General features: G+C 43.4%; 3 long non-coding RNA genes across 3 annotated transcripts; 1 reads left to right on the forward strand and 2 right to left on the reverse strand.

Annotated features, from left to right (window-relative positions):
* Positions 1–1,351: 1,351 nt before the first annotated feature.
* Positions 1,352–18,849, reverse strand: LOC140213114 (uncharacterized). Its single transcript, XR_011890054.1, has 3 exons — positions 18,119–18,849; positions 14,378–14,531; positions 1,352–6,838 (listed from the first exon to the last, which is right to left on the reverse strand). It is a non-coding gene; the product is annotated as an uncharacterized lncRNA (long non-coding RNA).
* Positions 18,850–47,431: 28,582 nt separating this feature from the next.
* LOC126528431 (uncharacterized) lies at positions 47,432–75,489 on the reverse strand. The gene is made up of 2 exons (XR_007599021.3): positions 75,162–75,489; positions 47,432–49,854 (listed from the first exon to the last, which is right to left on the reverse strand). It is a non-coding gene; the product is annotated as an uncharacterized lncRNA (long non-coding RNA).
* Positions 75,490–76,347: 858 nt separating this feature from the next.
* Positions 76,348–97,308, forward strand: LOC126528438 (uncharacterized). Its single transcript, XR_011890055.1, has 2 exons — positions 76,348–81,346; positions 84,868–97,308. It is a non-coding gene; the product is annotated as an uncharacterized lncRNA (long non-coding RNA).
* Positions 97,309–131,002: the final 33,694 nt, after the last annotated feature.

A 131,002-nucleotide genomic window follows, 5' to 3' on the forward strand; every position in this document is an offset into this window, starting at 1 on the left:
AAATAAGTGGATTCAAGTGTTCCTTGTTTAATATTTATGCGTGGTGGTTGCAATGTATTTTACTTGTAGATAAGGTGTGTTTATATTATGTCTCGGGGCAAACAAAAGCAATACTAGGATATGAAGCTGAAGTTCATCAAAATTGTGACCTGGCAGGTTAAAATGCAATGCAACTACTTTGGTAAATTTTTAGTCATGTCTGTGCAGTGCGTTTATTCTAACATTCCTAGGCATTTTCGTTTCCTCAATGTAGCGTTTCCGGCAAAAAAAAAAATAAAAAGAGAACTGCACGAAATATATTTAGCAGTTGTACCAGTAATATTGGATTTAATTCTAGGCTCGAAAGGTTGTGGGGGAGCGGTCATCAACTCATATTATAGTAGAGTTACAAAGCTTCCTCCACCTTGTGGGCAGCTTACACCTAACCGATTTGCCAATTTCATGCACATAATCAAGTACCGTGCTCCTAACTTTTACATTACTTTGAAAGTGTTTGCAGGTAATACACATTACAAGAGAGCAAGCTATTGTGTTGACAGTATACTGAGGGCTTACTTTTGTGTGAGCATATTTCTATTGGATATGGGACCCTCAGTACATGCAAGAACACACTTTATGGTGGTAAATCTCACTGCTTGATAATATTGAACAGTATTTATGTACAGCAGTGTTTGTGAGCACATAGGAATACTTTGTTACAAAGGCTAGTGGAAGCTTGAATTGTGTTTTAGGCTGGCTCACTTCTAGGTAATGCTGAACTCCTTTCTAATTTACATGTGCCGATATAAGTGTGGTTTAAGGTGTTTTGCAGGTAATTAGTTCTAGTAAGTGTCGCCTTGGGATTATTTCGATGGTGACCGTAATTGTCATTGTCACTACAGATCGCTCTTACCGATTCTGCCCCTGCTCTGCAAATACTTTCTTGTTTACTGTGTCGTGGGGGATGACAAGTATAAGCTAAAGATAGGCAACAAGAACTTAGACTGAGTCTAAATATTGCTGTCTATCGTTAGGCTTTTTGTAGAGCACAGTCTTCAGTTTTCCTTGTTTATTGTAAACTGTTGCATTGACTAAGGCGATTGCACTATCAAAATGATGCCAGACTGATTCAGACAGCCATCATCTGTCCCGTCAAAGCACTGACGTCTGTCTGCAGAGAGTTTCCTTGCCAGTTTTATCTCAAAAAAGGGATGCCAGCAGCGTTAGACAATGCTATTAACATTGTCGACACCTCTCTTCTGAAAAAAAAAAGTGGTGAGAAAATACTTTCTCCAGATGTACGTCTGTGCTATAACACCAAAGAGCCTGATTCACACAGACAATGGCTGTGTGAATCAGGCTTAAGTATGAGTGCTGTTTAGGCTAGAGGGGAAGCGTATGCTTAGGAAAGCAATGGGCACGAGTCGTCGAAGTTCCTTGTAGTGTTGTCTGTAACGACAATGATTGACTTTTGGGTACACTGAAAATTGACTTTACAGCTTACTTTTGCATCCGAAATTGGATGCCAAGTGATGAACAGTGTCTAGGTGCGCTCGTGTTTCAATACACAGATGGATACAGAAAAGAGGCTGTTTTCTCAGATATATTAGGTGACAGAACCTTGCTTGCACGAGCGAATTGGAACACACCCATTGTTGATGAAGAAGCAAGCTGAGGTGGAGACATCGACTAGCTTTGTACCTGTCCACAACTACAAGATTGGGGAAACCAGGCAAACAACAATGCGAAGTACTGAGAAGTGCAGGCCAGTTGACAAAGCACTCTCTGGGATTAAATAGTGCGAACAGGAGGAGAAAGAGAACATGAAATAACACAAGCACTCTATCTTTCAATAAGAAATACATTGGGGAACCCTTCCCTTGCAAATAGTTGCCATGCAGGCATGCATGAATGTTTCACAAAGCAACAGTGCAAGTTGTGATGAATTCCTTGAAATAAACACACTACAAACAATTCATACATGTTTGCAAACAGAACCGAGAAAAAGAAAATATTCCACAATGGAAGAAATAATACTGGTACTTTGATTTGACATAATACAATGAAAAAGCAACACCAAGCAGCCAAAGCTGCACAAAGACATCCTTAAAGCATAATAGGAGGATGAAGTGTTTGTCTAATACAAGCATCAACCAAAAAAATAATGCCAATGCACTTTATTTCTTGGTAAGTATTTGCTTAAAACAAAAGAAGCTTGCAGAGAAATTCAACTTCCAGACATTATTTCTTGTAATATTCCAGCATTGTTTATATAATAATCAACTCCACAACTAATGTTATCATTGCTCATATTTCATCCAAGCACAACTTGTTACATTCTCATACATATACTTCATAGAGGAGGTCCCATTTCAGTCAATGACTTTGGGACTTCCTCCTGTATATCATTATATTGTAACAGACACTTGGGTTATTAAGCTGAATTCTGATTATGCTAAAGCAAACATGGAGCGAGTACACCTTTGTGTACTAAGTTGTGTGTCACACATAAAACCATGTTCTCACAACAATGAACTGCACTCGTTTGACACAGTAATGCTGAACACTTTTTTCTTAAGCGGCCCATAAAAATAAAAGACGCAAGGCACCAAATACATACTGTAACGGGACATCCACACTTGGTGAGAACACATCACCAGCACAGTCAAAATGCATCATAATTAAGGCACACACAGATATGTTTATTACATTCAATATTCACTATGGCCACATACTTCTTACACAGTGATACTGGCAAGAAAAAAAAGGGCATAACAGTTACGAGTGCATAATGAGAATGTTTAATGGGGAACATGGCTCTTGGAGACAAAAAAAAAAAAATTCATTTACAGTTCTCCTTTTCTAATCTACACATCATGTTGCACCTGCTGGTAAAAGGAACCTGCTCAGACCAACATATCATCCAGGAAAGGAACAGTATTTATCCTATGAACTGCTCAGCGCCCATGTTCTGCACTTCCTTTCTTTTGTCCCTTGTCCTTGTGCTGAAGTATCGTAACCATGAATCCAACATTCCAACTAGCCCAATTAGCAGTCTTGATTCCCCTGCCAAAGCATTGGAAATTATTTCTTTTAGGAACGTGCAGATTTAAATCCGCTACATGAAGAAAGACTAAGACAAGTTGACAGGACAAAGCAAGACAACTGTTTATCTTTCGTATGTTTGCCAAATTTATTGGGTAAACAATGGGCAAGAAAATAATAGAGCATCACATACCCCTACACCATACTGTTCTTCTACGCTTTGCCAATCAAATGAATTTCCAGAAGCGATAGACAGATAGATGGCGCACTTGCGCATTTTTTCTGCTTCCAGTGAAGCCATGACTGCAAATTATTATCTTTTCCTTGCCATATTTTGTTCGCTCTAACATTGTTTTGGTGAGTGCACCATCTATCCGTTTATCGCATGTGGAAATTGATTTGATTGGCCAAGCGCAGAAGGACAATAAGGTGTAGGGGTGCATGATGTTCTATCGCTTTCTTGCCCATCATGCACCTATATAAATTTAACAAACATATGAAAGATAAACAGTTAGTTGCACTTTGTCCTGTCAACTCGTCTTTCCGTCTTGTTTCTTTGTGCAGTGTTTTTACATCAGCGTGTCCATAAAATCAATCAAAATGGGCCAACTAAATGCACCCCATTTATTGCTCTGCTGAAAATTGTCTACACTGTGCCGTTCCCTGTTGAAACGGCAACTTTCCAGCTTACTTGTCTACCAAAAAGAAAAAAAAAAAAACTCGATGCTGCTTCAGAAGAAAGCTACATGGTTTTGTACTGCAATATGTATATTTCTTGCATCCTTTAGTGCCTTTTGCTTTTTTTTCTCAAGTAACAATTATTGCAAGTTGCAAATTTTGGGAGCGGCATTGTCTCTCTGCTACTCATTTCTTTTCTTTATTTTTACCCTGAACACAAGAGCCATCGAGTGACAACTGCTATGATATAGTGTTTCAGGGAACAGTAACATTTTAAAATCCTGCTAGAAGTTACCAACAGAAATTCACAGTTGCAATGTCTAAATTTTAGAATTTCATAACTTTTTCCAAGATACAGATACACACATTCAAATTACAAGTTGTACACCTTGGACATTCAGAAACATACAAGCATAATTTTAGGTCTCGCACAACTCACCTCCAAAATTTATCAGATGAACAACTTCTTTATATTGTCTAGAAAAAACTTAATTGAGTATTTGCAATCGGTACACGCAATTGAATATTGGCTGAAAATTTATATTGCCTAGAGTCAATTTTTAATAGATCCTGTGGTGAATGCTTGGTGTTCTCACTCCTGATATGACGCCATCCGATTAACGCAATGTGGCAGCTAACACCCATGGGCATCGCCAATTCACAAAGAGAATATAAGCCATGGCCACGTTGCAATTACTCAATTACTCGGGTGCAATTACTCAGTTCAGCTGCCCGCGATATGTGAACGGCAACAAAATCTGGTGGTGTTGCAGGAAACAGAGCTTTGTGTCACATGACAAAACTCTCCTTTCTCGTTAGCAGAAGTGCACATAGCATTGCTTGACTCGGGTGCTTGCCCCTGCCTGCCACTGAAGTTGGTACCCCAACATGGGCTTTCATTATGTCAGCAACAAGAGTGACACAGAGCTCTTCTGCAAGTTTTCTGATTCTGCTCATCCAAAGTGCTAACATTGTGCGGTGGTAAGCAATAAGACTACTTTCCACAAGGAACACAGAATCTTACTTCAAACTCTTGAACACAGTTAAGCACAGTTGAGTAAAAGCACAATTATCCTGGCAGTATCGACGAACATTTTTCACATTACCGAGGTCTGGGGGTGTGGATGGCAAAGCCAACAATGACTGTGTGGAACTGGGGAGTGAGCTAAGAAAAGTTTACACATTAAAATTTAAGATTTACTTCATCGGACGGCATCATCCTCACCAGCATTAGCTCTTCACCCGTAATACTAGTGTGAAAGTCTATTCGATACATATGTCAGCACCAGACATCTCATTACAACAAGCAGGGCAGCCAGTCATACAGAACAAAAACAATGAACAAGAATGCACAAAAGTAAGAGCGTACGGGCCCTTAATGTGGAACAAAAAAAACTAGATCAACATTAAACACTGTTTGTACTACATCAGAAATGTTAGGTTTGTAGCAGAAACACTTCATTTATGCACTGTTCAAGAAAGATAGAAAAACATTTCTAACATTCTTCTTGCTAAAAACTCATTTACGTATTCATGTTTCTGTCCCATCCCACAAAGAAGTGACAGTAGTTCAATTGTACTGTTTATTACTTAAAAAGGTTCATCGTTTTATTTTTCGTCAGTATTTTTCGGAAGTAAGCGGATCTGAATGAGTGCATTATATAGACGCAAATCATATATCATGGAAATTAGACTGGTGTCAGAGGTACCCTTTTCCGCATCAGTTTCTCTTTTTTAACCCGTTTTAACCCGAACGAAGCAGATCAGAAAGTTCTCAGCAGGTTCAAACCAGTATATGTTTTACTTCGGAGCTGAAATGAAAAATGTTAACCGAAACCAACAATGAACCGCAACGTGTTTCTGCTTGACACCCTGGTTAGCAATGACAGAATACACCAATTGATACACCCTTCAAGGACTATGATGCTCCTTGTCCGAGCTTCCAAGTTGAGAAACAAAGCATGGGGTTTGTCTTGAAGCTGCACACTCAGCTATGAGGGATGCCACAGTTGAAGGATCCTGGTTGAACATGGGCTCCCAAACGCATTACAAGAGTATCTTTTACATTCTGCTCTGTATGTAAACGAGACAGCAGAAAATCGAACCCTCAACCGCCTGCTTAGCAGCAGGAGGCCAACAGTTCTCAATGCCACTCAGTCGTTGTGGTTCACACGAGTCAAGAAAAAAAAAAAAAAATTTCTTCAGTATCCCATCATGTTGCCAGGCAAGGCTTTATTATTATTTTGCAAGCTTACAGCAGGTTCTACACTTTCTCAAGGGACAAAATTCACTCTCCAATACACTGGTACAAGTCTCACTGGTTAACCTCAGATTAAGACTGCATGAGCTGTCAGTTTCGGGGACATCAAGATTACACTGGCTGATTCACTGCTTAGGCTGTGAGTGTGAGCCAGATTTAATGAACACAGTAGTTCTGTCAAAAGATTCATAAAGCTTAGGATCACCGAGGCATTTCATATCAGGAGGAAGGAGTGGAGTCGGTTATCTTACAATTAATGTTTCAGACGAGGCTTACTTATCCTCAAGCTCTGTGCACTTGAAGGTAAAACGAATAAATGAAAAGTTTGTGCTCAACATGTAACACAAGAATGATGATGATGTTGATGCACACTTGTATCTCTGTGGCTGTGATGACACTCTGGGTATATACTGTATAAGGTCTTTTTCCCTTTTTTGATAAACTGAGTTATAAGTCAGCCCTTGTCTTGTTCGCTTTCTTATCTTGTGTCCTGTCTTACCGTGCCATTTTTAGCAATGCATGCATACCACTCGCCAAGCTTCCAACCTTATCGATGTACAGTTCGCAGGTGGCGCCGACAGCTTGTTCTCGTCTTAAACGTCGCCGTACACTTTGTGCACTTGAAGGGCCTCTCTCCACTGTGAGTCCGCATGTGGTCCTTGAAGTGGTTTGTATAGTGTGTCGTGTACGGGCAGAGGTTGCAGAGGAGCGGCTCGATTCGCATGCCAATAGGGCGCACCCGAGAGATGCTTTCTCCGACACCTCGGAAGATACGATGTCCGTCTGGCCTGGACTCATTTGCCTCCTTGGGCGGATCTACCGGAATATATGGAAGGAAACAAGCTCTGTCGCCAGCATTCCCAGATGCTGCTGCACCTGTGGGAGACAAATGCCAGTGCTTCAGTGAAGGAATAAAGTTAAGCCAAATCTCTAAAAATTAATGCGACAGTTGAAAGATGACTGGTCAAGCATTTAAAGTAATTGCCATGTGATGTTCGTGGTACCCGTCTCTTTTGAATGCTACACCATTGTAGGCTAACTTCAACCCCATTGAAGGTGTCAAGCAGAAAACACGGGCTGATAGCGAGGGTAATGCACTCGAACACAGTGTCTCATAAGTGCTAGTTGCACAAGGAAAGTACACAACAAACTGGCATGTGATGCAGGCATCAGAAGGTTTAGAGAGATTTTGGCATGAAAGAAGCATGCATGCAATCGTGGCGTAAGGATTAGAGCACTGGGTTAGCGTAATGGAGAAGAGAGGTTAGATCCTACTATTGGTCGTGAATTTTTTTATAACATCAGAGATACATTTCACCCACTTTAAAGGTATCTAACAGAAAAGTGTGTCCCGAGCATATGCAAGAGCGTCACACTTTGCACTAAATTGCAAGTTTGTAAAAGATATAAAGTCACTCTGATAAATGAGTAAGCAGTCACTCGTGATGCATGCACACACAGCTGTTAAGACATCACAATTATCACAATATAAATATACAATATCATATTTTGAGAGTTGGTGGAGCTAAGTTCTAGCCTTGTTTATTTTTTTCAATGCAAAGTGTTCAGGTCCAGTATGACCAACCTTTGAGCAGAAACTTTTTTTAAAATCTGAAGTCTGGAATATTTTTACCGCAATCTAAATATGCAATATCCTATTTAGAGACTTAACATAGCTAACTTCTAGCCAAGCTTTCTTTTCCTTCTCTCTCAATGCAATGTGTTGAGGTCTATTATGACCAACTCTTCATCAGAAACTTTTTTTATCTGAAGTCTGGATTTTGTTTATGCAGGCCTATGCTGAAAACAGTGGCATGTGAGAGAAGCCAACAACTGCATCCCCAGCTGTAAACTTCTTCTTATGCCTATGGTAAAACTCATTTCCTTTTTTGTTAGATTTCTGTGAAATGTGTTTCTTTTTCTGTTCTGTCAAACTATATTTTAAAGGAGAATTGAACCACCCCTCGAGCTAGGTGAAAAGACACATTCCGCGCATACGATACGCTGCTGTGAATATCACAACTAAATGTTCCGCAGCTGCAGGGTACGTGGGGCTCACAAGTGGAGTGCAAAGCCATGTTTTTCTCAAAGAGAGACTACGTACTTAACTTAGGCCTTTTCTTTGCCCTTTTTGTGGCCACCATATTTCATGATAAATCATATACCCGTACTTGCTGCTATTGGCCAATAGCTGGCATCAATCAAGAAATGTGAGCCGAATGTCGTCTGCTCACGCTCAGCTGCGCCTGCCCACATAGAAATTAAACTTTGGCCGCACTGATTTTCGCGGTGTCATTGCCATAGGTAATCGCTAACAGTTATTAGTAGGGAATGCTTAACTAGCCTCCAACTATTCAAAACTTAAAGCCAGACCACATGTCCGCTATGCCTGCCCATGCCTTGCGATAAGTACCGGATAGCAACTACAAGGGAAATGTGCTCAGTCCCGGCCAGTCCCAGCTAGGTGTGTTTCACATTGAGCTTCCTATTGAGCGCTACAAGGTGCACAATCTGCATTTGCCTACAATCCGTGCAGGAAAAAGCCAGTCTGTACCACGTAGCAAGGCCACGCTTGAGCATGCGAGCGTGCACTCCAGCCCTGCTGCCACAGGTAGTTGCGTCTGCTGCGTAGCGTAAACACCGCGGCAGCCATGGGGTGCCGCGGCAAGCCCATTTGCCGTAATGTCATGCGGAGTATCGACAACCTATTGCCAATGGCGTTCCTCCGCTCCTTCGAAGGAGAACATTGAGGGCAAATGGGAAAGGTAAATACTGCGCTCGAAGTATCTACACTTGTCTTTCTGAAAAATTATTTCAATCATATATTCGTGGGAGGTACCATACTCATTAAAATGAAATTTGGAGCTTCAAAGAAATGTGGTGCAGGCTCCCTTTAAACTTGTTTCCATAACGAAGTCAGGTAAAACTCTTTCAGTAGCGACTGTCTGGCAATCCCAGCCATTTAAGCACGCACGGCTTTTACAACATGGTTTGAAGGTGCTGTGTGTCTCACACGCAATGCACGAAAAATAAAGAAAGAAGGTTACCAACGTGTACAGCAACCTACACTATTCTGCCGCAATCGAAACCAAGTGAAATATACTAGTGAATGGTAAACATACTTGTGTGAGGCAATGCAAAATGAGAACACGAGATAAGCATGCATATAGGTTCAAGCAACTATATCTCAAGCTCATTCCTGGATTACTGGCATGCAACTCTTCAACATAAATGCTCCTGTATGAAGAGATAAGACACAAGCACACTTATTGTCACAAAGCTGACAAGATTGCCAAATAGTGGTTTTCCAATAATAGCTGACACTGGGACAACGCACATAACACTACAGTCTATGTCCTACATGTTCTCATGAGCAACAGCTGCAGTTGGAAACGTACTTCACATCAGTATGACTAACGCGGGGCTTACACTTGTTGCATGTGTGCCTTTCTCGTCATACCTGCATTTTTTTTACATTACACAACAATAGTAACTGTCCATTCACCCTGGAGAACTGCTATTTCTCAGTAAGGCACCAACTAGCAAAATATTCAGTTTGCATCCAACTTGTACACTGGGCCCTCTTCTTTCGCATCAGATCAAGTAAAACAATGACCGTGCTCATAAATGCATTTCTTTCCCACACATCAGCACAAGAAAATCATTGGGATGAACTCGTAAGCTTAAGGTACCACATGTGTGAGCACAAGGGCATAATTAGGTCAGCAGGGCTTTCTGGCACCCACATGATGCCAACAGTGTGCTGCCTGCATGGATGCAGCAGGACACTTGGTGCATTCAAAGGGTTCCTCCCCACTATGTTTTGGTGTGTGGTCCTTCATGTGAGTCACGTGAAACGTGGTGTACGAGCAGAAGTTGCAGAGATGCAGATCTTTCCGCTTGGCAGTCTTTCACCTCGAATGTCAGCACCTTTAATGGTGCTTCCGAAAACATGGCAGTATTTGTGTGGCTTGATACTTTGTGTCAGCTGCCTCTTCAGCATTCTTCCACACCGTCCATCACTGGAGAAATGGTCTGCCCTTGCCTTGAATGCTTTGTTGTGCTGCAACTGCAGAGAGAAAGCACCCCTGTTGCACTGGATGGGACAAGCCACAATGCAGAGTAGGTGTGTCCATGACAGTTATTCCTACTCTAACAACTTTCAACAAGCTACAGGGCAGAGTCGGTACATCCATGAAAATTACACATTTATGATAACACGTTTAAACAAAGGAAAGCTCGGTGCTTGCTTGGTCATGCTTGCTCTGTGCTTGGTTTGTTAATGCTCACAAGAAATTTTCTTGATTCACATCAATTAGTAAAACATATCTTACTTGCTTGCGGGATTTTATCTGTATATAAATTGCCAGTCGCTACCATACATGCACGTCACCAGCGCTATTGGGTGTGCTCCAAATGTCTGTGTAGATTGATACCTTGACATCTTCACTAGACAATTGGCATCTTAAGTTATGCTTCAATCATGCTGTCAAATATGGAATGTAGCTTCGAGGAGACATCATCAATATCTGCAACCATGCAGGAGACTACTTTGTTGTCTAGAAAGCAGATGACACAGGTGAGGAAGCAGGGAGAGGTGAAATGAAGTAGAGTCATGCGAGCACGGTTAACAAGATTTCATATTATACTGAACGACTGTAGACATGGCCAGTGTGTGAACCCTAAGTCCTCAACAACACAAAACATGAGAGAAGTTCACAGAACGATGACAGCTTGAAAGGTTTAGCAGTGATAAAACAAGTAATGTCATTGAAGTCAACATTTCGACAAGGGTACTCTTAGTCAGGGTAGCAACTGCTTCCCTTGGCAGCTCTATGATCTGCAGCTCACTCTCCCCCACCCACAATGGAGGAGGAGGAGAATAAGCCGATGCACCAAGTAAACGCAGGTCAAGTTGTTTAAAAAAAAAAGACAGACAGAGGAGAAAAGAAAATGAGTGAAGGGGAGGACGATGGTGTTTCTTTCTTATAGAGAGGCAACAGGTAGGAGAGGTGTTGTTGCTTTAGAAGCCTGCTTCACACAGCCATCATTCTGTCCCAGCACCAGTCTATAGCCACCCAGGGGCACGCATGGATGTTTCACAAAGCAACAGCGTGGGTTGTAATGAACTCGTTGAAATACGCATGCACTAGAAACAATTCATACACCTTTTGAAGCATTACAAATAAGAAAATATTACGTTATGAAAGAAATAATAGTGGTACTTTGGCTTACCATCACATGCAACAAAAAAAGTCAGATCAAGCAGCAAAAGCTGCAGAAACTCATCCCTAAATTAAAGCATGTCAAAAGAACAAACAGTTTGCTTAATATAAGGGTCACCCAAAGTGTACTACAGTAAACTTCCATTAATTCGACTCCGGTTAATTTGATTTTTTCGGTTATTCTATTCCAGCCAGCACCCATGGGCCCAAACTTTCATTATTTTGATCTGAGAATTCACTTTCACTGGATAATTCAAACTTGGCCAGTAAGCATGCACGTGTCCAACTCATAGAGTGACCCCAATAGCAACCTCTTTAGTGGCAGAGACTGCCTCAGCAAAGCTTAAGGAACCGTGAATGTGTTGAAGATCTAGCATCTCCCATAAAGAACACCTATTTTCGGCCAGCTCTAAGAAAATTTTCAAGCAATAACCGCAGCTCACAATGTCATGTCTGATTACAGTATTTACCGGATTCCAACATGCATCCGTTTTTTTTTTTGTTCAAGAAAATTGGGCCGAAAATTGCCTTCGCGGTGCAATAAATAAAAAATTAGGTGACGATACCAAAACCGCCTTCGTGGCATTCGTATGCTTTACCGCATAGCACCTATGTATTGCGGCGAAGCTACACTAAAATTTATTCAGCGAAGCTGATATTAGAAAACTGGCCACCATTGTGCAACACATTATAGTAGGCCCTTGCCCATTTTTCTTACTTAAAATCAGGTGCACATCAGATTCCTATTTTCTTCAGGAACTTTTATGACATTTCTTCGTTAGTCTTCTACTTTTTACAATTTGATTCGGAGGCACATTAGAATTGCGGAAACTACAACCAAATGAATCAGTGGTGTGTTCCGGCACTTTCTTTTTTTCATCTTGTTTAATTCGACCCGCCGGATAATTCAATCAATTTGGACAGTCCCGTGAGGGTCAAATCAGTGGAAGTCGACTGTATTGCCGCTGCACTTTACTTCTTGGAAAACATTCATAACATAAAATATTTGCAGAGAAAGTCACCTGAAGATCCTGCAAAACATTACTTGTATTTTTGTTTAGATTATTCAAGTCTTCAACTAAAAGTATGATTGCTTATATTTACCTCATTTCAATGGAGCTGCACATTCTTACATATACTTCGTACATGTGGTCCTATTAGTCCCTAACTTTGGGACCTTCTCCTGTAGGTCATTGTATTGTAACATATGCTCGCATTATTAAACTCGATTCTGATTATGCAAAAGCGAACATAGTGCAAGCTTGCCATCATGTGCAAGTTTTCACAGCCACAAACCGGAGCCTTTTTGACAAAGCAACACATCACACTTCACTTTTGAGCGGCCCAGGAAGATAAATTTCGTAAGGCACCAAACATATACTGCAAAGGGCCATCCACAGTTGGTGAGAACACATCAGCAGTACAGTCACCTCTGACACAAAGATATGTTTATTAAATTCAATATAAGGACATATTTCTTACACAGTGATAATGGCAAGAGAAGAAAGACATGCAACAGCGCATAAGGATAAACATTTTCACTTCCAATCTAACACCATCTGTTTAACACGACATGGCAGCAAATGCCACTTACTCACGGAAGGAAAGGCGAGGCATGACTGCACAGAAAGAAATCTTCCACGATACTGCGGCCACAATTGGCGGTTTCCAATGCCGCGATGCACAGAAGGCACACCATCTGGTGGCATTACAGGAAATAGAGCTTAGCATAACATTACCTGCAACTTTTCTGAATCTACTTGTCTAAACTGCTAACATTTCGCCTTGGCTTTAAGAAGTGATTAGACTGCTGCTTTCCTTGACAAGCAGCGACCCTTGTTTCAAACCCTTGAATATAGAGAAGCTAAGTGGGGTTGACACATAACTGTACCTGCAATATTCACAAGCTTTTCTCATGTGTTGCCAAGGGATGCACTATGGAACAGTGAAGCTGTCACTGTCAGCGTGAAACTGAGGAACATGCAAAGAAAAGCAGATGCTTTAAAAGTTAATATTTACTTCATCACAAATTTTCATCCACACTTGGCAAAAGTGCCTCACCAGTAGGCGTTCAATACAATTTATTCTATAGATATGTCAGTAACAAACATGACATGACAAAGGACACAACAGCCAAACATACAGAACAAAAACAATAAAGAACAATGCACAAACACAATGTAATGTCTACAGTCTTTCAATGTGGAATAAATGAAATAAAGTGAAATAAACGTTATACACTGATTGTACTGGATCAGAATATGTTGTTTCAAGCAGAAACATTACATTTACGCATTGTTCAGGAAAGAAAACAATATTTAAAAATGTATTTCTCGCCACAAAACCCGCGTTTACATATACATTCATGTTTCTGTCATGTTTTCACGACCAAATGACTTCACTTCTACTTTTTATTACAAAAACAGTTTAACTGTTTAATTTTTATTTTAGTAAACAGCCTTCGCAGCAGCCTATTCATTCTCACTGGAGCCTCCCAAGTCATAGGTTTGCACTGACAGAACGCACCTGTTGATATACTTCTCTTTTCAAAGGACGTTCGACACTGCTCATCAACCTCTAAGTCGAGAAAGAAAGCGTACGTAGAGAAAGAAAGCGTAGAGAAAGAAAGTATTTAACACCTTGACGCTGAACATGAAGCTTTGAGTTAAACCATGGTTGAATGCTCCGGATCAAACATGGGCTTTTTTTATGTACACTGAAGCATGTTAAAAAAGAATTTTTTTGTAACAAGAGCATGTTTATTACAGACAAGGGAGGAGTGTTAGTCACCTTTCAATTTATCTTTCACAAAGGGAATACGCTTATTTTTGTTCCGCGAGGACATGAATAATGCTGCTCTTTACAAATGTGGGTATCTTTATATAGACATGAAAGGGTACCATGGCACTCTGGCTGTATGGACCATTTTACCCAGCAAGTTCTCTCTAACTGGTGGCATTTTCATGGCACCTAACTAGTGTTCCTGTACATGGCTTTCACATGGAGCCAAAGTTGCACGGTTATTCCGCATGCCTCTCGCTCCGCCAAGGTGCCACTGAGCACCACTATTTTCCAAGCGCCATCAAGTGGTTGTAGTGGGCTCCACTGCATTTCAGAGAAGCCAACTCATCAGAGATGACCCCACGACTCCAGAAGAACCAGCTGACAAAGCACTGTTGACATCACTTACTGTTAGTTTTCTTCCTGCATGGTGGTATTGCATGCTTCTTTCTCAGTGCCGGTGGTCACAAGTGTTTTACCGTCCGGAACTGGTTCAGTTGCGAAGTCACTGTGGTGTGATGCGCTGACAGCTATGGCAGTATGACGAGGTGTAGGAAGCCGAACTGTCATAACCAAAATAAAAGCGGTGAACTGTTTTACACAGTGCCATGCGAGAAACTTCACGGGCACCACCAAATGCAAGAAGGGAGTCGCTTCTGTCTTTTGATCCAACCGTTTGCATCTCAAGACTGCATAAGGGTCGTAGCACAGGTAATGTCTAAATGCAGCGTGGTATTTTATGCACATATGTGAGCTACGCTAGAATCATTAGTATCAAGTTCCACCCTGGTATCGACATAGTGGAGCAGGTCAACGAATGAGTGCATGTATTTCATTACAACATATACCTGGATCAAACGGAGCTTTCATACTGAAACGTAATAGCTAAAGTGTACTAGACACAAGAGCACTGTTCTTGAATTCAAGCACATGCATGCTGTTTAGCTGTCATAAGCCATTATGCACATGCTTAATGAAACAGCCATTATCTGAAAGTTTGACTTTGTACTCAAACTATAGCCTGGAAATCAGGAATGCTCACAGATGCTGTTACTTTGCGCCGACATATGCACTCAGTGGGTGCTGCATTTTCAGTAAACATTACGCCTACATTTAGATGTAGGCATAAAAAGCAAGCACGTTAATTTGACATGAGAGATAAAGTGCTTCTCACAACACCCCCAAAAGACAAGAAATAAGATAGTGCAAAAATCGACAATGATCGTGACTATATGCAAAGAGACCAAACAAACAAGCGAGCCAACAAACGTTTTGTTCCCTAAGTCCGACTACAGACCATCGGCCACCGACCAACCATAAAAATGGGCAAAATAGGCAAAGAAAGTGACTCACTTTAAAAGTGCACTGCTGACAGTGCAAGCAGCCCAAGCATGGCTCCAGCGTTTTTCTGGCCCAATATTGGAGCTTAAGATCGCAGACCTTTGCATAACTTTGGATCCCTACAGAAGTCATATGCAGGGACTTCTGCCTAGCCGCTGTTTAGCATCCCCAACCTTATCTTCATGCCTTTCATGCATGATGTTGGCACTGACATTGTAGCATAAATATATAAAAATGACACACTAATAGACATGTCCTTTCTTCTGTTGTTCACTCAGTGTGGCTCGTGACATATCAATAACGACAAAGACGAGATCTGCATGACTGGCTACGTGACACCCCTCTCCTAATGACTATTTTGGCTCCCGATTATGCCCCGAAGTTCATAGAAACGGATAGTACCTGGGAAACCTACCAGATTCGCATGGCGGTGCATATTGAAGGACATAAAATTACTGTATGGGTGAGACAACGTGCCCAGCTGGCGGCCTCTCTGCCTAACTAGTGTGGTCAAGTTTTTTCAAGGGCAATGCCATACATAGGGGATGGACGAGCCGGGGTCATCGCCGAGCACTTGCAAAGCCATTAAGTGCCTAAAGTAAATCAGCTATTTACTAGTTACCATATTTTCATGCACGTCAAAAAGAAAGGCAAAGCATTGCGAGAGTTCACTGCAGACTAGCGCCACTCTGGCAAGAGCTGCAGCTCTGACGCTTTGCGGGAGCGAATGATACTGGACCGAATAGTGTGCGGAGTTTGAGATGAAGACATATGGCACCACCTATTACCTAGCGGCACGTTGCCCTTGAAGCATATAGAAGTGTTAATCATGTCAGTTGAGCAAGCTGTTGTTGACACACAACATAGACGCAACAAATCGCAGTGTCCAGAGTACGCCAACTTCGAATGGACAGCTCCGAGATTGTCCAGAGTAGCAAGGCCTGTTAGAAAGTCCACAGACACCAGTTTGCCTTGTGCCAGTAGGTACTCGCACATAGCTGACAATTGTCACCATCACCTGTGAACTGTATGGCACAACTGCAGGTAGCATGGACATCTGTCTAGGGTGTGCCCAGTAAGCAGCAAAAAGCCTGTTAAGAAACACACCACGTATGCACTGGATGGTGGCATTAACGAAGATTCCGATAAGGTGGATGCTGTGTAACGTTAAATACACAACTATGCAAAGGTTGATTGGGCACGAAGCCCAGGTTGTGCACAATAAGCTGGAATAGTATGACGATTACCATGCTTGTGAATAGTGAATCCCTGGTCAGTGTTATTCAGAAATCGTTTCTCAAGTACCACACTGAATAGCCTCCTTTGTTAAAAACTGTAAACAAGTTATCATGCTTCCTTGGACCCGCAGTGTTCAAGAAACGTGTTGTCCCTTCCATGGCAGTTCGGATTCCAGCTGCAGCATGCACATTCTAAAAGTAGAGGAATGTAAAAATGCTCCTATAGTTAGATTTAGGTGCGCATTAAAGTGCACCAAATGGTTGAAATGCGTCTGGAACACTCGGGACCCACTGCGTAGTTTGAAGATGCTAAACCCCACATTTTTTTTGTTCTGCTAAATATGCTGTAAGTACACACACTTCACTGAGGCTGCTTGCTAGTTAGTTAATTGACAACTATTGCGTTGTTACATGGATCTTTCTACAAAAAGCTGACTCGATCTCAGTGTTCTGTGTTCAGAATGGAGAACTGTGGAAAAAGGACGTACCGCTTGTTAATGATGTTCTGTTAATAACTCTGCTTTACTGCACCTACCGTTTTCCCAAAATTTCTTCGTCCTTGTTCCCTTGCGCCACAACCTCAGAATAAAATGAATCGTCACCTAACTCAAACCAAGTTGTTGCTGTAGCAGAACAATTGTGCAATTATTAAGAAAAAGATGTGATGGCCAGATAGCACTGCAAATGTAGTAGACACTCGTTCATGCTTGTAAATATTCTTCTGGTCCACTAACGCCTGGCCCCATTCACTTAAAATCAATGGTACTCACAGTCACAAGAGTGCATTCGGTAAAGACTATGCTGACCAATGAGAGGTATACATGTTACGTAAGAATGTTTGAAGCTAAAACGTTTCATCACGAGCATCAATGTCAATGTAGTACAAACATAATAATGTCCTTTTTTGCAAGCTAAAACTAAAATTCAAGCATGTTTTAAGCTCAGAGTGCAGAATAAACAAATCACAATTTACATAAGGGATTATCTGCTTATTCACAAATTCATAAGTGATTATGCAAATAAATAAAATGAAAGATATCGCATCGAGAAACATTACTGAACCAAGAACAGAGCACACTGTGCCTTCCACACCATAAGCAATAAGAAAAAACAATGAGCCAACGGCAATAATCCTGAATCATTACAGCGACTGAAAACGTGCACGGCGCACTGTGTCATGCAAAACGATTTCTAGCCTTGCCTTCTAGCACATGAAATGTTCGGCAGTACTCATGGCACATGCACAAGGCATAATGGGCTGGGAAGGACAGATATGTGACATTTACGTCTTCTCAAACATTGGCCAAAGTTTCGTGCCATTAATGCAGTCATTGTCGGCAACAAATGCCAATATGGTGGCTTTCTGTGCTCTGCAACAGCATGATATGCTGCCATTTTGAATAGAAGCAGCGCAGGCAGTCTGAGGCAAGCAATGTACACGTCCCATGTTATCTAACAAGGCATTTCCCATGAGAGCGTGGTGAAAACAATCTGTGCATATAGGCTTTCATTTTATTTATTTTTCAATAAACTCAGTTGTGAGTCGGCACTTGTCTTGTTCTCTTTCTTACCTTGTGTCCCATCTTATCGTGCAGTTTGTAGCAATGCCCTCCCTCAGCCATCAAACCTATTAATGTAGACTTCGCATGTGGCGCCGACAGCTTGTTCTCTTCGTGAATGCGGCTGAACACTTTGTGCACTTGAAGGGCCTCTCTCCACTGTGAGTCCGCATGTGGTCCTTGAAGTGGGTTAAATAGTGCGTTCTGTATGGGCAGAGGTTGCAGAGGAGAGGCTCTATCCGCATGCCCAAAGGACGTGCCCGAGAGCTGCTTTCTCCAACACTTTGGAAGATACGGTGCCCGTCTGGCCTGGACCCATTTGCCCCCTTGGGTGTATCCACCGGAACAAACAGAAGAAATGAAGTTCCGTCACCAGCATTACTTGATGCTGCTGCACCTGTGGAAGACAAATGCCAGTGCTTCAATGAAGTTAGGCCGAGTACCGAAATGAATGCGATGATGACTGTAATGACGATCGAGTTGCAAAATTACTGGTTAAGCATTCAAAGGGGTCGATATCGCATGTTTGTGATACCTGCTTCTATTTTTTATTTTTGACCAAGACCAAAGGCAGTGCAATCTAACAGTGTTTCAAAGCACAAGTTGGTATGCGATGCACATGCCAGGCACAACAAGAAGCAACTGGCACGAAAGAAGTATGTGCGCGATTGCAGACTAATGGTCATAGCATTGGGTTTCTATGCTAAAGGACAGATGTTATATTTCAACATCGGTCATGTACATTTTTCTAGCATTATAGGCTGACTTTACCTCCTTTCGAGGTACCGAATAGAAAACTAGAGGTGTGGTCAGCATACGCTAGTACATCGCAGTGTATACAAAATTACAAGTTTGTAAGAAATATGAGGTACAGAAATCTTTCTGATAAATCAGTGTGCAAGGTCATCCGTGACGCACAGGTGCACAGCTATCAAGACGTCACAATCGTCACGAACTATGTATGCAATATCATAATCAGAAAGGTAGCCGAGATAACCTAACAGTTTTTTTTTATGCAAAGTGTGTCACCTGTTATGTGCAGCCCTTGAGCAGAAACATTTGCTACCTGAAGTCAGGATTGTGTTTGTGCAGCCCTATTCAAAAACAGTAGCATGCATGAGAAGCCAATTATTCTTATGCTCATCAGGGCAATCATCATGCAAATCGTTCTTTCAGAGCTGTTTTATTATTTCAGCAATATAGCTTTTTTTTTCTCCAGTAAAATTGCATTTCATATCATAGTCATTTCCAAGCCAGAAAAAAACTCCGGCAGTAGTAAATGTCTGGCAGTGCCAATTCTTTAAGCATAGAACTTTTACAACAAGCGTTCAAGGTTTTTCCCGTCTCACAAGTAGGGCTCAGAAAAAAAAATTTACTGAGACGTACATTTTCTGCTGCAATCAAAACCAGGAGGAAACAACTACTGAATGGCACTGCGAAATGGGAGCACAACACAGACAAGCACACATTTTAAAGCTGAATTATTTAGGACAAGCTCATTCCTGGTTTAGGTGACAAGCTGCTTTTCAATATCGGTGCTCCAGTACAAAGAGCTAAGACTAGAGCACACTGTCACAAAGTTGATAAGAAAAAGATTGCCAAATTTCAATAATTCTTTTTCCATAACGGCTGACACTTGGACAGCACACACAATGCTGCATTTTACGTCCTATGTGCTTTCATGGCCAGCACATCGTGTTAGGAACATAGTTCATGCCAATGCAAATGCAGAGCCCGTGTTTCTCCTTTGTATGCCTTTGTCAACTCGACTACATTCTTACATTACCCCACTGTAACAACAGTCCATTCATACTGGAGCACTGCTATTTAACAGTAGTGCACCAACTGGCAAATTAATCAGCTCAGAATTACACTGGGTCCTTCTCTATTTTGCAAGACCAACAAAAGCAACACCTAGGTTAGATGTATCTGTGCCTTTGTGGTACTGCCCGAAGCATTCTGGTGCACTGAGATCCTTTAAGTCATTCACACAAAGTACATCATTGTGTTTCTCTCCTGCACATCTGCACAAAACACGAGTTCCTTGAGCTCACAAGTGTCAGCACATTGACATAATTAAGTCAATGGGACTTTCTGGCATCCCTGGGTCCGTACATGGCCTTGACAGTTTGCTGTCTGCACAAACGCGGCAGGGCACCTGGTGCACTTGAACTGGGTTCTCCCCGCTACGTGGTCTTTAAAGTAGTTTCCGTGAAATGTAGTGTATGTGCAAAAGCTGCACAAAACCAGTCTTTTTCTCTAGGAAATATTCCTTTCCCAAAGAACAGTGTGCTTATAGGCTCTCCCAAAGGCATGGCAGAACTTGCGTGGCTTGCTTGGATAAGTTCAGTCTCAGCTGCCTCCTCCATATTCTCCCTCAGCGTCCACCATCGCAGAAATTACCTGCCCTTGCGTCGACAGTTTTGTCCTGGTTTAGCGGCATAGGGAGAAGACACCTGTGTTACAGTGGAAGACCCAATCTTCTTTCTTGTAACATAGGCAAAACGGCAGGGACACAGAAAGGCACGTTAAAGAAACTTAGTGTTAACTTCCAACAGCAGATTCATATCTAATTTTTACCATTGTGCTTATATGCATTTAAACGTTACAGGATATGACGTTTTGATGGATATAACGTAGATGGCTTTTAACAAAGACCAAAAAAAGATTGCTTGGAAAAGTAGCATAAACCGCATTTTTTATGTGCCTAATAAGTTGGCAAGTCTGAATAGGAAGACAAGGCAAAAACGAATCACTGGCATTGCATGTAAAATAAAAGCATAACAAGTTAATTGAATGCGCCACATCTGTAGTACACTGCATTTGCCTCACTAGTGGGAAGAACTAAATCAGTCAAACCGGTACATTCCCAAACAATAGGCTATGGGAGCCCATGACCAAAGTAAATAATGCGACGGCTGATGATTTCCTGCCCCATCACAAAAGATGAGACTCCTCCCAAAAAATAGTTACGAGCAGAAGGGGGTGCAAAATGAAGCGTTTGGTTACAAAAGCTAGAAACATCACTACATTTAGTGATGCAGAGATCAGTAAACCATAAATTTCTTTATCAATAAAAGAGCTCGACTATTTTAGTATGCACTGAATAAACCCCTTCTAAAATTCGGTCTGGCCTCAAAAGCGTCTGCTTGTGGTTTCCCCGGTTTGGCTTATGCCTACCCAGTAATGTACATGTGCCGTGTCACATTTGGTTGGGTATAGGTAAGGCCGTGAAAACTGGAATTAAATCCTCGTTGGAAGTTAGCACCGAGTGTGCCTACTATGCCTCTCCACACCCTGTCCTTCTGCCTGCACTACAACAAAGTGAAAGATGCGATAACAACAAGCCAATATAGCAACTTTCATCGGAAGGGCCAAGCTACAGTGTTAAGTGCATGTGCCCATTAAAGTGGTTGCCATTGTATTTTCACAATTTTCAAATAGCAGTTTGTGCTTGCTGCAGGCTTACTTACTATAGCAACAAAAAACCACTTCCTTGGTTCACACTGATTTGTAAAACATGCCTTCCTTGCCTGCTCAATTTGCTTACCACATGTTACATCACTACCAATATTGGGCGCATTCTGAATGTCTACATAGATATTTTGATATCTTCACTAAGCACCTACCAGCTCAATTGCTTTGTCAATCATGCCATAGAGACAAAGAAGATGGCTTTGAGAAGTCTGCGACAATGCAGCATGCTTAGTTGCCTAGCGAGCAATCTTCACAGGTGAGTGCTACTATGGAGAGCAGTGAAACGAAGCAGAATCAAGCAAGCACAGTTAAATAGAGCCGCAATTTTATTAAAGGCCTGTAGGCATGGCCAGTGTGTGAAACCGTAAGCCCTCAAAAATGCAAAATGACAGAGAGGTTCACAAGAAAATGAAGGCTTGAAATGATTGACAGTGGTAGAACAAGCAGTGTCGCTGAGGCCAACGTTCTGCCAAGGAGACTTGTCTTGGCCAACGCAGCAACTGCTTTTTATTAGCAGCTTTTTCATGTACGCGTAGCTCACTCCCCCCCACCAACAATGAGGAGGAGGAGAATAAGTTGGTGCGTTGAATGAGTGAAAGTCAAGCTGCCGAAAAAATGGGGCAAGGAGGAGAACATGAAATGAGGAGCAGAAGAGGAAATGTGGCGGTGATTGGGAGGCAACAGCTATGAAAACTGCTTCTGGTTTAGAAGCCTTTAAAAACTAAAACAGTTCAGAACATGCAAGCAACCACTGAGAATACTGCAGACACATCTCGGAAAACAAGAAATAGAAGTCACATTGTTTGAGGTCGTGCAAAAAAAAAAAAAGACAAGAAAAAATAGAATGAAAACCCATGGAAGAAACTGATATTTAAAAAGGTGTGCTTGGTTGGAAGTGAAGGCAGGAATACACATCTTTGTGAGCTGAGGTGCAAAGAAACGGTTTAACCAAATATTAAGTAAATGAAACAATAAACATATCTGGAAAAAGTATGTTATTAGAACACTGCTTGTGAAGAGAAAAGTTAACATAAATATTTAATGATGTAGAAAATTGGCACCAGGGTCATGATCAGCTCTAGTCAATCTGTGTGTAATATCTCTGTCACATGGCAAATCTCATGTCCTTTAGAACAACTACATTTGTTTATAAATCCAGGGAAAACACGTTGAATGCGGGAGATGGTAATTCAAGACGATGAGCAAAATGAGAAGATGAGAAGATGAAAGCAGGAGCCAACATTTCAGCAAGTGGACGTCATGTTTTCAAGGCAACATATGCTCTCCTCGGCAAAGTATATACAGGTAGGGTTCCTTTAAAGTGGAGAGGGGAGTAAGGCGAGTGGGCGAGGCCTTGGAATGTGGGGAGGGGGGGGAGGATTATCTGCCCCGCTGTAGGTCAGTGAATTATCAGCTGTCTGCAAGAGAGAATCAAAGAAACGGCAGAAAATAGAGCTTGTGGAAAAAAAGTGAATAAGGACATAATGATATAGATAAAAGAACCAAAAGAATGAACGAAAGAAAAGGAAGTGGGGACATTGGAATATTATTGACAACCAAAATACAAAAGCAACAAAGCAATCCATGAAAAATAATGTATGTGCTCTTGCCTATAGTTTGAAATTTAGCATAGCAAATAGATTCTAAAGCTCCCTTTTAAATGTTTATGCCTATCGGTTGCAATGTCTTGAACTTATGGATGAGGTAAGATTCTTTATATTTTCTGTCTCGCGCAGATTGGAAATTTGACTGTAGGATGTAGTTTAAGTTCATCAAAATCACGACCTCGTTAGTTGAAATGCTCAGTGACTGCTTTAGCAAGCTTTTTAGCTGTATCAGTGCAATGTAATTAATAAGATAATTAACAACGCTAATTGCATGTTAGGTTACTTACGCCATAACTTTTCAGCAGCCCCTTCATCTTTAAAGCTCTTGTTATAAAACACTCACTCAATCTAATTTAGAATATGCCACTCCAGTCTGGGATCCAAGCACTAACACATTGGTTGCTTCGCTAGAAATGGTGCAGAACTGCTCTACTCGCTTCATTTGTTCCTGTTATAAATGCAATGCCAGTATAACTTTTTTGAAATCTGATATTTCTATTCCATCTCTAGCAACCTGCCAAAGAAATTTTCGCTTGAACTTTTTTCATCGGCTTTACTATCACCCGTCCCTCCGTGACGAATTCATTCTTCAGTCACATTATATATCCGACCGTGTTGACCATCAATTGTGGGGTTCTCCTCTGTACTCTTGGGACAAAGGAACGACAACACAGTAGTGCAAACAATCACAAGGGCATTTATTGCACCTTTCATAGATCAGTGCCTGCTAGCCGAGTTGCTATCCACAAAACATGCCGATGGGTGCGCGACAAATCTAGAAGTCCGACTCACCGCGACCGGACAGCACGCGAATATGTTCGCCCCATGCTGGATCACAACGCCTAGTCGTTCGCGTGTACGGTCACGCGAACGGTGGCGCGCCCCAAGGCGGCCACGCGAGACGGTCTCGCAGAAGCATGGATCGGCGCACGCGCGGCACGGCACGTCCGCACTGCTTGCTGTCCTGAACCAAAAAGGAAGCCATTGTCTTTCCCGCACCCAAGTAACCCCGCAGCAGCGCAACACTCGCGCCATCTCTCGCACTGCGCTTGTACCACTTTAGTACACACTTACACACTGTAGTGGTACACACTTTACACACTTTAAGGTTGGTAAGGTTGGTACACACTTTAAGGTTGGTAAGGTTGGTACACACTTTAAGGTTGGTATCGTGCCACGTCCATACTAAAACCTTTCTTTACTGTTTCTTACCTCGAACTTCACAACTTTGGAATCGCCTTTCTTCCTACATTTTTTCCATTAATGATAACACCTGATTTAAATCTGCCTTGGCTAACATTGTATAATTAGGAGTTACCATGGCTTGCCATGCTTTGTCATATTATTGTGCACTATGTTTATTCTCTACCTACTCCCCTCTGTAATGCTTCGGCCCTGAGGGTAAATAAATAAATGACTCTTTAATGTGACATTCATTGATTGTCCTGGTTCACCGATATATAGTTTCTTACAGAAGGAACACTCAAGCATATAAATTACATCAGAACAAATGAAAGTAAAGCTAGCCTTCACTTCATGTGTATAGCTAGTTGTGGTGCTTTTAATTTTAAGGTCAGTTTAAAGGTGCTTGCAGGTTTTGCACTGGGATGAGAGCATGCTTTCATCGTGGGGGAACAATGATGGCTCACTTCTGCATGCACTAACATGACTTCTGTTTCATGACTTCTGCACTAACATGACTTTTGTAACAGTTTTTGTTGCGGCTATAGGCAACCCTTGCTGCCTCCGGGAATGCTTTTTTCAGACGCTTGTTACTTGATAATATTGGGTGGTATTCTTGCAGGATGTTTATGCTTGGGAGGGCATTGGAATACTTTTGTTATGAAGGTTGGCGGTCTCCAAGATTCTCGTGTAGGTTGATTCTTAGCAAATTTCGGCGGCCTTTACAATCTTGATGCGACGTCATACACTCGGTCGAGGGGAATTTGAAGATAGTTTCTTTCCGATATTGTTACTTTAAGGTCATCTAGGTGGTGGATATAATCATTGCCTTCGTCACCTCAGAGGTACCAAGGGTGACCTATCGCCGCAACAGAAACCCATCTTCTTGGACAAAAAGGAAATAATTCACGTTGTTTGAAGATTTGCAAAGAAAAAGACAGGAAAAAAAATGAAAACCCATAGAAGAAACTGATATTTAAAAAGACATGCTTAGTTGGAAGTGAAGGTAGGAATACATATCTTTTCAAGAGTTGAATGGCAAAAAAACGAAGTTAACCAAATATTAAGTAACTCAAACGATACACTTATTGGCAAAAAGTATATTACTAAAACGTTGCTTGTAAGGAATAAAATGATGAAAAGAAATATCTAAAGGCATAAACAAACTGGGACCAGGGATGTGATCAGCTCTGGTCTATTCATGTGTAATACCTTTATCACATGGAAAATCTGAAGTCCTTTACTACGAATGACATTCGTTTATAAAGCCATTTGTTTGCCGTCACACGGGAAGACATAATAACTATTGTTCAAAAGGACACTTTCAACTGAATGAATTCACGGAACTCATTCACATTTGATTCGGGATCGAATGCGTAGTCTTGATATCAGAGATGTTTTAAAGAGATTGCTAATGACTCATACTTTTCTTATCATAGCAATTAAAATTGTTTTTTTTTTTGTTTGCTAAGCCAGTTTACTGATGTAAAAAAGCACTGCAATATTTAGACAAAACGCTTCTCTTTCTTCAGCAGCTGGATGCTCGTGTCAGCTATGTCGTTTGTTTAGTCCTGGCACTTTGGTACTGCCGCATGTGAAGAACCAGGATGTTGGGCAGAAATGTACGTTTCTTAAATGTGTGGCAAGATCGTTTAGAAGTCATCAGCCATGCTGCTTTTTGTTTGGTCTCACTAAGCTTGACTTGGGTTCCTGTTGTGCTACTGTGATAAATTGACTAAAATAGCCAAGCACATGTTCTTAAAGCATCTTTTTATTCAAAGAATGCATTAGTCCAAAGACGTACACATGTTAAACGCAAGTTTTGTCGCCTTTTTCAACTCAAGGTGATCGCCATCACTTTTCTCCGTGTGACAGCAAGCAGGAAAAGTAACATTAAATTCACTTAATGCTATTTGATGGAAATCACATTACATTTGCTATGCGACAGGAGTATAAGACTATGGGAAACTAAGGGCTGCTTGTTATACTTATGCCACTGATTAAAGGAATAAATTACAAGTGCTCCCTTAGCAACATTAATGCCTCTGGGTTGCAATGTATTGAACTTATAAACAAGGTGTTATTCTCTATATTTTCAGTCTCTGACCTAAGAAAGTGAAACTGTCAGATATGAAGCTCGATTTCATTAAGGTTTTGAGCTTGCAAGTTAAAACAGTGTGCAACTGCTTTTGAAAGTTTCTTAGCCATGTCCGTATGAAGTCCATTTAATCTGGCATTGATTGGCTGCCCTGCTTCGCCAATATATTCCTTGTGGCAAAGACAACGTTCCACCAAAACAATAATTTAGAAATCATACAGATGAAAAATTTCATGCCCATAATCACTTGTAGTGCTTTTATTTTAACATTTTGAAGAAGTCTTCAGAACGGACACCCAAGGCAAGTGCAGGACGTTATGTTCACGGGACATTGAGGGCTTACTTTTTTTGTAACCCTAACATAGCTTTGAAGTTCCCAATGCAGCGATACCTGACCCTTGGCACCTCTGGGAATGTTTTTCTGTGAGCCTCAGAGCTTGATGATGTTGATTAGTATTTGTGCACAATACTGTTTGTGTTTGGGCAGTGCATAAGAAATATTCAAGTGTTGCAGAGGATCACAGCAGCTTGGATTCCTTTTTGGGTGCCTTTCTAACTAATACTGATCTTCTTTCCATTTCACTTGAGCAGTAATAGCCATCGTTTAAGGCGTTTCGTGAGCAATTTCTTTCAGGCAGTTATATTAAGAATATTTTAACCGTTATTGTAGTCGATATCGTCGCTACATGCCTATGCATTTTACCTGCCCTGTAATGATTTCAGTACATACTCAGTATGACATTTTATTCTATATACACGTTGGCAACAGACATGGGATTACAAAGAACAGGCCAGCCATACACACAGAACTAGAACAATGCAAAAGAATGCAAAAAATTTAATGAAATGTGTACAGTCCTTTACCATGGTACAAATCAAACGAGATTACCATTCAATGACTCCACTACATCAAGAAGTCTTGTTTGTAGCAAAAACATTCCATGTGGGGACGGGTCGAAAACAGGGAAGAACATGTTATTTCCTGTGAATATGCTTTTCATTAAAGCATCCTTCTTACTACAAGACCTTTATTTACATACAAATTTATCTTCTTGGGACATCCTCCAAAAGAGCCTTAACATTTCTAAATTTTAGTTCAATTCTGCCAGTATTATGCAAATATTTAAACTTTATTGTTCTTGTAGGAGACAGGTCTTGCAATCCTGAACAGATACAAAATATACCGAGAAATTCTTTATCATACAAGTTGAATATTGAGGTTTGGCGGTAACGTTGAGAACTCACAAGCAAATGAGAAAAGGAAAGGAGCTAACAGCGATGCATGTTGTAATGCCGCCGAGATTGGCCGCCCAGTTTCGTTCTTGGTAACATTATTAATTTCGTGGAGTTTGAAAAAAATGTGGTTCCATCTAACAAACTTCTTTTTCCATTGTCTTAACACAAAACCAACCAATCGGAAGCCTGTCATTCTGTTTAAGCAATTTTACCGTACTTACTCGAATCTAATGTGCACCTTCTTTTTCTGATAAAGCGGGTCCGAAAATTTCGTGCGCATTAGAATCAAGTACGACCCTAAATCTGCGTTACCATATCGCTACCGGGATTTCAAAATGGCCACACTGTTCGCACTTCGAGCTTAGCTGCCATAGCTTTCTCCATGTGCTGTAGTACGTGCGCTTAAGCAATGCTTCCTTTGGCTTAGGTTAGTGTGCCATGCACCTTCCAATTTTCTGCATTTGCTCTAACAGCATGGAGGTGCCAACTGCAAAGACATAGAGTTCATCATGATGCCGCAATTAAAAGGAAAGTGATCATGCGTGTGGAGACGGATGGAAATTGGGCCGCATGACAGGCATTCGGAGTTCCCGAAACTTGTATGCAGAACTGGCGCAAACAGGAGAGGCATTGTACACCGGTCGCCGCTACATACGCCTCAGTCACGCGGCCCCTATTTGAAAGCGATCTGCAGCAGCGACAAGAGTCTGCGCATCTAGGCGCACTGCGCTGTTCTCGTCGCTTAGTTCACATCGAAGCGAGAGGCTGCCCAAACTGCACACAGGTCAATTCCCTCGCTCCTGCTACCGCACTTCCTCACTCCAGCGTTTAAAAGTTTCCATGGTCATTGAGTGAGACGTGTTTGTGCTTGCGTGTGCATGACACCATGCTTGTTAATTTAGTTAGTAAGCAAATGTTTAAGAGTTTATACAGCCGATAAAACTACTATCCTTACTTCTTGTGTAGCTGTCTACTAATTTGCTAGCGTAACCAGTGCTTCGCCTTTCGTGCGAAACTGCGACTTTTTTATTTATCGCAACTTTAGTGCATTGGGAGTAAATCTTACTTTTTTCCAAATGAGAGATGGTTGTATTTCTGTATGAAAGAATGAGCTGCGCGGTATTGTAAAGGACTTTTCTTTCTTTCGGTCACAGCAAATGGCTGCTCGTTACAATCGAGGGCGGCTTCCTCCCCCCTTTATTTTTTTGGTCACGAAAAAAGGGTGTGCGTAATCATCGAGGGCATAGTAGAATCGAGCAAATACGGTAACAAGATTCTACTGTAATTCACAAGACAGAATTTGCGGATGCTGGTGGTACAGAGATGTATATCTTTTAAATCTTTTAATGGAAGAAATTACTTTCTCTCCTGCTTCCCCCCATCCCCTACCAGTGAACTTTGTGGACAGCCTGAAAGTTTTTTGAATATCGGGTCTGCTGGAATTGAACTGCTCTTCAGCACTGATTATATCTTCAGAGTTATTGCTAATGCGAAAAATACATATAGCATTTAAACAAAGCACACGTATGAGATCACAACTTCCGTAGAAGTGAAGAAGAAGACCTCAGCAAGAAGCTCGTGATCTTGACAGATGCAGAACCAACTTAGAGCAGTTTAACCCTAAGGGCAAATGCTGCACATACAGATCAACAAGGTACTGCTTTGTCTGACAAAACACCCTAACTGATGATTTCCCATAGGATATGCATTGTTGAGTTTTCTAACTGCCATGGTGCTTTGTCCACAACTGTGTACATATGTGTAAAAATTAGCAACAGTACTTTCTAGTTTGCCAATGATGTTCTTGGTTTCACTGAGGCATACCTAAATGGTTCTTTTTCTGCAAATGATGAGGGGGGCACTTGAAAGGGTTAACTGCGCACATAGCTCCACAAACTAGTCCTCATCTAGACGCTGCCAAACTGGACAACTGAATGGAAACAAAGTCACCATGATTTATATTGCTCCGACTTTAAAATTTTGGTGCAACTAAGTAAAAAAGTGGCATAAAATGTAACGCTTGGATACTGTCTAACTGATAGGCAAGTACCTCAGAGTAAAGGTAATGAACAACAGTCAAACAAGCCAGACGTCACTGGAGACAACATTTTGAAAAGTGGGCTTAAGAGGAAGCTTTAGCTCGGGTGCTCCTATCTAAATACATGTAAAAGGAGAATTCGTTTTTCTCGGCAACCACTGTACCAAATTTGACGGGGTCTGACGCATTTAAAAGAAAAACTTAAAATCTAGTGACTGTTGGTTTCGAATTTTCGATTTAGGTTGTCAATTTTTTATTAAAAATTGGCAAAAATCGCAAATTTTCAGAAAACGAAACTATCAAGTTTACAACTCCGTAACTCAGCAAGAAAAAACGACATCGCAATTCTGTGAATTGCATCTGATAGCACATCTAAAGCGGACAAATTTGACATCTTATGCATGAATCTCAAAAAAATCATTAATATGTAATTACAACTTTTGCAGAACCCTCGTAAACAACGTAACAAATTCACGTAAGATGCAAAATGACATATCAAATTTGTCCGCTTTGAATGATCTAAGGCATGCCGTTTACAGAACCGCGATATCTGCTTTTGATGCAGAGCTATGAATTTGTAAACTTCGTGCTTCTATTTTTTTCAAACTTCTGAATTTTTGAATATCTTTTGAACAAAATTGAAGCCCTAAATAAAAATTCCGCTTCAACAGTCCCTAGAATTTAACTTTCTCTCTCAATTGCAACAAATTTCATTAAAATCGGTCCAGGGGTTATCTCAGAAAAACGTTTTTGCGTTTTTACATGTATTTGAATAGGCCGCGTCGGAGTTGGGCCCGAGCTAAAGCTTCCTCTTAAACACATTCGGGCGACAACTGGAGCTAATATTTCACAAGTCGACTTGACTGACAAGTGAACATGGGGCAACACTTATTGCCATAACGAAGATAAGTCCACTGGACAAAACTCAAGGTCCATGTGTTGCCCAGATTTGTTGCCACAACAAAGTCCAGTTACCAAGATCCTGGCTCCAGTTACCCTGATGTTCAAGCACATGTATTCTCGATTGATTGAAACATTTCAAGCACATTTCAAAAAGACATTGGTAACATCAGTTACTGGCTTAGGCAATAGACATAAACCACAGAAACAAAATTTCAGGAGCTATATTAACATCTTGGGTTAGACAATATCAGGAAAAAGGAGTTGAGAGCTAACTGTGGTCAGTCATGCAGTTACATTCATTTCTAACATCCAGACTTGATACTGAATTGAACCTTGGGTGCACGTTTCATAACCATACAAGTTTGAAGAAAAAACAATCAGTGTAAGCGAAACAGAAACCTAACTGGCTCTCAAAATCTACTATTGGAAATTGTGAAATAGACTGAACCAAGATATACAAGACATATACTTAAGAGAATACTCGAAATGTTTGCCTGGTTGATGGCCTGACAAGGTACTCCAGTTGTTGGGTGAAAATCATGACTTATACATAGTAAACGGAACTGAATATCATGACAATGCTCAAGCACAATTTCAATTTTAGCTGCTCACCACATACCCAACCCAACATACCCAACCAGGAAATGTAGTGCCTAATGCAACTCTCAAGTGCTGGTGAACAGGAGCAACATCAAACTGCTTCCTTTCATTGTGACTAGATGGCGAATAATGCTTCAATCAGCACAAAACAATGTCTTGGTTGATTTTATGCACATAGCATGTAAAATGTGCTAGGCAGTTGCCACCTTTACAACAAGTCATATGTGTGTACGATGCTACACTGTTCTGTCACAAGTGGCAAACGTTTGGGAACACAAGACGAGGTTCTGCAAAAAAATTCCAAGTCAGGCCTACTGGTACACGTTAAAGTTGCAGTAACAGAGCATTGCACTGGACAAACAGCAGCAAAAAAGATGAAGTGCCATCCATTTCCTTCTGCTCGTCTTGTCGCATAAACTGTTACTCTATTCAAGACGAGGATGCGCTCCTTTTCAACATTTTCAACTCGTAGACAAATGTGCTTTAACTTTTTTCGAGATCTGTGCGGACTCGCCACTGAATGCGGCCACTTTGCACATTGCTATCCCTGGCTTCATTTATTCCTGCAGTGCTGCCACTTTCGTATCCTCTGTTCCCCAGTGGGTTCCAGCAGAGGTCGTTTCGAAGATTGATTGTGGCAGCAATTACAGTTTGTGGGATACCTACGACCCCACTTCCATTCCACTACAAGGACAACCGTAATTCAGACAGCAGTAATATGGCAGAGCATTTGCTGGGCTAGCTAAGAAAAACTGCAATTGAACCAAATTCAGACCCTGTTTTGTGCCACTGTTTTGTGAGCTGCTGCTATCAGCTTTGATATGATAAGACCATTCAGCTAGGCATGTTTTCCAGTACTGTTTCTGAAACAGCCACAGCCGACTACATGTACCAATTCTACCATTATGTGTTGCATCGAAGCATTTGAAGTTCTATTCTCAAATAGCTAGATGCACAGCTACATCTTACAACATATTTATCAACAGGAGCAACAGCAATCTATCCATTCTCATTACAGTCCCCCAGATATCTCTAGTTCCTCTCTTCCATCAGCTGACCTTGTCCCATGTCTACAAAAATCTTGTCTTCCTCTTGCTCTTGTCACACACCTTCAACTGCATTTGCCCTGCCTTGGGTTCCCATTTCACTGCTCTGATAGACCGTGCATTACCTGTTCTACACAATGCAAGATCTGCTGAAATATTGTGCACTTTAGCTCTCTGAACTGCGCTGTTGACTTATCTCTTAATGTTGTGCTTATAATTTTCTATCCCACGGGCTTCTTCGATGTGCACTTGAAGCATGTTATGTCAGAGTTTTTAACATTCTGCTCAGTAGGCAAGAGGGACTGCAAGATGTTGAACTTCCGACCTCATGCTTAGCAGCACGACGACGAAGCCACTGAGCCACCACGGATGTAAGTCGAGAAAAAAGTTTGTGTCAGTGCAGCTTGATGTTGCGCGGTGAGGCATTATTATTTTTATGCGAATTTGCTGCAGGCTGCACACTTTGATGGATGACAAAGTTTGCTCTTCAATGCTCTGGGTACAAACACTGATAACCTCAGACTAAGACAGTACGAGTGATCTCTTTTGCGGACGTCAAGATTAGATTTGCCAATATACTGCTGGGACTGTGGGTGCAAGTGTTTCAATAAATGCAGAACTTCTGTCAAAAGAGAAAAGATCTATAAAGCATGGGATCATCGAGTCACTTCACACCAGGAAGGGTGCCAACTTTTTAATTAATCTCACGGACAAGAAATACACTGACTTATGATCCACGTGTAACACAAGAATGTGATACTTTTGTTTACATAGGCTCGTACCTTTGTAGCCAGGATATTTTTTTAGTTTTCCAATAGACTTGGTGAGTCGGCACATATCCTGTTCACTTCCTTACCTTGCGTTGTGTCTTATGTGCAGTTTGCAGCAATGCACTCCCGCAGCTATCAACCCTATTGATGTACAGTTCGGAGGTGGCGCCGACAGCTTGCTTTCGTTGTGAACATGGCCGGGCACTTCGGGCACTTGAAAGGCCTCTCTCCACTGTGAGTCCGCATGTGGTCTTTGAAGTGGGTTGCATGGTTCGTTGCGTATTGGCAGAGGTTGCAGAGGAATGGCTTTTTTCTCTTTTTAATCCAGCGTGCCCGCGAACCGCTTTCTCCACCACCTTGGAAGAAACGATGGCCATGTGGCCTGAACTCATCCACACATTTGGGAGGATCTGCCATCAATGCCTGGAGAAACGAAATGACTTCACCAGAATCGCTTGGTGGTGCTGCATCTGTGGGAGACAAACACCAGTGCTGCAGTGAAGGAGCCAATTTAAGCTCCTTTCCAAAATGAACATGGCTGGTTAAACACTTAATGGTACCGATTGATGTTCGTAGTACCCGCTTCTTTTGTGATGTTACAGGTGAACTTCCCATACTTTCAAGAGAAAATATCGGCCAATAACGAAGACAATGCAGTCTGATACAATATTTGTCACATGACACAAGTGCAAGACATTAGAACGACTTTGGAACAAAAGAAGCATGCATGCAATTGTGACTTAAGAGTTGCAGCAGTGGGTTGCTGCGACTGCTCGATAGAGGTTAGATCCTACAATCAGTCATGCATCTTTAATAGAATTTTAGGTGGACTTTACCCATTTTGGAAGTATGCATTTCACAAGGAACTTGAGTTGTATTGAGCATGCAGCAGTGTATAATAATGTCCTAACTGCAAATTTGTAAGGGATACGCTATATAAAATGGTTCCTATGATAAATAACTGTGTGGAAAGTCACCAATGATGCATGCACCCACAGTAGTCGGGAGAACCCAATCACCACAATGTGTGTACGCAACATCATACTTGGAGAGTCACTGGTACTAAGTGTGGTCCATTGTAATTCAATAAATGGATCACGTTGCACCAGGTCAGGGAATAGATTCATATGAGAATGATTAACAGAACGCCAACCAAAATAGTGCTGCCAAAGGGGTTAGACGTTTCGGCTTCTGTGTGGAAGCCAAAACATATAACCTCTTTGACAAGACGATTTTGGGCAGCGTTCTTTTGTCTTTGCAATGGTTCATTATGTGCAACCTTACAGTAGAAACTTTCTATTCGAAGCCAGGATCGTGTTTATGGAGGCCTATATTGGAGACAGAGACGCTGACAAGTGTGTCCCCAGCTGTAAGAAATTATTTCACTCATCAGGGCAATCGCCCTGCAACTCATTCTTTTGGAACTGTTTATTTCTGAATTCACATTTATTTTCTCATATGTGAAATTGTATTTGACACTTTAGTGATTTCCAAGACAGAAAAATTCCCCTAGTAGTAATCGTCTGGCAGTGCCAACAGTTTAAGCATGCAGTTTCTTGAAGGTTTTTGTTCTCTCACAAATAGAACGCAGAAAAAGAAATATTACCTATGTGTACATTTTTTGCTGCAATCAAAACCAAGTGCAACAGACTAGCGAATGACAATGCAACATGGGAACAGCAGACAAAGCTGAATTATTTGAAACATGCTCATCTCCACGTTTGCTGGAATGCTGCTCTTAAATGTCAGTGCTCCAGTATGAAGATATAGGGCTAAAGCACATGTATCGTCAACTTGATAAACAAGAAATTGACAAATATAGTGATTTTCCAATAACAGCTTGCATTTAGTGTTCACACCAGAGCACCCTAAATCCCATGTGCTTTCACCACTGGCAGCTCGAGTTACATACTTCATGCCAATGCGAACACAGAACCCGTGTTTCTTGTATGTGTGCCTTTGTCATCCTACCTACATTACCTTTACATTGCCCCACTGTAATAGCTGTCCATTCACACTAGAGCACTGCTATTTAACAGTAGTGCACCAACTGGCAAATTAATCAGTTCAACATTCAACTGGGTCCTCTTCTATTTTGTAAGACCAACAAAAGCACTGCCTAGGTTCGATGTACGTATGCCTTTGTGGTCCTGCCCAAAGCATTCTGGAGCTCTGGGATCCTTCACGTCATTCACACAAAGTCCATCATTGTGATTCTCTCCCGCACACCTGCACTTAACTCTAGTGCCTACAGCTCACAAGCTCACAATCAACATAATTAAGTGAGCGGGGCTTTCTGGTGCCTGTGGGTGCGTACATGGCGCCGACAGTTTGCAGCCTGCGTGAATGCAGCGGGGCACTTGGTGCACTTGAAGGGTTTCTCCCCACTATGCGTTCGCATGTGATCTTTCATGTGGGTCACATGAGGCGTCGTGTATGGGCATAGGTTGCAGAGCAGCGGTTCCTTATTCCTGGCAGTCTTCATTCCCCGAACATTGGTGACTTGAATGGCGCTGCCGACAACCTGACAAAACTTGAGTGGCTTGAAAGGTTCGTTCTCGGCTGCCTCCTCTGTATTCTCCTTCGCCGTCCACCACTGCAGAAATGACCTGCCCCTGCCTCGAGTGCTTCGTCCTGGTGCATCTGCAGAGAGAGTAGATGCTCTTCTTACACGGGAAGGGCCAAGCTATAGGGCAGGGTAGTTATGCACATGACAGTTGCTCACACTATTGGTGTGCACAAAAGAAAAATTTGTGCTTTCTAATGGTTTCTGTACGCTCACAACACAAAAACATTTTTTTTTTTATCACAGTTTGGTAAAACATGGCTTCATGCCATATTTTATCTGCGAATAAATCGCAAACCACCACCATATGTGCATGATGCCATTAATATTAGGTGTGTTCCAAATCTGTGCGTAAACGCCATCCTGGCTGGAAAATCATCTCGAGTTCTGTTCCAACCCTGCCATAGACATACAGATGAGATCTTAAGAAAGCTGCATTAAAATCTGCCATGATGTAGGAGACTATGCTGTCTACCAAGCAGATAGCACGAGTGCTACCACTGGGAGCCACAGAACAGATTGGAGTCAAGTGAGCGCAGTTAATAATTGCGATTGTGTTGAAAGCCCACAGACATGGCCGGTGTGCAAAACCATAAGTGTGAATGCTATTTGTGCTAGAGGGAGAATGCCCGCTTAGGAAAGTAATGTGTGCAATTCAACTATGTACTGTGTAATGTCATGTGTAATGCCACAGATTAAATAGCACCAGTGCACCAAATAGAAGAGTAAAATAAATTATTTATAGATTTTTTAAATTGCTTTTGTTCCAATACGCAGACTAGAGCAAAGGAAAAGTTATGTTTTCAGACATAAAGAGGAAGCTTTATCTTGGGGGGCCTCTATCTAAATACATGGCAAAGGAGAAATCATTTTTCTTGCCAACCACCGCAGCAAATTTGGCGAGGTTTGTCATATTTAGAAGAACAAGTTACATTCTGGTGACCGCTGAAGCACATTTTTGATTGAGGCCATTAATTTTTAATTAATATTGTCAAAAATAGCTAATTTTCAGAAAACGAGACCATTTAGCTTACAAGCCTAACTCTGCAATAAAAACTGATATCGCAATTTCATAAAGTGCATATAATAGTACATCTAAAGCAGACAAGAATAATATATTACACATTCCTCTGCAATATACCATTCTTGTACAAGTATGAATTTTGCAAAACCCTTGTAAGCAGGAACAAATTCATGCAAGATGTAAATTTATATATCAAATTTGTCCAGTTTAGATGCTCTAGTGGATGCATACAGTTTACAGAATGACAATATCTTGTTTATGCAGAGAGACAAATTTCTAAACTTCAGACTTCATTTCTTTTTAAGCTTCCAATTTTTAAAAAGTTCTTGTAATAACACTCTGGCCCTAGTAAAACTTCGCTTGCAATAGTCACTAGGATTTAACTTTATCTCTAAAATACAACAAATTTCGTTAAAATCGGTCCAGGGGTTATCTCAGAAGAGCATTTCTGCATTTTACATGTACTTGAACAGACGAAATTGGAGTCGGGCCCGCACAACACCTTCTTCTTAAGTGACACAGCTCTCCTTGCAGAAATTAACTGGAACACACCTGAAGTTGCTAAAGAAGTAAGCGGATGTGGAGACGTGCCTAGCTGTGCTGCCTGACAACAACCAGAAGTTCAAAAAAACTAGGCAAACAACAATGTCAAATACTTAAGTGCAAGCCAGCTACGTACGGGATAAAGAACAAGACAAAATAGCACGAGCAGCAACTTTCAATTAGAAGTACACCGGCAAACCATCTTGTGAAACAGTTGCTGTGCAGGCGTGCATCCACATTTCCCAAAGCAACAGCATGGGTTCCAATGAATTCCTTGAAATATACACACACTAGGAACAAATCAAATAGCTTATAAGATGACAGAAATGAGAAATACATTGCAGGACAAAAGAAATATTACTGGTACTTTGGCTTAACATATGTTACGGAACAGTCGCACAAAGTGACAAAAGCAACAAAAAGACATGACTAAAGTGTTAGGGGGTTAATCGTTTCCCTATTACAGATGTCACACAAACAGTGGTAATGCCACTGCATTTTACTTGAAACATTTATTTAAGACACAAGAAACTTGCATAGAATGTCAATGCCATGTCCTGCAAGACACACTATTTCTTGAATATTTTCTGTGTTTTACAAAGCTGTATTGAAACCAACTAAAAGTATGACTGCTTGTAATTTATTTCATTACATCTGCTCTTCTCATTCTTACATATATGTTATACAAGGTTTTGCATTACAGTCACTGAGTTCGGGACCTCCTCCTGCATATCATTATACACTAACATACACTTGCGTTAATAAGCTTTTACAAACATACAAGAGCAGACCTGGTACGAGCATGTCTTTGGGAACGAGTCTGTGTGATGCACATACAACCATGTTCTCACAGCCTCAAACCACACTCTTCTGACAACTTCATAATTTTCATTGTTGAGTGGCTCAGAAAGACAGTCTTAAGGCACCAAATGCGTACTATGCAGGGACGTCCACACTTCCTGCGAGCATGTCATCCCTACAGTCATACCTCGTCATAACAAAGTCCCATCCAACATCTTCATTATATTCAATATTCATTACAAGCACACACTTCTTACTCACTGATACTGATGAGAACTGACACAGTGGTTACGAGGGTGCAACGCAACTGTTAAGGCATTATGTGGTGCGGGCTAGGCATTTTCGCTCCCAATCTCGAGCTTGCCAAATCACTTAGGAGTCTCAAAAAATCCTGCTTCCTCCATGACACTTTAGTGTTGCGTCGCAGTGGCAAATGTCCATGTCGCCATCAACTCCACAAGGGAAGGGCCAGGCGTGACAATGCTGCCGTGAAATTTCTACGATACTGTGGCTACAATCGGTGGGTTTCACCAGGCACGATGTAAAGGGTGCCTTGATGTCCTCGACTGCTGCTCTGTGCAGGGTGGCGACATTCGTTGAAGTGGTTGGTGCCATCGATTGTTGGCGCATCTTCCACTGAGGTGCCCACATGGCCACACTGGTGTACGACATAAGGCAATGCAAGCTCCAACAACTAGTCAGTCGCACCCACTCGCCGAGAAAGTTTCCTGGCTTATGAGTGTACTAGTGCATGAGCTGCTCCAGAAATGGCTGGACAACGTTTTTGGAATGCGATCAGAGATCGTGCCCCAGCTTCCAAAATATACAAAAAGGTGGATGGAGTAGGCCAGGAGCGACAAGTGGCAACTGATGAAGTCCTCATGTTTGTGCAATATGAAACTTGTGCTAGTGTAATTTGGCCTTCCTTTGCAGCAATGTATAAAGTGTTTCAAAAACTCAAATCTACCCTTTTTCTTGTTTACTGTGTCCTGTTTAAGAGTACAATTAAAATGTTACCAACGACCAAACCCCCAACATGCGTGCAATACAAGTTCTGTAAGTTGTGCAAGCATTAAATTCAGTCTTCTCAATTAGCCACGTGGAAAGTTTTTCAAAAACTCAATGTACTTTCTTCTTTGTGCTTGCTGAATTTTCCTTGACAAAGTAAAATTTCAAAACATACACATATGAACTTGCACATGCAGCTGCTGGATAATACAGGGAACTCTTGCATGTGTTAAAATCCTACGATGAGCACTTCAAGGGTATGACTTGGCGGACCGAGACGCCCTTTTTGATTAAGTCATTGAAGCAAGCTTAACATACCCATTTCAGCGAGACAGTGGGTTCAGGTGGAGTTTAGCAGGGACACATATTGACTGTTGATCTCTATTACGCGAGAGTCAGACTGCATATACCACTACATCTGCAGAAAATAATGTCTAGATTTGCAAAAAAGAAATATAAATTCTGTGGTTTTATGTGCCAAAACAGCAATCCATTTAAGAGGCAAGCCCTAGTGGAAGGTTGAGGATTAATTTTGGCAACCTGGAGTTCTTCAATATGTACTGAATGCACGGGGTACACAAACGTTTTTTGCATTGCACAACCATCGAAATTCGGCTGTCACAGCCGAGATCGAACTCGCGGCCCCGTGCTTTACAGCACGACACCATGACCACTGAACTATATACAGTCATATTGTATGCTATTCCGTTTCATGAACCACCTTGTTTAAGTGTTGCACCATGACCAACTCGCGGTTAAATCACTTATGCTGCTTGCATAGACTGCAACATAACATTTCATAGCCATTACTATTTTGCTCGCTGTGGTAGCCATATTTCCTTCCCCCAGAGCAGGTTAGCCAACCAGACACTTTTCTGGTTAACATTTCTGCCTTTTTTTTTTCTCTCTCTCTCTCTCTCCTTGGTTGGCGGGCTTGATTCCAATTATGGCGGCCACAATTTGATGGGTGCAAAATGTATAAACGCCAGTTTGCTTAGATTTAGATGCACAATGAAGAACTCCAGGTGGTCAAAATTATTCTTGGTTTTCACACAACCGCAAACCTAATAATCAGATCATAATTATGGCATGAAAAACCCCACTATTTATTGTAATGGCTATCATCTTCATTTTCATTACACAACGTAGAGCGAAAAGAAATGTTAATCTTCGTGACAAGAATAGCACCTCATTGAGGTGTTTCTTTTTTTTATATACAAACACTTCATGTTTAAGAGCACAAAAACTTTCAACTGTACCCTTTAGTTCCACTTGAGCAAAAGGCAGCAAAATGTTCAATTGGTGTTGTAAAACCTAAGGTTCAGTCCTACTATTCGTGATCTAAACTGTGGGGGGCACGTGCACTAAACCACGTCGTTTTGCGCTCAAACACCGTTATGCGAAAAATTGAGAAAACTGGGAAGAGGCGAGTAGTGAGAGTGCCGATTCCATATATGCATACAGGGTGTTTTTTGTTAATACTTTTCATACACATATTTTATTAAAAGTAACTATAAGCATGGTGAACATGGCGTATTTGTAGAGGGGTCCCTAGGTTAGGCATGCATACTTTGCTGCTAATGCTCGAGTTTTAACCGGCTACTTAAAAAAAAATTTGTTTTTGTTTTTTACGAGTGCCTTGGTGGAACTTGTTTAAATGCCAAACTTGGAGGCAGTCAAATTTTAATGCACTGCAATATACATATACTTTTTTTGTTATCTGGAAAGTACCACATAATTCAAGATATTGGTTAGTGAACTTCCATGCTGTATGCAGGCAAGATCAAAACCGAGCGAACTGAGAGAACAGAAAATGTGGGCTCAATGTCATCTCAGACGGAAGCTGCCCTGTGACGAAAAGTGCAACAAAGTATGAAACTGAATGTCACGGCAGATTTTCACACGGCTCATTTTGCCTGAAAAGCAATGTCACAATATGCAATATCAGTGTTGGTCACGAAATGCCATCATTTAAACTTTGTCACACTCTGATATGGGCCTTTCAGTTTAACATAGCAGCAGGGCACACTGTTTCTGTGTACACTGTCTGGATTGAGTACTGAAAGTAAATAAATATGTCAAATACAGAGAGATTTAAAACTTTTTCAAAATGGGGGTGCATGAAAATATGAGTGCTTCCAAATTTGCCATTTAAACTGCACCCCCAAGACACTCATAATCTTAATTACCCTTCTGAAACTCATTGGTGGCAAAATATGCCCGCCTCGCCTAGAAACTCCTAGAAAATGTGCCATGTTTGCTAGGCTCATACCTTCTTTTAATAAAAAAAAATCTCTATAATATAAAAAGAACACCCTGTATAAAAACAATCTACCATTTTGCAATTTTATAAAATATTAAATGGGAGCAACAACTGAATCTCTTAATTGAAAATGCTTATTGCTGATTATACGTACACATTGTTCTCTGCAAAAGGTGTCTGTCCTTTCCTTGACAAGCTTTTTCACAGCAATGGTGGTCACAACGCTGGAAGACACGGACAAGAGCGAGACAACAGGACGACCACTCATCCTGTTGGTCCACTCCTGTCCGTGTCTTCCAGCGCTATGACCCTCATTGCTGTATCTGACCAACTAGCCCGCAGTAACATACTTCTAAAGCCTTTTTTTATCCTAGCGCATTAGCCGTACTCTGCCGAGAAGTGGGCACAGCCAAGGCAGGCACTGTAGCAGACGACGCAATTGTCACCACCCTGAACAGAGCGGTGGGCAAAAAGGACAGAGAGGCACCCCAGTGAACTCAGGAGGGCAACGCCATCTGGGGGTTTTATATTTTACAGTGTACTGCACGAAACCTACAGTGAAAGGTGCAGAAAAAAAAAGGAGAGACACTAAAGGAAAGAGAGCAGGCTGTTTGCACTCTTTCCTGTCATGTCTTTCTTTTTTTCCACACCTTACAGTGCAGGTTTCATGCAGTATGCTGTAAAACTCAGTATGAACCAAGTAACCTATCAAAAAGCACATCTGGGGGTGTTGTAGGGGAACTGAGATTTGAGTCATGCGACGAAACTATCCTTGCTCATCGGTGAAAGCTCACATGGCATTGCACGCAATTCCAGCAATGAAGGCACCTTCTGGGGTGCTGCCATGGTTTGCGCTGCAGACGGCACCAATGCCGACAATGGTGCAAAGCTGAGGAACAAGCTAAGTACAGGGTCATCCCCACTCGGCAAAACCACCCCGTCACTACAAATTCAACATGACAATTTATTCTATACATACTATTGGCAACAAACATGGCATGACAAAGAAGAGCAGGGGGGCCAGAAGATAACAAAAGGAATCGGAGAGAATATACAAAGTTAATGTCATGCCTACATTCCTTTAAAGCATAATAAATGAAATCAGTTCAAGCATGACACACTGAGTGTACTACATCAGGAAAACGTTATGTATCATAAACATTTCACTTAAGCACTGTTTTGGAAAGAAAAGAATATCTGAAGACTTCTTTCTTGCTACAAGAGTCATTCAAATGAATCATCTTATTGTATTCCGTTAAATTATCTTACTGTATTCTTCTATGGGGAACTAGACAATCCGGTAATTATCAGAGACATCTCATTCAAAAATGTGTTTGCATTCTGTTGAGGGTGTTTTGGTAAGCTGTGAGACCTAACTATGGCACCACCTTCTCAAAAACACCATATAATAAATATGATAATATAATAAAACCAAATTATATATACGGTTTGTTTGCTCAAACATACAAAAATTGTTTACATTCCACTACTGCGTGTAATACATCCAGCAGATACATTTTCTAACAGAAATGTAAGCGAATTCCCATAAGTTGCAGCAGTTGAAGTAAACAAATGTTAATTCATCAAGTTCATTCAAGAATATCTTTGCGCATGTTTTAAGTTCATTAAACTGTTTTTAACTGAAGCACAAACATAGGGCATTGCTTTCAGTGAATGCTCTCGCTATATCCTATAGAAACATTTTGCAGGTGATAAGTTTAGTTACAATAATTTCTATATTTTTGGTGTGTATATCTTCAACTATCTTTTTTATTGCATATCTCGAATTTAAAACTCTTTTGTGCGCATTACTGACAAATTGGAACACAAGATAAGGTTTTGCAAAAAAATGCCAAGTTAGGCCTTTTGGTGCATGTTAAAGTTAGAGTAACAGAACAGTGGACTGGACAAACAGAAGGAAATGAACAAAGCACTGTCAGTTTCCTTCTCTTTTTTTTTTCGTTTCATGTAATTCCATGCACTGTTACTCTAAAACGAGGTTCGATTGCTTTTGAAAATTTTCAGCTCATCGAGAAATGTGGTTTCCAGAACCTCTACAAGATCTGAGCAAGCTCACCAGTGAATGCAGCCAATTTGCAACTTCTTGTATCTCGCTTCACTGCTGCCTGCAGTGCGGCCACTTTCGGAGCCCCTGCTCCGCAGTGGATTAAAGTGGAAAATAGAGAGTTTTGGCTTGTCCGTAAGAACTTCTTACAGTTTACATGTTACTGGGTTCACATAGCTGTGTACGGCAGCAGCAATGCCAGTAGTAACACCTTGCGATGATTTGTCTAACTACACTTCATTAGGAAGACTTTTGTGCCACATTAGGGGCATCGTCAAAGTAAAATAATAAAGGTATTTTGCTACCGAACCTTTATAACTGTAGTAAGTGGAATATAACATTTCTTATACGAAATGTGCCGACTTAAAATCGCTACACTAAGAGACAAAACAGAAACTTGTGTTCCCGTGTCGTCTCTACACGTTGTGCTTTTCACAAAACTTACTTCTTAACTGAAATCAAAATGAAATAAACTAGCCTTACTTATTGCTCTGTTGAATATAACATGTCACTATAATATTAGCTTTGTGTACTCCATGGTTAGGCTGCCTCCCCAGGTGTTGATACCAGCATCGTTGCTGCCATGTACTTTTCCGGTATTCCGAATAAGGCAATACTTATTTATTTACAGACACTATCAGTTCTGTTTATGACCTGGATAGGAGTTGTACTACACAGATAAAAAAATTACAATAAACACTGCTGGTGTAACACAAATGGCATATAATGAGGTAACATAGGCAACATGCAACTCATCAATGACACTGAACTCCCATTTTGTGTAACAGAAATCAAGTACAGCACAATAAGGCACTAGTAGAGAAGCTGAGGTGCTAGTTAACTATAGAGAACAATGCAAGAGAACTCCTCAGAGTTTTCTACATTCGCAATGTTTGGTGGAAGCCCTCCAGCCTCATGCTTTTAAGACAAACAGCGACAGCAGCCTTTTGAACACCATTCTTTTTGTTCGAATTTGTTTCATCTAATCTGTGACTTCTTTGTGTATTGGCTTCTATAAATTAATACATTGTTGTCTATTATACCGTGAAAGAGAATAAGCCCTTCTTGCTTCTTTTGCGAATTGAGAGGGTGGTAAGTTTGCTTTCTGATGAAGTGAAAATACTGAGTACTTTCTACAGTAACAACAGTAAATAAAACACAGAGCACACTATTCAACCTGTTCCAGTTTGATTATATGTGTCTTAAAGTGTGGTTCCCAATTCATTGATCAATCTTAATATTTTTGCAAGATGATGGCCTTGCGTCTGGTGGAACGTGCTGAAGCATTCATATAGTGTAGCCTAGTTGTTTGTTAGTTTTGCCAACTATTTATTCATTTAGTTGCCGAGGCTCAATCTGATGTATAGTGGTCCCCCAAACACTTGTCTGTTACTTGTGGCAGTTGCTTCCCTGTTAAGGTGTACACAAAGTTTGACAGCTGGCATCCATGGGCTACTGTCATGCATACTGTTTTGCTTTCATTTAGGGAAATTTGTCATTTATCTCACCAGTCTTATATACAGTAGAACCTCGTTCATACATTTTGGGAAAAAACACGAGAAAAAAGCATGCTAACCGAGAAAACGTACAATCCAAAGTAACAAACAATTTGACAGACTCGAATGTAGTTGAAATCCACGCAATGCAAAGCGTTGCGCAAATCATTGCGCACGAGGCACGAGATGCTGACGCGCGTCGTACTGATGGGGCTTTGGCGGCCCAAGACACATTTTGTTGTTCTCCTACTGTGCAGCTGGAAACGAAAATAAAATAGAGCTGGTGAGCGAACCGAGATGCTGCCGAAGCGAAATGCGATGCTCCCATTGTGTCGCCTGCAGTAGGAAACGGCAGTGCATTTGGATTATCGCCTGCTAAAGGCGTGCAGTACGCTGTTAACGGCACTATGCCCAACGCGCTGTGATATAGGTAGGTGAAAATACTTATCACAATAGGTTTGGCGCGATGGTGATAAATGTGGCGTGTGATGACCAGGGAGATTTGTTGGAAAAGGAATAGGAATCCGAGTGCACGCAGAGATTTTCACGAGAGACAGGCAGGCACATATTGCGGGCAAAGTGATGCAGCAGGCAGTTATATACTGCTCTCGATTGCACATGGCGTGCGATTGAGCCTTTCCTTGCTTGCATGGGATCTAGTGGGTGGACAACATATACGATTGCAGTTTGGCATTGTATGGACTGTTAGTGCCGAAAAATCATGTTTTCCAGGAAAGTATGAACCAAAAAAAAAAGTAAGCATTACTCCACCGAATCACTGTTTGTGTTCTCGATTGTGAACATTGGCACCAGGAAATCGTAGGAAACGGGACTGTATCAACACGGTTAGTTTCTGCTGTATTAGTTCTACTGTATTAGTTTAATACAGTAGAACCTCGTTCATATATTTTGGCAGTCCAGCGGCCCGACATGCGTTTTGTTGTTTTCCTATTGTGTGGTGTTTTAAGAGGGCAACGGGAAACAAACAAAATCAAGCTGGTCGGCAACGAAAGATGCTGCCGAAGTGAAATGTGATGTCCACATTATGCCGCCTGTAGCAGGGAATGACGGCAAGTTTGGATTATCACCTACTAAACACATGCTACCGATGGCACTACGCACCACGCACTGTAAAACAGATAAGTGAACATGCTTATCACAATAGGTTTGGCGGCAATAGCTGTCAATGCAGTGTGTGACGACCCATGTGGAAATGTGCTGGTACCAGAATAAGAAACTGGGCGTACCGTCATTTTCACGCGAGATGGTGGCTATACACTGTTCTCGGTTGCACGCACCTCGTGCCTTTTCTTGTTCACATGGGATCTAGTGATCGAAAAACTTATATGATCGCAATCTGCAGCAGGGAACGGCAGTTCATTTTGGTTATCGCCTATTAAAAGCATGGGCTACGCTTCCGATGGTACCACACGCTGTGAAACAGATAGGTGAAGATGCTTTTAGCAATAGGATTGGTGGTGATAGCTGCGAATACCACATGCAATGACCCTGGAGATGATTTGCTGGTACTGAAATGAGAAACAGAGTGCGCGCAGCGGTGTTTTCACATGAGACGGGCGGGAAAGTATTGCAGTGAACCTGCCGCGGTGGGCAGCTATGTACTGTTCTCAATTGCATACACCTCGTGCATTTTCTTTTTTAGCTGGGAAAAGTTTGGCGATATACTGAACGTTGGTGCCAAAAAAATAATGTTTTCTGGGAACATATGAACAGCTAAAAAATGAGCGGAACTCTATTGAAACATTTTTTGTGTTCTAGATTACGAACGCTGGCACTGGGAAAACGTACGTAACGGAACATATCAACGAGGTTCTACTTTAAATGTTCAACAACATTTCTTCACTTCTTGCCTTTCCATCAGTATATGTGATGCAATGAATTATGGACAAGCTAAAGCCCTCTATTATTTGCAAGATCGGTTCTAGCAGCAATTAATCTGGAAAATCCCCGGTCGCACTTTCAGTCAGCAACAAGGACAACCACGATTCAAACAGCTTGAACATGGCGGGGTGCTTGCACGGTTAGCAAACACTGCAACCAATAGCTGTACAGTGTGGTCCTCTCCACCTTCTATGACAGGGCCATGCCACCTGCACTACAAGTTAGAAGACGACCTAACAAGCTCATATAGCTGCCCTGATCTACTAATGTTTATTTTGCATGTGGCGCCGACAGCTTCTTCTCGTCGTAAATGTGGCTGAACACTTTGTGCACTTGAAGGGCCTCTCTCCACTGAGTCCGCATGTGGTCCTTGAAGTGGGTTAAATAGTGCGTTCTGTATGGGCAGAGATGGCAAAGGAGAGGTTCTATCCGCGTGCCCACAGGGCGTTCCCGAGAGCTGCTTTCTCCAACACTTCGGAAGATACGATGCCCGTCTGGCCTGGACCCATTTGCCTCCTTGGGTGGATCCACCGGAACGAACACAAGAAATGAAGCTCCGTCGCCAGCATTACTTGATGCTGCTGCACCTATGGAAGACAAACACAGGTGCTTCAATGAAGGAGCAAGGTTAAGCCGAGCACCAAAATGAACACGACAGTTACACGACTGGTTAAGCATTCAAAGAGACAGATATCTGATATTTGTTGTACTTGCTTTTTTTAATGCTAAAACATTACAGGCAGACTTCATCTACTTTAGAAGCATGAAAGAAAAACTGTGTTGTGCAAATGTGAGTGCGTCAGTGTGCAGTAAATGGCAGGTTTTAAGAGATAGGAGGTACATAAACGTTCCTTTGTTAAATAGAGAGTGCAAAGTTACTCTTGATGCACGCACAAACAGCTATCGAGATGTCACAATCATCACAATATAAGTATGCAATCTAACTAAGCATACTTGGAAAGCAACGTGAAGTCCTAACCTAGTTCTTTTTCTTTTTCCATGCAAAGCCTACAGTCCATAGCGCCCAACCCTAGAATAAACTATTTTTTTCTATCTGAAGTCACAATCGTGTTTATGCCTGTGCCCGATACAATGGCATGTGAGGGAAGGCAGCAAGTGTGATCCCTGCTGCAAGTGTGATCCTCACTGCCTCTGTTACAGTATTATCCTTGTGCTCACCAAGGCAATAATCAAGCAACTTATTCTTTCAAACTGTTTGTTTATTTCTACGATATACGTTTGTTTTTTACTTCTGTCAACTGCGTTTTATACAGGGTGCTTTGGCTAAGTTGTGCAAAAATGTGAAAACCCCACATGTGAGTTAAAGCAGCAAATAAGTAGCCATCTACATATGAGGCATACTCAATCTGCAGCAATGCAAACAAAAAATGGAGCTAAGAAAGTCAATGCACTTCATGCAGTGTTGATATAATGGTACGAAGGTTCCTGCATGAAACAGTTTCTACAGAGGATTACTTCTCAACATTAAGTCTTCAACCTTCCTTCCACAATAGCATGTCTTGCCTCAATGAAACCCGTGCCTGTCATCCCTCCCTTTACTCTCTTGAAACCATGTCGATCTTTTAGGGCGTCATTGCTATTTGTCATTTTTTTCACAGAAAAATAACTCTCGCCGGTCTTGTTAGTTCCTCACTCTAAAGCTTTGTGTGAAGTAATTTCTCATCAGGAATGCCATGCAAGTTCAAGTGTAGCATAGCATTCACAACATGAAAGCAGCATGCTCGCAACATTAAAGGAAATTCACGCTAGACCTTTGCACTAGGCTTTGCAACAAAACTGCACACCATAAAGAGTGAGCAATAGAAATTTTCTATTCTTCAAAAGCTAATCAACCTATAATGTAAGATAGGCAAAATTCCATAAAGGCTTTCCTACGCATCTCACTTCCCCTGGACAACATGGCTGTCCTCCAACTAGTAGCGATGTTGACATTACAGTATGATTTCCAAGGGCATGGATTGTGCAAGGAGGAACGCAGCAGGCATAGCCAGATTACAATGCATGCTCTCACCTTATTTATCTTTCTAGATCAATGTCTGCCATCGTGATTGGGTCAAACAAGATGCGTGGGGAAGCCCACATGCAGAACTCAAACAAGTGTGTCCTAAAGCCACTTTAGGAGAGTTTTGTTGCTGGTTAGCTGGTACATGATTTCAAAATTTAAAACAGTGCCAGGAAACGAGACATGAAAGTGGCTTTATGATCGTATTAACCAACACTTGTTCACCATATAGAAATTTTTCTTTATAGTACTATCAATTCTTCAGCAAGGTTCTTTGTAGAATATTCCATTAGCGGTTTTTAGGAAGCCAAGATGTTGTTTCACATAGAGAAAAATTTGGCAATACCAACGATTATGCTGCAACAAAAAAAGAAATTCGCACAAGCTGACTAGACATTAAGCAATCTGAATGTGGGACAGACACTCAAATCCTAAAGCAATGTGAATCAGGAATACACACAGAGACCTTTGAGCAATGTGATTTAAGAAAAGAGAAAAAGAAAATAGTTTTGCAAGGTTTCACATCTTTTGCAACATAGCTTGCAATATTCGTACGACTAGCTTCACACTACTGGGCAGTGCCCTCACTGATGTCAATTTATGAAAAATGGAGCTGGCACTCAACCTAAAAATGCATGTGCAATCAAATCGCACAACACATCACTCCTTCATGCCGATTCCCTCCCAAAAAATGGTGCCAACACTTGAAGAGAAACACATTGCACAGCACAAGATTCTGGCAAGGATCACATCGGTGCTTGTAGGTGCAGCCGTAGCACTTGACAGTGCGCCTTCTGCTTGAATGCGGCCGGGCATGTGGTGCACACTAAAGGCATCCCTTCGCTGAATGTGCATGTGGTCTTGCATGTGCGATGTGACGAACACCGTGTGGGCATAAAATACACAAAGTGCAGCAGCTATTTGTTCACGCAAGTTCTGCAATGGTAAGTGCTACTTGCTCTTCCACTTTTGAAAAAAAAAAAAAAAAGCAGCGCTTGCGTGGCTGGATCTTGGATGCCTTGGATGTGTCCTCGGCGCCGCCCATCACTGACCACCATTGGTGGAAGAAGCTGTTCCAGGTTTACTTTCCGCTACCTATCCTGTGAGCAAAATAAAAATTAAAGGGAACAGTATTGCAGTATGGAAAAGCCAAAGTTTGGTAATGAACACAATCGTTACAGAATGCCTCATTAGGCACAATTGATATTCGTAAGCCAGGTATTCAAGATGCTGCATGGCTAGGGACTCAGTTTTCACTGATGGGTAGGACTTACCCACAGCAAAGAAGCATTAAGTAAACTATCAAATTATAAGTAAACTAAGCTGTGCATATGTCACAGCAAGTTGACAAGTGAAAGCTTCGTGCACATTCTTTTTCTGTCACTCAACTTTGCTGTCACTGTTGGGAGCTTTGTCGCTACACCACTATCACAAAGCTGGTCAGTGAGGAACTGAGGCTGAAAAATTCACCAACGATTACAATACTTGCCGAGATGCTTCAAGAACAAACATCTCAATTCACTATCGCAATACTGAGAAGGCTTGGATAACTTATGACCTATTCAAGGAATGGCTGGCTAAGCTTGATGTCATCACTTAAAGCCAAGGTAGGAAAACAGTGTTTTACTCAACAACTACAGTGCACACGGCATTAGCCTAAAGCTAACATCTGTTAAGCTGGTGCTCCTGCCAACAGCAGGCCTCCAACCATCGGACACCCACATGACAGCCAATTTCAAAGCATTGTATTAACCGTGCATGCTGGAATGGCTGATCCTAGTGATTAAACCACTTGGCTCCTAGCACATTGGGGCAAACAGGTTTCAGTTAACACTTCAGTTAACCCTTCCTGCCTGCAACTTACCATGCATAGCACGATAAGTTGACTCTCTTTGTGCAAGCCACATTTGTGTCGCTAGCATGGAATATTAAGTGAAAGTTCTTTGAAATAATGGTATGCATAACTATAAAATAAGAGGATCCTTGCGAAATGAACATGTCACTCATAAATTAGGTGCAACAATGAGAGAAAAAGAAATTGTATTAACAATTCTGAAGATTGTGTTCTAGCATTTCAATTTCCCCATAACAACAATGACCGGCATTATATAGGCATGTTGTTGCCATCGTTGTTGACTCGCAAGTCTACAGCTTGCAAAATACCCCCAATGAGGGGATTGGCCAAGAATCAGGCAGACATCATAACAGAACAGACCATGTGAACTAACAGTTTGGATGTTGCCATGTATACCTAAACAAATTTTATGGTGCAAGAAATGCAAATGCTTTAAATGTTAGTATAAAAGAAAATCATGTGGATCCCTCGCACTGGGGGAATCAATGTAAACGAAGCAGCTTTCTGTGCTGTTTGCTTTGATTGATGACAATTAGCGGTGATGTCGATTGAAAATGTTTAATTTCTTCAGCGTTAAATGTAATACAAGAGATGAGTTGCAATGGTGTTGGTTTGTGTGCACCACTGCTGTTTGGCTGCACAGTACACAGAACCCACAGTGAGACATGTTTGCTTGAGGCATAGTGCACTATCGTTCATAACGTCCTAGAAGGTTAGCAGTGTCATTGCCTCGCAATGGTAAACATTAATTGAATTATGGGGCTGTACGTGACAAAACCACAGTAAAGATTATGGGTTTTTGCGTGCCAAAACCACAATCTGATTATGAGGCATGCTGTAGTGGGGGACTCCAAAAATTTGGACCACCTGGGGTTCTTTAACGGGCACCAAAATTGCATTTCGCCGCCATCAATATGCGGCCACCGTGGCCAGGATTCAATCCCGCGACCTTGTGCTTAGCAGCCCAACACCATAGCCACTAAGCAACCACGGCAGGTCAAAACCACAGTCGTATTATGAAGCATGCAATGGTGCCAGATCCAGTGATCTCGAGCAACCCCACAGCCGCCAAGTGGCTGCAGCAGGCACAGAAGTGTTGATTTGACGTGCAGCCATGTTCGTAGTGTCTCCTGGACACTACGGTGCTTTGATGCAGCTTTGCGTCTGAATGCCCAATGTCAGATGTGCACTTGACAAAGTTGAACCACGTTTATTTTTCAGAAATATCAGAAATGTACTGTACCATACCTTGAACTTAAATTTATCCCGTTTGTCTGCAACCACTGTGTCTGGTAGTGACGTTTCCTTGCCTTCTTACATTGCCTTTTCCCTCTACCACCTCACCCCCCCCCCCCCCCCCTGTATAGGAGCTGCAAGCGAAGAGTGGCAAGGCTCTTATTCACTCGTTTTGCGACTGTCGGTTCTACCCACTCTCGGCCTCCTCCCTACCATTCTATCTACTTTCCCTCGGTCGGAACTGTTTGCACATTAGTACAAACGTAAGCGCAGGCATCAAGAGGCTATTGTGGCGACACGCAGTGAGCTCCAGAGGGCATTGTGGCCGACGTTCACAACATATTCTAGTATGTTTGCGACTACATATTCTACAAAATATATGTAGTCGGCATATTTATTGACATTAAAAAAGCACTTGATACTGCCAATCCTCACATACTGTAATCAAAACTGGATTTGGTATGGATTTAGAGGACCAGCTAAACAGTTTCTCATCAGCTATCTGACTGAAAACAGTGTGTTAAAAAAGATAGGTCTGTACCTAACGTTCATTCAGTCCTTTGTGATGTGCCTCAGGGCTCAGTGTTGGGACCGTTTCTCTTTTCTTTAAATATAAATAATCAGCCAAATGCTCTGAATAACAGCCACACTACTACGTATACAGGCGACATAGCTCTTCTGTTTTCCGATTAGGAAATTCAGATGGTCGAAAGTCACGCTAATGGGGATCTTGCAGAGACATACCAATGGTTCTTACAGAATAAATTGACAATAAGTGCATCAAAAACTAAGTACATCATTTTCTCTATTCTTATGAAATCTCAGAGTTTAACTGGCCTACGAAATGGCCCAAACCTCTTAGAACGAGCCGATCAACAGATATATCTAGGTGTAACTCAATTCAACATTTAACTTTAATCGTTATATAACTCAAGTAAGCAGTAAGTAAAGACGAGATTGTTTTGTCCTAGTAAAAGCTCGAAAGTTATTTCCAATTCATACATTAAAAACTCTATATTATTGCATTTTTCACAGCCACCTGATTTACTGTATAGAGTTTTTGGGATTTACATATAACACGTATTTTATACCAAATATTCATAATACAAAAAAGAGCCCTTTGTATAATTACACACAGTAAATTCACAGATAGATATGTTCCACTCTTTGGTGGTCTAAATATTACAACAATCTTTGCCTTGAGGGATTACAAAGTGGCCTGTGTGGACACACACAAATTATAGCATCCCACTACCATCCTCTGCTTTTGTCTAACTCATCCAACAAGTAATTTTTTCAACTGTCAATTCAACCTTCCAATTGTTAACAATGTTTACTGTAAAATAACTATTGTCTATGCTGCTGCCATAATATGGAACAAAGTACCTACAAACTTAGATAGGTCATGTTTTATTTGCCGATACCAAAAAGTTCAGAAGTGATCAATACACAAGCCTATTGTAAACTAATGCTTTTTTTTACTCTGCATTATTGTTGTATAAGTTCTTGTGTATCTTAATGTTCACTTTTGCATGCAAGCATTGTATAACTATTTGTTCATGAAATTGGTGCACAATGTCGCGTTGTCTCGCTACCATTTCTAGCACTTCCTGCGTGGGCATACATTTAGCTGAGAAGACTATAAGGGCCCAGATGACTCACATGCATCATTTTTACCATTGGCATGAATATACCGATAAGATTTGATTTGACAGAAAAGTACAAAGCATCGCTTTTTCTCACTGCCATGCTCCTGCTTTGTATATGCATGCTCCGAACCACCTCCCAATAAGGCGTGCAAGATGGCAACAACAGCAACAGCAGCAGTGGGAAAGTCGAAGGACGAGGCAAAGAAAGCCTCACTTAAAACAATTAACAAATTAGCAAGAAAATGCATTGGTTTACTGCGGAGCAAACATTCCTGTGACTGATCCTAAACATAAAGGCCCCAAAAGACAGTATGAAGGACAGTATTAGGTTCACGTACAGATTTTCATCACATCAAAACAGTCGTATTTGCATCCATTCTCTTTTTTTCCATTTTCACTTATATTTATTTTAAGTTGTTTCCATTTGTGTTCCTGTTTATCACGAGCATGTATTCAAAACTGTTGTATGGCAAGTGCGGCAATAACAGGGTCGTCGATTGCTTCTCCCTGCGCGAAGTGTACAAACTATGTCTGAATGATGGCAGATGCGTTTGCTGTAGATTAAAGGAGGCATAACCTTCCCGTCTTGCTAGTGTCTGAGTCTGAAAAGAATTCTACGCAAGATCACCAGCGCATCACTACAAGGCTGTACGATAGTCGAGGCTGAAGAAGCCGCCGTCGCTCTAGCGGCAGCGGAGGGATATCGGTCTAAACGGTCTCTAACAATCCTTACAGACTCACAAACGGCGTGCCGCAACTACCTACGCGGCAGAATAGGGCACGGAGTGCTCCGCATAATCCGCTCCGGAAACCACATAACGACAAACAAAAGAAGAACCAATTAGGCATACGATAGTATGGACGCCGGGACACACGGGAGTGGCAGGGAACCAAGAGGCGGACAGGATAGCTCGAGGGTACACTTATTACCGAGCATCCAACGTAGGCGACCTCGAGGGGACCGAACCTGTACCCCAAGGCTATTCGGCGATGCTAAATTACTACAAGGGCTGCAGAAAGCGGTATCCACCACCGCACAACTCTCTTAGCAGAGAGAACTGTCGCTTGGAGGCAGCTACAAACGGGCTCGTACCCGAACCTAAACGCACTCAGCAAAATTTATCCCACACAATACAATGACAAATGCCCCTGGTGCCACGAAACACCCACGCTGTATCACATAACGTGGGCATGCCAGAAGATAGACGTGGTACCCGTTATACCAAACCCGAGTGCGGAGCAATGGGAGGGAGTGCTCTCCAGCGATCGCCATGTCGACCAAGAAGGTCTGATTCGGCGAGCACAACTGGCAGCAGCATCCAGCGGAGCCCTGGACTAAGGGCAACCAACCGTTGTGCTAGAAGATGGACGAAGCCATCTGAAGACAGCAGAAGACCAGCGAATCTATAGCTAATAAAGTTTTTCACTCACTCACTCACTCCTGCGGCAGTGAGACACACCAGAAAGCAGTCAAAAGGAGTCACCGTGCGTGCGCGTTCACAGTCATCTGCATATGTGAGATTCTGGAACCACGATGTTAGAACCATTGAGAAATAATGCTTTATGCTATACTGTGCTCCATATTGTGCAAAACCCACCAATCGCGGATAAATCAAGGGAGCTTTTAGGCATGTAAGATACTCTGGGCTGGACTTCTCCGTGACAAGGTGGCCTCGCCACCTACAGGATTATCCGACTGAGCTATCTTGGTTCGGTTGTCGTAGTCAGAAGTTCGGATAAATCTGAAGGTGGTAAGCTTGAATTCACCTCCTCCAGTACACTACATCTCCAGGCTTGGCACCTGACACAAGCAAAAGTTGCCAAGAGCCATTGGGGCTGTACTAATCAAGGTACAACCAAATTAGGAAGGCCCACTAAGCATCAACAAAAGACTCCCTCACCAGAACAGGAATTGACCTCCCTGGTGCAGTATTCGACCACGCCCTCCCAAACGACTCATTCTCTCAACCAATGGCCCTCAGTCCCCAGCAGCTGCATAGCACCTGACCAAGGCAGCGGTCAGACCTGTAAGGCAGCAGAGGGTGCTAGGGATCTCTGGACCCAGACAGGCCGCCAATGGAAACTGACCCTGGCAATGTATAACACCCGAACTCTCTCGAGTGAAGCTAGCTTAGCAAGACTCTTTGAGGAATTATCAGGCTTTGTATGGGACATTATTGGCCTTAGTGAGGTTAGAACTGGTGAGGCTTATACAGTGCTAATGGCCACGTCCTCTGCTTTAGAGGACTCACGGATAATAAGCAATGTGGGGCAGGATTCCTAACCCAGAGGTACATAAGCAAGCAACATTGATGAATTCTACAGCATCAATGAGAGCGTGGCACTAGTCATAATAAAACGTAATGAGAGGTATAGAATAAAGGTTGTACAAACCTACGCTCCAAAATCCAGTCATGATTATGATTAAATAGATCAATTTTATGTTCGGAGTTTAGCGGCACAAAAGCGACTAAGGCCACGCTGTGCCAGTCACAAGAGAGTACAAGGTCCAATGTTAAGGCAGCAATAGCTGTATTAACCCCCCTTAAAGTCGATGTAAATACCGTTTCATCTAAAAACTCGAACAAGTTAGTGAATGGGACTAGCGGCTCATCGCCCAATATTAGGGCAGGGTGTAAAGGTATATGCAAGTGATACAAATTGTTAAAATGTTTACACCTCTGTGTTTTAGTACGTAGACATGACATAATAATGTGGTTTACTGTAAGTCATCATCATCATCATCAGCCTGGTTACGCCAACTGCAGGAAAAAGGCCTTTCCCATACTTCAACTACCCCGGTCATGTACTAATTGCGGCCATGTTGTCCTAGCAAACTTCTTAATCTCATCCACCAACCTAACCTTCTGCCGCCCCCTGCTATGCTTCCCTTCCCTTGGAATCCAGTCTGTAACCCTCAATGACCATCAGTTATCTTCCCTCATTACATGTCCTGCCCATGCCCATTTCTTTTTCTTGATTTCAACTAAGATGTCATTAACTCGCGTTTGTTCCCTCACCCAATCTGCTCTTTTCTTATCCCTTAACCATTACACCCATCATTCTTCTTTCCATAGCTCGTTGCGTCGTCCTCAATTTAAGTACCCTTTTCGTAAGCCTCCAGCTTTCTGCCCCGTACGCGAGTACTGGCAAGACACAGCTGTTATACACTTTTCTCTTGAGGGATAATGGCAACCTGCTGTTCATGATCTGAGAATGCCTGCCAAACGCACCCCAGCCTATTCTTATTCTTCTGATTATTTCACTCTCATGATCCGGATCAGCAGTCACTACCTGTCCTAAGTAGATGTATTCCCTTACCACTTCCAGTGCCTCGCTACCTATCGTAAACTGCTGTTCTTTTCCGAGACTGTTAAACATTAGTTTTCCGCAGATTAATTTTTAGATCCACCTTTCTGCTTTGCCTCTCCAGGTCAGTGAGCATGTGTTGCAGCTGGTCCCCTGAGTTACTAAGCAAGGCAATATCATCAGCGAATCGCAAGTTACTAAGGTATTCTCCATTAACTTTTATCCCCAATTCTTCCCAATCCAGGTCTCTGAATACCTCCTGTAAACATGCTGTAAATAGCATTGGAGAGATCGTATCTCCTTGCCTGACGCCTTTCTTTATTGGGATTTTGTTGCTTTCTTTATGGAGGACTACAGTGGCTGTGGAACCGCTATAGATATCTTTCAGTATTTTTACATACGGCTCGTCTACACTCGGATTCCGTAATGTCTCCATGACTGCTAAGGTTTCAACTGAATCAAACGCTTTCTCGTAATCAATGAAAGCTATATATAAGGGTTAAATATATTCCGCACATTTCTCTGTCACCTGATTGATAGTGTGCATATGGTCTATTGTTGAGTAGCCTTCACGGAATCCTGCCTGGTCCTTTGGTTGACAGAAGTCTAAGGCGTTCCTGATTCTATTTGCGATTACCTTAGCAAATACTTTGTAGGCAACGGACAGTAAGCTGATCGGTCTATAATTTTTCAAGTCTTTGGCGTCCAATTTCTTATGGATTAGGATTATGTTAGCGTTCTTCCAAGATTCCGGTAAACTTTACCGTGATTCATGGCATTTCTCGCAAGTTGGTGGGTTTTCTTTTCAAAATAGAAAATTGTGTTAGATGCGCGTGTCCAATTCGAAGTTGACAGAACATCACATCATAGAACTGTTCTTGGTGACTGCAAGATTTCCACTCACCAAGTAGGGGTTTAGTCATATGTAACTTGTTATTCATGTACGAGTTCCATCCCTGTTGCCATTTTGATGCTAGGGCCTTGCGAATCACTCTGATACTGTCTTTGTATGGAAGTGTTATGTGAGATGTGCTTTTGTGCGCTGCCATGGATGCGCTTCTACCTGCTGCTTCATTCCCTGGTATCCCAACATGGCTTGAGACCCAGCATAATCGTATGGTTCCTCCGTATTTCTTATTAACGACCATGTTTAAGATTTAGAACTGTTCGGGCACTTAATAAATCGGTATAAATAATAGAAAATCAGACATCTACCCGTTTGTAGCAATTGCTACAAACGGGTAGATGTCTGATTTTCCCTTTATCAATTACTTCTCTCCATCTTGCGGGTTTCCGCAGAACTACTACGGTATAAATAATAGCATTCTTCTGCTTCTTGGTAGTAATTTTCTTAACTGCCATTAATTGTGCATAAACCTCGGCGGTAAAGAATAAAGAAAAATTATTTATCCGAATGCTATTTTCTCAATTTTTCGTTATGATCCCGACACCTATGTATTCTTGTGCTTTAGAGCCGTCAGGGTAAAATTCCGTGTAGTTTTTATATTTTTCTTGAATAGCTCGGAACTCTTGCATTATGTGTTCTTGTGGAATGTCTTTCTTCTTTAGATGCGTTAGTGTCCAGTCACATACGGTAGCTGTGTAAAATTGCACCACGGGGGCAATCTTGGTGGCCTTTCAGCAACCTGTAGGACTTTGTGAGGAACATAAGTCTGAGAGTATTCTTTGTGTCATCAGATAAGTGGCCAAACCATGTTAAGTTTATTTGCGTAGTGTAACAATGATTTGCACTGTGTTGCAGTGTTGTAGCATATATGTTGTGGTGATGACCAAATTTTCAGTACATAGCAAAGTGTAAGTAGTGCTCTGCGGTGCTGTAAGGAAGGCTCATTGCAGTCAACGTATAAACTTTGAACAGGCAATGTTCTGTAGGCACCGCTCGCCAGTTGTAGGCCGAGATTATGAACTGAATCAAGTTGCTTAACGTAGGACTGCCTAGCTGCACCATAAACTACACTACCGTAGTCGAGGATGCTACGTACAAGGGACTGGTATATACGTAGTAGACATGTTCAGTCAGATCCCCAGTGCTTGTGCGATAAAAACTAAAGGATATTTAGTACTTTATTTGCTTTAATTTTAGTTGTGTTAATGTGGGCCAGGAAGTTAAGTCTTGTGTCAAAAGCTATGCCTAAAAATTTGTAGTCTTCTTTGACTGGCAGTGTTGTACCATCCAATGTGAGAACTGGACTGCAGTGTAACCCTCGCTTCTGGGAAAAGGGAACTGTAACAGTTTTGTGTGTTGAAAACTGGAAACCATTTTTGTCAGCCCATTGAACAAGTTTATCATTATTTGTAGTTTTCTTTCGCAAGTGGGTAAGATTGAGGCATGGCAAGTCACTTGCAAATCGTTGACATATACTGAGTGCATAACAGATGATGGGATGATCTTAACAGAGTTCATTTTGACTATGAAGAGTGTCGTGCTCAGAATGCAACCTTGTGGAACGCCATTTTCTTGTGTAAATGTGCGTGAAAGTATTGTGCCGACACATACTTGAAATGTTCTATTTGACATAAAATCCCATAGACAATTCAGCATTCTTCCGCGAATTCCCAGGTCAGCCAGGTCTCTCAAAATTCCATATCGCCACGTGGTATCATACACCTTTTCTAAATCAAAGAAAACTGCGAGACAGTGTTGTTTGTGTAGAAACGCATCACGTATTGCATGTTGTATTCGCACAAGATCAGTGGTGGAGCAGCCCTTTTTGTATCCATCCATACTGGTGCTTGTCTATTAGGCTTCTTGTTTCAAGGATGAAGAGTCTTACGTTTATAATGCTCTCATTGGATTTGGCCAGACAACTTGTTAGTGATGGGTCTATAGCTGCTAGGGGATGTGGCGGGTTCACCAGGTTTTAGAAAAGGCACTACTACCACATTTTTCCAATCTGTAGGCATTACCCCAGACTCCCATAGCTTGCTGAAAAATTAAGTGTCTCTACAGATGCTTGAGATAGGTGAGTCAGCATTGTGTACTGGACACGGTCAAGACTTGTTGCCGTTTTTTTGCCGGCAGAAAGAACCCCGATCAATTCCTGAATTGCGAGGTGGTTATTATAAAGTTCATTTAGAGCTTCAGTGGTGGGCAGTCTCTATTTCTCCGCCGACTCTTTATATTTTAAGAATGTATATGAGTAGTTCGCCGAGGTGGAGATGCTGTAAAAGTGTTCACCTAATGAGTTGGCCTGGTCTTGTAGTGTTGTTTGTGTGCCTGAACAAGTAAGTAGGGGTATTGTGTATGATGAGTGCTCTCCTTTAAATTTACTCACCTGGTCCCACATTCGTTTTGATGCGACTGTACTATTGATTGAAGATATGTATTTTTGCCATGACGATTTCTCTGCCTTTCTTCAAATAAATCGTGCTTTGACTTTGGCCTGTTTGGCACTATATATAAAAAAATCAGAACTTTTCATTGAACAAGTATTCCATTACAAAAATTGAACTGCAAGCACTACAGTTGGGCATGCCGAACTGCGGCCACCAGTGTTCCGGGCGGGTTTGCATCGTCGTCACTCCCAGAGTCAAGGTCTGAGGAAAAGGCAGCATCCTCAGACTCCCTGCTGCTCGGTCCATCTATAAAATCAGCCACAGACACAATGGAATCGCGAGATCAGCAATCTTTAAAGCACGCACAGTAGCCCGAATGCAGATCGAGGCTCGAGAAGTACTTGGGGTCCTGCAGCGAATCGAAGACATTGTCTATGTACAGCATAGCATATACATCCTTGTGTGCGATCTTGTCGAGAACTCGGTAATCTAAGCAAAACCACACAGAGCCATCCCTCTTTTGAACTAGTACGACGTGGGAGATAATCAAGGACTAGCGGAGGGGCATATTATCTCCTGATGCAGCAGGTCGTTGACATTTTCTTCAACGACTTTCCACTCGGCTAGAGACACTGAATTTCAGCCTGTGCCCTCAAGTGCTTCCAGCCAGCATGTTCTTGGCCAGCGTTTCTAATACTTCCGAATTTGACATTGAAAGTCTGAATGCCAAGGGCGGTTTCTTAGCACCAATTGCAGCCCACAGCTCTGGCTCCCTAACGGATGACACGGCGAAGATGATTGCACTTGACCTCACCTCTGCACAGGCCACGGACATACGTCTCCTCCTCGAATCATACCTTGACATCTTTGATTTCGGTGACAAGCCTTTAGGACAAACATCAGTTGTTCACCACCGTATCAACACTTTAGACACGAATCATATTCATCAGGGTCCCTATCGTGTATTGCATGCTGAACGTCGAGTCATCCAATCAGAAGTGGACAAAATGCTCCTCAAAGGGGTCATCAAACCATCCACCAGCCCTTGGGCTTCGCCTTTCGTCCTTGTGAAAAAAAAAAAAAAAAGATGGTACCTGGCATTTTTGCATCGATTATCGCCATTAAAACAAGATCACCCGAAAAGACGTCTACCCACTACCACGCATCGATGACGCCTTGGACTGCTTGCACGGAGCTAAATACTTCTTGTCCATCGATCTTCAATCCAGCTACTAGCAGATTTCAGTTGATGAAATGGGCCACGAGAAGACGGCCTTCATCACGCCGGATGGCTTATATCAGTTCAAAGTCATGCCCTTTGGCCTATGCAATGCCCCTGTGACATTTGAATGTATGATGGACTCTCTTTTACGAGGCTACAAATGGACCACCTGTCTCCGTTACCTTGACGACGTTATTGTTTTTCTGCCACGCTCGGCAGCCACCTTACTCGGCTCGCTGCCATTCTTGCGGTTTTCCGAAAAGCCAGCCTGCAACTGGACACCACGAAATGTCAATTCGGGCACCGTTAGATTACCATGCTGGGACACCTCATTGACGTATCCGGTGTACAACCAGATCCCGAAAAAGTTCACGCCGTTCGCAGTTTCCCTGTGCCACGATCTGCTTCTGACGTGCACTGCTTCGTCGGCCTGTGTTCTTACTTTTGCCGTTTCGTCAAAAACTTCGCCGACATTGCTCAGCCTCTGACAGATCTAAAGAAGAACACGCCGTTCTCATGGGCCCTGAGCAAGCTCACGCGTTCGCCGCTCTCATTGGGTTTCTGACTACCCCTCCCATACTTGCCCACTTCGATCCATCTGCACCAACCGAAGTCCACACTGGCGCAAGCGGCCATGGCATCGGCGCTGTTCTCACCCAACAGCAGAATGGTACCGAGTGCGTGATAGCTTACGCCAGCCACCTCCTGTCACCTGCCGAGAGAAATTCCTTCATCACCAAGTGGGAGTGCTTGGCTTTATTTTGGGCTGTCGCCAAGTTCCGACCATATTTGTACGACCGCATGTTTTCGGTCGTTACAGACCACCACGCCCTCTGCTGGCTGTCTTCCCTCCGGGACCCCACAGGACAGCTTTGTCGCTGGGCTTCGCAGCTCCAAAAATTTTAATTTGTTGTCAACTATAAGTCTGGACGTCTGCACACGGATGCTGACTGCCTCTCGTGTCACCCCGTGGGTCCTCCTGATCCTGTTGTGCATGATCCAGTGACCTGCGTGATGGCTTTGACTGACATGACCGACATGCACGCTGAACAACGAGACACATCCTTACAGTCCATCGCCGGAGTGCAATCTGGCAGCACCGACGGCATGTGCTGCATGTTCGTGCTGCATGACGGCATCCTCTACTGCCGCAATATCAACCCTGACAGCCCCGAGTTGCTCCTTGTCCTTCCTCGTTATCTGCGATCCGTCGTTCTCTAACAACTTCACGATGCACCGACAGCGGGACACCTTGGAGTTTTGTGCACATACGACCGCGTATGACGGCGGTTCTTGTGGCCGGGTCGCAACCCCACTTTGCCCTTTGACACCATTCTACCTTCTGTGCCCTGTGTTGCCACCGAGTACGCTCATGAAGTCATCAACAGTGCTCACATGGCGCGTAAAGTCGCCCGATCTCGCTTATTAGCCTCGCAGCATCTGCAGAAAGAGCGTCATGACCGCTGCCATCACGATGTTCAGTTCGCCCCAAGTGCTTGGATGCTGCTTTGGTCACCATGTCGTCGGGTCAGCCTCTCCCAGAAGCTTCTCTCTCGCTACACACGGCCTTATGAAGTCCTACGTCAAGTTAACGATGTCAGTTACGAGATCACGCCGTTACAGTTTCATCCATCCTCAAGTCCGCCACCTGTTGACGTCGTGCAGGTTTCGCAGCTGAAGCCATACTTCGCTCACAGTTCTTCGCCTACCATGCGCCAAGACAACGCTTCACCCCCCTAGGTTGCTGTTACGAAAGGATGAAAGAGAGAGAGGAAGAAAATCGCTAGACGCTGGCTGCTGCGTGTTGTTACTAGTCAGCCATTTTAACCCCACTGACTCTGCTTGTATATACATTGTGAATACAGTCATACTCCCAAAATCCCCGTAACAACATCATGTAGCAGAACTATGGACTAAAGGAACATTAACAGGCATCTTAAGTTAAGGAATGTTAGGAAAATATGTTTATTTTTTACGAGTGCTCGTGGGCTTGTGCTGTGCTGCGATTTGCCATGCCTATTGTCAGGCCTCGAAAGCTTTCAAGCTACGTTTTGTGGGTTTTTGTTCGAGGTCCTTTTACATGTATTTCCATGAGAAAAAACTTCCATGCCACTGAAGACAGCCTATCCTTACCCCGTGTGCAGGCTTGATAAGCCAATCAAAGACACAAAAACAAAAAAATTGGGCCAATGCCACCAGGATGTCCCAGCACCAATTCGCCATGATGCTGAAAACACTGAGAACATCAGCCCACATCTAGTTCTTTTATTTATCAGCGAGGAATGGATACATTGTGGTTGCTTTAACGTAAGCAAGACATGTCGTTGCGCCAATCACAAATTATTGAAGCACAAACAAGCACTGATGGTTGGAACACCCTCTAACCATTCAATGAACTGTCATGATTGCATTTCCCACATATAGCAAAGTTGTATTCAAATATTGGAATGAAGAAGAGTGTCTTATGGTCAAGGTGTGGCATATTAGTGATAGCAGTGGCAAATTTCTATGTCAATCCCTCCGTTACCTCGCATAAGGAGAAAATGTCATATCTGAACCAATATCTGTCAAGAGAGTGCATGCTTTAGTGCTGCCTTCCCAATTAAATACACAGATAGTTTTTCTGTCATCCTTCTTTTCCACTACTGAGTAATGTTCGAGTTTATATTCTCCATTTATGTTATTCTTGTCATTCTTCTTGCTTTAGTGTTTTGTACTCCTGCCTTTAAACACCATGAATCCATACTATCTTGCCCAGCTTTCACAAGGTCTAAATGATTACATTCTATGGAGGCACCAAGAACTCAAGTTAGCAAGGTTTGCAAGTGCCTTTTGCACGTAGCCAATCTATTACAAGAAAAAGTACTCAGAAGTAGACGCCATCACACCAATGTATGGTCGCAACCCCACTTTAGATTAGACTAGTAAATTTTTGTGCAAAATTTAAGAAAATAAAGTGACCTTTGTTCTCTCCTCTACTAAAACAAATTAAAAGAAAATGAAAAGTAATTTAGTATTTCTCTTTAGGGTCCAATTTTTACTATCATGTTATGGGGCATCCACATTGTTTTTTAATGTTTATGCAAATGTTCAAGCAAACCTTATGCAAATATAATGATAATGACAAATATTTGCACAAAATGAATCAAATGCACAATGCTTCAAGCACTGCTCCATACCCAGTTTTTTAAACTTTCATTGTCAACTCCTCCCTTCTCTAACTTAACACTGCTTGTTCAATTCACAATCTGGTTGCATTTTGTTTGATTCTTCCTCCCCACTTGGCTGCCAACTTCTTCACTTCCATGTATGTATTTGACTTCCTCCGATTTTTTGTTGCCTACTTCACTTCCTGCTTTTTGTTCTGCTTGTCTATTTAGGCACATCCATATTGGTGCATAACCAGTTACCCAAGCTGTCTACTCTACAAGACAGCTCCCGCAACATTGGAGGGAAGAGGCAAACAAATCTTCCCTTAAAGGGCCCCTCACCAGGTCTGGCCATCTTGAGCTGACAAGTGCAAAGCATGCAATGCGAGCTAACGACTGTGTTTGCAAAGAATTACATCGCTACGAGCTGCAGAAAGGTTTGAAATTTCAATCCGAACTCCGTTTTTTGCAAGTGCAAGTGCTTCATTTTTCTTCACATAATCATGGTTATACAGATATCTGGACCGATACCCAGGAAAGGCTAGTTTGCGGTCCAGTGACAAATTACAAAAGACAGGTCAGGCGCAGATTTTAACACCACAGTATTCCGGAACACGTCACGAGTTATACAGACAAGAAACATTCTGAAAATACTCGTACATAATGAATTCAAGTAAGTTAGAGATTCTGGTTATCTAGAAAAAAGAATTTGCTACACTGCTTGAAATTACATGCGGTTTTAACTTCTAGGGGTAAAATATTCCAGATTTTTGTGCCACTGAATTCAATTAACCTTTCGCCGTATATGTTGGTAAGTTTGGTAACACTTTGGTAAGTTGAGGTTACCTTTTAAAGCACGTCTAGTACTGCGAGTTGGAAATGAAAAGACGTTTCAAGGAATAGGAAAGTTAGTGCATAAAATATTATTAACTGAAATTGAGATCTTGTGATTACATAGTGCATTAACGGATAACACATGTGTTTCGAAAACATCATTTAATGTATCACTGGTATAATTTGAAGCGCTAATTATTTTCAGGGCCCTTTTTTGTAGTTTTTGTAAAGGTTGTAAGTATGTCATGTAAGTCACGCCCCATGATTCTAAACAATAACTGATATGGCTATGGCAAAACGCATAGTAAAGGGACTTGAGTACTTTGTGGGGGAAATATCGCTTTGCTTTAATTAGGGAGTAACAACCATATGCGACCTTGCATACATTATGAATATGTGCTTCCCAATGTACATGCTGGTCAAATATGACGCCCAGATATTTAAACAAATCAACTTCTTGGATGGGGCTTTTATTTAACGTGATATTTACTTGACAGGTGTCAACATTGTTTCTCCTCGATCGAAAAACTACATATTTTGTCTTATTGCTATTTAAAGTCAATTTGTTTTCTAAGAACCATGAGGAAATGTTTGATAACTCGGACATCACATGCGTCTGCAGAGCAGAAAGTGCGTCTCCTGCGAATACTAAAGCTGTGTCATCTGCGTACATTAGAACGTTTGAGTTCTGAAGAGCATTAGGGAGGTCATTAATGTACAATGAGAATAACACAGGACCGAGCACTGAACCTTGTGGGACTCCGCTGGTCACTGTGCTGTATGTAGAATAATAATCACCCATTACTACCATTTGTTTCCGAGAGGATAAATACCCGGAAAAAAGTTTTAGGGAGTCCTTTGTGAGGCCATAACTTCCAAGTTTTTGCAATAGTATAGAGTGAGAAACGGTATCAAATGCCTTCTTTATATACAAAAATATTCCTATAATTATTTTATTATGATGAAGTGCAGAATTTATTAATTGCGAAAGTGTTAGGACTGCTGTTGATGTCAATCTGGTGGGAACAAAACCATGCTGCTGCAGACAAATTACATTGTTTTCAGTTAGAAATTGCTTCAATCTCTTGGAAATTAGTTTTTCAAGAACAGTGTTTATGACACTCAGAACAGAAATTGGCCTATAATTCTTTGGTTGGTTCGAATCTCCAGACTTGTATACGGGAACGACTTTGGGTGTTTTTAATATATCTGGATACGAGCTGCTAGCTAACGCTAGATCGAATACATTGCATATGGGACTGCAGAGAATGTCTATATTGTCTTTTAAGATCCTAGTGGATATACCATCATGACCAGCTGCTTTCTTTAAGTGCAGTTGATTTATCATTGATATAAGTTCATCATGAGTTATTTCTTCTAGCTGAAAGTCGTCAACTATTCTAGGTAGGGCAGTTACGGGATTACAAGATAAAATCTGGCTAGCCAAATTTGCTCCTATGTTAGCAAAATAATAGTTAATATCATTAGCTACTTGTGTCGATGGTTTGTCGAGTTGAATGCTCTGTGTTTTGCTTTTTCCTATAACTCCTTTTATGGTTTCCCATATCCTTTTCGTCTTACCACTCTCGTCCTTAATAAGGTTAGTATAGTATTGCTTTTTCGATTTTATAATCATACTAACCGAGATATTTCTAAAGTATTTAAAGCTCTCCCTGTAATATGAATTTGATTTGTTGCATTTCCATTTACGGTAAAAAGAGTCTTTCTGCTTTAATGTTTCCAGTATAGTATTGCTTATCCAAAGACACACTGGTCACTCGTAATTGTGGCGTACATATACCCTTGTAGATTGCTTAATGGCATTGCAGATAAATTGAATAAAATTTTCACATTGAGTATGAACATCCCACAAATCAAATACTTTCTTAAAGTCTATGCATTGGAGTAATCGTCGTACTTCTGCATAACTTATGCAAGAAGATCCTCTATTGTGTGTATTACACAAGAAGGACATGTATTTACGAGGTAAGAAGAGAAACGTGTGGTTGTGATCTGCAATGGTAACATCGTAAACACAAGCTGATACATTAAATTCAAAATTACACAAGATGTGATCACTAAGAGTTTCTGCGTGGTTTGTAATACGTGTTGGAGAAGAAATGACATTTTTTTAGATTGAGCGATTCAATTAAGAACATGTAATCATAACAATTCTGTTTTAAAAGGTCAATATCAATATCTCCGCAAACGACTATAGTGTCATCTGAGGAAATAAGGGGTACCATTATTTTCTCCATGCTTGCAACAAAATCATTCATGTTTGAAGGAGGCCGGTACACGACTCCTACTTTGACACCGCATTTCAATTGAACAAATATAATTTCAGCATGTGACTGACAGATCGAGCTTTCAGGAAGCGTAACATATTTAATGTCACTTTTAATAAATAGTGCCACTCCTCCACCTCGGGTTGTCCCCAGTCGTGGTTGCGACAATGTATTTTATCCCGGTAGCTGGACTGTTTCACCCGTTTTTAGCCATGTTTCTGTTAGAGCTACAATGTCATAAGTAAATGTATGCTGCGATAAGTATGCTGATAGGCTTTCAAAGTTTTTTCCAATACTGCGTACGTTGCAGTGCAAAAGTGAAAAATGATCTTGCTTATGATGTAAGTCTTCAAGTCTTTCCCTCACGGCGACCACGCTCAAAGCCAAACGGTGACGCACTCGTGTCTCTACGTACCTGCGGACCTGCGCCTACGTATTCGTGTCCGCAGAGTAACATCGCTCGTAGCAACAAGTGACTTCGAGAATTATTCAAGGCAACATCTGTTAATTTTATGATCTGTTGCTTGAATTGACGAATTGAAGTTTAGAGAAATAATCAAACACACAAACGGAATGTCAGCATGTTCTTTGTTTTACTTTGCACTGAAGCAAGAGAGATGCACTTCTGCTTTGTTTGCTTGTTCCCACGCTCGTGCAGTCATGTGCGCAGGTACTGAAATTATGCCATTTTCTACCGTGTTCCAGCGCGTGATCATGCTCTGTGATTCGCTTGTTCTGCCTCAGTATTCGTGTAGCACTGAATTATACCGCGAGTCATGTGTCCTTGTGCACAGCGCACAAAAGCGTGCGCTGTGCGAAACAAGGCAATCACAACAACTCGCACACAGCGTCGTCAAAGGAGTATGCAGCGCCTGAAGAAAAAGAGAGGAGAAAAAGTGAAGGCAGGGCCCGTGACATATGTGCCAGGCGATCCTCGAGGTCCGGTATGATAAAACGCAGGGAAGGAGTTTCACTTGCGGAGGGTAGACAGGGCAAGTGGAGAGTGTCTCACTATGCAGTGGAGCTCGCCTCCTGAAATCATGGGTTTACGGCACTGAAATATTTCTATCTTGGTTACTGATTAGCCTATATGAAAAATTTTTGCGGGCGAACGCTCCCCAGAGGACACGTAACAACTTCAGCATATAATCAAAATTTGCTATGGGGCCTGGCAAGGGGCCCTTTAAAGAAAGCCACAGCTTTGCCTGAAAGACAAAGTATTCATAGTGATAGCAAAGTATTAGACAACTACATGAATACAAGGTTCATAGTTTTATCAGCCATATAAATTGCAGTAAACATTCTAATTAAACTAACAAGCACTGTCTCGCGCATGCACAGGCAAACATGAACAGATCTCACTCGTGGCCCCAAACACTTGCTGCCACAATGCTGGCGTGATGGAGAGTGCGAACAGAGGGGAGCGAACACTTCTGCAGCCTCTTGCTTCAATGTGTCTCAGAAACTTGAGGTTAAATGACCTCCAGCACTAAATGTGCAAAAGACAGGCATGTGCAGACACCAGCCTTCTCGGCTCGGCTCAGCTTTGCCTCCACTGGAGATTACCTCCAAGATAGAGCGCAGGCAATATCTGCACTCAGTTACATGGACAGTCATGTGCAGCCACAGCCGAGCTAGCAGACGATACACGAGCTCACCTGCCTTCCTAGTGTGAGCTTGATCATGGCACCACGCACTCAGTTCTGTTATTGGCAATATTTCAAAAGCTTTTCTTGAAATAACACGGCACTGGAGGCACCATGTGATTCTTCGAACTTATCATTTCAAAAACATGATGCTGTGGTGCTAACTATGGATACAGAATAATTCAAGACCACTACTGTACACCGAAGGCAAGCGATATGCTTTAGGCAACATGATCCGAAGATACCTCACAGAGTATGTGAGGCATGGGCATTTCCGAAATATCGTGGAGACTTGCATTTATCTGCGACACCAAATTGACAGGTATTCCCACTGGAGTTGCTGACACTTAGGCATCTACGATCAGTTTTGGCGTTTTTATGCGAAGCATATTACTAGAGCTCAACCCAGCTCCTCAGGCGCGGCGGTGTCGCCTTCAATGACCTTTAGTGACCCCATGCCATACCACGTGACACCGTGACGTCACGACAGAGGAGAAATGGGGCTCCAACTCGCGCCGTCGCGGCGGTATATAAGCAGCTGCGCTTGTTTCTAGGTGGCTTTGGCTCAACTCTTGCAAGATGGGCTGGGTGGGAATCGAACCAGGGTCTCCGGAGTGTGAGACCGAGACGCTACCACTGAGCCACGAGTACGATGCTTCAAAGCGGTACAAAAGCGCCTCTAGTGAATGCGGTGTTGCCTTAGAAACGAGCTGTTTCTAAGGCTCAGGCGTGCGTCGCTTGCTCAGGCGCACATTTCGTTGCCGCGCCGAACGCTGCGTTGCTCGACGCTCATTTTGTCCAATGCGGGGTGCGTAGTCACTGCGCCGTAGCCCATTGTCTTACACCCCTTGGCGGGTCGACGGGAACGCTGTCGCGTTCCACTCTTGAAGGCGAAGCAGAGTAACGCATGAGTTGTTTCTTCGTCTAGCCGAACCAAATATAGCCAAGCAACAGCAGTTCACCAGGCTAAACAGTGGTTCAACAACTAAAATAAAGGCTAGTATGCTTCGCATCCTGGGCTTAACCTTAGCTAAGCCACAGCCATTTTTTTTTCTATGTCAGATATTTTTTAAAAAACTTTTTAAGATTCTTGAAAATATTACTGAACTAGAAAGGGTTAAGGGTAAGTTGCACAGGAGACATTTCGCACAAATTGCTATGCTTGCTTTACAAGGACAAATAAATGCCCCAACTATAAAAAATGTCACTAGCAAGTATTTTCCCATGTGGCTTCCAGGGAAACCGTTATTGCCAAATAAACGCCCAAACTGGACAATTTTCCTAGCTTTGAGATCCCATAATGGTGGAGTGCCTGGCATGCAGATTGTTTGTACACCCTCAAGCAATTTGAAAATCAACAATGACATTAGTTCCAAGACATCCTAATAGCTAAACACTTCAGCCCTGCTTACTGAGAACTGAACTGAAGAACTGAACGAGACTAAACACTAGACAGAAAGGATACCAGTTCCATGCAAGCATGCCAGATTCAAAGCGATACATGAGTAACACTCGCTTTACTTTTTTCTTACTGCCAAAACTGGGGCCAATTTTCTATTTCAGTTGTTTATTTATTTGTTTAATTTTCGTTTTATTAATGCATTTCAAGTTGTAATAGTTGCCACATTTTGCTGCGATGCTAGCTGATATTGTGATGTGCTAGTGCCAGTTTGTTTTGAAACAAAAAAGCAGTTTGTCTTGGGCTGAACTGCCAACATGTTCAGTTGTCATTCACCGTTCGACAGCCTAGTGCTTTTCTATAAGCAATCCAGGCTTTTACGGTCACCACTAGGCCGTCCACACATAGTCCCATTTAACGTGATACACAAAATTTTAGCTGCAATTGTTGGGTATTCTGAACAGACGTACAGCAAAAGTGATTGCCAAGAGAGTTATTAAGAAATGTAATGAGAAATTACATAGATGCACCTCGGGAAGCATGAATGAATAAGACTATTTGCAATTTTTACTAAAACTATAAGGTTTAAAAATCTTTGTTTCAGACTTCAAAGAAGTTAGACTATGCCAAGAATAAGGACAAAGGTTCAGCAGTTGAGTCAATGATTGCGATAAGCAGCTCGACTGCAATGTATTCCTGTACATAACCTAGCAACACCAGTCATATAATCAAACAAACGTTTTCATATGCAATGCTCAAGACTGGTCTTTACTTAACATCACTCTGAACTGCAGTTCAGGCTATCGGCGACACGGTGAAATTTGTGGTCTATTCTTTCTGTCAGAGAATTTGGCTGCGACGTTTAGCCAAGTGGTTGAAAACAGCTGTTGATCAAATTGATAGGTTTCTCATGTTCTGGTATGGAAAGAGCTCAAAGCATAGTTTGTGTTCCCTCTCCCACATCTAATTAACCCACCAGTAGGTGTCCGGTGGCAGTTCTGGTCTGCCTCAGACCTCAGCTGCTAAGACCATCTGCAGTCCTACCACTGACAGCCTTGTAATATGGTTAAATGTTCAATTTTCTCATCACTTTCCGGCTTCTTCTTATCACCTACAACTTTCCATATTTCGCTGGCACATCCTCAAAATATATACTTCCAGAATTGTGTGAAGCCTTATAGGAGTGAACATTTTCGTGCAATGGCATGCTTAGTATAAATCAAAAGAGAATCAAACAGAGCCTAAATCAGAGGCCCCGAATTTGCTTTTGTATAGTAATTATCAGTTATGCAATGAAAGTTACCTAGTGTATACCTCACTCGAATAGACAAATCCATTCTGTGTTTATTTCTTCTTTTTTTTTTTCAAACATCTAATTTAACCAGGTCCACATTGGTGCTTAGTTAGGACAGCCCTAAAGTGACAAACATTACGTGAATATCATGCCTGGGCTGTTCTACTAAAATTAAGCACCTCAGTGTCCATGTTCTAGCATTACCAGCATCCCATCAGCATCTTATTAGCGTTGCTTTGACATCAACAGGCCCGCAGGAGATCACACCTGGTGATAATCTAGAGCTCAACCCATCATCGCTGGCCCCGTTGACTCTTCCAGAGGACCTGAAAAGTTGCCATCGAGACCTCTGCACCCAACGCCACTGCAAGGACGAATGTGTGAAGTATCCCTTACACAGTATTGCTGTTTTGATGCGAAAGCATCAAATGAAGCAAAAACACCGGCGTTTGTACTATGTAGCAGCGAAACGGCCCATTGGCTGCGACACCATGTCACAAGCATACACCGACGGAGTTCCTATTAAGCAGAGCAGGCGAAAGCAAATAGAGGAGAAAGGGAGCAGAGCAGGCAAAATGGCACCTCTGCTGCCACACTGGCATGGCAAGTGTTGCTTGAAGGGAGAGGCCATCAACACAATGCCACATCACCCTCACTCTTGGAAACCTGTGCTTTCCATGCATTCCTTGTCCGCACAAGCTCTTGTCTCTGTCCTAACTGCACCTCAGTAAGGCCAAATCAAAATGAGGCTAAATCAATGTGTTCGATTGTCTGCGAGGAGTTCATAACTAGAAGGACCACTTGTTCAATTCGGCATTAATGCTTTCGCATTCACAACTCATAAAAAGTGCTTCGGTGTCCTTGTATGTCCCCGAAATAACAGTTTGCTGCAATACCATGTGCCTTCTGTAGTGCCGTACCTCACAGTTATGCATGTATTTTCTTAACAGCCTTCAGCACTGCACTCGTACCAAGAAGTAACAAGGTTCTGAATTAAGCTAGCAGTGAAGGACTAAATTAATTTTAAGTAAATAAGAAAAAAGTTAGTGACATTTCCCTTCGTGAACGTGGGTGACACACAAGCATATATGAACACCGTTAGTGTGCAACGCGAGCACCACGGCGTCGAAGCACAAACAGAAAGGGCACAAACGCTACATTGATCTTGGCATGTGATGCCTGTAGTGCACAGGGATAGTGCAGATTATTGCAATAGCAATTATACGGTGTGGGGATTTGGGGAATTCTACGTGCCATTGCACGGACGCATTCACATGTTCCGCCATCCCTGCGCCTCACTCTCTCCTCCCTCCGAACCAATAGTCAGCGGTAGCGCTCTGTCCTGTCCCAACTTTTTTTCCGTTAGTCATTTTAGCGCTACTAACTATGTCTCAGCAAATGGCGCTTCACTTGTGGTGGTTCACCGTGAGGACAGATCTAAGACGTCATGAGGTGGCCCCTGGCGGCTACTCTTGTGGCGCTAGAGTCTCTTCTTGATTGGGGCGGTGCCGGGTACGTACATGCTTCCTCTCATCCGCCCACACCTTTGTGACCAGGCCTTGAGCTCACGCACGGTGCCTCTGCCTGTGCGGGGAGCACGTACCTTGTGTTGATCCTATCCGGACGCTAAGCTGAAAAACGGGTGCCTAGTGCTCGCGCGAGGTCGTACCACGTCAAGCCGCACTTATCGGAGGCCCAAGCCGAAGGGGACTGCCTGAGCTCTTGCGAGTTGGCCCATGGGTTATCACGAGAGCAAGTAGCATAGCCGGCGGGACTTTCCCTAGCGGCGTGTCCCAGCTTGAGCCTATGCTCTTGCAGTGACATGCTACAGGCACTACACTGTATTTTCCGCTCTTGGTGTGGGTTCTCTTTGGTTCCCCTGCACCCCGGGACCAGGCGTTTGTGCAGTGTTAGGTGCGGCCGGATACAATAAAAGGTATCGGTTAACTCAGGGCAATACTGTGTTCTTGCATGCGTCGCTCGGTAGCCCCTTGCGGCCTGAGCTCGCGTGCAGCGGCACTAGAGGCGACGGCTAATACGGCCCTGTGGCTTGCTAAGCTCAAACCCGCGGTGGTCGGTTCTCCTGTGAGACCCTAGAGCCCACAACGAACACTCCAGGCAGATTTTTGCTGCCAGCGTCGCTGTGATGTTCTATATAAGGTCCAAGGGGGATAACACTGTCGCCGCATGTTGTATGTGCGAGTGAAAGTGTGCAAGGGAAGCCAACAATCGCGGCATCTCGAAAGCGATCTGCGTTGAAGGCAGAGTGCAGGCGCTTCGAGGGCTAATACCTTTGTGCGTGCTGCGTTCTGGCCGCTCAGTTTGCGCTGAAGGGATAGACGGCGCGAAAGACACTTCGCTCGATGCTGCTGCCGCGCTTCCTCACGCCAGCGTTTTGATAGAGTGGGTTCGCGCTCATCGAGTGTGATGTGCGTATGTTCGCCTGTGTGCGATAAGATAGCACCATGCTTTTCGTTAGTAAGCGAATGTTGGCAAGCTTATACGGCCGATAAAACTACTATCCTTACTTTGTATAGTGGTCTATTACTTTGCTATCGAAATCGATGCTTCGCCTTTCAGGCGACACAGCGACTTTCCTTTTTCTACACATCCAAAGAAGAAACGCCGCGAACGTGCACAAGCGAGTGCCACGGCGTCGAAGCACAAAGGGAAAGGGCGCGAATGCTGTCGCTACATGGATCTAGACGGTGCAAGGCCTGATGTGCCACAGCGAAAGCGCATGCTGCTTACACATGCACAGCGAACCCCGCGGCATCAAAACACAAACGGGAAGGACGCGAATGGCCATTCTGCGGCGCTCGCTTCCCTCGCGACTGTCGCCGATTTCACAGACGCGGTATATACCCTTGCGCGTAATAAAACACATTTTGAAAAGCAGTACGTGTTGACTCTTGTTCTGAAAACCAAGCTCAAGCCGCTACACTGAAGCGCGAGCACTTAACCAGTAAAATTGTTGAAAAATCTGCTGATCACTTTTCATATCAGTAGCTGTGACAACGCTGCAAAGAAATTGAACCTCGGCTCACTTCTGCTGTCGCGACAAAAACACAAGCACGCAGGGAGCTGGCCGGTGATGGAGACTGGGCACAAACAACGCACAGCAGCCTTCAGGGAACTCAGTCGAGGTAGACTGCTCGCGTTTGGTGGCGCGCTCGAAGAGTAAATTATTTTTTTTAATGTGTTGAGCTGTGTTATAATGACAGTTTACCTGACACATGCAGAATATCCACATAGCAGAAACTGCGTCTTGGTCCTAGAAGGGTCGTTCAGGTGCACTTCGTGTAAGCGCTGGAGACGCCTGCGGAGTTGATGAAATTACAAACCTCCACGTCGTAGGAAGAAGCGGACATTATCCTCGAATACATGCACTCCGACCCGGGTGTACTCCATGCTGGGTGCACAACGCAAACACGAGTGTGACGCTCAGCAAGCACCGTGTCACCGCATCACTTCACCAACGAACCAAGCACACGCAAACACAACCAGATACGTGCCGCCATCGAGCAAGCCACCCGCCTATGTCACTAAGGCACAGCCACAACCGTGACTTTCTTGTAATAGCGCTAACGACCTAATAAAAACAGTCTTTTATAGTATGTTTTCTCGTCAGTAAGATATGCAATGTAAAAATAAAAATTAATATGCATTATAAATATATTTATATGTTGGCATTGTTAGGCGAAGTTTTTCGCACGCGCGCTAAAGAAATTAACGAAACGAAGACATTAATCTAGATATTAGAATCTGTGCAGTTGCTTTTACTATTTTTATTTATTGATTGATTTTAATTTTTCTGTACTGGTAGCCATGAAGTACTTACAAACAAAACTATTGATGGTTTCTACATGCCTCACACTTTGCTTAGCTTAGTTGCGTGCACTGATTGCATGCCGAGCGCTTCTTCGAACGTAGCTACCGACGGTATCATTGGTTCGTTAATCTGTGGCGATACCGTAAGCTGCTAAAGGGCGCGTCATGCGCTACTAAGCGATGACATGGGCACAACACACCCGGGGGTGTTGGCAGGCCGTGCGCTGCAGTCGAAACCCAACTTACCAAGGCCTCAAGCACGAACTTTGCGAGCGTTGTCGTGTGCAGTAGGTGCAAGGTAACGCCTTCTACTGCACAGCATTACCAAATTTACTGTTTTTCAGCACTCTTACACAGCGTTCATCTGGCACAAGCTCACAGAAAGGGGTGTATTCCTTGGCAGTCTCCAAAAAACGGTTATTTTGTTTGCTTGGACGAATCTGAGGCCGTGTGTAGGCTGTCAATTTCATTTGTTCTTGTGAGTTGAATACGTGTAGTACATTCAAAACTCTATTTGCAACAGCGAGTAGACTTTAACGTTTTCTTTTAAGTGCAACGAACTTCATAAAAATCGGTTCAATTGACATATTCTGACACACTGCACTTTAGTTTGCCGCGGTTTGTTAGCAACCGCCAGTAGCGTTGGCGGCAGTGCTATCGCTGACAGCATAGAGCAATGGCGACCACCGTGTTACATCAACAACGCATCTTGCCATCTTGCAACACAACGCACGCTCAAGCTTTTGCTAATCTTTGAAAGGTGGTCGCTTATCTCAGTAATACCGAGTGCTTTAGTAGACGAGTAGCGTCAGTTATCACAGCGTGTTCAATGGCTGCTCTCTGACTAGCTTCCGCGTTAATTGCGTACAGAGCTGGTCTTGTGCTGTTCGAGAAAATGCTTCGACACGGACTTAGTGCTCTGCACGCTAAACCGTGCTAAATCAGTATCGCTGACTCCGTGGATTCGCGGCGACCTTCACGACTACTGCGTATGCATTGATGACGAAGGACAACGCACCGTACGTCGTCCCGGTCAAGAGCTCCGACGTGCGACATCGCTGGACGAAATATCTGCGCGTGCGGATTTTCACAGGAATTGACGCTTGTGCACGGGTCGTGTGACGGAATAACGCGTTTCACTTCAACATGTACAACCAAATAACTTCAGCGTTAGTTCTCCCAGCTGTTCTCGCTCGAGCGAAATGTTCACAGCCGCGTCGTCTAGAGCTCTACGCTGAAGGTTCAAAGAGCGGCACAGAAAAAGGAACGTCATCTGTTTCCTGGGGTTGATGATATATGTGTGAATTACTATTCACTGAAGTATCTTCTACGACACCATCTAGTTAGGTTTCGCATTGGCCGCGAAAAATCGAGCATCAAGAAATGTGCGCCGCAAGTTCAGTGACGGCGCAGGCTTACTGCAGTGTGCGGAACATAAGAGTATTTCATCCTGCGTTAGCTATTGTAGCAATTGCGTCGTGGTGCGAAATCTGCGTTGCCTCCCTGTTTCTTTGGGAAGGCTGCCAGTTAAGCGGTTTTTGGACTCGTACAGAAGCAAAGGAAAACGCCGGCCGGCTTCGCTTTAAGACAAAAAGTACCGTGCAATCTCAAATACTGTCCCAGAAAATAATTAGACGTACAAAAACAAAAAAAGTGTTGTCAGATTTCGCACTTACGTAGCAATAAGTTGTAAGCGAAGCGTTCTTTCATATTTACTGATACGTCTTCACTTCTGTGATAGCTCAACATTGCTTGCTCAGTTCACGATCTGGTTTCATTTTGTTCACTTCTTCGTACCCGGCTGCTTCGGGTGCCAACTTCTTCACTTCTGTGTAGCTAAACGCTCCTCACTCAGTGTATGTTGTGACCCCATTCTGTTCACTTCATTTTCCACACACATCTGCTTCTGATGCTAGCTTCATCACTTCTTGCTTCCTGTTCTTGTCTGTTCAGGCACCTGACCTGCGGCGCATGCCCATTCTTAGGGCTTGGCCGAGGATATTTACATACCCAAGGCCACATGCCCTGTTGCACACAATGGCAGCGTGAAGGGCACAAAGACATACGTCGGCAATCAGTATAAAGCGTACGTAAAAAGATGAAAGCCAAACAAAGTGTCGCTACCAACTGACGTTTTATTCCGTAGCACAGACTTTTCTATAACCGAGGAGTTGCACATGCATTACATTTGTGTGACAGATTAAAAATGGTCAGCATCGAAAAAAACTTTTCTTAGCATAGCATCCAAGAATGCAAGCTCCTTGTCATGTAACGAAAGAGACGTGTTGCTGAAACCCGTGTTGCCGCTAGTAGGTGAGGGATGCCACAGTAGTTGCGGCCTCTTTGCAACGTTTTTTTGCCCACAAGAAGTGAAAGGAAGTGTGAGATAGAGTGACGCCTTGGCTCATTGCAAGGCACTGGGCAATTTTCATAAAGACGCACTAAAGACGAAGGAACACGTGCGACAGGACTGGCACTGCTTCCAATTGGCGTTTATTACAAACGGTCATCTATTTATGCTCTGCGCATCAGGTACATCATGCACTCTGAGCATAAGTAGATGACCGCTTGTAGTAAACGCCAGTTGGAAGTAGTGCCATTCTTGTCATATGTGTTCCTTCGTCTTCAGGCTTAGAGCACTTTTACGAAAACTGTCAAGATGAACCAACTCGCCCAAATCAAGGTATTGCTGCACTGGGCAAGACATGCCGTGCCAGTTAGTTTGGCGTGCTTGAGAAATTGAGAGTAAAGCAGCTAGACAAATGACAACACTATTGCTCAAGTAGGAATTTATATTGTTATGTGATCGTGTACTTAAAAAGTGAAAAACCTTTCTGGTTTGTACACGTGCCAATGAAAAGGTAGTGCCAGAAAGCATTTAAAAACAAAACATGGCAGACTATTTACGACAGAAGGAAGATTATTGCAAAAGTGCTCTACCGATCTGTGCTCACACTTCAAGTTGGCAAGTGTATCACTGATGAAATCGTTATTCCTCTGCCTGATAAAAAGTGACTAGAGGCTCATTCAACGGTGTCCCTTGCTTCTTCCAAAACACCTTTTGCTCTGTTGAGGTTGCAAGTTCGATCTAGGCTGTGGCAGCTGCATTTTATTGAGGGCAAGAATGCTGAAATACTTTGATTTGCTGAAGTACTTAAGTGGCCAAAATAAATCCAGAGTCTCCCACTACAGCGTGCCTCATAATAATATCCTGCTGCTCATAAAACCCCAAAAATAAATTCTTTAATATTTTCCAAATATGAGGGACGTTCTGAAAGTAATTTTCGTAATTTATTTTCACACGGAAGCTTTATTGCTTCCATGGCATCACCATGGCATCATGAACTATATGCCTTGCACTGTTTTTCCACATAGTCGCCACTGACATTGGGACATTTGTTGTAGCCAGCAGTCGGTTTGAAGAAACCACTCTGGTAAAATTGGGTGCTCTGTGACGGAAGATATGATCGCACAGCCTGCTCCAACTCAGCATTGTTTTGGAAGTGAACTCCCGAGAGTGCAGCTTTCAATGCAGAGAACAAGTGCCCATTCATACCGTGTAACAGCATGCACTTCCACTGGCGACCATGATGTCAGCACACATCTGTGTGCCATCGTGATTTGTACTCGAATAACCTCGGGCATGCCGGTCTGCTGCTACTTTCTCTTCTTTGGCGCTTTGCACATGTGTCATTCCTCCACTGTTGACGCTCCTTCCGTCGCTGAACCAGCAGCAGGTGTGAATTCTTATTATGGCGATTGTTTGCTTCACCTGGTGTACCATCTTCTTGTTAAAAAAAAAATGACGAAACTTTCTGAATGTCCCTCGTACCTTAATTTCTGCAGGTATTGAAATGTTGTTGCAGATTTTGCAGTGTCCTGGCTGATTTTCATACCCCTTCTAATGCAGCACGTCCTCTAGCCCATTTCTTCACTACCCCCACAGTTCCCTCCACAAACGGTTTTGTGTTGCTGTTATTACAACCTTGAGTCTATTTTTATTTTCTTTAACACCTTAAATGTGTGTGCATAGTTGGAACAGCTTCACAAAGTATAGGAAACATAGCTTGCCAATTGAGCCTGCTTTCCACTTGAGGCTGTGTGATACACTCGACTTAAGCCACTGGGGTATATATATATATTTTATTCACTGTAGTTTGATGCTGAGGTAGTGCTTTACACCTGGTTCAGTTTATTACCATGTTCACGTGCACTGCTTGCCTGTTTCATTCGCAATAAATCTGGAATGTGCATCCTCTGCAGCAGCTCTAAAAAACTTTTGATATCACTGCATTGGAATGATGGCAACGTCTTTCACCGCTATAGTGAAGCACAGCATATGTGGTATTGCGAAATGGAGCCTTTGCCGTAGCAGTGAAATTGGCATTTTGTGATTGCCATTGCTGCAAGTGACAAGCTTTTCAAGTTTATTGTGGACAAAACAAGCATGTAATGTGTGTAAGCACTGTATTGACCCAAATACTCGCTGTTTTGTAGTTTCTAGCCAGGAAAGATCCCCAATCATATATGGCACATTTATTCTGAAATCAGCCATGTTTTCTAACCACTAATGATGTTTTACCAAATAGAGCAGTGATGATATTGTCTTAGGGTTCAGTTGGCTTGAAGTTATACCAAAGAATAACATTAAGTGAAGCTGTGTTACCATATTACACTTCGACAAAAAATGTTACTCCTATTGTGAGATGAAGCTTGAGTGAGCCAGAGAAGAAGCAAAAATGAAAGGCAAGGGGAAAGCGTCACCACCTGATATTTCACAGGTTAGCTTCCTGTGGTGTCATGTGTTTTAACAGTGTCCATTTGGGTTTAAGTAATTATTGACCAATAAAGGAGCATTTTGTTGCATTATAAATGACCCAAAAATTCAACATAGCAAGTTTTGTGGGCTCTTCATGCTCTATGCCATGCCCAGTTCGAAAAGATACTTTGAAATTTCAGATGTCACACTGGTATACTAACACTGCAGTGTCTGTGTGGAATTGAAGGAAGTTCAGCCCCTATTTCCCCACATGTAATCAACCTCTCTTCTGATGCACTAAACATAATACGGTTTTGTTCTAATGCTTTACTAGTCCAGATTCATTCAGTGTTGTTTCTTGCGGTCCCTTCGAAGAAAGGCTGATTGAGCTTTTTCTGTGGCAATCTTTAAATGTCTATTGTGACTTGAGTGCCGACAGTGCTTAGCAGTTAAGCGACCTTTATGTGCATTGTCTGTATCCTTCATTGTAAAATAACGGCCACTTGATCTCATAGTTTTTCAGGTCCTTATCTTCACTTCCTTTGGGCTACATTTACATGAATACTGATGCATGCCAGTGCTTAATAGCTAAACTGAAAAGGGTGTTTCCAAGAAACATTGCTTGGAAGATGCCGGTTCTGGGACCATTAGGCCCGGTTGGCTCAGAGCGCCTCTTTCATATCTTCTACTTAGGTTGATGCTGTGCAACTTGGGCATGGTCTGGTCTTTCCTACTGTGCTGGACTTCACCACTTGACTGTGCGTTGTCAACCCGGCCATGATTGCAGTCTGCGGTCGCCGCATGCCAATTTAACTGCTTCTGAGGTAAGCTGAAAATCAGTCTGCAGGGAAAGATTCGGCTGTACCGCATTCAGGAAATCAAATTGCACATTCTATTCGACTTCAACTTCTCAAACTGATTCTCTCCGTTAGTGTCCATGTCTCCTAAATCCCCCAAAGTCATGGAACGTCCCCATAGCCTCTAGCTTAGCATGCAAAACTACCTTTTGAATGACCTTTTAAGATGAACACAGCGCACTGTCATCATCAACAAACCTTCAAATCGAAACCTTTTCATTCCATTTTTTGTTCCAGTCCCACAAAAACAGTTCACTTCTCGTTCAACTTCAGGGCAAAAATAATAATGGTTGATGGCTTATGTTAGTTCATACAACCTAAGAACAATTACAAGAAAGCAGCGTAAATTTCTATCGTGCAGAAACCTGACCTCAACAGTGCTCCTAAATGGCACTGATGGACTGAGAGAAAAGATATTCAGCACATCCATACTTTGGAGATGCTTGGAAACGCAAGTAGCAGTCCATCTAATGATGAATGAGTAATTGGTAATGATATGTTTGGTCATTATTACGAAGAGCGGCACACACACTGACGAATCCAGTGACCCAAGTTGGCAACAACGAGGTTCACTGAGCTTATGGCAGAAAGCTGGGCTAGGTAGTTAGATTTCTGATAGCTGATGCATCTCCAGCGCTTTGAAAGGAACAGAAAGTAATCAGTGTGAAATAGAACTGGACAGGGAGGACGCTAGAAATGCATCAGCTATCAGACGTTTACTGAAGAGCGGCGCATACCGAGCAACCCAAGTTGGCAAGGAAGCAAGAATTTAGGTCTGGGCATAGATGGATACCGGAAAGTGTGTGAAGTATCCTGGACTAATTTGTTGTATTCAAATTTGGGGCTATTTCATTTCTAGGATAAAGTAGGTGACTGGCAGAAGCTGAGGCTGGCGAGCACTGCATGAGCAATAAAAGCAATCACAAAGGCATGTGCAGGTGTCACGTGGTTGGCACTTAGTCCCCACCAGCGTGAGTTGCCGGGCTGCAGCATTTTTCGCTTGTTTCAAGGGCCTGCCTCACGCTTCTTGTAGCATTGGTACGGGTGTTAACAAGCTTGGTTCATTGCAGTCTTTGCTGTCGATACAGCACTTTCTAACGATGGATCCGCGGTATGCTCTCATATTACATTGATAATTCAGGTGCTTCCTGCAATTTAGATATCAGGAATTGAAAATACTGGTTTCTCTAGCCTCTTTGTGATCAGGACCAATCAATAAGGGTGTGCTTAACCCCTTGGGGGTCAAAGGCATAAATATATGGCACCACGAACAAGTCTCAAATGGTCAATGCTGTATATTTATGGCACCATCTGTGTATTTGAAAAATGTGCCAAGTTTTCAATTTTTTGTTGCTCAACAAGTGCTGCCACCCTGTGTGGATACAAAGACCATCTCTTTTTCTGCTTTGTAGTCTCTTAGTTTTCCGTCCATGACTTCTTTATGCTGGTGTTATAGAGACTGATTTACATGTGTGACCGTGTGGCGGTTAGTTTTGGTTAGTCTCATTTCGTTTCTCTACGGGTGCACAACCATAGAGTTCTTTTGTGTGCGCTCACATACACAGTTCAGTTATGCTACAGGCATGCGTGCTAGTTGCTCTGCTGCAACTGAGTCGAGCGGCGATTACTCCGATGCAGTCCAAGTGCCGAATTGAAATACAGTTAAAACTGAGATCTAACGAAACCCGATATTGTGCTTGTTGTGTCATCTTCCCTTACGTCCGTGTCGTTTTTTGTTGCACAATATCATTTGAGTTATGAAGTTACTGATGTAACGAAGAAATTTCCATTCCCCAGCAAGTACCCATAAGGTTCAATGTTGTCATCAACCCGAATTAACGAAACTAGCTCCCATTATACCCAATTTAACGAAGCTTTTCCAGAAATAAATGAGTAAAAAAAAAGCTGCGATTTCTTTCTAACTTTGACGCAGACAGGTTTTTCTTTGAGCTTGCGCTCTAATGCTATCATGTTAAAACATCTAGGTGCCCTAGTCACAGCCCTAGCTTTATTTTGACGAGGCTGCACGCCTCTCCCATGCACGGCACAACAGACTCTGCAGTCGCTAGCGTTCTTACTTACCAGATGGCGCTAGGGGTGGCGGTATTTGGTCCCCCTCATAGACTTTTTACATGCACAGGCGTGGGTTAGCAGCAAATACAATGCCGCAGTACCTTTGGGGTGTTGCTACATTACGATTTTTTATTTCGAAGGACCGAAAAATTCCTCACTTGATTTTTCGAACTTTCCTCGATTTAACGAAGTAATTCAAGCATGCTCATCACTTTGTCAAATCGAGTTTCAACTGTATATATCTATTTCAGTGTATCTACGTTTTTATTCTTATAGGTATTGCAAGCCCATCTGTATTGATGAATAAACAATGCATGTTTCTCTATGGAAATATATTTTTCTAACTTTATGCTCACTCTAAAAGAATTGCAATAAATTCCGAAGACTTTAAATCTGCAATAAAAACATTTAACCCTGGTGAGTCGCATTTTAATTTGACCCTCAAAGGGTTAAAAATCGAGAAAGGTGTACAGAAGCATTTTGACGTGTTCATGCATTGGTGAAGATGAATGAGCATTTCTGTTGTCCTGAAACAGTCGATTTTGCGGACAAAGCGAATGACAACCAAAACTGTCAGAGTTGTTCATGCGTTCCATTAAGTGATTTGCCATAGGGCTGAGGCTTTGGCTATCAAGGACACATCTAGCGTATGCAGTGTCGCAAAATTATTTTACGACACTGCATATTTTAGCATTCTAAGCATTTTGATGTGTTCATGCGTTTGTGTAGGTGAGTGAGTGTTTCACTCATCTCAAGGCACAACTTACCATGAACGAAGAGTGCATGCTGCCTGAATCCATGCCAATTCAAGCCACTGACACGGCCCGCCACCAGTATGTTACCATAAGCTGGGCCTTGACGTTCATAACCATTCTGATGATCGCAACCCGCATCCACTGTGGCATCCCACAGAGGAGAGCGAACGAGAGCCAAACCAGTTAGAAGAGCTTAAAGCTACACAATCGAATTTTTTCAAATCACCACTGCACTCAATGTGCGGGCACTTTCGCTCATCACAAGGAGCCAGCTCAGTCCCAGAACAATCAGTTATTTCCTTAAACATTACTCGCTTTTTAGTGTTGATTTGTGCCTAATAACTTCTGTCTGGGTACTTTAGGAGCCCTGCAACGCAGTCCCGGTACTTTATGTAGTTTTCAATAATAATTAGTTTAAAGCCCTGCAACTTCATTGTGGCTTATTCTGCTGGGCATTCTATGCACCCAACTCTTCCTAATTTAGTGTTGGAAGGAAGCACTAGCTATCCTGTACGTAGAATATTGATAAAGTGAACTCTCTACAGCACTGCAAGGTGGAGGGGGTTAAGAGAACTGCCGAGGTGCAATTATTGAAAGTTGGCTTTGCTATCTGTGCAATTTGTGAAACGATTGGCGCATAAGGTGCCCATCTCTATGCAGGTACTTGATCACTGAGGCAACGTGGGCAGCGAAGCTCAACTAGGCATGCCATGCTGCTCACTGGATGGAAGTATCCTTTGGACAGCACATGGGGGCACTCGGGATGAGAGAAAGTGGGAAGAACATTACGCAAAACTCTTTCTATAACAATAAGGGGTAATAGAGAGAAATGACCCATACTGTTAAAGGAACTTGTGTCATATTTGCCTTTCAAAAAAGATGGTCAGGCGTTTACGAAAATATTTGCATAACAGAAACCAATTACACCATATATACCTGGTGTGTAGTTGTTTTGTTACGGTACATGTATCTCAAAACACAGTGGACTTTCCTTCAGTTGATGCTGATTAACTAAATTTTTTGGTTAATCTGATCCTGACCAAAGGTCCTGGCTGTCACCCCTACATTTGTGTGGTACAAACTTTCGTTATTTTCATCCTGAAATTAGCCTTCGCCGGATAATTCAAAGGTGCCCGTTCGTCAGGCACACGTTCATCCCCTCTGGTGAATGCAGTAGTGATTTCAATAGTGGCAGCATCTATCTCAGCGACACTTGTGGTACGGGAACACGTCGAAAACGTATTATCTCCCGTTAAGAACACATATTTTTGGCCTATCTCAGGGTCATATTAAAGCGAAACTGGTAGCTCACAATTAATAATAACATATTTACCTTTTCCTAATTTGTACCTTTTTCTTTTTTCCAAGAAAATTTGCCCGAAATTGCTTTGGTGGCACAGTCGTATACAAAGCCAAAACTGCATTCACAAAGCTTGCCATCAAAGCCAGTGTCATCGTCGTTGCCGTTGCAAGATGGCGACTCAGATAGCACAACAACGACACCCTATTTTCAGTCTTTGATTACGAAAGCTCTTTAAAGATAAGTTATTTTACATGTTAAGCTAGCAACAACAAGCCACGTCACATGTTCTTGGCATTCTGGAGAACTGCATGTATCACAGGACGAACTAGCAAAGTGTTAGTTCTAGGTGTGGGTCACCAGCCCATTAGTAATAGTTATGGTGTCTTTAGATAAGTGTGGAATATCAAAGGCGCTGTGGACTGTATAAAGGATGTTTGTCATCATAGACAACAATAAAGTGCTGTCTGAAAGGGATGACGATAGACATTAAATAAATAAAATCCTACTTTGTGAAGGTAAAGTTTGCTGGTTTTGTCTTTTTCTTTTGTGCCAGAATCGGCGGCATGCTTCATTTTTATTGATAAAAGGTTGAATGCACATTCAATTTCTACTTTGTTTTGAAGCTCTAGCATCATCTTCATGTTAGTTTTCTACTTCGAACTCATAAAATGCGGCTGCTGTATGATTCAAAGCATGTTACGACTGGGGAAGCTACTGCCAAATGAGTCGGCAGTTCGGTGGTTTTTCTGCCTCTTGCTTAATTCTAGCTGCTGGATAATTGGACCAATTTCATCAGTCCCATCTGGATCAGATTAACGGAAATCAGTAGTAGTAAATTGGTGGGCTAGTGTATGTGCGATACTTTGTGCTGGTCTGGTATGGCAAGAAGCGTAGATCGTGGACAAGAAAGGTGCTCACTTGCAACTGAGGTCCATTGAAAAAACATTACACCATGAGTATTCATAAGCATATGCTGACAGCACTGTTTTTTTTTAACTTTTTGATGTCGTATGGTATGTTGCCACATCTTGGGATAATTTTTTTGTTTGTTTTTAATATTGTCATTTCATATTTGTCTACTAAAGGGCAGTTTTAAAGGCACTTGCAGCTGGAGTATAGGAATGGGAAATGACTCCATACAAATGTGGTTGAACAAGAAAAGTGAAATAAATTTGGATGCTATTTCTGTCTGATTTGTGTGAAGCATATATAGCACAGGAACTAAAAACAAATCTCCCATTTTAGATGGTAATGTTTCAATTGAAGCAACCTAACATTTATAGTGCTTCAAGTTGTCTTAGTTCAGTGCACAGCCTAGCAAAATGTGTAAGGAAGGGGCATACAAGGTTTAATTGAAACATATCTAAGTGTGATAAGATTGTTAGTGTTCACATAGACTGTAATTGCAGAAGTTTTGGGTCAAGCTTTTTCAGAAGCATTCCAGCAGCCTGCCAGCACTTTTGAAGCTGCCTGTGAGCTTTGAATAAATTTAGCTAGGCACATAATTATTCCTGCAGAACATTTTTGCATGTCTACAGGCTTTTTACGTGTTGAAATACAAAATGAAAAAAAGATTTGAGCATGGTGACACACACAGGTGTTTCCACAATATAATGAAGGACAGTGGTTCAGTTTAAAATTAGTGTTCCATCATTGGTAATCACTAAGTAGTGAGTCGGCTGATGTTCACCATTGAGAAACAAACATTGAACTCAAATATTGAAAGGATAGGCAAAACATTACGCACTGTAATATTGGGGTTTATTGAAAAATATACAGAGTTAAGGCTTTTGCATGTAATTTTTAATTTTACGGAGTGCTGATTCATTTTAACAATTGTAAAAGTCCACCCACATGCTTCTCACTCATAAAAAATTGGCACTTAATGTAAAAAGCATACTAAAGTTTGTCTCAAAGTGCCGAGCTTAGTGTCGACATTACTTAACATCATGACACAGAAAAAGAAATTTTCTGACGTGTAGCAGTAAGGCTGGGTATGGTGAGGCTTCTCATGTATGCACACACACAAAAAAAGGAAAAAGAAGTGCTGCCTGCCTGCTTTTCTTTCTTTTTTGGCTGCTTGCCTTTTTTTTTTTTTTTCATTGATCTTATGAACAGAGCTAGCTAGCCATTGTTTCACAACGTCATACCACCTCCAATGTCTGGGTGCTGGAACCAAAAGTGGTTTGTGGAAACAAGTAATGCAATAAATAATTTCTTATTTTATGTCGAAGTACTGCTGTCTCACATTTGAGACATAGCAGGAGTGTATAAGTGCACTAATACGGCATTCATACAATAAACATGTTACATGTACAAGAAGTTCCTTCCCAAAATGCTCACGTGGCAATTTGCACAGGACAGACATGTCGGTTATTCCACATTTCAGTGGTAAATGGCAAGAAAGAAGATGATGAGCAATATGAGAATAAGGTGAAAGCAGGAGCCAAAGTTTCCACAAGTTCTCCTTGTTCTCGTTTTGCTCATCGTCTTGAATTTCCATCTCCTGCCTTCGCCGTGTTTTCCCAGAAGGAAGATATGAAGTTTCTTAGAAAGATATAAATGAAACAATATTAAAAGCATCAGTTTGTGTTCTATGAACTGAAGAGTTTATGAGCATCACAGGTGCATCGGTGGAAATAGAAGTCTGTGAAATTTTATGCAGCACTACAATCTAGGCAACTGTATAATTTTCCACTATTCATCCTAGGTTTAAGAGGTCATGGGCTTTCATTTATGCAGTAATGACAAGTCAGAATGTTGCGTCAGTATTCAATTAAATGCATCACTTTTCTTTCAGCATTATATTCTTTTCAGTATTCTTTAACGAGGACTTCTAAAGCTTTAATATCACTTACCATGCATGAAGCATTTGGTTTGACTCCGTAGATTAAGCTTCTTATTCCTTTTATATACTATTTTATTTATTTAGTTATTTCTTATAGATTTATTTGTAACTATTACTACTCCGGATACTTCAAGTAGAGCAGTAATTCTTTATGCATTTCAAGCTATTGGTGTTAGCTGATGCCTTACTGCTGCTAATTTTACGTGTTTAAAGCCATAGCTGCCAGGATGGGGAATATCCACTCCTTCCTCTAATTCAACTGAACATGCTTCATCAGCCTGTCCCTGAAAGCAGGCTGCCTCAGCCATGCACCTTGAACCAGTGCCAGAGCCTGCTGATGTTGTCTAGTATGCATGATAAAGTATGATGTCATTTGCGCAAGTAGTGTTAATGCGTCAGTGCATAGATCACGCACCAACGCTCGTGCCCGCAAAGCATCAAAGCAATGCACCACACTAAAATGGCTGAAATTTCACACTAAAGTCGGCACACCCTTCCTCTTGAGGGAGGCACCGCTTCCAGCCGCAGAGTCAGTCGCACGCACAAATGCTTCTACAAAAAACGCAATCCATGCAACTTCGCCAACCATGGCATACGACTTCGGTAAATCATCCAATGTGAAACGTGCAGTGCCGCCAATGAAAGTGCACTGCCGAGCAAAAAAAAAAGAAGAAGAAAAAAAGAAAACTGGTCTCCTCGCGTGAACGTGGCGCTGTCCCTCGGTGCCTGTAAGGGAAAAGACGAGGAACGAATGCCACTTGTGGATGCCAGTCGAGACAGAGGGGGAGAGTGTCTCTGTTTACAGTAACACTCGCCTCCTGGTGGCATGGTAACAGGACAGTTCAATTTCTTGTATGTGCTTTAATGATGAATCAGTTCGAAATTTTTTTGGGGGGGGGATAGAACGCTTTCTGGATGGCACCTTACAGCTTCCTGTGTATAACCGAAATTTTCAATGGAGCCTGGTGAATCGCCCTTCAAAACAATTAGAGATCAAACTAGTAAGCAGTCTTCAGTGTGTGGTCAGGAAAAAACAGCATGCTCTTGTTCAAATTATAACTTCGCCTAATGAATTGCATTTTTCATACATTGTGCATCTGCTGCAGAAACATTGCAGCAGGGAACAACAGCAGAGGAAAATGAAGTTGCTCTCAATAGTACTGAAACGTAAGAATCAGAAAAACAACATAGTGGACGATCGAGAGCGACCTAGTGCAGGCATTATAATTATGTTATTATGACTGTTACCAAAAAAATTGACCCCCTTTTTTTCTTTACTTCTCATAGGTGTAGCAGTGTCATTTGTGTTAATATTTTCCATTTTTCTTTCATGTTTTGTTGACATTGCTCAATTTTATTGCAGTTATGTATTTATTCAAGTATAAGGCGAGCTTTTTATTCAGACTTGTAGCCTCAAAGTCACCCCTGGCCTCATATGCGAGGCTGATAGACCCAGTGCCACATTTTCAGCGATCCAGATTTTACAGAGCAGTGCACATTGTAGTAACTAATAAACCTTGGCAGGTGAGGCGGTACTGTCATCTTTGCATATAACCTACACCGAGAATTCTAAAAATTTTACAGTAATGGCAGGGGGGAGGAGGTTATATGCAAATTTCTGTTTGATGTGTGACTTCACGACAGCCTGAATTTCACCTTATGGTGTGGTTTCGCGGCAGCGCGTCTGGGGGTGTCCGATTATTTGGTATTTTGGGCAGTCCCCACAGAGTCTCAATAATCTGCCGCCTGTTCTATATCACCCTATATTAGTGTGCATACTTAAGTTACATTTCTTGGGTCCCCCAACTGGGAAGGGGGGGAATCCTCGCCTTGTGATTGTCACTGCCTTATAATCGAATAAATACGTCGTTTCTAGGAATACTGCTCTGGACGTTGACATTTATGACTCAGTGACCACGATGCTCTGATGCCAAGCACAATATCTACAGTGGTCGCATTTCGATGAGGGCAAACTGCTAAAGCATCTGTGCCGTGAGCTTTGGTGTGCATTAAAGAACTGCAGGTTGTCAAAATCATTTAGGTGCCCCCCATCGGCAGCCTCGCTCCTTAATCAGATTGTGGCTTTGAAGTGTAAAAACCCAAGAATTAAATTTTGTCAGTTATATACGGAAATTCCTCGACCTCACTTGAATCAGGCACTGGGGTCAGTACAGGTAATTTTGCAATTTTATTTTTGCCAGCACTTTGCTGGAATTCAGTTTCTAAAACAAAGTGGTGTCAGAAAATTTGCATTAGTACTTCATCGTCCATTACTCTGTTTACTCCCCTCTCCCAATGTAAAGTAACTGGCCAGTGTGCAGTAGCTGAGGCTTCATGATGGCCGCATGATATTGTGCAGCAGACGATAGGAGGGATTAAGTGAGGGTAATATCAGGTTGTGGCCAATGTTTCAATAAGGGGACTTCAAAGACAGACTGAAACATTGGCTCCAGCTTGAAATATCTCTTTTTGTGCCTTCGTTGGTCATTTGAAATATCTCATACTGTGATACTCTTGATTGATTGAAAGGCATTGGTGATTTGATCACTCAGTTTTGGCTTGCATACAAGTCTAGTTCATAAATCATGTTAAACTTCTTTCCAGGTTTCTGCTGACAGACTGCATATTGAAGCTCTTCAGTGCACCCAGATGCATCCATATTTCCTGCAAAGCTGTCAAGGGGATTCCTTTGTTGTTGTTTAGATTGTGTTTATCAGGGATCAGCGGTAGATGCTGTTACATTTTTGTGTGAAAGAAATATCCAGGTGCATGTTTTGTGTCATGCTTAACATGTGCATACTCTCGCCATTTCTTTCCCACTTGTCGACAAGGCCTCATTCCCGAGCAGTACATGTGTGTTAAAGTGTCGAGGTAATAGTAAGCAACAAAGGGCAATGTAGAAAGCTTATTCTCTGCTTGTCAATGTTATGAAGTGGCCCACTCTGGAGTGGCAGTTGTGTTTGTGCAGGTTTGTGCAAAATAACCTATGCATTATTTTTACTGTTTAATGATTTCTGAAACTCTCGAATTGTATTCCTGATTGTGAGCTGTGAAACCTCTTGGCTTAAGAGCACTGTGACTTCTTGTGTCACAATGTGGGTTACCAACCGGCCTCAATTTAGTGGGGAACTCCAGACTTTTAAGTAAAAGTCCATATTCCAGACTTGACATGGTTGCGATGGCCAAATGTCTTGACTTATGCTTTTTTTCTTCTACTGAATAACATTCACTAAACCATGTTATCTTTCGATAATGCCTGGCAACTTGGTAGTGCATTATTCTCTTTTGTCTTTTGTTACATTGTCATAAACCCTGAAGTGTTTTTGTTTTTGTTGCGATTCTACTTTTGTTGTAGGTGTCAACTGTCCACAGTACCGCTACCTGTATTTTCAACTGTGCTAGCCAGGCAACCTTCTTGTAAATGGTGACATCATAGGACTGAAAATATTTGTGCAAATTTATTGCATTTAAAGACTAGTGGCTTCTGGCACCGACAGGCTCAGTCGTGCCGGGAGCCGCCAGTCGGTTTTAAGATATGCTCTATGGTTAGGTATTATGCACAACTGAAACTGAAGCTACCATGATGGTGTGGCTGCCCTAGTTGCATTAGGAATGTTCACTTGATCATTTCTAATGCATCCAGAAACGTCACTATAGCATAGTTGTCTTCATACAGAGAAATTCGCCATCTCATAGTTTCTTTGCATGCTGTTGCTCTATGAACCATAGGCAATCTGCAGTGCAATTATGGTTGCGCACGTAGCTGTCTGTGCTAGCACAAAGATGTTTTTTTCAAATGTACTTTGTAAGCAAGGCTTTATCCCGGGTAAGCTGAGCTCGGTGTATAGAAGTGAACGGTATATTGACGCCTTCATGAAACAATTCATTGGTGGCAGCGAGACTAACACACCCTATTTATTCTTTCCAGTTTTCTCTTCTAAAGCTTCCTCCCGGGCATCAGCTGAAATAGTTCAGTGCAAGGCGGAGCCGCCGCAGGTGCCATTGGTCATCGTCCCCGACGAAGACACTCTGGATGCACTGGATGATTCCACTCAGTCCTGCAGTGATGAGTACATCGAGGGCGCTGTAGATGCAGCAGACTGCAATGCCCTGTCCTTGCCTGGGCAACACAAATGCTTTGTTTGCCTCCGCACGTATTTTAGCGCAGTGCTCTTGGATAGGCACAAGTGTCCTGGCAGGCCAGAAAAGAGGTTTACATGTCACATCTGCTTCCGCGAGCTGAACAGGGAGGGTCACCTGGCGGCCCACATGCGCGTACACACGGGTGAGAAGCCATTTAAGTGCACCGTCTGCTCGCGCGCCTTCCGGCAGAAGTCTAACCTGACCGTCCACATGCGCCAGCATACGACAGGGGGCCCGTTCCATTGTGCTGCCTGCCCAAGGTCGTTCACTCGGAAGGAATATTTGCAGACTCACATGCAGCGTTACCACATGCTGTGAAGGCATTTCACAGCCGTCGCCGTCGGCCAGAAATGAAACACGATCAAAATTGTCTTGTGACTTGTGGCACCATGCCATCTGCTGGCAACATCTTTCAGCTGGCGTTTGGTTGCTCGTAGCTGGGCCATGAACTTGACCAAAAAGCTAAAGGTAAAATGATCCTTTTGTTCATAGGAGTCTTTGCATCAAATAAAGCTTTGGTTTATGAGAAGCAAACTTTATATCTGAAGAAAACAAAACAAATGAGGCCAGCATCTCCAGGGTATAACTTTCATATTCGGAAGTGCATCTTAACTTGAAGCCCATGCATGACTTGATCTAAACATCTGGCATTGACAGGTCCAAGACATTGCGTTTCCTTCGGCTCATTCACTATAGGCATCATTTAGGTCAAGTCTAGCTTGGGCTTCAAGTTAAGATGCATTCTTGAATATGGCATAAGACTTGCTAGTGTCACGGCTCGTTAGCACAAAGGACAAACAGCACTGGCAGGAAGTAGATCAAAGCGTAATACAGAAACAAATGCACAGCGGGAACGTGCTTTTGAGCAACAGTATCAAGATTGGGCATATCTCAAATGGCAGCAGTGCTGTGAATACAGTCTGGATGTTCTTGTATCAAATAGTGCTGTTAATTTCGGGCACAGTCTTTGATGTCATTTGGCTCCCAATTCCTTCCTTTTGCGTTTTATAATTGTGTAACCACAGCAGTATTGGTACAACTGCTCTGCCAATTGCTGGACAGGTGTAAACAATGGTTGCTTGAAGCATGCGAACTGAGCAAGTTGTGGCACGTAGTGTAGGAAGCACCTGCTGCTGCAACGCATGAGTTGCAAATAGTTCGTCTAAGTGAAAGAGAATATAAAAAGAAGCTTCCGGATTGTTCTCACAGCCCCCTATAAGATCATGTGAAGTCATGGGCCACAGTTCATAGTAATGGCAGCTCGAGGGCTGTTACTCTTGCAAGATATATTCATCGTAACATTAAAAGAAAACACTGTCCAGCAATTAGAAACTATTCACTTTGGCTTGTATATAGACACAGTGGTCAATGTTTCCATGTTCAAGTTTCACCGCGAAGGCAGGAAGATGTAGACATGTTGAGCAGGATCCACATGGCTGTGTTTTGAAATATATTGGGCGACATGGCAGTAGAGGCTCCCAGTGAATGACTGCACACTGCTGCATGTTTTGTTTAATGCAAGAAGGTATCACACCAGGACACTGTCTCCACTGCTGAAGTTGATAGCCTTATTTGACTGCAGCCTGTATATCACTGGCAGTAGTGCAGTTCTTGTGGCATCACTAACTGCGAGGCAAAAGATGGAGAAAGCAGGCAATAGGATCAGTCCACATTTTGTTGCCTTTGCTTTTCGCATTGAATGCATTGCATCACAGTTGCTCCAAAATTGAGCATGCTGCATCACCTAAATCTTCTGCTTTTGTTTAACTTCATTGTTTGTTGTCCTAAACTCCTTTGGCAACTGTGCCAGATTATCCTGCTCACATATTCATGTCCCATCACAGGCTGCCATGTAGTAATATATATCCTGCAAGTTGTCATGTGCTGCAATGATGCAAGTTTTATTTTTGGCCCATTGTTGGATGTACGGTGAAGTGGGCGTTCTCATGATTAATGGGTGCTAAGACATTCTTCCCAAAAATGTAAGGGCATAAAGTTCTGAAGAAGCCAGGTCATATTGGGCTTTTTATTCACTTCCTAATATTGACATCTTCAACGCATGTTCAGGGATGTTAAAATGGCAGCAGATAGCTAGCACAATTTCGCAAACTGCCTCTGGCAATAATCAGCAGTTCCTTTATTGCCCAACTCAAGTAACTTGTTAAGGCTCTGTTGACATGCTGGTCCATGAAACAATTTCTTTTCCCACTTTTGTAATTTGGGGTAATGTTGTGCTACTCTAGAAACATATGAGAATAAGACTAGAGGAGGCTGCCAATTAAGTTTAATATGCATGTATTGCTGATTGGGTTGCAAGAATGCGTGGTTCTCACAAAGATTCGCTGGACATAGCAATTCACAAAGATGCTATATAATATAGCATTTCACAGAGTTACTGTATTTTCATTTGAAGCAGCAGGTCATGGTGCAGTTACAAGCTTATTCTAAAACAAAAATCCACGAGTGATGCGTTCATTAACTTTTGTAATGAACTCGTGACGTGCGGTGCACTTTTTGGCACACCGTGATAGCTTATGCCAGAAAATGCAGTACCGCTTTAGTGGCAGGATTGTACAGTTCCTTAGCAGTTCTTCATGTGTGAATTCAAGAAACAGATCAAACTCTCATTTTGTGCAGATTTATGCAAACTCCAGTCAGGTTGGGAAACTGGTGAGGTGGGTGAACTTGCCTTCAAGGGTGAAAGTTGACACATGGTTAGCAGAGACGGCATCAACACAGTTGCACCTCAGAGCTAAATCAGCAGCATGTGTGTGTGGATATGCATAGCCGTTTTGTCATAGAATGTAACCAATGCAAATTCATGGGTCAAAATTCAGAGGAGCCTAGAAACTGTAACAAGTCTGCATTCACACTATGGCCTCTAAGACTGTAACATAGTGCCACGTCATCTCAGAGATGGAAGTTTTCATTTCACTGTCGTGCTGCCATTTTGGATATTGTGTGCTAATTCCACTCGTGACTCGCTATTATCATGCTCATGAAAACACGGATGAGGTCCAGATATGACCTTGCCTTGCTGTAAGGCTGACCCGACCGACAGCTGCTGAAAATATATGGACAAATGCTGTGACGCCCCAGTGAATAAACCGAGTGTATGACAATTCTACTGGCAGACAAGCTTGACATTTTTGGAGCATGGGGACTAAGAGGCCTGATTTCTGCAGTAGGTTGCACCGAATGCCACCAGATGCTGCCATACAAAACACAAATAGGCAGGCAGTCTTAGTGAACTTTGGCTTCACTAAAAGACATGACAGTCAAGTGCTAGTCAGTACGCATGGCAACAATCACGTATGCCTTCAAATTCAAACCAGCTTCTGTGTGTTGCAGTGCCTGCTGTGACAGTACTCATGACATGGGCAATAGGCTAAGCTAAACTAACACGTTCAGCAGGGAATTGACCTTGCAGGTATTTATCAACATGTCTCTATAGTCCACTTCACATGCTGTGTATTTTTGATGGAAGTTCCTCTAGTCGTATATACAGATATAGCAATGGCACATATTGACTTCGATGTCTTAGATTTTTGCATAAGTGTATGGAGAAATATTTGTGTTACTTCAGTGGTGGCAGCGATTGTAAATTTTGTGTAATATAGCAACCATGGTACCATTAAGCAACCATGAAATAGTGCTGGCAAAAAGAAAAAAAAGTGACATTAAGAGGAAGCTTTAGCTCGGGCCCAACTCCGACGCGGCCTATTCAAATACATGTAAAACGGAAAAACGTTTTTCTGAGATAACCCCTGGACCGATTTTAATAAAATTTGTTGCACTTGAGAGAGAAAGTTCAATTCTAGTGACTGTTGGAAGCGGAATTTCGATTTAGGTCCTGGATTATCATAAAATAATTTTCAAAAATTCGCAAGTCCAAAAAAAAGAGAAGGACGAAGTTTACAAATTCATAACTCTGCATCAAAAGCAGATATCGCAGTTCTATAAACGGCATCCATTAGACCATTGAAAGCGGACAAATTTGATATGTCATTTTATATCTTACGTGAATTTGTTACGTTGTTTACAAAGGTTCTGCAAAAGCTGTATTTCCATACTACTAAATGTTTTGATATTCAGGTATAGCATATCAGTTTTGTCCGCTTTAGATGTACTATTATATGCAACTCACAGAATTGTGTTATCGTTTTTCATTTCTGAGTTAGAGAGTTGTAAACTTGATAATTCCTTCTTTGAAAATTTGCGATTTTCGTCAATTTTTAATAAAAATTAAAGCCCTAAACCAAAAATTCGATACCAACAGTCACTAGATTTAAAGTTTTTCTTTTAAAGGCAACAAACCTCGTCAAATTTGGTGCAGTGGTTGCCGAGAAAAACGAATTCTCCTTTTACATGTATTTAGATAGGAGCACCAGAGCTAAAGCTTCCTCTTAAGAACGGCAGTTGCCGTAGTGCAGTACACCAGTGTATTGAGCCTTGTGCTTTTGGCATTGTTATGCTTGTGCCCCCTTTTTAATTATTTCTTTTCAATTGATCTGCATAACCGAATTGCATTGGTTGCTATCATTGTAAGCAACTCGTGAAGATCTTTTGCATTCTCATGGCAAATAAGTAACCAGCTGGGCTCCTGTTGTCTGTTTCCGAGCTAATGAAAGCTCTTTATTTTAGAAGTGGTGGGGGGGAGGCTTGGCTTGTCCCGGCTTTGAATAGTTTTCTGCACTTGCAAATAGGGAGTAAAACAGTAGTCTGATTAGCCAGTGCTCCCTCCTGTGTTCTTTCATTGATATATTGTTGATGCTGTTTCGTTACAATAAAGTAAGAAATTACTGTTGCCACGACTTGTGTGACTGATTTAAAGTCCCTAGGAGATGCAGACGTTACAGTCAAAAGATAATTTTTAATGGCTGAAAGGTGGAGAGGTCGGCCTGAGTGAAGTGCCTCTAGCCTGCTGCTATGGTGAACACGACAAGGGTTGTACAGCATACAGTTTCTGCATAACGCGTACGTGCATATTTCACAACAGAGCACAGTCATCTTCGCGGGCAGAAGTAGAGGTTACTGCAGAGTAGCTAGGAGACTGTGTACAGGTTTCATAAGTTTTGACGCTATTAGCACCACTGCCGTATTTAAACTAGACAGTAGCAGCTGCAGGCTGTCGATTATTTGTCACAGCGTGGCTTTGATGACAGAATCTGAAGGCAATTTTCCAGTGCACTGCACTTGCTCATGTTGATAGACTAAGGCCCGTGTGCGTGGCGGCAAGCACGGCCATTCATTTGGTTCCAGGCTTGCCCGGCTCACTTGAAGCAATGGTTTGGAGAGATCTATCGATGCCAATTCAACTACCTTAGGCTGGACCTATGGAATTGAAGTCAGGAAGCTCTCATTTGGGCTTACGGGCTTGTCCACATCAACGTGATCATCTCCTCTGGTGTTGCACTGATACTGCCACCTCATTGTGGGACATACTTGTCTTGCTCATTTGGTTTGGTATTTTAATCAACTTTTTCTGTTTAGGACAATCCTTGGAATTGGCCTCGCGGGGTCCATTGCGATTTGAGCACTTCATTTCTTTTTCTTTGCATGAAGATATGTCATGGCACAGCGGGAGCATGCCGTCTGCCTGTGCAGACAGCACTGACATGGCCTAGCTTTGGCACTTGTGACATTAAAGTAGTCGGGGCACATAAGGATGCACTGGGTATCTCGAGTAGCCTACCATGACATGATCAGGTAGGTGTCTCCCTCAAAAAGAAGCTGCACGCTCATCGAGTGACCGAAGCAATGAAAGTTGACCTTCTCTGTTGAAGACGAGAACCTTTGTAACTCTTCGTCTCTGATGTAAATCGCGACACCAAAAATAACGCCTCCCCTATGCAACCACCGTGCACAATAAACGATGCGACTTCTATATGTCCTGGTATGCGCACAGTTTAAAATATTTCTAGGACAGCCTGTGTCGCTACTTCCACTGTGACTGTTTTTCTTGGTGTTGAAACGCACTTTGTTAATTCCTTTTTGAGCCACATTATTAAAGTAGGTGTTGAGAATCTGTCTGTGTACAGAATTGAAATTCTTAGAGATGTTGAGAGGCACAGAAGCAATCCTGTAAGTCAGAGTAGGCGGTCTGTTGGGGCCCTGCTCACTCGTGTCTTTGGTTGCCTTCTGGCACTTCTACTTCTCCACGACGGTGTAGTCGTTGGAGTCCATTGGCTCACTGTTGGAGAAACAGGAACCGGACATCTCCATGTCGATGTGGTAAGCCTTATACTATATCATAGGGCAGTGCAGTGTGAAGAGGCGTGCTCAACGCAAGTGATGGTGTGCCATCTGTCATTGACTCGGATCGATTCCCATCCAGAAGCAAAATGAAGCCTCCAGGGAAAACATGGGGAATGTGGAGGATGGAAATTCAAGACAGTGAGCAAAATGAGAACAAGGTGAAAGCAGGAGCCAACGTTTCGACCAGTGGACTTGTCTTCTTCAAGGCGACGTATGCTTTCCTCGCCACAGTATATATAGGTGGGGTTCGTCTAAAGGGCAGAGGGTGTAAGGCAGGAGGGTGCGGCAACGAGGGAAGGTGTGTTAGCGTGTCGAATTGAGAGTAAAGGAATGCTGTGCACAAGGCCAGCCCCCCCCCTGCCCCGTCTGTCAACTCGCGTGTTAGCCGGCGTGTCAATGGCGTCTGACACGCCGACCGGAAAAAAAAAAGAGCAAGGGAAAGGGAAAAAAATGGATACGCGAAGAAACCAAACTAAGCGTTGTTGCCTATAGCTTGAAATTTAGCATAGCGAATAGATACTAAAGCTCCCTTTGAAACGTTTATACCTATTGGTTGCAATGTCTTGAACTTATGGATAAGGTATGATTCTCTGCATTTTCTTTCTCGTTCATAACGGAAATTTGACTAAGATGTAGAGCTTAAGTTCATCAAAGTTATGACCTGGTTGGTTGAAATGCTCGGCGACGGCATTGGGAAGCTTTTTAGCTGTGTCCGCGTGGTGTCCGTTTAATCTGACGTTCATTGATTGTCCTGTTTCACCGATATATTGTTTCTTACAGAAGGACCATTCAAGCATATAAATCACATCCGAACTTGTACAAGTGAAGCTAGATAATTGACTTCATGTGTATAACTGTTTGCAGTGCTTTTAATTTTAATGTCACTTTGAAGGTTTTGCAACTGGGGCGACAACATGCTTTTATTATGGGGGAATGCTGTTGGCTGACTTTTGCGTGCACTAACATGTCTTTAATGTTCCTGTTTTGGCGATAGGTAACCCTAGGTACATCCGGGAACGCTTTTCTCAGATGCTCATTACTTGATAATGTTGGGTGGTATTTCCGTAGGCTGTTGTTTATGTTTGGGAGTACATTAGAATATCTTGTTCCGGATGTACCTAGGGTTACCTATTGCCAAAACAGGAACATTAAAGACATGTTAGTGCACGCAAAAGTCAGCCAACATCATCCCCCTCGTAATAAAAGCATGTTGTCGCCCCAGCTGCAACACCTGCAGGCACCTTCAAAGTGACATTAAAATTAAAAGCACCACAAATAGTTATACACATGAAGTCAATTATCTAGCTTCACTTGTACAAGTTCGGATGTGATTTATATGCTTGAATGGTCCTTCTGTAAGAAACAATATATCGGTGAAACAGGACAATCAATGGACATCAGATTAAACGGACATCGCACGGACAAGGCTAAAAAGCTTCCCAAAGCTGTCGCCGAGCATTTCAACCAACCAGGTCATAACTTTGATGAACTTAAGCTCTACATCTTACAAGCAAATTTCCGTTCTGAACGAGAAAGAAAATGCAGAGAATCATACCTTATCCATAAGTTCAAGACATTGCAACCAATAGGCATAAATGTTTCAAAGGGAGCTTTAGAATCAATTCGCTATGCTAAATTTCAAGCTATAGGCAACAACGCTTAGTTTGGTTTCTTGGCGTATCCGTTTTCTTTTTCCGCTTTCCCTTCCTCTTTTTATTTTCAGTCGGCCTGTCAGACACCGTTGACACGTTGACTAACAGGCGTGAGTTGACAGACGGGGGGGGGGGGGGGGGGGGGGTGTTGGCCCTGGCCTTGTGCACAGCATTCGTTTACTCTCAATTCGACACGCTAACACACCTTCCCTCGTTGGCGCTCTCCCCTTTAAAAGAACCCCCACCTACATATACTGCGGCGAGGAAAGCATACGTCGCCTTGAAGAAGACAAGTCCACTTGTCGAAACGTTGAATTGAGCCTCCAGTATGACGAAACTATCGAAGCAAGGCAAGAAACTATGCTTTTCCGGTTCACTTTGTCTTCTCTTACAGTGAATGCTAATCTAGTAACGTTGCTTACAGTTTCTATCTTAATCTTGGAAGAAGCCCTGAAACAATCCTGGTGGCTTTGTGTGAATACGACTCGATAGCAGGGTATTGGACTGGAACTGAACCGGAAACAGAAAGAAAATTCACTGATGATTACAGTACTCCCTAATGCGAAATTCGAGCACAGCTCTTTCGGTGTTTTGAATTGCACCATTTGCGTTGCTCACTGTCCAGAAAGAGAGCGTGAACATGGGAATGCGTGGCTCCCGCAGAGCGCACTCTAGTGGCATACGCGAAGTGGTGCATGCTCTTTGTTTCTATATATGGTATCGTTGGACGTGCTCGTCACATGCCTTAGTAATGACATCATCGGCAACTGTGTGACGGCGCATGCTACTATGGCGCCATCTCGTAGCGAGCCGCCGTCATGGGGCACGTCTCATGCGGCCCCTCGCTTTCCTCGCGCTCCCTTTGCTATCGCCATTTTAAAGCGAAGCTTTCCTTGCCTCTTCCTTCGACTTTCCCACTGTTGCTGCTGCTGTCAGGCACACCGCGTCGGGGCGAAACGGGGGTGGGTAAGTCACAGCGTGTGCATACATGACAGGAGCGAGTTGGAGAGGAAAGAAGCGTAGACTGTTGGGCTAGCTGGTGCATCAAGTGTAGTCGTTGAGCGGAAATACAGACAGGAAGAAACGGAGTGGACAGGACCGACGCTCTCTTACAACTCAGAGGAAAGGCGACGCTAGCAACTCATTTTCACTCCACTGCGTCGAATGTGCACAATGCCCTCTGGAGCTCCCTGGCTGTCACCACATTAGTCTCTTTTTGACAGCTGTAATTATCCGTGACTCCCCTCAGAAGCATTGCAGAAACTGCAGCGCTTCCCTTTCTACTAAAGTGCGAGTCCAGAAGGGACGTAGATAGAACTGTATGGAGGAGGGAGTAGAAAATGCAGTTCCCATATAAGGGAGGGGGGAGGGGAGGGAGGTGATATGAGAAAGCAAGCAAACCGTACTACTATACGGCCGCGGTTGCGGGGAAACTGGATAAGCTTAAGTTCAAGGTTCAGTACAGTACGTTGCTACTATTTCTGAAAAATAAACACTATGCAAATGTCAAGTGGACAAACTACGCAGGGCGTGCAGAAGCAGAGCCGCATTAATTAAAGCGCACCTCAGGGTCGACCGTCAGGTCAACACTTCTGTGCCCGCCGCGGTAGTTTTGCAGCTATGGCATTGCTAGAAGCCGTGGATTTGATCCCAACAGCGGCAGCCGCATTTCAATGGGGGTGAAATAGAAAACGCACGTGCAGTTAGATTTTGGGACACGTTAAAGAACATCACAGTATCAAAATTAATCCGGAGTCCGCCACTAGAGCAATTCGCACTGTCTTCTTTTTTTTTTTTTCATTCGTTCCCAACATCCTCCCCTCCCCTGTCACGCATGGTCCTTGGCAAGAGAGATACTTAAGCAGAGAGGCAGTATAAGTGAACATCAGTTTTATTTGTTGCTAAAGTCGAGCAAATATGCTAAAGAATAGACCATCTAGTGACAGCATACGGGAATTCCACAACTTTTACAAATTCACTGTGAACTACATAATTATTATTATTAACTACATAATATTAGTAAAGGAAACTTGGAGCAATGATAGAGTCGTCTTAGCGGCCAATTGTCATATAAATTTTGTAGTGATAGTTTTGATAAAAGAATAGTTACAGCTGTTTCCTGCAGATCATTCGCGATAGAACTGGCTTTGCCGCAAGGCGTTTTTGTTCACTACGCGGACGTTAGCCAGCCCAGATACTTCCCCCCTCCCTCCTACGAGAGCACATATGTGGCTGATTCATACGGGGGCTAGAGATAAACAGCTTTGCTGTAAAAAAAAAGCGCGCCGATCGTTTGTTCGTACTAACAGTGTTGCAGTTTGTACGTACAAAGAACAAATAGGTCGAGTAAGGTTCAAATTTCTTTCTTCGCTTAAGTATCTGCCTTGAGGTGCACACTGATTTGGCATGGGGCGTGTAGCAGACAGACTTGCAAACAATGGACGGACGACACAAGGAGAAGCAGAAGAACTTGACTTAAATAACACATCAAAACAATACAGTAACACACACACACAGAAGTAGCGAAAGCTTCGCACTCAGCTTCCAAAGTGGACCAATTGTTGCTCAGCTACCAAAGCTGACGCAACACATAAAACTTGAGCCCAACGCTCACATTTCACGACTTCCCATAAGCCGGGGCTGTCTACGTCGCTGCTCGAAGCAGGCACGTACCCAAGGGGGGGCCCGGGGGGGCCCGGCCCCCCCCCCCCCGAAATCAAGTGGCATACCCGGCCCCCCCCCCCCCTCCCCACCCACGCCACCACTCCTCACACATTCCTAAAGCGCCGCCAGATCAATGTTGAGACTTGGCAGCTTTTCATCGGTCAGCATTATGCTGCCTTTTTCACTCCTTTTAGATGGCGGTAGTTATCGGCATCTCTTGTAATGTGAAGGACAGTTTTCTCATAGATTCCGCACCCGCGCGATTAACTCGAGATGCGTTCAGTTGTCACCATTTATTCAACCGTCACGCGCATAGCTGTTGCTTTTGTTAGTTCAACCTTCTTTGTTTAGGCTGATCCTGGGACCAGGAGAGGGATGCGGCTGTTACTCAGCTGGTCTGTACTCTCATGGAACGAGTTGCGGCGGGAGAAAACGCCAATTGCGTTTAACTTATCCCTTTGCTTCATTATTTCCTTGAGTTACGACTCGCCGCGACGCTGGCAGATGCCCGGAACCATATACACGTGATATGGGTTAGATAAGGCGGCAAATAAAATAATGGGAAAGAGCGTCCATCATGAAACCCTGCAATAACCCTTAAGCCCATAAGCAAGATCAATGTCGCCCGTTACCTCGTCTGTTTTTCCCTAATTGTATAGCACTTTTCGTGCAAAATTGCCAACTGGAAACAAAAATCGCAAGGAGTTGAGAAATTAAGCGATCTACTAAGGGAGGGAGCCAAGGCAACAACCAAACTGCAAGCAAAAGCGAATAATAAAAAAAGTTAACCGTTGTTTATGACAATATTTATGGATCAACATCTTTTTATTTAAAAAGGAAGTAGAGAAAACGCCGCCGGAAGTGGAGAACAATTACTTGTTTTGAATGACGCTTCTGCAGTTATCGGTCGAACCGCCACACGTAGCCACTTCTCTGCTGTGCTTTGTGGGTACTGCGCTCACCTTTCGCGGTGAGCGCAGTACGTCTGGAATCGCAGAGTCCTGCGCTCTACGCGGTTGTATGGGACTGGCGGCCGCACAGCGTTACGCAACTCGCGGAACTGTCAAAACTGATCAACAAGGCGAAAATAACTGATATTCGAACCTATAACATGAGAAAGGCTGAAGAAGCCATAAAAAATGAACGCAGCCTGAAATCAGTAAAAAAGAAACCTGGCATAGGACAAACCATGATGTATGCACTAAAAGATAAGAAGGATAATATCATCAGCAATCTCGAAGATATAGTAAAAGCAGCGGAAAAATTCTAAGCTGACCTGTATACAGTACCCAGAGGAGTCACGATACCTCACTTAGAAACAGTAATGAACAGGATACAGAAACTCTCCTATAACTAGCAATGAGGTCAGAAGGGCCCTGCAAGACATGAAACGATGAAGAGTGGGAGGAGAAGCTGGAATAACAGTCGATTTAATCAAAGATGGAGGAGACATAATGCTTGGAAAACTGGCGGCGCTTTATACGAAGTGTCTATCGACTGCAAGGGTCCCAGAAAACTGGAATGCAGACATTATACTAATCCACAAAAAAGGAAACGTTAAAGAATTGAAAAATTATGGGACCATTAGCTTACTCCCAGTATTATACAAAATATTTACCAAAATAATCTCCAAACACTGGACTTTAGTCAACCAAGGGAACAGGCTGGCTCCAGGAAGGGATACTCTACAATGGATCACATCCATGTCATCAATCAGGTTATCGCGAAATCTGCAGAGTACAATAAGCCTCTCTATGTGGCTTATATAGATTACGAAAAGGCATTTGATTCAGTAGAGATACCAGTAATCGTAGAGGCACTACGTAATCAAGGAGTACAGAACGCTTACGTAAAAAGCTTGGAAAATATTGCTACCTACGTGTGGTATTTGTTTGCTTGAACGAGGCGCGTAGGCGCCATCACTCCAGAAAAGAGGAGGAAGAACGAACTGGGCTCGCGCTGTGAATCTAACCGGTCAGAGCTGCAACCATTGCTGTAAATATAATCTGTAAATAGTTTCTCGTCTTACTGACTCGTCCTTCGCGTAAGAATATCTACAGAGGTTCTACAGCTACCTTAATTCTACACAAGAAAAGCAGGGAGATACCTATAGAGAAAGGGGTCAGACAGGGAGACACTATTTCTCCAAAGCTATTCACCGCGTGCTTAGAAGAATTCAAGCTATTAAACTGGGAAGGCTTAGGAGTAAAGATCGACGGCAAATATCTCAGCAGGCTTCGGTTTGCCGATGACATTGTTCTATTCAACAACAATGCAGACGAGTTACAACAAATGATTGGAGACCTTAACAGAGGGAGTGTAAGAGTGGGGTTGAATATTAATATGCAGAAGTTGAAGATAATGATAAATAGCCGGGCAAAGGAACAAGAGATCAGGATCGCCGGTCGGCCACTAGAGACTGTGAAGGAGTACGTTTACCCAGGTCAATTAATCACAGGGAACCCTGATCATGAGAAGGAAATTCACAGAAGGATAAAAAGGCTGAGTTCGCATACGGCAGACATTGCCAGCTCCTGACTGGAAGCTTAACATTATCATTGAAAAGGAAGGTGTGCAATCAGCGCATTTTACCAGTGCTGACATATGGGACAGGAACTTGGAGACTGACAGTGAAGCTTCAGAACAACTTAAGGACAGCGCAGAGAGCGATGGAACGACGATTGCTAGGCATAACGTTAGGAGACAGAAAGAGAGCGGTTTGGATCAGAGAGCAAACAGGTATAGACGATATTCTAATTGACATCAAGAGGAAGAAATGTAGCTGGGCAGGTCATGTAATGCGCCGGTTAGATAACCGTTGGACCATTAGGGTTACAGAATGGGTACCAAGAGAAGGGAAACGCAATCGAGGACGACAAAACACTAGGTGGAGCGATGAAATTAGGAAATTCGCGGGCGCTAGTTGGAATCGGTTGGATGAGGACAGGGGTAATTAAAGATCGCAGGGAGAGGCCTTCGTCCTGCAGTGGATATAAAACAGGCTGATGATGATGATGATGATGGAGGTGGTGGGCCCCCCCCGAAAAAATATCCTGCGTACGTGCCTGGCTCGAAGCCTTGTGTAAAGACCAAATACAGTGAACTCTCACCTGAGTGAAGTTCAAGGGACTCAACGAAATAATTCACTTAACCGAAAGTTCACTAAAGTGAATATTTACTATATACGGAACAGCATAGGGCAAAGCAGACATCGTGCCAAAAGTGTGAAATTCAATTTATGGGGTTATGTACAGCAATATATACGAAGTGCGTAACAGTCATATTGATGCCTATCTCATGAAAAAGATATCGCCATTATGGCGTTTTTCACTGGTCGATTCGGAGCAGGATTTCTTGCTCCGCGGCAACGAATCCGAATTTCACTGGTCGATCTGGAGCGGGTTCGCGCGTTCCACTGGTCGTTTCGGATGAACTCGCTCCGCGCCGGATCGTTCTCACTTGCTCCGCCGCCGAGGCGCGGATTCGGGCGGAAATAGCTCGCGTCACTTCCGTCTTCAAGCGAAATCGGTACCCGGTTGGTACGCACAACATTGTGTTGCTTCGCAAAATGGCTGCGTTCGGTGCTGCTGCAGCGCTCGCGTTTAGCGATGAGAGCTCGGACGACAGCGATTACGAAGTGACGCAGGTGCTGTACGAAGCCTTCTATGCACGTTGTCCATGCACAATCCTTGCGGGCGCGACATGGAAATGACGGACTATGCGACTGCCACAGTCAAATTACACACGGGGGACGGCGAGTTTGGTTGCCGTGGAAACGTACGGAACGGAAGTCGGGCATGGTTTTCGGAACCGGTTCGTGCGACGCGTGCGACGTGTACGCAGACTTCCTTTGTGATCCGCCGCGGAGCGTTATTGCGCTCCGCTGGCCGATTCGGATTTGTGAAACCCGAGCGCTCGCTCGAGGATTTCGGCGGCCGCTCCAGATCAACCAGTGAAAAACGCCATAATTTTCATCTGCACTGGTGCTCTTAAAGAGCAAGAAATAACAAAGCTGTCTAGAAAGTCTATATGTTTGTGCACTTCCTCTAGCACAGCTTGTTGCTGAGACATGAAATCTGGCAACTTTCCAAGGCATCCTACAGCCTCGGCTAGAATTACAGGATTTGAATCTGCTTCTGCCATTGCATGTTCCTCGTCACATTCTTCTTCTTCGTGACCAACACTGGAAGCAATTTCCAGATCTGATCGTTAGCACGTATAACCAGCTCACTGTCACACGGCATACAGTCACCGCTGAAGCTGATGTAGTCACCGTGGGCTTCGGCTACGCCAACGCCGCAGAGCGCAAAACTTCGTTGAACTGATTTCAAAAATGAGCCCGACTCCAGTGATCAAATTCGCTCAACTAAAATATTCGCTATTCATAAATTTGTGTAACTGAAAGATTTTTGCATTGAATGCACAAAAAATTGCCAGGAATTTTCTAAAAGTTTGTTATTCTGAAATATTCGTTAGACTGACGTTCGTACAACTGAGAATTTACTGTAACAACAATTCGTTAGACTGACGTTCGTGCAACTGAGAATTTACTGTAACAACAAGCAGTAAATTAAACCGAGCCTGGACTTAGATTGACTCTTTTTGTGGTAATCCCATGGGCGCTGCCATGTCTGATCATGTGGTGGCGTGTCCATTGCTTTCCTCAACTGCTTCCGTTGTCTCCGTGTTTACAATGGGTGTGTATGACGCCTGTGCGGCTTAGCAAATCTCTGTTTCGGGAGATATCATAGACGGTGACTGGGTGGATGACACGAAGCTTTGGCCAGTTTCAGAGAACATCCAAAAGCACTTTGGACGCTGACTAAGCTATGTACAAATGGCGCGAGCAGCTTATATGGTGCTTGTTTTAAAAGCGAGGCTAAATATGTATTCCAAGCTATCCAAACTTTCCGCTCATGAATCAGGATTAACGTGTTTTCCTCTTAGTTCTTTATTTGGCAAATATTTTGAAACCGTGGCTTGTCACATTTCTGACTCAGTAAATTTCCTTGGTGCGGACACTATCTGATTATTCCTGCCTAATCGCTCGCGGGTGTGCTTAGTTCCGATAAATTTGTTTTTGCAACGTAGCTGTTTTGTACGTTGTAATACCTTGTAGCAAAAATGTATTCACTAGTAACTCGATTACTCTTGCGGACCGTCATGAAACATTCAACTTCTACCGTTCATACGCTGTCGGTGTAGTCCGTCATTCATTGTGCGTATATGGTGCGCATATATTCAAGTGTGTGCCCATGCACATATTGACACGTTGGCGATAGAGTGGGCGTAAGATTCCTTGCCAGTTGGGATAGATCATCATCATCATTTATTGTCCCTTAAGGACCCCTTTCAGGGTATTACATAAGGGGGGGGGGGGCAAAAGCATCAAGAAACACTATGGTCATTATTATACAATGGTTAACTCATTTGTACAATGGTAAACAAAACTTAGTATACATGCTAGTAGACTCTGGGAAAGAAAAATTAAAAAAACAAAACAAAGTAAGGTACGAACCGGCAGTAGAAATGGCAACACAACCGGCAATATAACAGAAAAGTAAAAAAAAAGTTAGACGTTGGAGTAACAGCATAGTAGTGGTAGGTTAAGGGTTTAAAAAACATGACAATAGGTGTCTAAATTTATCTGGATTACTTTCATTTACTATGCTGTTGGGTAGGGCGTTTCACAATTCAATAGCACTAGGTAAGAAACAGTTGTTGAAGGCATTAGAGGAACCATGGAGACGTAGACTCGGGTTGTTAAAGAGACGCTTAGAAAAGTGGTTGGGCGGAAGTAAAAGAGTGTTCCTGAGATGTGGAAAATTATAATAGAGTTTGTGGAAAAGGGAAAGTTGTGAAATCTTCCTACGAAGTGTTAGGCTAGGGATGCTGAGGGATGATTTAATGCCGCTTATACTTGTATGGCAGTCATAGTTTGAAGCGATAAAACTGTGTACGATAAAACTGTGTAAAGATGTGTGTACTGTGCGCGAAACGTACTATGACAGGAAGCAGCGCTACTCCCTTAGTCATTGTTTAATGAGCGATGCTCACTCTTATCGACGTTCCGGGGCTGAAGCACTTTTTAAAGCGACAGCCTTTCTAGGCTCATGGTGAAGCTTGTGTCAGCAGACCTGACCTCCGGAGTGTCCGCCGAAGCATCATAACGCCATATGAAGACAGATTAAAGAATGAAAAATAATTGGTAGTGACAGTTAGTGAATGCTAATGCTATAATAGAGATTGGTAGATGTTAATAATGACTAATAATGACTACTAATCACTCCGAAATGACCAATATGTCTTATGAGGTCTTGTAATGACCACAATTGATTAGAAATGACTAGAAATGTCCAGTAATGAGTAGTAATGACTAAAATGACTACTAATTACTTGTAATGGCTATGAAATGATCAATATGTCTAGCTATGGCTTGTAATGACCACAATTGATTACAAGTTACTAAAGTGCTTACTGGTGAGCAGTAATGACTAATAATGACTGAAATGACTTGTAATGAGTATGAAATGACCAATATGTCTAACGGCAACTTGTAACGACTGCAATTGATTATAAATTACTAAAAATGCTTAGTAATGGCCAGTAATGACTAGGAAATTACCAATATGTCTAACGACAAATTGTAACGACTACAGTTGATGAGAAATGACTAGAAATGCCCAGTAATGAGTAGTAATGACTAAAATGACCACTAATGAGTTGTAATGACTACTCATGACTTCAAAGTGACCAATATGTCTAACGACGGCTTGTAATGACCACAATTGATTACAAATGACTAAATATGCTTAGTAGTGAGGAGTAATGACTACTAATGACTGAAATGACTTGTAATGAATAGTATAATGACTATGAAATGACCAATATGTCTAACAAAAACTTGTAACGACTACAATTCATTAGAAATGACTAAAGATGCTTAGTAATGACCAGTAATGACTAATAATGACTAGTAATGACTACTAACGACTATGACATGACCAACATGTCTAACGACGGCTTGTAATGACCACAATTGATTACAAATGACAAGATGCTTAGTAGTGGCAGTTGTGACTAAAAGAAAGAAGCGACAGAGAAGAGGCAAGGAGAAAGAGGCGAATGATAAGGAGAGGCAGAGTAGGCTTTCGAACTTAAGAGAAATCTTAAGAGACCCTGTAAATTTTTGAAGGTTAGCGATACAATGCTGGCGACTGAGCAGATTTCTGTCTCCTCAAAGAAAGCCGTAGATCTCGAAGTGCTGGTAACACGTGCGAACAGTTGCAGCAGCGGTCTGTGAACTCGGCTACACAGATTTATTCCATTCCTTATTATGCCAGTCACTATTGCAGCGAACTACTGCACAAGTCTTCAATCCACATGATTCAATCTGGCATGACTGGAGCACAGTGCGTTAGCGAAAACTCAGTTGCATTTCCGACAGCTGATCGCGCAGAAGCAAGGTGGAAGCGGTAATTGTCTGTTCATGCGCTGTAGCTGAGGCGACGTTCTCTAGAACAAAATGCTGCGTGAAAAGGGTCGGTAACATGGCCCTAAAGGTCCAGCAACGAGTGGTGGGGCTAAGAAAGGGAGTAGGTGCCGCAGCACGTGCAAAGTTGCTTGTCTCCCCCTTGTCTCCTTGAAAGAGCTCGAGCCTTCTCGAACCGTCTGTCCGCGCGCGCGCGCTTGGTCCTCAAGGTCGCCGGGAGAGGAGCACCTGGGCCGTGCACTGGGACGTGCTCGCGGGCGCGCGCTCGGCCTTCGAGTTTGTTCTAGAAAATTTAATGTTTTATTGCGATAGCAATTATATGGACACTCCAGACGGCTCTCTGCCGTCGCCGTTGCCGTGAGGTTCCGTATGAGTGAAAACTTGTGAGGTGGAGCCGGCGAAGGCGGTTCAATCTCCCGTGCGCGAGTGAGGAGCGCCGCCCGGATGCGTGACCTCTCCTGTGGCGCGCGAGGCAGGACGATGAGGGGAGGGACAAGGGGCGTTCTTCTGCGGCGGCTGCTACGGTGCCTCGATGTCCTCCTCGCCCGCCGCTCCGTACAGAGTGGACACAACCGCGGCGTCTACGGCGTTGGCCACGCGATTTGTGGACGCCGTCGTAGACGCCGTAGGGACGCGATGCCGGCGCTCGTGTGTCTTGAAAGTTGTCTGCGACACGGCTAAAGTGCCTGCCTGCGCGGGCCTCATCTTCAAAGCGATCTGCGATGTTTGCAGAGTGCGCGTAGTGCCGGTAAGCTCGTATGCGCTGTGCTTTCGATGTTTCGAGCGCGTTGAAGCGACATATGCACGGAGGTCAATTGGCTTGCGGCTACTACCGCGATTCCTAACTGCATAGTTTTCACAGACAGTTCCCGCTATCATCCAGCGATGTGTTCATGTTTACCTGTGCGCGCGTGACACCGTGCTGGTTGATGTGGTTAAAACATGTTGACGGGCTAGTTTGTTTGAACCAGAATGTGTAAGCGTGACTGAACAAGGACGTAGAAAGAAGACACACAAAGACAGCGCTGTCTCCGTGTGTCTGCTCCTTTCTACGTCCTCGTTGAGTCACGCTTACGCATTCTATCATTGTTAATTTAGTTAGTAAGCAAATGTTTACAAGTTTATACGGCCGATAAAACTATTATCCCAACTTCGTGGAGCTATCTACTAATTTATTATTGCAATGGACGCTTCGCCTTACCGGCGGAAGCGCGAATTTTTCTCCGGCGGCCACGCCGAAAACGTCCTCTGTTACCCATATAACGTCGTGACAGATCGCTTCCAGCCACAACGTTGGCATACATTTCAGTGAGCAGAGCAGGAGTGATGTCGATCATTCACGGAACGTGCAGCCGTCGCTTGTTGAGTCTGAAGTTTTAATGGTCACGTAATGGCAACTGCTACAAAGGAAGCCGATACGGGTTCCTCGAAAGAAAAGCCTCGCAGTTGAAGAAAAATTCGTCCTAGTCCGGGACTCGAACCCAGGACCACCGCCTTTCCGGCGCAACCGCTCTACCATCTGAGCTAATCAGGCGGCTAGCAGATGGCAGGGCGAAGTAGAATTTATCAACAACTCGAATCAAAGGCAAGAGTTTTACGTAATAGTACTGCGGAAACACGCAAGTTGGGGAGAAGTAATTAATGAAGGGAAAATGAGATATCCACCTTCGATTTGGCTCTGCCATCTACTAGCTGCCTGGTTAGCTCAGATGGACGTCGGCTGCCCCAGAAAGGCGGTGGTCTCGGGTTTGAATCCGAGACCAGGACGAATTTTTTTTCAACTGCGAGGCTTTTCTTTGGAGGAACCCGTATGGTTTTCCTTTGTAGCACTTAGCTACGTTTGGATGGATGTCTCAATTTCATTTTATTAGTAATTTTTTTAGCTCCAGAGTGGAACCAGCACTGAACCGTTTTCAGTGAACCGGACCGAAAAAAAATTTGGGTTCGACACTGCTTGATGTTGTGCTTGTCTACATGAATCGTAATTGTGTTTTTAATCTACCGAAAAAAGTAGATGCCTTTTTTTCAGTTTTGCGTGCTTGTCAACATAAAGGCCCAGTATTAAGTGCTTTGCAAAAACTTTATGAAGCAGACAGATAATAAAGCTAGAGAGAGCGAAGGGGAAATCCTTGTGTTATTTGAAATGAAAAAAAAAAATACTATAGGGCTACATATTCTTTCCTCACCATAGTATATATAGGTGGGGTTCTTCTAAAAGGGAAAGGGCGTAAGGTGGGTGGGTGCGGCAACGAGCGAAGGTGTGGAATTGAGAAACGGCCTTGAGTGCTCACTGGCCTTGAGTGCTGCACTCAAGGCCAGTGACAGCCACGTGTCAATCACGTGTCAACAGTCTGCACAGCAACCCGCTATTACCAGCTTCGCTGGTGTTCGTGGGCTATCGTGTCTCTGAAAGAGATAATAGAAGGAGCAGCTGAAACTAGTGCTCGTGAAAAAATGAAAAATTAAAAGAAAATACTGAAATGGAATAAATAAAATGAAAAAAAAAACAACATAAAAAAAACTAAGCAACCAAACTAAATGTTGCCTATAGCTTGAAATTTAGCATAGCGAACAGATTATAAAGCTCCCTTTAAAACGTTTATGCTTATTGATTGCAATGTCTTGAACTTATGGATAAGGTATCATTCTCTGTCAGATGTATCAGTATCAGTTCATCAAAGTTATGACCAGGTTGGTTGAAATGCTCGGCAACAGCTTTGGGAAGCCTTTTAGCTGTGTCCGCGCGATGTCCGTTTAACCTGACGTTCATTTATTGTCCCGTTTCACCGCTATATTGTTTCTTACAGAAGGAACATTGAAGCATATAAATCACACTCGAACTTGTACAAGTGAAGCTAGCTTTGAATTCATGTGTTTAACTATTTGCGGTGCTTTTAATGTTATTGTCACTTTGAAGGTGCCTGCAGGTTTTGCACCTGGGGCGACAACATGCTTTTATAACGGGGGGATGATGTTGGCTGACTTTTGAATGCATTAACATGTCTTTAATAGGTAATAGGTAATAATAGGCGATAGGTAACCCTTGCTACATCCGGGAACGTTTTTCTCAGACACTCGTTACTTGATAATATTCGGTGGTATTTTCGTAGGATGTTTATTTTATTCCTTATTTCATTTATTAAGCACAAGCAAGTTCCCCTATCTTGTCCTTGGTGTCATTGTTTGTTGGCTTCTTGTGAGGTCATACAGAAGTTAGATCAAGAATGTGGTAATAAATTGAAGTGAGTTGCTACACATGTTCTTGTGGAACCTTCAAGGAAACGAGATCGACAGATCATTTGTGTAGAAGTCTTCTTTTTTTTTGTATAAAAGTCTAACCTAGAAACATTTTCAGTATGCCAATACACCACTTTGCTGCGCAGAAAATTGTCTCCGAAGGTCTCCCTGCTGCTGTTCAATTTGAACAGCCGGCCCCAAAATGGACAGCTTGGCGTAATCTCTACCTGAACGCCCGTTATGCTGCTTCCTGCGAATCAGCCAGTGCTAACGTCAAATGAGAAGTTAAAAAAAAGTGAGCTACACGTGCCCCTGCTCCGATTTTTCGTTTTCGTCATATTCTCGCTTACAAAAGCTCTGCATTTTGCTAAGAATGACGAAATTGCATATACAGAAGCGCAATCTTCCAATCTTGCTTGGCCTAATATTTTCCTTTGGTGTCCCTTTAACAAGTGTGACTGTTACTCAAAACTATGGAAGAATAAAGACAACATATTCTCGATGTCTGTCTGTCATTCCGTTCCACACAGAAAGAACAACTGCCGTCAATAATTCACCAGTAAGTCTGAACCTCCTAACTCGATCTTCTGTTATTGCTGACTGATCTACATGAAGGCTGTTGGAAATGATATTTTTTTATTCTATAGATGATGTCGTTCTTGCTTGCTAAGCATGTCCACGTATTTATACATTTTGAGTGCAGCCATTTATTAGCATCAAAACAACCGCCGAGCTACCTTCAAGTCTTCACCACTTTCCCTGCGCAGCCATAGCGAAGTTGCCAATATAGAGGGAAAAAACTGTGAATACGAAACTGACTCTTTATTAGGCGAGCCTGCAGCCACAAGAAATAAACTTGGAGGAGGCTTCAGCTTCGCCTTTAAGAGTGGAACGCGGTAGCATTCACCAGCCGCGGCGGCTTAGTGGCTATGGTGTTGCGCTGCTACAAGCACGAGGTCGCGGGAATAAATCCCGGCCACGGCAGCCGCATTTCGGTGGCGACGTAATGCAATAACGCACGTGTCCCGTGCATCGGGAGCACCCCCTCTTGGTAAAAATCATTCCAGAGTCCCCCACTACGGCGCGCCCCATAATCAAATAGCAGTTTGGCACATAAAACCTCAGAATTCATTCATTCATGCGATAGTGTTAAAAGATCCCTGAATGGCTCCTCACGCTTCCCGGCAACTGCAACTTACGTAAGCAACCGTAATGTTTGCTGGGAAACGCTGGCGGAGAACGCTATCCACGAAGGCGAGCGTTCTGGTAGAAACGCGGCCTTTTGCGTGGGCCTATCCCGGCCCTGGAGACCTGGATTGGGAAGAATTGGGGATAAGAGTTAATGGGGAATACGTTAGTAACTTGCGATTCGCTGATGACATTGCCTTGCTTAGTAACTCAGGGGACCGATTGCAATGCATGCTCACTGACCTGGAGAGGCAAAGCAGAGGGTGGGTCTAAAAATTAATCTGCAGAAAACTAAAGTAATGTTTAACAGTCTTGGAAGAGAACAGCAGTTTACGATACGTAGCGAGGCACTGGAAGTGGTAAGGGAATACATCTACTTAGGGCAGGTAGTGACCGCGGATCCGGATCATGAGACTGAAATAATCGGAAGAATAAGAATGGGCTGGGGTGCGTTTGGTAGGCATTCTCAAACCATGAACAGCAGGTTGCCATTATCTCTCAAGAGAAAAGTGCATAGCAGCTGTGTCTTATCAGTACTCACGTACGGGGCAGAAACCTGGAGGCTTACGAAAAGGGTTCTACTTAAACTGAGGACGACGCAACGAGCTATGAAAAGAAGAATGATGGGTGTAACGTTAAGGGATAAGAAAAGAGCAGGTTGGGTGAGGGAACAAACGCGAGTTAATGACACCTTAGCTGAAATCAAGAAAAAGAAATGGGCATGGGCAGGAGATGTAATGAGGAGGGAAGATAACCGATGGTCATTAAGGGTTACGGACTGGATTCCAAGGGAAGGGAAGCGTAGCAGGGGGCAGCAGAAAGTTAGGTGGGCGGATGAGATAAAGAAGTTTGCAGGGAGAACATGGCCACAATTTGTACATGACCGGGGTAGTTGGAGAAGTATGGGAGAGGCCTTTGCCCTGCAGTGGGCATAACCAGGCTGCTGCTGATGATGATTGCGGAAGCATAGTGCACAACTGTGCCAAAAATTTACACCACATTCAGGTTTTCGTCATTGTTTCGCACTTTTACTATTTAAGTCTGAGAAGATTTGACACAAAAGGCATGCGCCGTTGGTGTGTTGTTTCATGATATTTCTTTATGGGCTGCCATTCTCAAAATTCCGAGGAATAACTTTGTCCAGAATGTAAGGCAAGGTATGAGCAACTTTAGTGATAGAATGGTGTGGCAAGTTAACCCGCATAAGCCACATGTCATATAGCAAGGCGCGGCATATACCTATGTTTAAATATATACGGAAATTCTCGCTCATAAAGAACTCTACCGGTGCCGACACCGGATTTTCTACAGCAAGGGGCCCTTAACGCTATCGCGTTAAAACCCAGCGCATTAGGCAGCTTGGCTACCAATCCGCTTTCCGCCTGTCGCAGAGAGCGTATAAATCTGGCTCGCACATGTTGGTAGCCTTTTTCAACCTCAATTCTTTTTGTATCGCGCTGAAGGCCTTAAAGCACATATTCAGAGCAAGCCAGATGGCGAATCTCAGTCGAAAAGGGTCTCAATAACCTCGAGTCATTCTATTATAGCAACCCTGGCCCAATTAAAACTGCATGATTTAATAGCGGCGTACAGTAGTTTGTATACTGCTTTGTTTTCTATGATATTGTCACGTGGTAGTGACGGTGAAGAAAGCAGCCAAATTGGGAAAGACGAAACTAACGTTTTATTGGGCGAGCTGGTGCCCTAAAAAACAGGCTACACTCAGAAAGAACGGCGACAGCGGCGAACACAGTCGGCGACTATCGAAAATCTGATCAACGGGTCAAGCGCGTCGACTCTCATACATCAGTCGTCGAATGTTCCAGATTAATCGCTGGGAACCGCGTGCCTTCCACAAGGTTCTACATTATTCGCGTCGCGCACACACGCAATCAGATTACGCAAGGTTCGGTCACACACATCGGATGGAAGCACTGATAACATTCCAGAAACTTCCGATACATGCAGGCGCGTCCTGCGCTGTGCGATAGCATTTATTAGGCGGCGAAACGTGCCGCCCGATAGAGACAAACAAGTACACGCGTCAATATTGCATCCGTGTTCCGAATTTTTCTGAAACTTTACAAATTTAGGCCCGTTCTGCCGTCTTATGATTGTCACGTCATGTTTTACGAAAAATACATTCATTTCGCGAAAATATTTTAGAAGTGTTAAAAGATGGGCCTGCGCGAGACTGCAGAAAAAAAGCATTTAAAAATAAGTTTTGATTGCCGCCTTCTCGCGTCAGTGCAAGACGCCATTACGAGTTGGGTACTTGCTTCGGGCAAGTGTATGCAGTGTGGCTCCAAAAGCAGAAGAAATTGGCGTCAGCAAAGTTGCTCGAAAAGGATACCACTGCTTCTGTGCTGCGTGTAAAGCTAAATAATCGTTTTTAATTATGGGGTTTTACGTGCCAAAACCGCCAGCTGATTATGAGGCAGGCCGTAGTGGGGGACACCGGAAATTTGGACCACCTGGGGCTCTCTTACGTCAACCTAAATCTAAGTACACGGGTATTTTCGCATTTCGTCCCCATCTAAATGCGGCCGCCGTGGCTGGGACTCGATACCACGACCTCGTGCATGCTAGATAATTGTTAAGAAAATTCATATGTATATAGAACGTGTGTGTTCAGGAATAAGTTCTTAAATACGCGTGCCACCTCCCCCCCCCCCTCACCGCCCCCGAAATCCGCGAGAGATTTAAAAATTTTATGCGCACGCACACAACACACACCCCACATACAGAGAAAGAGACGGAGAGGCGGCCGCGTTCTGTATACCACAACGTCGACGCTTGCCGGTAAAACCGAATGATCATAATGACGTTATAAAATATAACTTGTACGATAACGTACATTCAGGGATCACTCAGATTCACGAAGTCATGCACTCTATTTGACAAAATCATAGTCTGAACCCCAGTCTTAGATCTGAAGATTTATTAGTGGCACGAGCATCGAGTGACACTCTGACACCTCGTGAGACGACCGGGAACGAAATTCAAAATAAATCAGAAATGAAATGATAACCCCTCCCCAGGGTGCAAGCGAAGCTTGGTATCCGCGGCTATTCGTTGTCGTAAAGCCTCGTCTTCGCACTACCTCACGGTGAGGTCGGCACGTCGACGACGAGCCCTTCCTAGAGCGAGTTCCCGGTGGCGCTCATGAAACGCCGCCTGTTCGGCCGAACGCACGACGCTGCCCGCTCTTGCTGCCGTTCCTTCAACGCAGCTTTCTCTTCGGCAGACCGAACCAAACCCGGCCTCCCCACCTGAATGCCGGGCCTGACGGCGCGAAACCATACGGCGAAACGGCGGGCGCGAGGCGAGCGAACACGCGATCACACCCTTTCCCTCCTCCGGATGGAGGGGACGCCTGTGATTGGCTCGCGCCTTGCGCTGCGTCCACTTCTTCATGCATATAAGACCCCGCTTTAAAGGGCGCGTGTGATGAACCAAGAGTGGCTGAATAAACACGCAATAAAGAAAAGAAGACGGTGGCTGGTATTTCTTAAAGTCCGTTGGACAGACAGACAGACAGACAGACAGACAGACAGACAGACAGACAGACAGACAGACAGACAGACAGACAGACAGACAGACAGACAGACAGACAGACAGACAGACAGACAGACAGACAGAGAAGTTTAATTAGGTCCTGAGCAGCGCGCCGCTACCACGTCGGGACGGGTAGGCAGAGCATCACCGCCGCGGACATACCAAAATAAGATGACGTCGATGCAGCTAATAAAACAATGTTCAATTGTCTCTGGCACGTCACAAAGGCGACAGTTAGTAGAAGAGACAAAGATACATTTTTTCTGTAGCCATGTTTTTACCGGTGTGGTTGCACTATGAAGTTTATAAAATAATGTTTTGGAGCAAGAGGATATATACATCTTACGAACTCGCTTTAGTACATCGTGCCCTGCCCATTTAATGACTAGGGATCGGCAAAATGGAGGCATAAATAGCATGTACAGTAAATCTTAGTATAACTTTTTACGCGACAGAGTACAAGCATTCAGTGGAAAACCGAACTGTAAGGAAACGAACCACCAAGTAAACTTCTTGCATGAACCCTTACAAGCACAAACGCGAAGAAAAATTCGAAGAAACAACTAAATCAGGTACAAAGACTGATATTAACGCTCGTACTGTGCGATACCTGCTGCCGACCTCTGATAATGGTGCACCTTTCGATATGTTTTTTTCTCGTGGGAATGCCTGCAGTTTCTAGAAAATGCGAATGATGGACCGAAACGCCGAAACACTTGTACCTACAAGGGTACATTTCATGCAAATGACATTACATCTAAAACATGTTTATGATAGAATCGATATGCAACTGGGCTGGTAACCCATTTTGGTGAGGTGCCTATCCTTATCCCCCTTCTAAAGTGAAACCAACGTTTCCACCCCCGGTATGAACGCTGCCTTTTCTATGTGTGACTGTCATTGTGCCCTCCATTCTCTATGCATAACTGGTGAATTCTAGGTTGAATGCTACTGTAATAAATACCGTGAAAAAAAAAAAGGACGATGGTAGCTGAATCTGTTAGCGTCGTGATCTCGCAACCCGGAGGCTGATGGTTCGAATCTACAGCCCGACCAGCAATTTTTATTTTCGCGCGGCATGAGTTTTTTCGTACGGCAACACCAGTGTGTGCCAGTAAACGTGCGTGCCAACAATGCCTGGAAAATGAAAATCTCAGCGGTCGTGGCTGAAAAATGACAACTACCGAGAATGGCTTGGGCAAGACATGCCAAATCCGCACAAGGCAAAATGCAAAGTTTGCTGTAAATACATCAGTGCCACAGGGGAGACAGTACTAAAAAGCCACCTAAAAAAGTTGCAAAGTAGCTACATGATAAGGAGCTTCTTGATGACCTCGGAACATCAACCAAATGAACCACAGCCAGTGTCGTCGCAGTCGTCAAACCTGATGGATGCATAGAAGAAGCATGAATTTGTGATAAACGCAGAAATTATGTGGACATTGAAGGTTATAACATCGCACTATTCATATCATTCGTCATCACAGGTGAATGAATTAAGAGGATGTTTCCAGAGAGTCAGGTTGCACAAGCTTTCACATTCGCAGAGCAGAAGTGCTCGTATATTGGTGCCACGGTTTGAGGCCATTCTTTATGTCCTTTCTGTAGCGGGAGGTAGAGAACTGCGGCTACAATGTTGTCTTGTTCGACGAGTCTCTAAATGAGAATTGCCAGCAAAAGCAAATTGACTTTCATCGAAGGTACTGGGATGCATCACGGTCGGTCACCCTACGCTACTTCACACTTATGTTTATGGGCCATGCCAGTGCTGAAGACTTGCAATAAAAACTGCTTGATCTCTTAGAACCACCTCCGTTACATAAGATGCTGCAAATATCAATGGATGGGCCTAATGTGAATCTCAAGGCATTCAAAGGCTGCGGAACCACCTACAGAACTATCAGGTGAGGTGCTTAGACTTGGGCAGCTGTACCTTCCACACTGTGCATGTTGCCTACAAGGCAGGTCTTACAGCAAATTGAGGTTGGACATATTTCTCTCAAGTTTGAGCAGGTTGTTTCTTGATGCTCCTGTCAGGAGTGAAGACTTTGTAGCTGCCACCGGACAAACTCATCGGTGCACATCGGTGGATTGAGAATATCCCGGTGATAGATCGGGTTCTGCTTCTCTGACCTGGCGTCAAAAAAGTAAAGGGAAGTGGCGAGAAGCAAGGAATGGAATAGAAAAACTTTACTGCTCTATATCTCAGAGAGATTGGCGGTGGGCCGGTGTCTTCATGTCTTGAGTCCTGGCCGCTTCACAAGGTCGGCGCCCCTATTCCAGGGCACCGCGGAGTCTTGCTGCCTCGCAGGCGTGCTGCACAATTGCCCGTTGGTTTGCGAGCTTGCTGCTGGTGAGCAGACCCTCCCATTGTTCCGCACTTGGGTTATTTACTTTACGGAATGCGAAATTACGCTTGCATTCCCACGTGATGTGGTATAACGCGGGGGTTGCCCCGCACCACGGACATGTATCCCTGTACTGGGTAGGGAACATTTTGTGTAGTGTGTGTAGGTTGAAGAACGTGCCTGCTTGCAGTCTTCGCCAGCTGACTGCCTCGTGTTGTGTGAGCGATGTGTGGGGTAGGGGGTATTTAAGTCTCCTTCCTCTGTAGTGGTTAAGCATTTCTGCATACGTCGGCTCCACCGTTAAGGGGCGTCTACGGTTTCCGACTGCCCTGCTCGGTGCGTGAGTTCGCGAACTAGGCTGTCCACCCTTGAGTTGACCTCTATCCCGGTGTGTGCCGGTATCCAGAAGATCCTATGTTTTATGTTTTTGTTAGGACGCTCTGTTTCGACGAGGATTCTCAGTGTTTCCTTACTAATTCTACCTTGTATGTAGTTCCTGCATGTTGCTTTAGAGTCTGTTAGAATTATCAGAGATTTGTTCCTGCGGTAACCTTCAGTCGCCGCTAGAGCTACGGCGACTTCTTCCCCCTCCGTTACCGTGCAGTTTCTCAGGGTCGCTCAACTAATTGGTTCTCCCGTGTGGTTTACCACTGCTGCAGCGACTATATAACATTCTAGTATTGCGGTCCCATGGTTATACGGCCGCGTCTGTGTCCACTGTGTTTTCTAGTGTGGCTAGGTTTCATTCCACGTAATATGCTCGTGCCTGCATTCTGGCGGCGTGGAGATTCTGGTCCATGTTTCTCGGTAGGGGGCTAATCTCCAGTGTCTGGCGAACGCTGTCTGGGATGCTAGCTGCCCGATCCTCTATTCCGTCTGTGTTACGCCCTATTCTTTTTAGGAGCTTGCGGCCGGTGGCAGTCTGCTGGAGCCTGGCGATCTGTGCATTGAGCTGCGCTTCCGCGAGTTCTTCGAAGGTGTTGCTTAGGCCCATGTGTAACAGTTTATCTTTGGGCGTGTTTCTTGGCAGATGTAAGGCCGTCTTATATGCTTTCCTTAGTAGCGTTTCCGTCTGTTCTTTTTCGTGCTTGGTCATGTTGTGGTACGGGAGCGAGTACGTGACTCTGCTGGCCACCATGCTTCTGACCAGCTTGATTGTGTCTCCTTCTCTCATTCCGCTTCTTCTTTGAGATACCCTCGTTATCATTCGGCTTACTTGTTCTGTCGATTTTTTGAGTAAGCTGATTGTGTGGCTGCATTTCTTGCTTCCTTGAATCCACATGCCTAGGATGCGTATCATGCTCCTTTCAGGTATGTTTTGTCCCTCTAGTTTTACTATTAGTTCTTCCTTGGTGGGGTTTCTTCCCACTCTCAGGATTTCTCATTTTTCGGTGGAGCACGCCAGGCCCTTTTCTCTGACATATTCTTCCACGCACTTGGCCGCTTCCTGCAGTTTTTCTTGCTTCTGTCCTAGGGAGCCTCGATTGACCCAGACCGTGATGTCGTCAGCATATATTGCATGCTGGATGCCATCAATCTTGCTGAGTCTTCGAGCCAGTCCGATCATTGCGATGTTGAAGAGTATTGGTGAGATCAAGGAGCCCTGCGGCGTGCCTTTGCGTGGGGTGGTAAAGACGTCACTTCGCAGATCCCCCAATCCCACCGTTGCCGTGCGTTTGGTCAAAAAGGCCCTCACGCTGTCGTGGATTCGCTTACCGCAGTTGGCGTTGCTCAGTCCTTCCATGGTGGCTTCGTGGCTAACGTTGTCGAAGGCCCCTTTGATATCTAGGGCCATGATAACGTTTTCGCCTGCTCTGGGTGACGTGTTTATGATTTCTTCTTTTATCTTTAGCAGGACGTCCTGTGTTTACAGGTTCGCCCGGAAGCCAAGCATGCTGTGCGGGTATAGCTCCTTGTCCTCCAGGTGGTGTTGGATTCTTCTGGTGACTATTCTTTCGTAGAGTTTACCGAGGCACGAGGTGAGCGAGATGGGCCTCAGGTTTTCAATCTGAAGCTTTTTGTCGGGTTTAGGTATCATCACCACGACAGCGTGCTTCCATTCCTTCGGTATCGTGCCCTCTGCCCACAGTGTGTTGAGGTATGCTGTAAGCTGATCTATCGCCTCGTCGCTGAGGTTGCGTATTAGGGAGTTTCTGATCTTGTCTGCGCCCGCGGCTGTGTTTCTGGTTGTCGCTCTAATTTCCGCGTAAACTTCCTCTCTTGTAATCGGTCTGTCCATGTCGGGGTTCTCTGTCCCCAGATACTCCCCGTCGTAGCCTTTGGGATTCTTTGCCGTAGCATTTTACACGCACTGCCTCCAGTAGTTCCTCGTCGGAGCCTTCGTGCTGGTGGACCAGTCTCTGGATTGCTTTGCCGCTTTCTGTTTTCGTTTCGGTTGGGTTCATGAGGGCTTTTAGTATGCGCCACGTCTTGGCTGTGCTGAGCGTGCCGTTCAGTGAGCTGCAGAACAGCTGCCACCCTTGCCTGGCCAGCTGTGTTGCGTACTCTTCTGCCTTCTTTGTGAGCTCTGCTATCTTCTTCTTGAGTTTCCTGTTTAGCTTTTGTCTTTTCCAGCGTTTTGTGAGCCCGCGTCTTGCCTCCCATAGCCCGAGTAGCCGCCGGTCCACCTCCGGTGTTTGTTCTGTTCTATCTCTTTCCTGTGTGTAGAGTTCTTGCATCTGTTTTAGTTGTTGGCTCCATTCCTCTATCGAGGTGATTTCCCTTTTTAGTTGTTCGCTGTGCTTACGGAAGGCGTCCCAATCTGTGATATGGGCTGTGCCGATTTTTCTTTTTACGTTCTCCGCTTCGATTGTGGTTTTCAGTACGTAATGATCACTGCCTAGGTTCTCCAGCAGGTTCTCCCGCTCGGCCTGCTTTGCTCCTTTAACAAATGTTAGATTTGGGCAGGTGTCTGGGCTAACGCTATTACCCTGGCACGTTGGCTGATTTTCGTCCGTTAAGAGGTCGCAGCCTATGTTTTCTGCCGCAATGCATATTTGCTGCCCCTTCTTTTCGATTTTCTGGTATCCCCAGCTCGAGCTTTTAGCATTGAAATCCCCCGCAATTATTAGGGTGTTTGACTTGGCTAGCTTGTTTGCTTCTGCAAAGAGTTTGCCGAAGTCGCCGTCTTTCTGGCTGGGGGGACTGTATAGATTAACTGTAATTGTGCTTTTAGCTTTGTGCTTCTTTTTAGGTATTATCTCTGTTATTATGTGTTCGATTTTCGTGTCCTCAATTCCTTTGTGTGCTATGGTGACTATCTTGTTGCTAATGAGGGCTGCGGTGCGTCCGCTCTCCTGGCACGTGTATCCTTTTAGGGTGGGTGTTGTATTAGTTTCTTGTAACATAATAATCTCTGGTGGTTTGTCTCTAGTGTTTATGTACTGCTGTAGGAGTCCCTGCTTTCGGCGGTGTCCCCTACAGTTCCATTGCCATATTTCTAGTTTGTTTTGTCCTGCCATGATGTATTGTTGTTGTTGTTGTTACTTTGGCTTTCTGGTCCGAATCTTCTCTCGTTAAAGAGCCTGTCTCTGGCGTCATTAGTGGTTCTATGTGTGTTTCGGTTTTTTACGTAACTGCGGAAGTTTTGGTCTTGCAACAGTATTTTCTGTTGCATTTGTAACATTTGATTCTGCATTGTATGCATGAAGCTTTTTAGTTCGTTTCTAAGGCTCTGTTCCTCGTATTGTTGTGTGATCTGCTCTACTGGTGGGCTCGGCGTACGCCCCGGTGAGTTCCCGCCTTGTCTCTGCAACTGCATTTCCCTTATTAGGTCGTTTATTCTCTTTTTTAGCTGCCACGTTTCTTCTCGGCAGAGCTCCAGTTCTTTTTTGAGTGCTCTATTTTCCTCAGCTAGTTTCTTTTCGTTGTTTGTTTGGTTGTTTCGACCCGAGTGCGGAAACAATGATTTGGGAGGGCCTGCTCCCCAGCTCACCTGGACTCCGCCTTTCTTCTGTTGTTGCTTCTGCTGCCCCGGGCTGCCGTTCTGCTTCTCCAGGGGTGGGAAGGACTCGTCCCTGGGTCCGCCACGGCTTCGGCTCCGGTCGCTGCTTCGGCTCCGCGACTGGTCCTCGTACCCGGCCCCGTTGTGGCTCTGGGATCGGCCCCTGTCGCCCTCCGAGCTGAACCATCTCGGGCGTCGCCATTGGCTCCGGCTCCGGCTTTGTGACTTTTGCTGTTACCCACTAGTAGTAGCAAATTTCAAGTTTACGCTTGCTATTGCGATGGCTATCCAGCAATTTTTGACACACTTTCAGACAGATAAGCCAGTTATGTTCTTTTTGACAAAGGACTTTGAGAATATTGCCCGAAAACTGATAACAAAGTTTCTCAAGTCTTCTGTTCTCTGTTCATCAGTGGGAATCACTAGCCTCTTGAAGATTGACTTTGAAGATCTAAATAACCATGTGCCATTCGAGAAGATAGATGTTGGTCCCACAGCTGAGCAGCTTCTTAAAAACAACAAAGTGAGCGTTAAAGCTGCATTTGCATTTCGCATGCAGTGCAGTTTCTTCTAAGTGTCGCGAAAAGATCCTGGAGAGAGCCCCCTGCGATATCCCGATGTGAGAGGCCTCTCTTCACTAGACCCCAGGCAGATGTCATCAAAACTGGATGAGTGTCTGAGAGGCTTAAAGTTCTTGATGCACTCATTGCAGCAGAGAGAATGCACGAGCATTCAAGGGATATTATGCTTGCACAGTTCATTGAGCTCGTACAGGAGCGCAAACATGGGTTGCAGCTATTTGAAAAGAGCTCGCATACACTTTACAAGTTTTTCTATGAACTTCTAGAGGTTGGCTCAGCATATGCTGAGCTTTGGAGGGCTGTAAAACTGCTGTCACCAGGTTTCAGTGGAAAACATGAAAGAAGTGCCTAAAATTTCACAGCACATTATGTGTGATGCTGCACACGTAGCAGGTGACATTTCCAATGTGCCCATCCCAAAGGAATTGAGAGCATCTGTCGCTTCTGTGAGGAACCAATACCGTGCCTTTTTGGAAACACAGAAAAAGAAGGATCGTGAAAATGCGAAACAGAAGAAGAAACGGTGCATTGATGAAGAGGTTAAAACTCTCGGAAGGAAGAAAAATAAACTAGAAGCTGCTGTTGCAGAATTGACAGTTTCAGCAGACTCATATGCAGAAAAAGCGGAGGTAACCAGTGACCTAACTTGCATCATGAAGTCAAACAGCCTAAGCAAGACTGCCAAGAGCAAGCATCAGGAGATCTTGAACATTGACGTAAATATTCAGAGAAGCGACATGAAGCCAACTAAGGACTGGGTGAGCGTTTGTTGCTTGGTTGATCTTCATTAGCGAATAAATGTTTCATCTGAGACATTTACTGCACGTACCGTGAGATGCTTGGTCACTGCAGGAAGGAATGAAGGAAATATCCACAACCCCACGCGCGGCTGGACAGGTCCCAGGAGGTCGACCTGAGATGATTGCAGAAGGGGGACACTTTTATCAACCCCTACCACCTGCACCGCCTGTGCCCCGCGCTGCACCCATCGCCCGGCTGCCCGTGGTGCGAGCACGAACGGGCCGATATGGTCCATGTGCTTTGGGAATGCCAACGTCATGAGGAAGAAGGACCAAGAACAAGGGGGAAGACAACAGCAGGACCCTCTGGAGCGGGGCGCTTCGCTGAGAGATGTCAAGCCGCCTTCCTCAGCAAGGCAGCCGAAGACTAGGAGTGGGCCTTCCAGCGGGCAAGGGCCATTGCCGAGGATCTCGGATGATTTTCCTCGGGCGATGGACCCCTGGCAGCCTAACCCCGGGCACCAACAGCAATAACCGTTGGACAAATAAAGTTTATTCCTATCCTATCCTATCCGAAACATTTATTCACACTGAAAGTGGTCAGCCGTGTAACTCTAGCAAATAATGATGAGAAATGGCCGAGAAAGGAAATATCGCTGGAGCGATCGTTTTGTCTGAAGACAAGTCCCCCTGTTGAAACGCAGGCTCAAGCGACATTCCCATTTCTCAGCGAGTTCTCATCATTTGAAGCCTCTGGTACCCCTGAACATAAGTCTTATTTGGATTTCTAACAGACAATGTGGTCCTTGAAAATCCACATACAGGGCCTTAAAGGTCCTTGAAAATCCATGAATTTTTGTCATATACACCAGCATGAACCCTGGACTCTTTTGTTGTCTGCGTGCATGTCAACGCCAATCATCCATGAAAACTTGTACGACTTAGCCCAGCAAATACATTCATACTATACACGTATAGTGCACTTAACGACCTATTTTTACACCCGCATCTCTATGACGAGCGCTGACATGCATATGGTTAACTTACTTTTTGCTCGCGCCAGCTGGGAACGGCGACCTCACAGGAGGCCTTAACCCAACAGCGCGCAGCTTAGTAGCCTAGCTGCACCGCCACAGTAAAGGACGTCACAGAGCTGCCGCGCTAACCGGGCTGCCCCTGCACAGCTTCGTGCTGAATGGCGCAACTGGCAGCATTCGTTGCTTTCTCGTGAAGCGGGTCAAGTCAGTATGAATTAGTGTATATATTCTAAGGACCTTTCTAGGCTGCCTCTTGCTGGCCGCGCCCACTGTCTCGTGCAAGCGGGTTAGAGAGTTGTGTGATCTCTTACTTCGGCAGTCTGTTCAAACGGTGGCCACAGCCGGAAGCTTAGGATGCGGGTAAGTCGAAATCTTTAAAACCCAGAAATGGTATACCTGGAACTTGCAAGTAAGCGGAAACTGGCTCGCGACAGGAGGCGTCACTTGGGGAACAAACTATGCAATAAGCGTTATGTTCGTCTTGCATGCGGTTTCGTCGTAAAGGTGCATTTCACGTTGTCGGGTTTGACGTGTAGCCCAAGTCCAAACGCGAAGGTCATGGAACTGCTGAAGGGTCGACAAGCGAAGCCAACGTCCGTGCGAAGTGTCTGCAACTGCCGTATTCTGTGAAAGGGGTAACGACTATCATGGCTTAGTTGGCTGAGCGAATTGCTGCAAGGATGCCAACGTCTGGCCGTGTGAAAGGCGTTGACTGCTGCTTCCCGATTACTTCGTCTTTGCGTCATATGCGAGAACGAAGGTACTGCGAACAGTTCGACCATTCTGATTGGCCGATCAGGAAATCACCCGCTTTCCTGTCGAGTGATCTAGGGAATACTGATGGTTTTAAGGAGACACCCTCTGCGTGTGTTTGTGCTCTCCCAGAATGATGTAGCGTGCACCTCCAAAAAATTATGGGTTTTTCACGTGCCAAAACCATTGTCTGATTATGGGACACGCCATAGTGGGGGACTCCGGATTTAATTTGACCACCAGGAGTTCTTTAACGTGCTCCTCAATCTAAGTACACGGGTATCTTTTTGCATGTCGCCCCCCCTCGTGGCCGGGATTTGATCCCGCGACCTCGTGCTTAGCAAAGCAATACCAAAGTCACTATGCAACCATGGTGGGTTCGCGTGCTCCTCCAGAATGTAGCTTATGCTCCGAGAACGATGTCGCTGCGCGGTACAATGTACTGCGCTCTGTGCTCCTGCCAGCGCGAGTATGATTTTTCTGGTAAATAAGTTTGTCCTCACATGTAAACAAAGCCCCTGTTTTATTCCTGCAAGCAAGTTATAGCGCTGGCTTTTCTGCAGCATTTACCGTACGAGTTCAAGAAATGCTGATGCCAAAGGAAGAGCAAGATTTAAAAGAACATTATGTTTGTCCTGTTGGTATACCATACAGAAATAGGGGCGACAGCTTGCAATGAAAGAGCCTCGGTATCCAAATAGCAGCTTCCCCTTTCTAAGTGAAATAAACCTGTGCAAAATGAAGCAGGAAGCTATGGGTACGACCGCAGCCAGAAACAAAGATGAAAAGGTGCCACTGACAAGCAATTCGTATTTGCACGGTGTTTCACATCGCCTAAAGAAAAGATTGGGGCTCAGTGTGGTATGTTTGTCGTTTTTTCAGCAACAGACAGACAGACAGACAGACAGACAGACAGACAGACAGACAGACAGAGACAGACAGAGACAGACAGACAGACAGACAGACAGACAGACAGACAGACAGATAGATAGATAGATAGATAGATAGATAGATAGATAGATAGATAGATAGATAGATAGATAGATAGATAGATAGATAGATAGATAGATAGATAGATAGATAACGTTAGGTAGGGCTTGGGTTGCAGTGAATGATAGGATTGAAGGCTCGGCCCAAGCACAACAGGATCACAATGTGAAACACCGGAAAAAAATAGCTACGTGTAGCAAATGTGTCGTCTACGACTTGAACTTTCTTGTGGAAAGCGTTACAATGGCCATACTAGGGGCTGCGTAAGTAATCGCCTCATGGATCACAGGGCTGCGCTCAAGGGGCAGCTATCATCAAATTTATCTATGCATTGCCTAGAATGCGGCCGCACTCCAGGGTGTTCGGACAGAAATGTGCGGCCTAAGTGCAAAGGTAACACGACACAGGAGATTGCGGGAGCATTCTTCGCGCATAAGGTCACGTGACGGGTGCGTCGCGAGGCCATCTATTGCACTCAATAGCACAGAATTTGTTCACCTTGATACACATCTGTGGTTCTCGTAACCTACCGGTCTACTTATTCTTATGCTTCCAATAACTATTTCGGTTGTTAGCGCTGCTTCCGTCTAGTCCTCTTCTTTGTCCTTTGTTTCGTGCTTTTTTAGAAGGAACCACGGGGAAGTTAATTTCTAAATGTATAAATATCAATGAGCAAAGTTGTGGGCAAGTTGATGTACATTTAGGATCAAGTGTGCAGTGCGCAAAGCAGAAGGGCGAGTGTAGAGCAGACGCCATAAAATCTGACTTTCAGCTATGTAGTTGCATGCATAAACGATGAAAAAATACATCATTTGCAAACACCGCAAACGCAGAGAGAAGAAACGAAAAGAAGTCGCTAATTACAGATAGGGCTCTCTAAAGTTCTAATAAAATGCTACCAATCACAGACTGCTGCATAAAAACCAGAGCATTACAGTCGACGAAGCTCCCGCGACACCAGCAAATGCCACCTATAAATATTACCTCTGTTTATGACTAAGAGACGGAGGCTTGGCTCACGCACTTGTTCTCACGTTTGCTTATCATGATCATCTTCACCTTCACAATCAACAGGTCTTTTTGTCCAATGCAGAACAAAGACCCCCGATCTCCGATTTCCCTGGTCTAGCGTACGGCTGACCTCTGTTCTTTGCTGGCAAAATTAATTTCCTCCGATATCAGGCTCCGAAACCCGCTGACGACCTCTGTTTTGTTTTCAAGTAGCAGTGAGGACTTCAGAGGAGAACAGGAAAAATTACGGCAGCACTCATCTCCGGATGTCTGTAGATGGTAATGCGAATAGCAATCGAGCAATGCGACGTCAGACCATATTTCTGAAGCCACGTTTATTTAACATGCGTACTGGCGATTCTGAGACCTTAGTTGTCTCGGCTATAAAATGCCACATACTCTGCTATCGTCCCACTTTGATATGGCACTCGCTTGCCGAGGTCACCCATGAGCATAGAGGCATGAAGACGATTGTATGACGCCGACGCAGTGATGGCGGAATGACGAAAAAAGAATGATATTCATCGAACGGTAAAAGCGTATAATGTTGACGGCTTGACGACAGCGAGATGCCAATTTTTAATTATGACGATGGCATAACGATGAAAACGTGACGACGGCGACATGAGGACAATGAGATGGTTGTGAAGGTACGACTACAACCGGACGAAGAAGCGAGAATGATGACGACGACACGGCCAAGGCGGTATGGCAACGATGGTACGCCAACGGTTGTATGATAGCGTCTGTTTGACGACGACGCCACGACGACGGTGGCATGAGAACGGCGACATAATCACGATTGAATGACGACAGCGTGATAACGATGGAATGACGGACAAGGAACGACGTCGATGGATCGACGAAGCTTGCACGACGACGATGGGATAACAAAACTGAAGTGATTACGAAGGTGAAATGACAGCATGACGTCGATGGCATGACGACAGCAGTGTTACGACGACGGCACGACGAGAGTCGAATGCAGAGGTTACAATGATGACAATGGAACGACCGCGACGGCATCCCGACGAAGGTGCGACAACGAA

Source organism: Dermacentor andersoni, chromosome 9, assembly GCF_023375885.2.
Source record: "Dermacentor andersoni chromosome 9, qqDerAnde1_hic_scaffold, whole genome shotgun sequence".
In the NCBI taxonomy this organism is placed as follows: domain Eukaryota; kingdom Metazoa; phylum Arthropoda; class Arachnida; order Ixodida; family Ixodidae; genus Dermacentor; species Dermacentor andersoni.